This window comes from Sphaerodactylus townsendi, linkage group LG04, assembly GCF_021028975.2.
Source record: "Sphaerodactylus townsendi isolate TG3544 linkage group LG04, MPM_Stown_v2.3, whole genome shotgun sequence".
Lineage (NCBI taxonomy): Eukaryota > Metazoa > Chordata > Lepidosauria > Squamata > Sphaerodactylidae > Sphaerodactylus > Sphaerodactylus townsendi.
The window spans coordinates 73,912,600-74,056,452 of NC_059428.1; the positions used below are offsets into that span (position 1 = coordinate 73,912,600).

The 143,853-nt window shown below is 45.4% G+C and overlaps 2 protein-coding genes across 8 annotated transcripts; one reads left to right on the top strand and one right to left on the bottom strand.

Moving 5' to 3' along the window:
* Positions 1–19,868: 19,868 nt before the first annotated feature.
* On the top strand, positions 19,869–119,923 carry BCOR (BCL6 corepressor). Of its 7 annotated transcripts, none has more exons than XM_048493025.1 (15): positions 19,869–20,022; positions 67,447–67,580; positions 70,001–70,079; positions 71,845–74,637; positions 75,289–75,342; positions 75,731–75,914; positions 93,949–94,227; positions 94,517–94,870; positions 99,163–99,488; positions 99,969–100,106; positions 107,112–107,278; positions 114,258–114,403; positions 116,181–116,258; positions 116,388–116,538; positions 118,791–119,923. In XM_048493025.1, exons 2-15 carry the CDS (start codon positions 67,495–67,497, stop codon positions 119,077–119,079), a joined length of 5,124 nt encoding a protein of 1,707 aa, XP_048348982.1. In that variant the 5' UTR covers positions 19,869–20,022; positions 67,447–67,494; the 3' UTR covers positions 119,080–119,923. The 7 variants fall into 7 exon arrangements, with proteins under 7 accessions (XP_048348982.1, XP_048348980.1, XP_048348985.1 ...); XM_048493023.1 differs by having other exon boundaries at positions 67,450–67,580; XM_048493028.1 differs by having other exon boundaries at positions 67,450–67,580; positions 94,619–94,870.
* On the bottom strand, positions 29,949–31,826 carry LOC125431316 (translation initiation factor IF-2-like). Its single transcript, XM_048494082.1, has 3 exons — positions 31,762–31,826; positions 30,983–31,618; positions 29,949–30,855 (listed from the first exon to the last, which is right to left on the bottom strand). Exons 1-3 carry the CDS (start codon positions 31,824–31,826, stop codon positions 29,949–29,951), a joined length of 1,608 nt encoding a protein of 535 aa, XP_048350039.1.
* Positions 119,924–143,853: the final 23,930 nt, after the last annotated feature.

Sequence of the window (143,853 nt, forward strand, 5' to 3'; positions counted from 1 at the left end):
CACTCTTCCTACCCTATGCATAATTTTATGAAAATCTATCATGTCCCCACTTAGCTCTTTCCTAAACTGAAATATCCCAGACTCTGGGGAATCAAAGGACTAAATGCTACCTACCTTTCCTTATTAAAAACCAAAATGTCCTTATTCCACAGAGAAAATGAAAGTGCCATGTGCAAAATGAATTCTTCACCACTGCAGGATCTGTCACACATTATAGCAAACCAGCCAGGCTAGAGAAACCTGCTTAGCTGCAACTAGTGATAGAAGTTGCAACGTCATGAAACCAGACAATCCAGGCAAAGTGTTGGGCTCGTTCCATGATATTTACCTCATTTATAATAAATTGGTTTTGAACATGCATCTTACATTGTGAACCTAAGAAGGGAGGAAACCTTTATCGAGTAGACTCATTAGGATTTTGAGTAGACTTGCTCAAGACTGTGCTCTAAATGGGAAACACAAGTCCCTTAAGAGTTTAACATAAGTCTCCCCTTCTTTTTTTTAAACATCCAGCCCAATGAAGAGTTCTGAAGAACTCAGAAACTTGCTCACTATATAGCAGAATTCCAAAAGAATAAATCTGAGTTCCATGGCCCATCAAGGTGTATTTATAATTGAACACTGTCCTTTATACCACCATTCAATTTAGCTTAGTCTGAAGCCTTCCTCCTCCTCCTAATTGAATTCTCCAGCAGAACAGATTGAGGAAAGCTTCAGACTGAGGAAAGCTTCAAACTGATGAGCAGCGTAGTATATACCACTTTATTGTGTTTTTTTACTTGTCCCAAGTAATGGTAGCAGTCCAAATAGCCCAGTTTAGCCCGAGCTTGCCAGATCTTGGAAGTTAAGCAGTACCCACCCTTGTTAGTATTTAGACAGGAAACTACCAAGGAAAATTGTGGTTGCTCTGCAGAAGGAGGAAATAGCAGGGGCGTAACGAGGCAGCCCTGGGCAAACTGTAGCCCTGGGCAAAACCTGAGTTGGATGCCCCCCCCCCCATGGGCGGCCACTCCACCATGACCAAATTTTTTTTTGCACCAGGACATTGGTGCCTACAGGGGGTGAAGTTTTAAGACATATCAGCACCAAAATTTCAGCATATCATCAGGAGACTGTCCTTATGCTCCCCCCCAAGTTTGGTGAGGTTTGGTTCAAGGAGTCCAAAGTTATGGACCCCCTGAACCAAACTGCACCAAACCTTGGGGGTGCCATCATGACAGTCTCCAGATGATACCCTGAAATTTTGGTGCTGATACATCCAAGAATACCCTCCCTGCAAGAACATCCCGAAATTTACCCAAGAATCTTTGTTCTGCATTGAGTTTTCTGCATTGGTGTCAATGGGGGTTGCAGGCTGGGGGGGGCACATTTTTGAAGGCACAGTCTCAAAACTTTCAAGGTCTCATCAGGAGACTGCCATAATGATTACCCCCAAGTTTGGTGCAGTTTGGTTAAGGGGGGCCAAAGTTATGGACCCTCAAAACTGTAGCCCCCATCTCCTATTAGCTCCCATGGGAAACAATGGAGGATAGGGGCACCCCTTTGGGAGTCCATAACTTTGGACTCCCTGAACCAAACCTCACCAAACCTGGGGGGTAGCATAAGGACAGTTTCTTAATGATACGCTGAAATTTTGGTGCCACTAGCCTAAAAACCACGCCCCCTGCAGGCCAAAAATGGAAAACCACTAAAAATACCCAAAAACGAACCCAGCATTTTGATGCCCCCCACAGCAGCTGCCCACCTTGCCCAATGGGCATTACGCCAGTGGGAAATAGCAAACCACTTCTGAACATCTCTTGCCTGGAACATCCATTGGTTGGGGCCTTCATGAGTTGGCTGTGACTTGAGGGAACATTCTTCTTTTTAGTTGCTGGTATTGTCTGGCTGTTGGTTTTGTAATTTGCTAGAGAATCATATGATTACCTACCTTTTTGGCACACTGAAAGTGGATTCAATTTTATTTCCTCAGCCAGTGAAATGTTACTGTTTGTCTGTGTCTTTTTATAAGTACCACAGAAACTTCATACTGGTAGTGAAACTCCACAATCTTTCATTTCAAAAACTAGAAGTTATTCTTCGGCACTAGCTGAAATTACAAAATGTAGAAGCATGCTTCTGCAGGCCCAGCCAATGCAGATGCATACATGGATGGGTATTTGCATATGCAGGCAGAGATCTACATCCTGATATGGATGTGAAACAAAGGGGTTGGGGTTGGAACAAAATAGCAGATGGAGGTGGTTAGATGAACAGAATTTTACTGTTCTTTGTTGTTAGTTTCTGTCTATGCATTTATAAAAGAAAATCCTGTTCAGGTTCTGAAGAAACGATCAGGTGTGTTATAAATAGCTCATCTGGGCCTCAATAAAGTGGCTGGAACTATTTTTTAGGTGAATGAGGGATAAATTTCCCCATCTGAGGCTTCTAGCTATCTCTTGTGACTAGCTGTGCATGACTAGAGCTGGATCAGGGCCAGAATAATCACAGTTTCACCAAAGGAATAGCAAGAGATCAGAGACAGCAATATTCAGGGATATTTGTTTATTTGTGGTAATTATATATTGAGAGAGTTTTTGAGAAGGGGAAGGAATGGTGCATGGCTCGTAATAGAGATGCTCCTGTTTCTCAAGTCGTGCCCTATAAACACAAGCAAACAAGGTAAATGGTTGCAGGCTTGTTTCTTACATGGTGAACTAGAGGATATGCCTAGTAGAAAGTTGTAATGCTGCTGGAAACAGGAAAGAGGTCTAGGAATATTGGCTTTCCAGAGGCCAATATTTCTGTCAAGGACCTTAGGGCCGCAACCTCTTGCAGACTCCAAAGGAACACTATGAGCTATTAGATTTGGTCACTGTCTGTACATTTTCAAACATGCATGAACAGACAAGGGAACTAGCATCTTGTAAAAACAGAAGGAGAGACTCCCATTTCAGATTTTACACAACTACTAGATTTAATAAAAAGGTCCACATGTATTATATAGAAATTTAGTTGCATAAAATATTCTGAGCTCACAGAAAACAGAAGCAACAGGAGTCAAGAGTGAATTCCCTATGCTTCAAGACATTAGAAACTAAGCCTCAAGTCAAATTTAGTAGTTTCTGGAGGTGACCGGTCAATTAAAGCAGAAATATTGATTAGGTCAATTAATAAAAACACATAAGCAAGATCAGTACACACACAGCGACATGCAGCTGAGAAGCAACTGACCATAATATTTCGAGATTTCTAGCATTCACAACTTTCACAGTAGGTTTAATAGCGTCCTTATTAATGTGAACACATTTGGAGAGGGAACCTGCAGCAGATTTCAGATAAGTGGATTTATGTGCTTATTTGCTTTTTCATTATGTTAAAAGAAAACCTAAACATTATTTTCCTGTCAAAACAAAGTAGTATTTTCTTCTTTACATTTCTTTTTAATAATAAGGCTCTCAACTCTCATCACTCTGGGTTTTGCTATCTGTGTCACCAAATGTGCATATTCTGAACTTTCAGATATTATTGTTTTAAATCTGGGGGAAAAATAACTCTCCCAACTAAGGATTTCATTAGGCATGGAAGCTCAACAGCTTACAAATGCAAAAAATGAAGGCTACCACCTCCCTTCCTAGCACAGTACCTTATTAAGCAGGAAAAATATGATGTGGGATAACCCAGTGGTAATACTACTCCAAAGAGCATACAGGCTGCAGCCAAGCAAAGTTACCAGTGATTACTTTGGTCTACCATTTGGTTTCTGCAAGTTGTTTTGCATCAAGAGGCAGCCAATAGGCAACCTTGGGGATTCATGCTGGTGCAGATATTCCCCCTAAAGTACTTTCCCTATTTCAGAGAACTGGCACCATATCAACCTAATATAGGGTTTTCCCAAGGCTTATTTTGGATTGTGTAAATTCAGAAGACAAGGTGCCAGATGGCAATTGACTGGTGGCTAATAGCCTGATTCACAAAGGATTGAGCATTTGGATGCAGGCCATTTTAATCTTCCATCTTAAGTGGTTTGTGAATAGTATACCCAATTCACCTCAGATTTTAAAGAGGTAATTTAGTTGCCCATCTACCATTTGGTCGCCACTGAACTCACAGATCATGAAACAGGGCTCTGAAAGCACACTGTTGGGATGTTCTGTAGCCACTTTCAAGAAACAGTTAACTCCTCTTTCAACTGTTCTGTTATGAGTCTTATGACAACATGAACCCATCAGTTTTCTAGATGCCCAGTAGTCTTTCAGGGGAGATAAATCTGAACTTTTAAAGTGAAAAAAACAAAACAATGTATCTTCTTTGCTTTCCAGATTCCTTTGTTTCAGAAATGACAATACTATCTGTAAGTGAAGTACACCTTCAAGTTGCAACAGACTCATAGCAACTCCACAAAGCTTTACCTCCTGGGGTTTTCAAGGCAGGAGACAAACAAATGTGATTTCCCATTGCCTTTCCCTGCACAGCAGCTCCAGTTTTCCTTGGTGGTCTACTATCCAAATACTGACTGTACTTAACTGCTGAGCTCTGATAAGATCTGGCTAGTCTGGGGTATCAGGACTGCAACACATGCCTCATAGAGAACCCAAAACACACAAGGAGTGAAGTGTGACATTCTATGCATATCACCTTAAATACAGAAATGTATCTTACAAGTGTTCAGGGAGTTTATATATCTGGGTAGTGAATAAAGGTTCAGGTATTTCAACTCAAGTATTTGTAATATTGCTTAATTTGTTAACTTAAAACCCTTAACAACATTCTTGCTAATGTGCTCTGCTTCTCTCAGTTAGGTGAAAGCACCATGTTTTTAATGCACCACAGCCATTTCTAGTCACCTTAGGAAAAAGAAACTGTTAGGACTGAATCCTACAAGTAGTTCCTATTGCCTCTGTGTAATCTGCTTTGGGTCTCAGTGAGAAAGACCAACTATAAGCAATATAATAACTATCACTGGCATACAACTCACTGTCATTTGAGACATGGAAAACATAGCGGAAAAGGAGATATGAAAGAAATTAAGGGCCAGGACGCATTGTCCTTGGCTGCTACAGGCAACAGGGACATTTTCAAACATGTCTTAACTAAACTTTGCTTGAAATCATCTCTTAACATAAATGTAAAATCCTGCATTTCTCTTCTTCAAAGAATTAATAGCATTCATACACGGTGAACACATTACCAGATGGGATCTAATACACTTTTTAATGCCATGTATAAACAGATCATCAGAAGGGGAGGTAGGTTGTAGTATTACTAAAAAACCCCCAATGAAGTCTACACTGCTACGTTTTCTGGCATCTTGAATTTAAAAGTGACTTTTTTTTTGAATGCCCATTCCATGTATGTCAAGTGCAATCAAGTCACTCCCTACTCATGGTGACACTATGAACCAATGTTCTCCAAAATGTCCTATCCTTACTGTCTTGCTCAGGCCTTGCAAACTGGGGGCTGTGGCTTCCTTTATTGAATCAATCCATCTCATGTTCCTTTCAATCTTTCCTAGCATCATTGTCTTTTCTAGTGATTTCTTATTATGCAACATAATAAGAAATCACATAATAGTATGACAGCCTCATTTTGGTCATGTTTGCCCTAGAGATAATTTAGGGCTTGATTTAATCTAGAACCTAGCAATTTAAAGATTAATAGATTATCTGTATAACCCTAAACAGAATTACATCCATCCAAGATAGAATGCTATGGGCTTGGAGTGGCATCTTCAGGGAAAGGGGTTCAGTGCTGTCTCCCAAACAATAAATTCTAAATTGTCATTCCCCTCCCCTTTGCAAGCAACAGTGAACATCCAGCTTCTAGAGCACTCTCAAACATTTCCTTGAAAAAGTGTGTATGCTACCTATAAAACCCAGTTAGGAAATGATTTAATTAAACTAGCACAATTCAAATGTAGTAAATGAAAAGAAAACTGTTATGGGCACAAGACCTGGCACACAAGTGTAAAGTGAACAAAAGAATATAATGCATACCATGGAACCTTCAAAACCAACATTTATTGTAGAGTAAACCTTTGTGAGCCAGTGTCCACTCTATTAGATGCCTGTATAACCATGTATCGGACAAAATGGGCTCATGAAAGTGCATACCATAATGAACACGTTTGTCTGTAAGGTTCCACAGGACTATTTCTTCTGCTACAGGAGACTACTCTAGCCATCCCAATAATTTGAAGTCTGAAAGAACCACAGATCCACAAGAGGAAGTATGGAACCTTAAAAAAGCTTTTTAAAAGGAAACCTCTAAACATATTTTAAATTAAAATTTTATTCATATATCATATTCTTAAGCAGAAGAATTCTTAAGCAAAAAAGGAGCTCAGTGTACCATTGCAACAAGAATATGTTGCTTGTAGAAACTTTAAAACCAACAAATATATTTGTGGAATAAGCTTTCATGTACATATGTTTCATAAGAGTATTCCTCTGGTCCATATTTCTTCTTTTCCTCCACCCTGGGAGACCCAAATTCTCTTGGACCCTTCCCCTTTTCCTGGCTCAGCTTCTTCCATTTGTTCCATTGCCTGAAACAGTTACAGTTCCATCCTACCTACTTTACTGGATCCAGAGCAAGAGGAATAAGCATACTATGAATACTAGTCAACATTTGTATATGCTCCACAGCTTAGCTTGTGGAAGAATTTGGTAGTGTGCATTCTGGTTGCCAACCAACTGCAGCACTAATTTCCTGGATCTAGTAAAATAATCCCTGCAGGCCTGAGACCGGCTGTAGGAGGCACTACAACAACCAGCAGGTACAATTAAGAACTGGCTGAGCACCCTATGGTAATCCAGAGAATGAACAAATGATAGGCCAATGGACTGCCTGTGTGCACTGGAAATGCACAAGATTCCTGTTTTGTTTAATTTAATATCCATTATAATTTCTTCCTTGTTAAATTCAGTGTCAGAAAAAAGAAAACTCATTCTGCAAACTGGTTCAAATTAATGTAACTTATGCTAAGCAAACTAGTTAATATGATATATTGAATTGAAGCTAGTCATACAGTCATTCAGCATGGCACGATGGTGTAGACTCTGCAGCTGCTGCCCAAACCAGCATGTGAGTTTCTACTTGTTCTCAGAATGCTAACCTCAGTTGCTGAAAGAAAGGTGCATTTACTTTTACCAAGCATGTACTACTAGCCTAGCTTTTATTCCCAGCAGTGGGTTGTCCCAGATGCAGTTTTTTGGGCTACATTATAAACACATCAATGGAAAATTCACTGCTGTCTAAAGGGGAATGCTTTTTTTAAAGGAAGCAACCCATGACATATTAAGAAAGTTTGCTTGAAAGTCAGTTCTACTCATTTCACTGGGAACATTTCTTCCTAATCAATGAACTGAAATATTTCTGCCAATGCATCTTCACAATTCATCAGCAGACTAAAGTGGTACCGCAAATGAATATAATGTTACATTTAGAAGTGTTTCTGTTGCAGTTGTTCATGAGTCTTTAGCTAAACATGGAAATACTGGAGCACCAAACCATAGGATCACTCTTGAAACCTGGTCATTGCTGTGCTTTAAAAATGTGACATAAAGGCAGTTCTAAAACTGATTTGGCTGTAGACATTTAACAATTAAAATGAGAAGTACAAACTTCAAGGACAAACAGCAATATTCATATTCTTAAAAAAAACTTTATGACTTAGATTCCACCTAGAATTTCAATGCTGATCTCCGAAGCTATTATTGGGGGCCCAGCCCCCTGGAACAACACTGGGGAGACACTTTGACCTCCTGCAGGATTGGAGGGCAGAAAGCAAAAAAATCTCCCTCCTTCCATGTTGGCAGGTTTGACATCCATGTCTTTTGAGGACTGTAACCACTGGAGTGAAGGGTGGAGTTCCACAGAGGACTGCTGTCTTTTTGCCTTCTCTAAATCGTCCCTTCCTGCTTGAAAAAAAATCTAGTAGTCTTGTTTGCAGGAAGTGAAAAATAATGTAGGCAGTATTCTGCCCAATCACTCAGAATGAAATTTGCTGCCAGTGTTCTGATTAATCTGATCAATCAATCAACCAAGGTGATTTGCACACATCTGGCTGTTGCTAAATATCATTATAATGTTGTCTATTAAAATGTTGTTGTTGTTGTTTTAAGTCTGCTTAGGCTTTTGCTGTTTTGTTCAACTTACTCCCCCTCCCTCTGGTATAATATATCTGGATATGGAACTGTATTTCTTTAGGAACCCTAAAGACCAATGTCTCAGCTAATCACAATAACCCTTCCCAGGTTTCTAGCTTTCTCCTTTCCTTTTATTCATGCTGTGGATCACTCTCTTCTGCTCTCCCTTCCCCCCTTTTTTGCTGTCAAGTCACAGCTGACTGATGAGGTGGTTTGCCACTGCCTGCTTCCCCGTCATGACCTTGGTATTCCTTGATGTCTCCCATCCAAATACTAGTCAGGACTGACCCTGCTTGGTTTCCAAGATCTGAACCTGGGCTATCCTAGTTAGGGTCTCCTTTCCCTCATCTCTCATTATTTGATCAATTGTTCAGTAAATCATTGGTGCCTTCTTTCCTAGGACTCCCTATTTCTTTCCATTTTTTCCTCTAGCTCCTCTGCTCCCATTCTTCCCATTCTTCATTTTCTTACTTCCTTTCGTGCTATCTCTTCCCATTTTCTTCCTCATTCCTGAATATTGCATTGCATTAATTTGTCATCTGAGTAGCACACCTAATAACAACAAAAAGGTCAAGAGGGCTCTGATTCTCCACCTCCATGTAATATTGGAACAGACCAACAAAATAGTCCCAGAGATTGCACCTCTTTATACTAAAAACATATTGAACAACAATTTCTGGTCAGTTGCATTTAGTGTAGCAACTTTACCCTGAAACTTTTTAAACAGATAAGGTGGTTCCCCTCATCCTTTCTAATGCAAGGTAAACATTATGATGGAAAACAAGGACGACACGTGCATGAGCATGAGCAGACACACACAGCCTTTCTTGTTGTTGAATAAAAATAATCCATAAATCAAGATTACAGTTAATTATACATTGATTTCAGGGGATATATCAGTAACACAAAAAGCTACCAAAAATTAAATTTTAGACTTTACTTGAATTGAAGGTCAAAGAAAGTCCACACATTGCCCTACAGTATCTTTCTAATCATGGAATTTAAACCTTCTAAAGCGCTGGACTCTGCTTAGAATTGCAATTCAGATTAGGCCTATTTAGTTGCAATTCAGATTAGGCCTGATAAAGGACAGGGAGGAAGTATAATTTATGAAAGTAATTTCTACCTTTTCACCTTCAGAGGAATTAATGGTTTGAGAAAACTGGGAGGGGTGGTCCTGCACCTTATTTTACATGTCCAAAAGGCCCTTTTAATGCTCCCTAATGAGAACGAATCATTTTGGGAAACTTCAGGTCAAAGAGGACAGCATCACCAATTTTTCCATAATTGTTGGATTTCAGCACAGGCAGCCCAATCCAGAGCCTTAGGCAGCTGGGGGTGGTTTCACAGCAGCACCACTCCACTGCCTCCAGAAGTCTTTTTGTGCCACAGGGAGGTAAAATACAAAACCCCCTCCCCACTGCCAAAAAGTCCTCCATTGAGCTCAATGAGCTTATGCTACCCAAAAGGGTGATGTGAGCCCATGCCCCGGGCAGCCTCATATCCAGAGGCAAAACTGGAGCAGAAACTGACTGAAACCAGCTCCACCCCCGGCCATGCCTCTGGAACAGCCCCCCAACCAGTGGATTTGCCCCTCTGCTGAAATAAGTGCCTTGGGGAGGGCATTTCCACTCATGTAGGTCCACTCCACCTCCTGAGGGGGATTCCACCCCCCACCCCTGCCCACCTTAATATCTGGGGTAAAGGTGCAGGTTTACAGACTTTTTCCCAGACCACCTTGGAGGCCACAGAAGGGGATTTTGAGATGCAGTAACTATAAAAATAACCCAGGCCTCCTGTGACAAAAAGAATTAAAAATAGACCTGCTTCGCTAGCTGTTTCCATCTGTAGAGCAGTCAGCGTCTGATAGTAAGAATTCTGGTCATTAGTCAGGGAACGGCCTTGCTTGTGAGTCCAAAAATTGCAAGAAATATATGTTTAGGGCTACTGCCTTTGTGAAAAAAGGGAGTATTTTTGTTGTTAATGGAAGGGCTAAATTATAAAGATAGCTTTTAAAGAAGTAAAGAAAAAGGCTCCGGGGGAGAAATTTTTTTTTTCTGTTACAAGGATATGCAATATAAGAAAACCTGCAAACAGCTGACTGGGGATTCTGTCCTTTTCAGTAGGAATACTCCAAACAAATAAGGCTTGAGGATCAAGTCAGGAATCCGTGCTGTTTAAGTTCAATAAATTAAAACTGCAAGTTGCTTCTAAGTAATTTCTGATCTGGATGGCCCAGGCTAGCCAGATCTTTACAGATCTCAGAAGCTAAGCAGGGTCAGCTCTGTCTAGTGCAGGGGTAGGAAACCTGTGGCTCGAGAGCCTCATGCGGCTCTTCTGCCCTTGCACTGTGGCTCCACGAGCAGAGCCGCCAGCCCCATCCTTGCCCGCCCTGCAGGTAGCAGGGCAGGCGCACCAACTGCCCACGATCGGCTGGGCCGTGCCGTGGGCTTCCCCTCTCACCCGCCCCGTTGGAGCGGGGTGGGTGCTTTCCCGGAGGCCCAGGCCCCATCCTTGCCTGCCCTGCAGGCAGCAGGGCGAACGCATCCATGTGCTTCTCAGAATGAGTGGAGTAAAAGGTCGAAAGGTCGAAAAAACCCCAATATATATAGTGTTATCTTTATTTTAAATGTCAAAAATTATTTGCGGCTCCAAGTGTTTTCCCGTGGAAAACGGGTCCAAATGGCTCTTTGAGTTTTAAAGGTTCCCGACCCCTGGTCTAGTGCTTGGATGAGAGACCATCCAGAGATGCTACACAGAGACAGGCAGTAGCAAACCACCTCTTAGTCTCTCACCTTAAAACCCTAAGGGGTTGCCATGACTTAGTTGCGACTTGACAGTGCTTTCCTTTGCTAACTGCTGATCATACCAAGCAAAGGAAAATGGACAACTAAATTTTGCTGACAGTTTAGGTTGTAGTTCACCTGCTCTGCAAGAGATCACCAAATGTTGGGGCACAATACTTCACAGTCAGTGGTTTGAGAAAAGAAATGCAGTGCAAGTCTAAGGCTCATTCTGCACAGCATATTTATAATGAGTTGCAATAGTTATAAATTAATTTGTTTTCCAAAGGGAAAATGAGTTCATTTATAACAGATTGCAACTCATTATAAATATGCTGTGCAGAATGAGCCTAAGCCTGGACAGCTAAGAAAGGAATGTATTTTGAATTTAGAGGATTTTATTCTATTGATAGTGTTTTTAGGATCATGAATTTTAAACATGTGAAAAAACCCATAGGTAAAGCAGGTAATCTACTGAGCAATGAATTGCTAATAAATTTAAGACAACTACAATGTTACACATCTCAAATTTTTAAACAGTAGATAAGTCATCTTTATCGCACCCAGTACTATGTTTTCTGGTGTCTTGAATTTAAAAGTGACTTTGCTCTGGAAAACCCATTGTTTGTCTCTTGTACCATCAAGTTGCTTTTAACTTTTGGTGACCCTAAGAATTAATGACCTCCAGAATGTCATATCATTAACAACCTTGCTTAGGTCTTACAAACTGAAGATCTTGGTCTTCTTGATTGAGTCAATCCATCTCTTATTTGCTCTTTTTCTTTTCCTGCCGCTGTCAACTTTTCCTAGCATTATTGTCTTTTCCAGTGAACCTTATCTTCTCATAATGTGACCAAAGTATGACAGCCTCAGTTTGATCATTTTTGCTTCTAGGAACAGTTCAGGCTTAATTTTATCTACTTATTTGTCTATTTGGCAGTCCACAGTTTCATGCAACACCAAATTTCAAGTAAATCAGCTTTCTTCCTGTCAGAATTCTTTATTGTGCTATTTCTACCTATGAATACTCATGAGGAATACTATAGTATGAATTATCTTGATCTTGGTCACCAGGCACACATACTTACATTTAAGGAACTTTACTAGCTTCTTCGTGGCTGCTCTTCCCAGTCCCAGAATCATTTTGATTTCTTGGTTACAGTTTCCCTTTTGGTTAATGATGGAGTCAAGGAATAGAAAATCGTGAACAATGGAAACTGAACAAACTCCATTTTATAATGGTCAGTCTTAATGTTGTGTCATTCTTCATAAGATATTGCTTTAATCTCCTTGATATTGTACTGCAATTTTGCTTTGGCACGCTTTGCTTTAACCTTCATCAGGAGCGGCGGTAGACCTGGGTGGGCCAGGCTAGACTGATTTCATCAAGTTTCAGAAGCTAAGCTGGGTCAGCTCTGTTAGTATTTGGGTAGGAGACCACCAAGTAATGTCATTATGCAGAGGAAGGCAATCGCAAACCATCTCTATTAATCTCTCGCTTTGAAAACTCTACCGGAGTTGCTGCAAGTTGGTTACAATTTTTTGGCACATTGCAACACATAATGTGGCTTTATCTGCATAGATCAAATTGTTAAAGTTCCTTCCACAAATTTTCACTCCACTTTCATCTACATCTAAATCTGACCCCTTTGCCAACTGGAAACAATCACCTCTTGTCCAGAGCCTATTGCACATCAAAACAGCCAGCTGTTGTGGGACACCCCCTTTCTTTTAAAACCAACCATAGGTTTCCATGATCAGCATATTAAAAAAAAACCAGTTATTTTCTTCTGGAAAGTCCATTCGTCTGTGGAAAATGTGATGGTTTCAGAAACCCATTTTTTCTATACTGCACAGATATTTGTCAACCAGATACTGTAAATCCCGGAGCAAATGGTTTTGCAGAGAACTGAATTGGATTCTAATGGAAACTGCCATCAAATGGCAGCCAACAGTGGACTTATGGCAGTGTTGGCGAACCTATGGCACGGGTGCCAGAGGTGGCACTCAGAGCCCTCTCTGTGGGCATGCGCAAACAGAGTCGCCCCCCACCCATCTAGGCTGGCCTGGGCCACTGTGCTCAATTATTAGCATGAAACTGAGACCTAGTTTTGGGGAGGCAGTGTAGGTAACTTTGTTAAGCGCTGTTAAACCCCACTGATTTTCATGTGAAGAACTAAAGCACAATCCTTTACCTGGGAGTAAGCTCAGTTGCTGGTAATGGGGCTTCCTTCTGAGTAAACTCTCCTAGGATCATGATTCACCCATTGGAAGAGTTGCACGGTTGCTTCAAAGCAAAGCCACCGACTACCACCAAGCTTACTCCCAAGTAACGCACGCCTTGGAGCCAACTGTTTTCTCTAAACTAAAACCTCAGTATTCAGGTTAAATTGCCATGTTGCCACTTTGCGATAAATAAGTGGGTTTTGGGTTGCAATTTGGGCACTCGGTCTCAAAAAGATTCACCATCACTGACTTGCAGGGTTTTCAAGGCAAGAGACTAGCGGATATGGTTTGGGTTGCTTGCATCCATGTAGCAAATGAGAAATGTGTTTTCTACTAGGAATGAGGAGATGAGTCATAAAGGAGGACGCTTGTGGCAGGACAAGATAAGACCGCTGGATGTCTAGCCTGAAGGGCAAGGCTTGTATCAGATTGCACTATTGACCATGCTTAATAGGCTAATGCATATTAACTTCTCATCCTGCTCTGATGACAAACTGTATTATAATGAACATACAGGAAGAATATGGAAGGGGGCCACATATTAAGGCGGAACATGTAAACAGGCGGACCAGAAAGTTGCACCCTTAGCCAAAGAGGAAACAGAGAGGGTGAGGCAAATTTGGGAGAAGGGAATAAACATGGTATGAATATACTGTTTCAGCGGAGTCTGCTCATGTGGGGATGGCTCCCCTTTGCAAATAAAGCGACTTAAAACTCTCTTCTGCTGTCTTGATATTTGGTCAAGAAATATTGGGCACCACACAATGACATCAGGCTAGTTTGGGCCATCCTGACTTGGGCAATGTGGACTCTGGCAGAGCACAGTTTTTGGTTCTAAGCCACCTACAGACTTGGGAAGGCAGGGAGGACTAAATATTTTTTAAATAAATTAAGTTCTGCAAATCAATAAACGTGTGCAGAACTGACACATGCTTGCTATATGATAATCTTACTATTTGACATTTTGGGTAGATCGTTTAGAAAAAGACAATAGGAAATTCAGGCAGGCTGGAACTCAATTTCCCTCTTTTCAAATTGCTGTTAGGTGAAGGCTCAGGGTGATAAGAGAAATGAGCCGTGATAGCAGTTTGCCCTTTCCAGTAATCAAGATATGGCTGCAGTTTCCTTCTAGCATGCATTAGGTATGTGGACTAGAAACTTGCCTTTTTGAAAAATAAAAGCTCTGACGTTCCCAGAGTTTCACATATCAGATTACAAGATGAAAAGCAAATAACCCCACAGGGACAAGAGAAACTGTCTCATAATCTGGCTGAGATTTCAGGGTTGCTATTGCTGTTTAATTTTTTTGAAAAGGGTTCCAAGCCTATGCAAATAGGCCCGGCAGCTTTGCCGCGCTAACAGACAGGCACGGGCAATATCTCCAATTTATTTCATTCGTTCAGAATCACGACTGTAACCTGAGGTACCTAGCCGAAGAAGAAGAAGAAACGTTCTAACGTAGCGTTTTTTAATTCTCCATTTTGACTTCCAAAGAATCCCGCCCTATGTAGGGCAACAGCGCGAGCCGGATCGGAGAGCATTGCTTTAAGGCGCCGGCCTGCACCAGGCAGCAGCCCGCCTTATGTCAGACAAACGTTCGCCTCCTCAGCCCCCTCCTCGCCCTTAATCCCATCAAGGAGCGGGAGAGATTCCTTCCTCCCTTGGCTACCTTTGCATGCTTGTAGGGCAGCCTGATCACGTGCCTTCTCTCTGTTTGTCTGGCCTTGGAGACTCCAGTCTGCGCGTGGAGCCGGAGCTGGCTTCCCTATTGACATTCTGCCTGCCCTGGGCCAAAGCGAGGGGCCGAGCGGAGCTCCGTCGCTCCTGTAGCATTTGCTCTGCAGCTCTCCACCGGCCCCCTTTCCTCCCCCTGCCTGGGGAGACGTGGGAAGAAGGAGTTCGCCGAGCACAGACAAGCGAGCTGCGTGCCGAACAAATGCGCCCGAGGGTGTCTTTCGGTGACGGAGCAGAACCTCTTAAACGAGAGGTTTCCGTTCACAAGACTCCGCTTGCCCGGTTCCTGGCCTCGCCACCAGAAAAGTCAACCAAACCGAGGCCGCCCGCCTGCGTGCCTGGCCCTGGGAAAGTGCGGGCGAGCAGCGCTTGGCTCGGTTGCTAAGTGCTGAGAAGTGGAAGGTTTCTGCTTGCAGCCCCAGCCAAGCCGGTGGTCTGTTTGCCAGGCAGTGTTTACTCGGCGCGCCTGCACAAATGCGCTCCCTGTTTACTAGGCAGAGCTGGCCCGGAGGCTTTCAGCTTTGCAAGGCCAGCCAGGAGAAATGGCGGCGGCGGCGGGTCCTCTAGGTTGACGGCATTTCCCGCCGGCGGGGGCACATATGACATCACGCCCTTTTGCGCCAGATTAATTCACTCGGAAAGTGTTCCGTTCCCCCATTTCTGGCCTCTAATTATTCCCCATAGACAGACAGTGGGGGATAAATGCCACGAGCTTAGGACTATTCCACAGTCCTGATAGTGACTGCAAAGCGGTGGGGACAAGAAGTTGGGAGGTGGGGGGGGGGGGCGTATTCGGGGAAGGTGCCTCAGGTCACAAACTCGGCCCTGCAGTGCTTGGGGTGGGGCGGAGAGGGCTTGTGTTGACTGCAAATGAGGGTAAGTCTGCTCAGAGGCATTTGATGCAGGAAGATGAGTAGCGGGCGGCCTTGTCTGTGATCATCACACTTTGTCCAAGTGTCGTCCTAAAACAGACTTTGCTGTTGTTGTTTTTCCTGAAGAACTATAAAAACTTCTCTCTCTTTTTTTGGATCGGAGGTAAAGACGCTAAAAACAAAAGTGACTTTCCGGTAACGAGTGGAAAAGCCCAACCGACCTCCTCTGTCCTCCTTCTACTCATACCGGCCAGTTCTGACCCCTGACATAGGAAAAAAGCATTTTGGGGTCTTCCAGCAGGGCCTCTAGTCCAGCGCGTCAATTTCAACACAAGGGGCTCAACCTTGCATAGAAGCTACTTCAGAATCAGGCACAGCCGGATTCTCTCTGGCCTTGGACTGCAGCACGAGTTCCACCCAGGGTAGTGGCGGAGAGGACCGGCCCGCGCCCTCCGATGCCGGGGATTTCACAAGGCCGCGCTGCGCTGCGCCTCGCCACGTCCCGCTCCCCCGATGCGAGTCTGGGCACGTTGGCCGAGTTCGCCCGGACTGACTTCCTCATCAGCGTGCCGAGGATCTCCGCCTTCGTTGCCAAATGAGCAGGCTTCGGAAATGCGTTTTGATTATAAGGTGCCAGAAAGCGTAATTAATATTTGGTGGCAGCCCTTTAAACCCCGAGGGCTCCTTCGTCAAAGCAAAAACAGACGCAAGACAGAAACAGCCTCCTCCGCCGAACTAACCGCCCCCCCCCCCCCAGCCGCAACACCCCGTCGCTTAGGTGCCGAGGCCCCAGGGAAACTCTCGGCACCTTTTAAAATAGGCGAAAGATGGTCTGGCAAAACTCCTCCAGCAGCTCCACTGTAATCGGATTAACTCCACCGCATTTAAAGAGGAAAGTTCCCGGTGCTTGCTTGCCTTTAGAAACTCAGACAAAGGTCTAAAAGGCAAGGCCCGGGGGCCGACCCCCGGGGGCAAGTGTGTGTTCATATGCAATCTGGAGCCAGATAGATTGATAACGAGCACAAAAAGAGGCGCCGCCCGGTATTTCCACGTCCAAAACAACCAGTTTACACCTCATACTCGTGACGCGGGGGAGGGGGGAGATCATCCAAAGGGGAATTTGTAGCTCGAAAGCAGGCCTCTCCAAGATAGCGGTGCACCTCCTGCAGCCGAGTCGAACGACTTCCCAAAACTTCAAGCCTGTGATTTCACGCGCTTTGCCCTTTCCCTTACAAAACAACATGTTTGGGGATTGCAACCTATAGGGGCTTTGGAGAGGATTCTTCTGGAGAAATCAGGTTAAAATTACATTTGCACTCTTGAGCTGCAGATTTCTTCGACTAACGCGGTTCCCATTAAGTTGTTCTGGAGGTGACAGAGGGCTGCCTAGACTGCCAAGGGTGACTTGGCAGCAGAAATCCGTGGCACCGCTCATGAGCAGGGAGGAGAGTTTCTGACTGCCCCTCCCCCACCCCAGCCATTTCGTGCGCGCAAACAGAAGACAGGCACATGTTAACGTTTAGCGATGGTGCATGAACAGCCTCACTCAGGCGGCCCCGAAGCGCGTCAGGTCAGCATCTCGCTGGCCGATTCTGTCGCAGGACTCTTGGTTGTCTTGGTTTGGCAAGCAGAAAGAGCAGGACAGGGGAGATTCCTGTTAACTAACAACCAGATGTAGCCCCGGCCAGGAAATCTCTTTTCTCCGAGAGGGAGTGTGTGCGTCCTTCACACATAACAAAAGCACATCGCAGGTTTACGATCCAAAGGCAGCACTTGGAAGAAAGTTAATGGAAATGGTGTAAAGACCCAGATAGAATAGCACGCCTAGGATTTAATCCCATGCAACATTTTTTGATTAATTTGGTGTCGATCTGGGTGAAATTTTCTAGGCAACAACACGACACTAACTTTGCATTTCCCATCCCCAAAGGGAAATGTCTGCTGCTCTTTTTCAAGTAGATTGCTAGGAAGGCTGGCAGCCCAGGCGAGGCTCTGGCAATGCAATTATTTTTACATCCCCACCCCACCCCACCCCACCCGCTGCACTCCAGCAGATTTACAATCTCATGTTTACTCGTGTATGTGTGTATGGGGGTGGGGGGAGCCGGACCTTATTGGCGGCTTCTCCACTTTTCTTGCTCTTTTCACCGAGGATAAGGAGAGTCCACAAGGCCCAGCTACTCTGCCTATGCAACGCCAGGGAGTGCAATTAACAGGCACTAAAATAGGCGATCACCGCACTGAATTTAATTTGCAGACTTAACAACGACGACAACAACAACAACTTGTCGGGGCAAAGGTACACCGGAGCGGGTGATTTCTGGCGGCACAGGCAGGGAAGGTAATTTGGAATCGATTCAAAGGGCTTCCGGTTTTCCTTTCCGTGACCAAATTTCCAGTCAGTTAAACTTCTCCAGCGGCTGCGACATCTGCAAGCAGCTATCGGCTGAGCCCCGCTCTCCTTTCGGTGCAGCCCGGCCCTCCTCCCCCTGTCCCTGAATAAAGGTGCTGGGGGGGTGGGAGGAGGGAGGGAAGAGCAACACCAGACAAGCAAAGAGCAAGGGATGGGGGGAGAGAGCTGACAGCCCGTGAACTCGTCAAAGCCCCGATTCGCTGCCCCACTGGGCCAGGGGGCCTGGACTGGAGCCGGGACCTTATGGGTGGCATAGAAAGGACTTGGATCGCAGCCAAGAGTTTAGCCGAGACTTTCTGCAGGAGGAACTTCTGCTGGGATTAAAACACTCTGAGCTGGAGTGAGCAGGTCTGCAGTCGACCGAGGGGTCACCCCGCGCAGGCCAACCTCTGCGGAAAGGAGACTTCCCTGCGTCCCGCCGCCCTCCGGTCTGCGGGGGGGGGGCTCTCTGGCTGAGGCGGGGTTCAAACTCTTGCCTGCTTCCCTGGAGTCGCCCCGCGACACCCACCTTCCCCCAAGATTAGCCTTTCCGCCCTGGGGCTTTGGAGGCGGAGGGCGGAATTTGAAAGGCACCGGTGGGGGGGAGGGGGGAAGCCGCCACGGAACTTTTCCAGTCGCCCTTCAGGCTTGGCCGCCCCTCCCCCTCCCGGGTGAGCTGCTTCCTGCGGGGAAGAAAAGTTCACGGCCCGGATGAACCAAAAGGCATTGGGGGGGGGGAGGGAGGAGGCAGGGACCCACCGGGCTGGTCTGTTTGGGCGTCCGGCCGCACCAGGGGAGCCTCGAAGCTGCCAAGGTGGAGGTGGAGGAGCCACGCGGGAGGGAGGCCGAGGCAGCGCCATCTTTTCATGTCTCTCGACAGGGACGGCGTCTGCTCGCTGCCGCCCGGGCCCAGCGCTTCTGCGCCTCCCAGCCGCCCCGGGGGCAGGATAGCAGCCCAAGCGCGGGCCCGCCGGAGATCCGGCCGCCCAGAACAGCTTAAGGCCGGCTCGCGAAGGGACCGGTTCGCAGCTTCTCCCCCCACCCCCAGACTCCCCGCTCGACCCCTGACAGTCCTCGCCTCAGGCGAGAGGTGGGGGGCAGACCGGAGCCTTGGAGGCCCCCGAAGGGCTCGGAGAGGCCTGGGCCCAGCAGCTGACTGCTGGGGGGGGGGGTGGCCTAGCCGGGGGCGAAGGGGCAGTGGCCCCGGGACCCACTCTCCGGGTGCTGGTGCTGCTGCACGGGATCCGCTGCCCGCTGGCGCCGTACTACTGCCGGGCATTTGGCAGCACCGCAACCGGCTCGCCGAGCTCCTGCCCTGTGTTTTGGCAGAGAAGCCGGAGCGCGGGGGAAGCGGGCACTGAGCCCGCTGGCAGCCGCGGCGCCCGGGGAAACCGAGCCTCGCCTCGCCTCGCTCGCTTAATCGGGCCGCTCCGGCTCACACAAGGCAGCCGGCTGCGCTGTGGAAGGAGCGGGAGAGGGAGCGGGAGCTGCGCGGGCGGGCGGGCGAGGGGGGATTTGCTGGGTGGTTGGCTGCGCTTCGGGAGGGGGTGGGGGAGGGAGGTTGGCTGCGCCTGGTAATGAGGGATTGGAGGGAGAGGGGAGGGCCGTCTGCCATTAGGGATGGGAAATCGGAGGGGGTGGGGTGGAGGGGCCGGAGGATTTTCCCCCTCAAACGGGGAGGGCTCTTCATCCCGGAGAGGCAGGAGGCGTGCCTTCTGTTTCTAATAAAGGAAGCGACTTTTCTTGAAGGAAGGTGCTGCGTGGTGTGTGTGTCTGTGTCTCTCTGTGTGTGTGTGTAAAACGACGGAGGTGTTAGATGCCTGGCCAAGGAGCAGCGTGTGTTCTCGTGAAGGGTCTTAGAAATGAAAAGGTTGGCTACACCTACGGTGAGAGAAGGGGGAGGGAAGGAGGATTTGAATGCGGTTTTAAAGGGGAGGTTGAAAGCGGTTGCCCCAGGGAAGGTGGGATTTGCTGCTGATTGTTGGCTGCCCCTGGTGGAAAGGGATTAATAGTTTGCAGGTTCGCGTTGGCTGCTCTTGGGAAGAGGGGATTTCAAGGCAGATTTTGGCTGCCCCCGTAATACCGCCTGCCCAATGAATTTTAACTGCCTGCCCCAGGGGAGCGAGATTGGCTTGGGATCATGTGTTTTCGGGGTAGGGGGTGCTGCTGGCTCCGGGGGGGGGGGAGGAGGGCAGCCACCGACGGAGAGAAGGCTTGCCACCAGCTTGCTAGAGGGGACTGGATGCACGTTGTGTATATGTGGGGGGAGAGGGGTGTGGGGAGGTCTCGGGCTCGGAATTTGAGCAGGGCTGTCTCCTGTTTCTAATAAAGGAGCCGGCTTTTTATTGACGGATAAACGCAGGCAACCAAAGTCGTGTGGGCTGCAGCCGCCGAAGTTCGCTGGCTGCCAAGACGAAAACGTTTCGCGGTGCTTTGCAAACGGGCGGTCGGGCAGAAGCTGGGCGACCGTGGTGGAGGCACCGGCACCCTCCCTGGCCCCCACACAGACAAGTCAGGCCCGGGCCGACATCCGCAAGAGGTCGGGAGAGATGAGGCCAGCCCCTTCCCTCCTAACGGTTCCGGTGTTGGGGGATTGCCAATTTTTCTTTGACTGGAGGGGAACTCAGGGGATGACTAATCGTGCGCCAGGCTCGGATTTACAAGGACTTTCTTTTCTCGTCACTAACAGTTGCTGGCCCCACTTGCTCCAAGAAAGGAGCTGCCACGGTCGGCTTTGGAGAAGGCGGAGACGGATCTCGGGTGTCCTTCACGGGAAATTCCCCGTAATCACTCAAGAGAACAGCACGGGTGGGGGAGGGAGAAGATGTGCGCTGAAACCTCGTGCAGCCATCCCAGGCACACTTAGGGGGCAGCAAGAAGCCTCCTGGACTCCCCATGGGGCTGATTTCCGAGTAAGGGTCTGCCCTTTAGAATCTCTGGCTATGCGCCATACAAAGTAAGCTTCAGAGTAGCCTTCTTAGACCTTTTAGATTGAAGTTCTCGAATTGCTCCCCACCCCACCCCCTCACTCCGTTAATTGGAACGGAGGGCTTACTTCCAAGTAGGCATGTTTACTATCACAGAGTAACAACTCAGTCTTTCCAGACCTCTGTATGTAGTCCATAGAACTGATATTTAATCCATAGAACTGATATTCAAGCGAGTCTCTTGGGGGAGGGGGCGCGACAGTGTTGCCTACAGATCACAGCTGTGGAAGTCCAGGTGGTTTGGGCAAAAGCAGTTGCCGTAGCAGCAGCCTCTGGTCTGAACTTGACAGATTGTTTTTAAGTGTCAAAAACACGCTGCAGAAACCTGGTAGCTTTCTGATCCAGCCCTTATGTCTATAACACTTTTTATTGCGTGGACAGTTGCTTAACTCTTCACATGGTTATAAAGATCTGACACAACCTTGGCTGTGGTTGTGTGATTCTCCTTGAGTCTCAGCAAGAATGTGAACTGGAGATGGGTCTTCAGACGGACCCTGAGTCGCTTGGAGACCAACGAGCAATAGCTCTGAGAGGGCTGAGTGGCACAGGCAGGGCAGCATTGGGCGAGTCCCGACTCTCAGCTGAGATGAACGGCTGCAGAAGATGAGGTCAGGTCAGGTGACAGGAAAGCTCTGCCCGGGGTGCTTCATCTGCCAGGGGTGCTCCACACAGGCAAGTCATCGCTTGACGCTGCTGTCACTCAGTGACCAACTTGCCTGTGAGAGCCCAGCCTTTTTTCTGTCAGCCTGACAGCCTCAAGATCAGCCTCCAGATCCAGCTGCTTTTTTTCCCCTTCAAAGAAAGGAGAGCCCCGTAAGGGCTGCCCATTTAAATTAGTGACTTTAAGCCCCCTGGCCTGATACACCTGGGGATCAGAGGGGTGTGATACACTGAAGCTAGGCTTAGGAGTGATGTCTTCTTAGATTCCTTGTGTCAGTTAAATAGAAAGGCATTCTTTGTGGTGTTGATGCCACAGAGTGCTGTGCAGCCTCAGCTGGGTCTCCTGGGATGTCAATGGGAGCAGTGCAGGATGTTCTGATCTTTTGGGGTGCAGCAGGCCTTAAGTGGGAAGAAAGCAATGCCTGCTTGTCTCAAAAATTTCCATTGAGAGGAGGATGAGACTGGGGAAGGGGCCAGGGTTTATGAGGTGTTGTCTCCTGTCTAAAACAGCCGAGACCTTGTGGGAGACTTAGGTTGACTCTCCCATGTGACTTTGAGGGTATTACTGGTGTAGTTTCCAGAAAAGGACACTCCCCATTTCTTCATAGCTGCTCTAGAAATGTGAACATACATCTTTGTGTTTCTGGAATCAGGACCCCGGATTAACAAATCTTTGTAACTTATTACTTTCTGCTGAGCCATTAGGACTTGCAATAGGTTGTGGACAAAAGGAAATGATACAGTTTTCTTTTTTGCTGACTTAGCTGATTCATGGCCACCTTATAGAGTTTTTAAGGCAGAAGTGGTTTGTCATTGCCAGACTTCCCAGAGCAACCATAGTATTCCTTGAAAGTCCCCCATCCAAGCATTAGCCAGCAGGGTCAGGGCTGAGAGAGAGTGATGGCAGGGTGGGACTTCAAATCTAGGTTCCTAGTTCCTAGTCTGACCTCTTAGCCATTAAGAGCACCTTCCTTATGAGGACAGGCTGCAGCGTTTGGGACTCTTTAGTTTGGAGAGGAGACGTCTGGCAATGCGTGATTGGTGTTTGGAATATGCTGCCACAGGAAGTGGTGATGGCCACTAACCTGGATAGCTTTGAAAGGGGCTTGAACAGATTTATGGAATAGAAGTCAATCTATGGCTACCAATCTTGATCCTCCTTGATCTGAGATTGCAAATGCCTTAGCAGACCAGATGCTCAGGAGCAGCAGCAGCAGCTGCATCAGAAGGCCATTGCTTTCACATCCTGCATGTGAGCTCCCAAAGGCATCTGGTGGGCCCCTGCTAGTAGCAGAGTGCTGGACTAGATCCAGTGGGGTCTTTCTTATATTCTTAGAACAGGCTGGTTCTCCCAGTTTGGCTTGGCTAGGATTAATCAGAGTAGATGAAATTTTAGGTCAATCTTATTGTATGCAAAGTTTTGAAATTCACAAAATTAGGGCATCTTTTAGCAGACCTAGCCCACTGCTTGGTTAATAAGTGAACCAGTCAAAATTCAAGGGATTCCCTTTTTTTTTCTATTGTGGACTGAAAAGATACAAACCCAGTCTTTAAATTTAGTCCCCTTTCCAAATCAAAACACAGTTTCCCAGATGTAAATCTGGTTTATTTGTTAGCCTTTCAGAGAGCTATCAGGTTGCCACCTTTGTGTTTCATTTCCCTTGCTTGTAAGTCGTTGAGAAGGTATGCAGCATTCAAAAATGCCCCTTCATCCCTTTTGCATTGTATGCCACCAAAAAATGGCATTCACATGTGATTCACAAGTTTCAGGGTTTTCGAAAGGTGTTGGTGTCATTTGTGGATTACTGTGGTATAACTGAAAGGAGCACAGAGGCTGGAGAGTGTCTTTGTTTGAAGCACTCAAACTGATCTTCAGAGTTTTTTTTGTTTTATTATTCCTCTAACCCCACCCCCTAAACCCACAGACTGTTTTTAAAATGTGTGATTATTTTTCTAAAGGAAGAAGGAAATGCTCCCCTCACCCCCTCCCTGCCATTGGCCTCTTACTCTCCAGCCCTGTTCTAACAACCCACGTTGTCATTTCCTTCGTGCTCAGGCAGGCCAGAAAACGTGCAGTTGCCGCCTGAGCTCTGCAGCTTGAATGGGAAATCCAGTTGTTAATGCAGGTTGGCTGCAAACTCAGTGGAGCTGCCTTTCCAGCCAGCTCATCCATGCTGCCTTTACTGTTCCAAAGGGAGTCGGTGATAGCGACCTCAAAACAATCACAGTGTTTGCTCCCAAGAACTCCCTGCAGCTGAAGGATTGCTCCCTTTCCCAGCAAAAGGTGGCAGAGAGTTTATTCACTGTCGATATCCAGTAATTAAAACAAAAGCAGTGGTGGCAGAAAGAAGCCTTTTGGAGCCAGATAGCGCTCCCCTTTCATATTGTTCAGACTGTGAAGCCCTCTATTCAGAAAAAGGGAACAATGGTTGCACTTGGGGCCTAGTTCCCACAGGTCATAAACCTGTGCCTGTGTAGTATCACTTCAGAGTTCAGGTAGACACTCTCACGACTGGCCACATGTTCCTCCATACAAAAGTAAAACAAACCCCTGAATCCCAAAAGCTAATAGTTAAGGCCCAGACTTCTATCCTGCCTTGTCCTTGACATACTAATTTGCTACTTGCAGGGTCTGTTTGAGAAGTTACATCCAATCAAGAGAAACTCTGGGCCTTGTCTGGGGTTTCCTCCATACCTGTGGTGAGTTTGCATATTGCCATGGTTCCCAGAGTGATCTCCCTCTGTTCCTAAGGGCATTGGTAACAATGCTATACTCAAATGTAATCCAGGCAACAGCAGAGCAAGGACCAGGTGTGGTTACCCATTGGTGATGGAGAAAGGAGGTTCTGCAAGAATTCAATGGCAGGCAGGCTATTCCTTGCATGTTGCTGACGACACTGAAGACAGGCTTCCGATCATGCTCTGGTGCTAGCCAACCCCTGTTTACTATGATACAGAGAAACACACCTTGGAATCAATGGTTTGAGAGACCCCTGACCTTTAGGGAGAAGATGAGAGTAAAAGGCTTCAGTCTGGAATTTACTCCACTCCCTTCAAATATCGTTTTCTTAATCTGAAAAGTAAATCCTGATTGTAATCTTAGTAGGAAGGAAGTCTCACTGGGGTTGGTGTGATTTACTTTCCAGTTAAACATCGTAAGGTTCACTGTGACTTTGGTGATACTCTTATGAAGCTGAGATATTGTGCGATATTGTGACTGCCAGAGTCAGCAGTGTAGAGGCTCTTCTTCTAGGAGACCTGATGTTCAGTTTTTGCTGTTTTTTTCATTAGTAGGTTTTGGATATTATGATGGCTGCTGTTGGTTGCGGTCACTGAATCCAGCTCAGGGGTAGAGGAGCAAGACTGAGGTGTGAGAATGTGACATTATAGAGCCCCCTTTAATCTCTCTAAGATAGCTCTTGCCCTCCCCTGCCCCCCTTTTTGGCTCCCCTGCAGGGCTCTGCATCGCAGCTGCATCTTCCTGTGAGCAGAAATGGACAGGCTTGCAGACAGTAGCCCTTTCAGAGCCTGTCACCAGTGATTGTTGATTGGTTGTCAGAGTAGCTCCACGCTAATGGGCTCTCCCCACCATGTCACTGGCTTCCCTTTCCCTGCTGCACCCCAGACAGGCAGGAGCAGAATGAGAGTCATCTGCTGTGCTGGAAATAACTGCTCTTGGCGAGTCCCCTTGAATACACTCCCCAGATTTCCAAGCCCTGCTTACAAAACAATCAAAATGGCCGAATTGGCACTGGCTGTAGTGGGTCCTTGCCATCAGCTGCTGCTGATCCTTCTTCCTTGAATAGAACTTTGTTCCTTGAGGAAAGCTGGCTCCTCTTTCCACTTAAGGAACTTGCTACCTGGTTGAGTCTGAAGAACAGGGAAGATAAGATTTAGGCACAGTTTTAGGACTAACTAGGTTAGTAGACCTGTCTCTCTAGGCCAAGAACTCTTTTTCAGGCAGATTTCCTGAGAAAAGGGTAATAGGAATGTTTAGCAGGAGGGTTCCATTCTTCAAATGATGCATCCCATCTCAAATGTCACAATCTGGTTTTGCATGCAATTTTGTATGACTTTAGCAAGGATGTGAATGCCCTGATGTGACCATAAACTTACTTCTGGAGAACCCAAATTCAAGTTGTCTTGTTCTGCAATCCTTTACACATTATTTGGGAGAAACCTTGGCGCCTTCCACACATGCATATTAATGCACTTTCAATTCACTTTCAATGCACTTGGGAGCCGAATTTTACTGTGCAGAATAGCAAAATCCACTTTTGAACAATTGTGAAAGTGGATTGAAAGTGCATTATTCTGCATGTGCGGAAGGGGCCCTTGTGGAACTGGAACATTTTCTTGCAGGATATAGCTACTAGGCCTTTTTGGGGGGGAGGTTAGTACTGTAAACACTGTATAGCAAAATCCTACACAGTAGGTGTTCATAGAATTGTTGATTTGATCTTCCATATTCCACATAGAGACGTTTTGCTCTAGCTAGCCTAAGTGCTGTTCTGATATGCTGTTTTTCCATGCTGAGAATCCTTTGTCGGGGCTGAGGGGACTGAGTGCATTCGGTCACATGAGCCCTCTATTGCTGTCAGAAGTGGTATAGTTGGGGCAGTTTTGCCGTCTAGGCTTAGAAGATACCCGTAGCTATTTGCTTGTTAGCACCTTTCCACCCTTTGAGAGGCTGTGTCTACCTCCCAGAGAGAAAATGGTCACTTCCTCTATAGGAGGGAGCAGAGGAGGCCTCTGCAATAACTTCACATGACCAAACTGAACAGGAGCCAGGAAGAAAGCAGGAAATATATTTGTGCATCTGTACATTAGAAGGAGGAGCCCACAGCTCCTTAGCATCCTTTGCAGAATGACAAGGCCTTTTGCTTTCTTCCCTAAAACATAACCTACCTCTGAGGCAGGGATCCCAAACCCAGCAGTTACCAGTGCAGAACTAGGGAGGGGTGGTTAATACTGAGAAATCCCCACTTTGTTTGGCTCAACATAATAAACAGTAAATTCTACAAATTATACATTTGAATCATAGTGTATCTTATAAAAATACAAACACTTGGGCAGAAGCAGGATGTACAAGATTTTTTAAAAATTTGCCCCTCTAAAAGTAGCAAGTGAGACCTGTGGGCTTGCTTTCAGTTATCAACCACTGTGTGTCAAGTGTCTGACAAAATCTGGGACATGTTGTGTCCTGTCTAATGACTGCACAGGAGTACACTGTTTGTGCCAAAGCAGAAAACAGTTGTTTGCAAATAGTGATAGTTTAAAGAGGTCCACCCAATCCTAACCTGTTTGCTCAAAAGCAGGTCCCCTTGATTTCCAAGTAAGTTTGTTTAGGCTTGCGGCCCAAATGTGGCTTTCCAAAATGGAACATGATCCTTGTTAAAACTTGGCAACTGCAGCTGGGTGAACTGTTTTCGGAGGCTGGTGTTGCAATGTCAGAAAGGAGGTTTCTATTAGCAGAGGTTTTCATCATGCCGTAGCAAAAGCCACGCGTTATTCCACCATCCAAGAGAAAGCGATATACACTGGCCCAGAAAAGGTACTGAATCCTAGCGCAGATTTCCCCAGGCCATCAGGCAAGGTGGCATCACAACAAATCCTTCACTTTGCTGTCTTTTGTTTTCCCGCTTGTGAAATCAGGCGTGCAAGAGTGGCCGGGCCCTCCGCATCAGGCCGAGTCAAGGTGGCCTTGTTTTGTTATTCAGATTTCCGCGCTGCCCTTAAACCGAGCGCTCAGGAAGCGGCAGCAACGGCTTGATTTAAGGCACACTCGAGCCATTTAGAGCTCAGGATAGCGCTGGGTTATTTATAGGCTTTCTCCTTGCCGCTGTGCGCCGCCGTCGTATCCGAGCAGAGCGCTAATGAATTTAATCCCGGCGACACCCTTAGGAAGGAGGAAAGGACTGAGTCACGGACGGAGGTTGCTCAGGCCCAGGCCCTCTGGATTGATTACGTGCCTCGCCGGGCCCCCAGCCTGCCCCTCCGCCGGGCCTGGCTGCCTGCAAAAGGGGCCGCCGTGCAGAGTTCAGGAATTAAGAGCCGGGTGAAGCCGTCGCCTTGCCGGCTCCGAGGAGGAAGGAGGCTTACCCCCCTCCCCCCACCCCGCTCCCCAGTCCTTCTGGCTGGCCCTGAGGAGCGACCGTGGCTGCAGGAGGTTGTTAAGAGACTGAGCGTCTCGGCAGCAGCAGTTGTTGGCCTGAATCCCCCCTCCCCCCACGCCCCCCTCCCCCGCTTTGGATAAGCCCCGTCCGCCGAAGAGCCCGGCCACCACGGCTCGCTGCCTCTCCGCTGGCTCTGCAAGCCTCTCTCTCTTCCCCGAGCGCAGCGCACAACGGGCTGACCTACAGGTCAGCTCCCCGAGGAGACTGGGGCGGAGAGGGGGAGGAGAAGGCCTGGCGATAGCGAGCTGGGCCCTGCGACCGAGGCTCCCTCGGCGATTCTGCTTAGCAAAGCACAGCCAGAGGGTCGGAAAGCGACGGGGAGCCGCCGTCTTGCGCTCCGGGGTATCCTGGCCAGGGGGAGGGGAGCGAGGCAAGCGCGCCGAGTCCAAAACCTGAGGTTTCTAATGACCCTGTCGCCGCTACGTGATGAGCCTTGCCCTTTCCGATGACTGCTCGGGACCCTTGCATTTTACATCCTGCCAGTCAGACACACGCAGCTCAATCCGTAAACCGAAGGGCCTAGCGCTGTGGCTCAACGTGCGCCGCTGTCAAGATCTTGGCAGGCTTTCGGCTTTCCAAAGATCTGCCGTTTCTCACAGGAGCACAGTTCTTGGGATTATCTTTTTAGAATGGGATATCCTCCGCCCAGAGCACTGCTACTAAACCGAGCTTCAGCGAATTCTAAGGCGACAACACCCAAAACTTCTGCCCCCAAAACTGATCTATTCTACCAGCACATGACTCCGCAAAGGAAGCCAAAGCAAAAACCGGTTTTTTTTGGGTGGTGGCGGAGGGGCTAGGGGGCTTTCTTTCCCAGCTGCGTGTCTGTACCTTTCGTGTGCTCAGTCTAATAACTTTTAATGTCTAGCCCTAAAATGTCTTTATAAAAAATGGCTTTACAACGTAATAGACCAGGTGTCCTTGTGCTCGTTACCGGAGATTGAAAAAACGTGCGTGATAGTTTTCAGATGCATACCTCATAAACTGGGAACAATATACTGCCGCCCCGCCCCAGTATTGGATTTTCAACTCTCCTTGCAGTTCAGCTCTGAGCAAAATCTTTCCCAGAGCATTTCCAAGGTGCTCTCCTCTTTGGAAACTCCCCTCCCGCGCTATCTAATGCTTCGAAAATAGATGGGTTTTTGTCACTGCTATCAGCTATTTTTAAGAAGCTGAAAAGCTTGTGTACCCAGACTTTCGGGTTAGAAATGGCAGGTATCTTTCCCTTTTGCTTTGAAGGAGAAGAGTATTTCTACACCCCTCCCCCCTCCCCAATGGGATAAGGCGAAATTAATGTTCCACTGCAGGTCTGTTGCCAGAAATGTTTCAAAACTACTTGAGAGCTAATTCATTTATAACAACTCAAATGTATTTTTCGAGCAGAAATCTTGGCAGAGAATTTTTCTTTTCCGCCTTTAAATGCAAGGCGTTCACATGCTTAAAAGGAGGAAACTGAGCTGTTTTGATGTGTCGATCGAGCAATTTTTTTTAATCGCGGAAAAATCTTGCTAAGGATTTACATATTTTTTTCTTGTGTCGAGGAAAACCAGATTGGCAGTAGGCCTGCTGAAGTTCCACGGCTTTCAAATAGCTGGTCGTCTCCATATCTCTCTGTTGTTGCCTAGGTGTTAACAGCCTGCAAGCACACAGGAGTGTGTTAAGGACTGGAGCGAGCATCAGAGGAGGCGGCCGGACTGAACAGCGAACCTCGGCTGTAGCCCTGATTCCTCACTAGGCCGGCTTATATCCCCCTCCCCGAACCTCGAAGCCGTTCAGTAGGTCTGACTGACCTCGGCGGGACTTCTTGGGACACGCGCGGAGGACTCTCAGTCCTTGTAGTGGCGGCGCTACAGCCTGCTGCTCTAGTGAGAAGTGACCCCAGAAGCCGCGGCAGGCCCACCCTCCTCTAAGGAGACGGTGCTCGGCCCCGACGCCTCACTCCAAAGTCGCGCTGCTGAGAGTAAGTCGGGGCGGTCGGCTAGCCTGCTCCTAGAGACTGTGGCGCCAAGGGCCGACGGGGCGCAGAAACACCCCCTCCTCGCCTCGGCAGCCCACAAGCGGCACAAAAACAAAAGACAAGCCCCCGCCTGCAGCTGCCCTGGAAAGAGGCAACATGCAGGTCGGGCCCCCTCCCCCCGCATCCTTCCGCGGTCGTGCGAGGAGTGTTGGGGGCTGGGAGGTCTTTCCCAGGTGGGGGGAGGGAAGGCGCTTTTCTGCTGGGCAATCAGTGCTTGACAATGGAACGCTGAGGGGGGAGGGGCAAAGAAACGGGGGGGGGCTTTTGAGGGAAACTTGACTGGAGGAGGTGGAGGGGGGGCACAGGCTGAACTCCCGAAGGGAGAAAAGTCCTCGGGAGACTGGCCTTCGTGCCCGCCGTGGCCACAGCAAAGGGGAGCGCGCCTCGCGGTCATGTTGGCGGCTCCCCCCTCGAAAAGGACTCCCCGCCTGGGGGGCTGCGGGGGGAAGTGGGTTGCGAGTGACACCGGCAGCGTTCCTGGAGGGGGCAGCGAAGGAGCGACAAGAAAACCACCCGGGAGGGGAGGGGGAGCTGGCGCTTTGCCCGCGGACGAGACGGAGGGGAGCACGAGCCACGGCGCCGGGGCCAAGGGGGGGAGGGGGCGAGCGGGCAACCGGGGCGGTCTCGTGTCTGGCTGCCGCCGCCGCCGCCGGGGTTTTGACAGCTTGGCGAGGCGCAGGGCGAGGCGCTTTATGGTAATTGCGGTTCTCCGCTGGCCTTCTGGGTAGCGAGCGAGGGAGCGATCGGGGCGTCTGGCGGGGGCGGCGGGGAGTCTTTCCTCTCTTCCCTAGCGCGGTCGAAGGGGGAGCCGAGTTGCGTGTGCCCGGGACGGGCGCCCTCGAGAAGAGCCGGCCGGGCGCTCGGACGAACTCCGCCGGCCTTGGAACAGGCGGGGGAGGCGGAGGGCGAGAGAGAGAGCCCCCCCCCCACACACACACCAAGGCAAAGCGGCGCCCAGAAAGGCCGAGCAGAGAAGCCCACGGGGAGACTCGCTTGCCCCGCGCACCGACTGCCCGCGGCTCCTCGGCCGCCTCTCCGCTCACAGAGTGCCGAGGGGAGGGGAGGGGGGAGTGGAGAGGGCGGGGCGGAGGAGGGGGAGGCGACGGGGGGGGCGGGAGGCGGCGAGCAGCAGCCTCCGCCGCCGCAGACGGAGCCCGGTCTCCCAGCGGCAAGGTGAGGAAGAGCGGCTTTCCCGGAGGAGTCACTCCCCAGCGCCAGACCCGCCACCCACGCGCACAGAGCCGCCGCCGCCGCCTCCAGGCCACCCCAACCCACCCCCCGGCTCCCCGCCGAGAGCAGCATGTCGGGGCAGCCGCCGGCAGTCCGGAGCAGCCACAGCAGCGGCAACATGGCGCTGCCGAAGCCCAGTCGCCCGTCCGCCGGGGCACGCGTGGCCGGCTGCTGAAGCCCCCCCTCCCCCGAGGCTGGTCGGGTGGTGGGTGGCCCCGCCTGCCCTTCCCTCTCCCACGGCTGGCCGGATCGTTTTGCGCGGGGGCGGCCGCCGCCCTTCGGCTCGCGGATCGGCAAACTTTTCTCACCCGCCGCCCCTGGCCTAAAAAGGGACTTTTCTACGCGCGGAGAGTCTGCAGCGGCTTCGCTGGAGCGGAAAGGTAGGTCAGTCCTCTTTCCTCGCAACTTCTCTCTGCGCGGAAATTACGCGCTCCGGGCAAACAGCACAAGGTGCGTACGGAGCGCCTTATGGCTGCGTGTCACGGAAGGTCTGAGTCGTTTTCTTTGGGGTAGGGTGGGGTGGGGGAAGGCTAAGCGGGTGTTTTTCTTCTTCACCGTGGTCGGGAGGGGGGAAGGAGGGGAAGCGGCGGCGGTCGGAGGGTGTGAGGTTTCTCCCCCATTCGGCTTTGTCAAGTGGGCTGCTTCGTCTCAGCCGGCGGCCTCTCCTGGCTTGGGATCGTCGCCAGACCGTCTTTCCACCTGAAAGGATCCGGGCGGAGCGAGGCTAGGCGGAGGTTAGCCAACACAGCGGTCACCGCCTGGATGTACTTTGGCTGGGGCTGGTGGGGGGGGGGGGCTCCCAGGGGTGAGTGTGCTGCTATGGCTGGCTGGAAGTTTGGCGGAACCACCGGGTGAGGGGAGAGGGCCGGCGAGGGGGGGGGGAAGGGCTGGCGAAGCTGTCGGTCGCGCTCGTCTGCTCCAGCAGGAAGGGAGGGGGGGCGGCGGCGCGGGAAGCTTTCCGTGCGTCTCTCGCTTACTCTTTTATCTTTCCGATTTGGAAAGGGTTATAAAAGCCCCACCTCTGGCAGCCGTCGCTTCTCGGCTCCCAAGGGGAAAAGGGAGAGCTGGTGGGGAGCAGCAGCACCCGGCTGGTCGGGGTAGGAGGGAATGCTTGGGCCCGGCTGGCAGTGGTGTGGCGGTGCAAACAGCGGGGCAGCGAGAGGCAGACACCGTGCTCGAGTTAAAAGGCTCTGCCGTGTGTGTGTGTGTGTGTGTGTGTGTGTGTGTGTTTGTTTGTTTAAAGGCGTTTTCTTGAAAGGACTGCGGAGGTGGTGGGAGATTTTCTCTCCGGTTGTTTTGAGGCAGCTGAAGGACTCGCGTGGGGGGGGGGAGGAAGGGGGAGAGGAAATGGGGCGGGGGGGGGGGCGAGGCGACGTCCTGGGGCGGAGGTGGTGGTGTTTCCAGTTCAAAGACTTTAATGTGGGCTCCGGCCGGGCAGCCAGGAATTTCACGCGTCCTTCGCACCTTCTCCCGGGCTCCGTGGAGGTTGCGAGCTGGCCGCCTCCTCAGACCGGATGCCGGAGGGACCCGCGACGGGGCGGATTACGAAAGCCCTCACAGCATTTGTGGCGCGTCGCTTGTTTGCCGAGCTTCGCCTCCCGTTGCCGGTGGTGGCCTGTGCGGCTCGCAAAAGCGGGGGTGTGGTGGGGAGAGCGGGGAGGGGAACCGGCGCCCTCTCGACCCTAGTAAAACGTTGACAAAACGGGCTCTTGCGTTTGAAGGGCGATCGCTTCCTCGGAGCTTCCTTCCGCCTTCATTTCCCCCACCCCGGGCGGCTCCCTCTCTGCTTGGCTTTCCCGTCTGCCGCGAGGCAGCCCGCACCTTCGCGTGTGGTTTATATTCAGAGGACACTCGGGGGGCGGAGGGGGGGAAGGGGCTGTCTGGGCTGGGCAGGGACGCGCCGACCGGATCGGTCCAGCCTTTCGAAACTTTTCCATGACCGCGGCGCGGCTCCCTCCTTGTGAAGCAGGCCCGGGCCGAAGGGCTGCCTAGACGGGGCCCCACCGAGACAGCCTGCCGAGGGAGATAAGGAGCCCGAATTCTCCCCTCCCTCCCCCCCTCCCTCCCGCCCGCCCGCCCGCCCGCCCGCCCGCCCGCAGGTAGGGTGTGAAGTGCGGCGCCCTCGCCCAGGCTTCGCGGGCCTTCGCAGGGTTTGCGTCTTCGAGGGTTGACGTCCAGCCTGGCAGCTTTCTCGTCCCGTGACCAACCTTTGCGCTCTGTTGCTGGTGCGGGAGTTCCGCGCCTTGCGGGAGCTTCGACTTGGCCGCCCCACTCCAGGTCGGAAGCGTCGGCTCCCCTGCTAGCGAGTGCTTGCACCACAGGACCGGAGTTGGGGGTGGGGGTGGGTTGACTCAATCGCTTACCTTGTAGTAACTCAAACGGGGCTAGTAGCAATGTTCTGGGGGGAGGGAATGGATCAGGCCAGAAGCTGTACTCAATTAGTGCTCCCTCCCCCCTTTGTGAGACATACCTACGTTTAAATGGAAGCCAGTCAGGTTTTGGCCTTTTGTGATATGGCAACCCCAATCACTTTTGGGAGGCTCAAAAAGCAAGGTACATTTACCACCACCACCAACCCCCAAGCCTGGGCTTTCAGTTTAGTCACAGAAACGCTCTGTGAATCGCTGTGGCAAATAGGTGACAGGAGTTAATTGGAAAGTATCCTCTGGATCAATGAGTTGCACAACCCATTAGCTGTTCCCCAGCCCTGTACAGAATTGGCCCTTCAGCTCGCAAGCAGGGAAGGACTTCGCCGTCAGGCAAGGGTCAGTTAGGGGAGGGGAGGGAATGAATTTGGGGGCGACCCCCTCTTACGCCGTGATTAAGTTTTCCAGCCTTTTGGAAGCTTGGTTGCTGGTCTCTTCTCCCTCCCCCCTGTTTCCTCCGAGGGATCCCATGCCTTCCCCAGTGAAGCTGTGGGACAGGAAACGTGCGGTGCGTCTCTGGCGTGCGCCAAAAGAGAACAGATAAAATCCCATTTGTCAGGCATGAAGGTGGGCTGTTTCGGTGGGCTCTGCAGGGCCGGTGGGAGGAGGGACAGTGTTTTCTTTTTATCCTCCTGGTGATTTCAAAGGTGAGGTGCCGCGGCGGAGGAAAAAGGGAAGGGGTCTCCCCCCCGTATTGTTTGTGGACTTATGATAGATCGATCTAGACAGCCGTTGAGGCTCCCTGCGAGCGAAGGAACCGAAGCTGAAAAGCGGAGTGGGGGAGACTCAGAGGAAAAGGTCACCGCGAGATTTGGCGCATGTGAATGTGTTTTGTTAACCCTTCGCGGGACGGAAACCTATATGGTGCGCGCGACAGGGGGGATCGGGCCGGAGGGCTCTGAGCGGCGCGACCGGTCGGGCTCGGCACTCCCAGGAGGGCATGAGGGCCGCAGAGGACAGCTTCCCACAACCGGGATCCTCCTTTCCCAGAAGTTTCCTTTGCTTTGGGAACTCCGCTGAGCGCGCTTAACCCCGCGTCCTGTTGGTGCAGAGCCAGGCCAGCCGGAGAGCCACAGAGCGCTCCCCCCTCCCCAGGCCGGTTGGGAGGAGGGAGGAGGGGAACTGGAAAGGAAGGGGTGGCGGCGCACAAGGACAAAGGCCGAATGGAGACCGGGGAGCCACTCTGACGACCAGACCGCCCCCAGAGCGGAACCCTTCAGCTGGGCGGGGGTGGGGGGTGCCAAACTGGGAAGGTGGAATGGAGCTAACATTGTTTCATCCCGCGGGGCTGGGCGAGCCTCGCCTACATTTGTTTCATATACTCCGGAAAAGACGGGCAAACTTGGCGACGGGTGCTTTGAGGCATATTAGACTTGACAGAAGCGTCGGAGGGCAAAGCGCGGGCGTTTAGAGTTTCCTTTCTTTGAAAGGGGTTGAGGGGAGAGCGCAAAGCAGTCCTCAGTGGAGTAGAAGCCTCTCCGCTGGCCCAGTTCGAGGCTCCCGATCACCGCCCCCTCCCTCCCCACCCACCCCCCGCAAAGCTGATTTGCGTCAGATTTGCCCGCAGCGCAGCGGCTCAACTCCACTCTTCCCTCTTTGTCTGGAGCTCCGGTTCGGGGCACTTCGGCGCTTGCTGGAAAGCTTCCCGAGGAGGAGTCCATGCGGCGCTAGGCAGGCAGGCAGCTCGGCAGTTTCTGTGCACGTCACATCTAAATACATCGGTAATTAGATGGAAGCACCGCCGGAAATGATAGATTGGCTGCATAGCTAATAGGGACGAGGACAAATAAAGCCTACAGCCTCTCTTCGCCTCCCTCCCTCCCTCCCTCCCTCCCTCGGATAAGTGGGCCCCTGGAAATCAAGCCCACGATCTGGAGCGAGAACTGAAATTACATGTCGTCCGTTTTAGGGCTGTAATCAACCACGCAGATGAGAGCCTCGGTCGCTCCCCTGCTGCAAGCAGTTCTTGAACGTGTTTGCTGCATGATTGTGGGAGGAGGGAACTCGGCGTCTTTTAAAAACCCTCTGGGTGTCTGCTGGCTAAATATATACACTTAAGAGAGAAAGAGAGAGAGAGCGAAAGGTGTGTGTGTGGGGGGAAGGGGTACCCGATCATCTAATCAAGCCTCAGTCCCTGCGGTTGCGTTTTGCAAACTCGTACTTAAACCGGTTAAGCGACCTTGCAGATTTTAAATGGCCTCGCCTCAGGAATGTAATTTAAGTGGTTCGTGGATCGCAGATCTTTCTGTCCTTGTATAATAAAATGTAGTGCAGATCTCAGCCGGGCTGGCCCCTGGACAAGAAAAACAGACGGCTTAAGCCCTCTTGAGTTCAGTAGGCTCTGTGGAAGTTTTCTTCTTGAAAGAAAAAACAAAACAAGATGGAGCAACCAGGCCGATTTGGCGGTTGGATGGCTTAGTCTCCAAGAATATTTAGTGCAGGGCCTCTATTACCCTTCATTACATCTTTGCCATTCTAAATGGATCACTTGGTTTCTGTCTGCCCTATAATGTCTGGCACACCATTGTCCATATCAGTGCCTGGTGGTTAACTGATCAGGCTCATTGGTTTAATTGTAGGTATTAAGGGACAAGGACCACAGTTGAGATCCGTTGGTCTATATTTTTTGTGTGCTTCTGATACAGTTGTTGGGGTTGTCCCAGAATTTATACTCCTCTTTATAAATGGGAAACTAGAGTGGATAAAGGGCTTTCCAGAGGATTTTGAGGAGATGTTTACCTTGCAAAACCCATTTCTAAGGCCAAGGGATGCCTCTTCTGCCTAGTGACTCAAGTGACTCCAGCTGCCAACAGAAGGGAAAGAAGGTCTGGTTAATTCAGACCTAAGATAGTCCAGTAGCTAGACTGCTGAGTGAGGGTGTAGTAAGTCCAGGTTTAAATCTCACTTAACTCATGATTTTTCCAGGTTGTCCAGGGCAAGTCAGTGCCCACCACACTGCACATCCTCACAGTTATTACCAAGAGAAAATGAGACAGTATTCATTCCCGAAGTCTTGAGAAGAAACAGTAGATTGGAAAGTCAAGAATACATGATTTGGCCATGTGGACTCTTTGTCAGTGAATAATGATGCTGTATCTTGGTGTCTAAGGGTCTAAGGATCTGGTGGTCTGGCATCAGCCAAGAACTTACTAGGGGGTCTCAAGTAAGCCATTTTCTCTGGTTGCTGGTGCCCATGTGATATGGGGATTGCAATAATGCTCTATGTTACAATTTGTGGTAAGAATTATAGCAAGGGGAATTATGAGGAGCTTTAAACAATGGAAAGCACTAGGCAGCCTCTTGTTTATGCTAATGCTCTAGATCAGTGGTGGCAAACCTATGGCACTCCAGATGTTCATGGACTACAATTCCCATCAGCCCTTGCCAGCATGGCCAATTGTAGTCCATGAACATCTGGAGTGCCATGGATTGGCCACCAGGGCTCTAGATACTTACTATTCAATCTTAAATTCAGGCAGAACAACAGGTCCCACCCACTTCAGAGGGTCCTCCCCACATGTAAGAGCACATATTACTGCCAACCTTAATGAGAACTAGCAGTTATATAGTGCTATTGAGTGTTCAAAGACCAACATTCCCCAAAACCCTTAAAAGACCTTCAAATTAGTATTGCTGTACAGATATTATAGGAGGGAAGAGTGGCTTGCTTGCCTAAGGCCACTTCAAGGGTTTGTGGGTGAACTGAGATGGGGAAAGGAAGTATTTCGATGTCTAGCGTTTTGACCCAATAGTAGCTACTGCATCCCAGAGGTCTCCCTTGGAAGTCTGCCCCTCACAAGTAGTATTTAATAGCCGGGGATCCACATCAGCTTCTGTTTGAACACTTTCCCTCATCTGAAGCTTTGGGTGTGCTGAAGAGAACGTCCTTTATAAAATTCAAGTCATCTTTGAAAAGCGAGGCCTGGCTTGGCTTTGGATCTTAACTGGGGTAGGGGCAATGAATGCAGACCCTGCCCTCTAGTAGGACCGGGCCCTCGGTGTGCTGTGTCTGCTCTCGTCTGTCATCTGGGGGTTTCCTTTGCACAGACTCGGGATCGCTCAGCCAGGCTCGTTTAGCCTTCCGTGTCAGGGTAGGCCTCACAAACAGCCACGCACAACGAGACGGCCCGCGGAGCCTGCTGCTGCGCTGGGCTGTTAAAAATAAGCGCTGCTGGAGGAAGGCGAGGAGGAGCCGCGGGGCTCTGGGCTCTCCTCTCCCCCAGCAATCCGGCCACTTAAATAGATCAAGCAGATTCTTTCCAGAGCGCCAGACTAACCTCGTTTCGCTACAGCGGCGCGGGGTGGGGGCGGGGGCGAGGCGGCTGAGCGCGGAGCGGAGGCCTCGTTTGCAGACAGGGGGAGTTCCCATATATCCGCCAGCAGCCCCGGCCGGCTGCGTTTAATCCTCGCGTCCTTTTCCCCGAGCAAGGCTGATAAGCGAGAATTACGTTGACTCGACCTCTCTTTTCCTCCGCCCGGCTCAGCTGTTGAGCCCTGGACCTTGAGCAAGCTGCTCGGGCGATCTTTTCAGGCAGAAGTTAATGAATGTTTCACAAGGGCTCCCCTGGCATGTGCGGCGCCTCTCTTAATGGATGCTGCTGACTTACCAGCAGAAGGAAAGGGGGCCACCAAGTCGCAGGAGCCCCCCCTCCCCCTCCCCCGTGAAATTACTTCCTTCCGTGGGAAGATCTTCATGTTTCTCGTTCTCTGGATAACTTTCAGCTTGGGCCTCCTTTCTTCAATCTAGTAATAAAACTCTTTGTCATGGAGAAAGGTGTGTGTTCGGTTCTTGCCTACATGTATCAGTAAACCAGGCTAAAATCAGTAAACCAGGCTAACCCGTTTCTTGGCCGTTTCGGATTCGGTGCTGTGTGGAGAGGCCCATACTCAAGCCCCGCTTACAAAACGATTCTTTGACAGCATGAAATATAATTTCGTGATCTGCAAAACAGTTTTCAGTGTAATCTCATTATGCACCACAGGCTCCCGGTGTTATTTTGTAGGAGGCGGACAATGATCAATTTACATTGACCTGGGGCTGGGCGAGCTTTTAGATGGTAATTGCCATATTGATTTGCATGCAAAAAAGGAGACCTGCTAAAATTAAACACCGGAAGCTAAATTAAAGTAAATTTAATGTCTAGGTACCGATGGAGAAGACCTGTTAAAACTCCTGGCTTGTTTATTTTTAGAAGTGTGAAACTTGGAGGGGAAGGTAGATGACCTTTGTCACTTTGAACATTCGCCTACAAGCTCCCCAAAGTAGGCCCGAAATGTTCAAGGATTCCACTATGGCCATCCAGTCCTTGAAAGAGTTTGCTGTTCTGGGGGTGAACTGCAGCCATATCTTCTTTTTTATTGCCAAAGAAAGTATTGACCTGAAAGCATTCTCTTTTCCTGAATACAAGGACAAGGTTTTAATTTGACATGGCAATTAAAGAGGGAAATACAGAACTTTACAGCAGCCACTGCTTCCCTGGAAACTGGCTGAACCGAGTATAGTCAGCAGACCGTTAGGAAAGGGGGTGGGTTGAGGTTCCGCTCTGGGGCACCTCTCCTCAGAGAAAGGCTTTTGGTGCACTTTGTATTGCCTTAATCTAGTAGCAGCAGGAGAGCTGGGAAAAGAGAAACCCACTTCCTGGTTCTTGGCAAATCTCTAGAACTCTCCAGTAAAAGGAGCCCCTGTGAGACAATTAATGTGGGTTCCTTCTCCCAACACTTTCTGTGCAGTGCGTTCCAGACCAGTGCATGTCTAGCAATTGGTTTTCCTTCAAAATAAGCGTGGCTAGGTCCTCAACCTTCACACACTGACTATAGATTTAAAGATTACAGTCCAACGCACACTTGTGTGGCATAAGCCCTACTGAATGCATGGGGACTGACTTCAGAACAAACACCAGGGTCAGTGCATTTTCCTGGTTGCAAAGGTCACCCATTCCATCATAAATGCACCCTATGGAAACAGATCGTATATATCAGGGTTGTTGTTGTTTTTAATTCAGGAGTGTTTCTACTCTGGATTACAGGACCAGAGTTCAGAAGCAAAATCTGTTTCTCAGCCTAGACATAATCGCCATTGCAATCAGCAGTACTCACTCAAGACCAGCTGCTCTTAGGACTGGAACCTCTTGAAAGTTTTAGAAAGTGGATTGGTAGCTTTCAGTCTATCTTTACTTTGAGCCTATTTTGGTAGGGGGTTGGAAATAAGTGGGTGTTTATTTTTATACAGCAAGGTTGTATTTGCCATCAAGGAAGTGAACTGCAGCCTAAGTTTACAGGATTTTTCAAAAGACTTTGATGAAGACTTCCCTGGTTAAATAACTTGGAGGTAGAAGTGAATGGTTCGGAAGCAAACCTTTTTGGGGAAAATCTGATCATATCTACAATCCTAAGAACATTTTCTTGAAATATAAAATCCCAGGAGCTTTTAAAAATTAAAGTCTTGGGGCTTGCTTCCAAGGAAATATCTCTGGCATGAAGCAGGATGGTAGCTGAGATCTAGGCATTTTTGGTAGGGTAGCTCATAATACTCTAAATAGGTGCCACCAGAAACCTCTAATCAGTAACAGAATGGCAGAATGCAGCTCACATATGCAGAAACAGAGCCACATTATTTTAACTGTGTCATGACAGGTTAGTCAGAAAAGTCTTGCAGTCGTCATGTTTGATGTGATGTTATAATTTGGGCTACACAACACAGTTTGCATGATCTCTAGCAATACTATTTTTAAATGGCAGATCATAGGGAGTATGCATTGAATCCAGTATCACCCACATGATACCTTCAGGAAGTATACAAGCATAACATGGCAACAGGCCTGCTGAATTGCAGGTCCCCAGTATCTGTTTTTCAGAAGTAAAATGTCTTTACTCAAAGGTTCGTTTTAACTGTCATGGTTTATGGACCATTGATGCTGATTACCAGTAGGTTCAGAACAAAATTCACCACCACAGAAAAACTTACATGGTTTTTTTTTAAAGAAAGGGAGTTAATTTATGGTACATGCATTTCTTAATTTTAAAAAGCCATCCAAGCTTTTCTACAGTAGTAAATATTGTGAAATAGCCAGTACTGTATTTTAACATTAGGGAAAGGGGGAAAAAGGGATATTATAGGTTCATCAAAGAATCAGGAATCAGGAAATGTTGGGGCACTGGAGAAACTTCTCTAAGGAAAGTTTGCATGTTTGCATTTAGTGTTAAGTATTATGACTCCAGCAGTACTACTGTTACCCTTTTCTTACTAAATTCAAGACTAACATTCCCACATAGTACTTTAACATGGGGTTGATGGTTCCAGTAAGCTGTCCCCTACACTGTGAGTTCCCCTTTCAAGGTAATCTTGACCAGTTCAGACTAATATAATCTTTTTTGGATTTCACCAGCTTGAATAATACAGATGTCAAACGAACTTTACTACTTCATTGTTGACTGATGTTTCCTGAATTTTTAAAAAAGTTATATACAATTTGGTCCAAATGCAGTTCTTCAGGGTTCACCACTGTGTACAGAGGAAGAATGTATCTTTTTTGTTACTGTTTTCTGATTTTTTTCTTATCCATAAAATGGTTTTCTGATACTTTCTTATCCATAAAATGACCCATGGTCTTCTCTCTTCCTAGTGTGTGTAGGAGCCTTTGGTGACAGAAGAAGTCTTTGGAAGTTCAGATATAATATCTACAAGACCACTCCTGACAATTGTGAACAGAGTTATATCCTTCTAAGCCCATTGGATTTAGAAGGGATTGCACAATATTCAAATATTGTTGAGGCAGTAGTTTCCCTTGAAAGAAGCCATACTAATTCATCCTCAGCAAGGTTTGTTCTTCTATTAGCTTTCTAACAGTTACTGGAGACATAAGTTAGGTCAACACAAATGGAATGTCCCAGATCATTTCTTGATTCCTTTTAAAAAATTGGTGACCCCCGGGGCATACCGCCCAGAGGGACATTTGTCACATGGGGTTGGAAAATCGCCCCCACACCCCTCCTTCTTCCCCCACAGGGCTGTTGTGGGGCTGGGCGGGGGGTTGGCGTGTCTTCAGAGGCAGGCCCTGTCAATCCTTGGGGCATGACATGGTGACCTGGGCTGTCCTCCATTGGCGGGGCAGTGGCCCCTCACCAGGCCAGGATTTACCCTCCACATGCCACCATCTTGCCTGGAAAGTTTGCACTTTGTGAGGATCCCTCAAGAAAGGGAGTGAGGGGGGTACATCCATTTGTCCACCTGATCCTACCATGCAGTGAGGAAGCAGGATAGCTGGGCTGGGCACTCTCTCTGTCTCTCTCAGCAACTTTGGTGCAGCAGCTTCTGGAGAAGTTCTGCACCAATCTGAGCCCGCTGGACAACCGGTCGCTGTGCAGCTCACTGGAGAGGGTCATTGGCATCTTCTGCAGCAGCCTCTTCCATGCCCTCCTCGGTAGGTGGTCGCCCAGCCAGGGTTGGGGGGTTGCAAAGGGGCAGTGATCTGGATGTGCGCCCCACACCCAAAATAGACACACCAGGCAAGGGGAATCCAGCCCCCCACCTGGCAGAAAACTAATTACTTGCCCCGGGCTCCATTTTGTGTGGATACCCCACTGATGACCCCCCCTAAAAATCTTTCAGAAAAAACAGGCTAATTTTAATGATAAAATGCATTTTATTTTGGTTTAAAGACCGGCATGAGAACCAGGGACGTAGGTATAGATTTGCGGGGGGGGGGGGGTTGGGAGTGGGGCCACACCCCCATCTGCTCCTGGGGCATGGCCACGCCTCCCCAAGCCCCACTTCTGACCTAGCGCTTATAAAAGCAGCTCTCCGAGGCCGGGGATGGCAGACTCCCCTGCCCTGCCCTTCCCTGCCCCCCACAAGCTGGGCCCCAGCCGGCAGCCAGCAGTTCATTCTGCCCTCCGCTCTGGGCAGAGGCATAGAGGGAAAATGGAGCCTGGTGCAAAATCTGAGTTTTGCGCCCCCCCCCCCCCCCCCGGCAGCTGCTGTGATGCTGGAGTCCACCCCCAAACAGCATCACTTTCAATGGTGTTTAAACTAGAGAGCCCAAATTCTCCTTTTAAATCCACCTTAAAGGGAGAATCTGGGGTCCCTAGTTAAACAACATTGAAAGTGATGCTGTTTTGGGGTGGATTATCCCCCACCCTGAAAAAGCATCACTTTCAATGTGGTGTAGTGGTTAAGAGCAGGTGCATTCTAATCTGAAGGAACAGGGTTTGATTCCCTGCTCTGCCACTTGAGCTGTGGAGGCTTATCTGGGGAATTCAGATTAGCCTGTGCTCTCCCACACATGCCAGCTGGGTGACCTTGGGCTAGTTACAGTTTTTCGGAGCTCTCAGTCCCACCCACATCACAGGGTGTTTGTTGTGAGGGAGCAAGGGCAAGGAGATTGTAAGCTCCTTTGAGTCTCCTACAGGAGAGAAAGGGGGGATATAAATCCAAACTTTTCTTCTTCTAAACTGAGGACCTCAGATTCTCCCTTAAAATCCATGCTGAAGGGGGTGGATTTAAAAGGAGAATCTGGGGAAATTTGGGGGGTGCCCGCTGTCAGGGGTGCAATTGTTAAGCTAGAAGCACCAAAATTTCAGGGTATCTTTAGGAGACTCTCCTAATGATACCACCCAGGTTTGGTGAAGTTTGGTTCAGGGGGTCCAAAGTTATGGACCCTCAAAGGTGTAGCCCCCATCTCCTATTAGCTGCCATTGGAAACAATGGGGTATGGGGACACCCCCTTTGGGAGTCCATAGCTTTGGACCCCCTGGACCAAATTTCACAAAACCGGGGTGGTATCAGTAAGAGACTCTCCTGTTGATACCTCCCATGTTTGGTGAAGTTTGGTTCAGGGTGTCCAAAGTTATGGACCCTCAAAGGTGTAGCCCCCATCTTCTATTAGCTCCCATTGGAAACACCCCCTTTGGGAGTACATAACTTTGGACCCCCTGAACCAAACCTCACCAAATCTGGGTAGTATCATCAGGAGAGTCCCCCAAACAATCTCTGAAAGTTTGGTGCTGCTAGCCCAAACAATGTGCCCCCTGCAGGCCAAAAACCCACTAAAATGTTTTAAAAACCCACAAATGGAGGGGCGGAGCTTCGGACATGAATGGGGGGGTTGAACCCGAGAATCCCCCCCTTACCTACATCCTTGATGAGTACCAGTGTACTGTTAACATGTTGGACTAAGACGTAAGAGATTTGGGTTCAAAACTGCTCAATCCTGAAACACTGGATGATCTTGGGCCATTTACACTCTCTTTGCTTATTCTACCTGTGAAGACAAGTGGCTGTGAAGACAAAATAGAGGAGGGGAACTATGACCTGAATTCCCAGAATAAAAATAAGAGCTATATATAGATTTTAACATTTGGATTCTTTAATGGCTCTTAGAAGAATGCTTGCAGTGATCTGATAATATGTCTGTTAGCATAATCCTTTGTTACCTTTATATTATATAGTTACATATTTGGGTATCTCCTGAACATCTTTCATAGTGAAGGCTGGTGAAAATCCATTTAGGCTGCATGTCTATAGCCAGTTACTCAGAAGTAAGATCCATTTAATTTAGCAGTGTTTATATTGTAGTAGATAAGCATCACATTTGTCTATTGGCCTTTGTGTGATTTCCCTGTGGTCCTTCAATAACTTTCTAATCTACCGCTAAATTGTGTGTAAACTTACCTGGGATAATGTCCCATTGAACTTGGTGGGATTTACTTCTGAGCTTTTGTTCTTAAAAGATCTGCTTGCCTCACATTGACTTGGTACCTAGATGTGTTCAACTAATTTAATGTCTCTCAAATCCCTTTCTTGATACACTTACCTGTAGATTTGTTTTGGCATATGTTATGCATTTTACTAACATCCCACTTAGTCATCCCAAATGAAATTCCCTCTGCTTTACGATGTTGTTTAACCATGCTGGCCTTTGAACTTGTTTATCCCCTTTTCTCATCTGCAGTTAGCACAATATGAGGCTTGGTCTGTAGATAGCAGTTGGATTATTTATTTATTTATTTGAATTTATATCCTGCCCTATCCCTACAGGGCTTATTTATGTGTGCGCTGCAGTAATAGGGCTCACCAGGCCCAGGAACACATATACTGTTAACTAATTTGTTTCTGACCTGTTTTCTACCATAGGGAGATCTAGGTCCTGTGCATGCTTACTTCTGAGTAAACATGTACATAATCTGGTGTCCACTTTCCTGGGGTCACTCAATTCCTGGTTAAACATGGCTGACAACTTGTACTTTGCTTAGGTAATTTTTGTCATCTTCATGTGGCTATTAGCTTTGGTCTATAACAGGGGTAGGGAACCTGCGGCTCGAGAGCTGCATGCGGCTCTTCTGCCCTTGCACTGTGGCTCCACGAGCTGAGCCGCCGGCCCCATCCTTGCCCGCCCTGCAGGCAGCAGGGCAGGCGCACCAACTGCCCACGGTCGGCTGGGCTGTGCCGCGGGCTTCCCCTCTCACTCGCCCCGTTGGAGCAGGGTGGGCGTTTCCGGGCGGCTGGCGAGGCCGAGCCGCTGGCTTCATCCTTGCCCGCCCTGCAGGCAGCAAGGCGGGCGCATCCATGCGCTTCTCAGAATGAGTGGAGTAAAAGGTAAAAAACCCCCCTATTTATATAGTGTTATCTTTATTTTAAATGTCAAAAATTATTTGCGGCTCCAAGTGTTTTCTTTTCCCGTGGAAAACGGGTCCAAATGGCTCTTTGAGTGTTAAAGGTTCCCTACCCCTGGTCTATAAGAAAGGCAAATCTAGAATAAGCTGTAGTGGTTGCATTCTATATGCTACTTTTGCTGGAAAAATCCCATAGCTCACTGGGGAATGTGTTTCATAGCAGAGTACTTAAGTGCTTCTAGCATTACCAAAAAGAGTGAAATCAGAAAGAAACAGAAGCCAATGGAAAACAAATAAACTAGTTCTAGTTTTACTAAACAAAGACAAAATTGGAGTGGTTAGGAGGAAAGGGTGTTGTTCCCATATATGGTCTAGCACTGTGTGGTACCTTTAAAGCTTATCACTTTAACAGAGAGTTATTGGGGGAGGGGACAGTAGAAAGGCACTATTATCATTCTGCAGCAGACAGTTCTTTTGTCACCCTCATGTCAGGAAGCCATATGTCACTTAGGCCACTATCCCGGGCACACTTAATTGGGAGTAGGTCCCGTTGATGTCTGCTGCAGGATGGACAGAAGGAAAAGGTGTAGTACCTTGGACTTTTAGTCTGGCTTAATTTTCCCCAGAATATTAAACCTGGTGCTTCCCAGGGAAAGATGCCCTGGATGATGTTGGTTCTTAGACTGTTGCACAATTTTTTCCCTTTTGTTTGTTTGTTGGAGGAGACTGGTTGAAACAACCCTCTCCAGTCAAGAAACCTGCAGCACCGGAAGTGACTGGTTCCCTCTTTAGTCTGTGTCCCTATGGTCTCCTTCTCTTTGGGCTGCTGCTGGTCCGAGGGGTAGGATTGGGGGTGGGGAGGTTGTATAAACTGAATTTGTGTCAGTCTCACTCAAGAACATGCACCTCCCAGCAGCTCCCTCTTGATTTCCTATGGAAGATGAGGAGGGGCCGCCTAAAGGAGGGCAGAGATTAGGCGGAGACTCGCTCTGCAAGTTGTGGGGTCTGTAGGAACAAAATGTCAGTCTGGAAGCTGTTTTTTTTTGGGGGGGGGTCTTACCTTTGATGCACTGCTTGGCTTCCATTTTGGGAGGCAAGAGAAGGCAACACAGGGCAGATCTCAAGCCAGTGTGGAGGCTTGCTGGCCTTTTCACCTATCGAGTCACATTGTTTTCAGCAGGACTAAACTGGAATGAGACCAAGTAGCTTCTGGTAATCCGAAGAGGTCAAAATGAAACTCGCTGTAAATCTGTTTCGCATGAGTTGGGGTGTGTGTGTTATAGGCACCTAGAATTGCCACAGCTCTTTGCACACTTGGTGGGAATGCAGCAGGTTCAGCATAGAAGGATCGAGCTGTAAAGCTGGTGAACAGCATGTTGGGTTGGGATGCTACAAACTTAAGTGCAGTTACTAGGAACATCAGTCCCGCTGATTTAATTCCAAGGGATGAAGTACCGCTGAAGATCCAATGCTGTTTGGCCTGAGGTAAATCCCACCTCGTCTAATGGGACCAGTTTCTGACAGAATGGAAAAGGCAGAGGTGTGTGTGTTTAACTGGAACCAGGGGAGAAAAAACTGGGGAAGCGCAAGCCGGCTTTGAACAACTGCTGTGCCCTCGTGGGCGAGATGTGGGTGTTTGGGTAAAACCAGAGGCGAGAGAAGCGGCTTGTTTCCAAGTTGTTGCTGTTGTGTTAAATCTGCCATGAAAGAAAGGGTCCTTGACCCGATCCTGCTCCATCATTTATTCAATCAGGTATACTGGATCTGGCCCCTGTACAAATTGCTGGCATGAAAGAAAATAAAACCCCAGCCCGTGTAGATGGAGGCAGGCATAAACTTGTGAGATCAGGTTTCCTGCTGAGCTCCCGAAGGAGAAGTCAGCATTTGATTGAAGCTACACTTGGTTCTTGGTTCCCAGGGGGACAGCAGCCCTGAAATACGAGAGCGCTCTCGCTCCTTCCCTCCCTCCCCCCTTCCCTCCCTCTCGTCTTCCTCTAAAAGCCTTTGTGCTGAAAGAGCCTCGGTAGGCACGAATCGCTGCTCTCTCGCAAGAATGTGTTGCAGCCTTTGCTGACATTATTTTGTTAGCAATCCGCTCCCCCCTCCCCCCCCCCGCGGCAGGCAAGCAGATTGCCAGCTCCGTAAAGGCAATGACTATAAGCGGCCACAGTAGGCTGCAAATGCGCGAATGCTTGGAATCGCTTACCGCAGAATTTGGCTCGGAAGTTGGCTGCAGACGCAGCATGTCAATGGGAGACACCGGCACTGCGCTGCGTGCTGGGAACCTTTTAACCTTTCGCAGGCAGGCAGGCAGGCAGGCAGGCAGGCAGGCAGGCAGGCAGGCAGGCAGGCAGGCAGGCAGGCAGGCAGGCAGGCGAACAGAGATCCTGGCTTTGGCGGCTGCAGCTCCAAACACATAGATACCGTCCCTTGCCCACAAGCCCTGGACACGAGCGCATTCCTATCATTCCTATAGGTTTCCTTGGAAGTCAGTTCTATTGAACTTACCGATTGGCCAGTTTGGGTGGAAGGAGCCTTGGAAAACAGGGTAGCGTGTGCACTGGAGTGCCGCCTTAATTCGAATCAAAGCCTGATGATTTTTCTTGGCAATGAAGGGTACCTCATGCCCACAACAGATCAATCCTATGCATTTTTACCACCACCACCCTGCGGATTCAAAGCACAAAATTGTGCCACAGAGCACTGTGCCACAGAGCACTGAAGTCAGTGAGACTTCCCAACACACATGTAGGAAAGGATTCAGTTCTAAGGTGCCTTTTGCTTACAGAAAGGTGTGCTTAGGATCTTGACTTTTCCCATATTATGTAGTTTCAAGACATCAGTAACAACAGATGAAAGGGGAAAGATGGGAGTTTGCAGAGGGAAAAAGGTTTCTTGCTCCATCTTATCCTTGCTTTTCAATGTGGAAGTGAGTCTTCCTGATTTCAGTGGCACTTGGTGCCATGTAAATGTGTTCAGGGTCAGAAGTCAATTTTTGCGGCTGTTTTGCCGCACTATTTGAGACCACAGCTGAGGCTCCAGCTTCACAGTTCTTGCCACCTGGTCTCCCTCTAAGGGAGCACAACGCAGTTACTCCAGAGCAAAACCTCTGGGTGAACTGTAGTTCTCCTCTGAAGGAGCAGCATGCAGTACAGGAGACTGTCTGCCCTCCAGAGACAGGGCTGTGCACATGTATCAGTGAGCCCAAAAGGCAAAACATTCACCTCCGCATAACTGCTTGGTGAACATTTTGTTTAAAACAACAGCAACAATAGACTAGTTGAGGGTAGGCCCAACTGGAAACTTAAGGTCACTAGGGCATTCAGAACGGGTTGGAAATATAGATCATGTGGAAGAATTGCCTTGCACATTAAAAGGACTCCTATTCCTGCCCCCATTTGAGCTGTGGGTTGGGTCAACCCCAAGGTGATTCTGGACCTTCTCTTTCCCTGTGCTTGGGATCCAGAAAGGGACCCCCTCTCATTTTAACTGACCAGTGCTTCTTTACATACTTAATGGGAAGCATATGGCCAGAACTTGCAGTATGGATGGACAAACTACCTCCGCTTAGTTCCTATTCACACTCACTGCCCAGGCTGAAATTTAGCAAATCTGCTTTAGCCATCAATAAGTGGACGAAGAGCCTGTTTAAACTCTGACTTTCAACCAGGTGCAACTACGATGGTGGCTTTAAATCCAGGGTAGATCAGAGCGACCTCTCCTTCCTGGATTTCTGGTGTGTGTGTGTGTGTGTGTGTGTGTGTGTGTGTGTGTGTGTGTCACTCAATGCAAAGGTGATGGGCGCATCTCCGCTTCAGGCCTTTAGCGCTTCTAATAAGCTCCCCAGACGTTGAGGAAGTCTCGGTTTAGTTTAATTACTCAGACGAGCGAGGAGCGTTTTGGGGGCCAGTAAAAGCGACCAGCGTGGAAATAACTGCTAAAAGCCATACATAAAAGTCATCTCCCCACCTCCCGGCAAATGCAGCCTGCTGAGGATTTTTTTTCCTGCGGAACGAGAGGCATTAAAGCTTCTAAGCGCCGCAATGAGCGAGACCCAGGCGACGGCACGGCCGCGGGGCTCGGTCCGGCAGAGGCTAAGCTGCTACAGCTGGACGACAAGGCAGCGGAACGGGACTCCGGGTCTGACCTGGCTTTTCAGAGAGGCGACTCGAAGGAGGAGGAAACACGGGAGGGGGGGTCGACTCGTGTCAGAATTTGAGGGCAGGCGACCATTACTTTTCAAAAAGACCTTTTATTACAAAGGAGAGCTGGCAAGAATGAAGCTGGACCGATAGAAATAGTTCCCTGGGTCTTGCGGGGGGGGGGGGGGGGGCGGGGAGAGGGGGTTCCTTGTTTCGAGTAAACCAGCTGCAAGAGTGATGCTAAAGCAGTGGAGGCAGACACAATGCTGCTGTTGTTGGTTTGATCTCTAACTGTGGATTGTTAGTCTGGATTTAACTATGTGGTGTGTGTGGAGTGGCGGCAAAGGTGGGGGGGAGGGAAGGCTGTTTACAGCTAGTGCAAATAATGTGACAGCTGTTAGAGCGCGAGCAGCCAGCGCAGCCAGCGCCTCTTCGGCTTTTACACAAAGCTCTCACTATGGCTAGAGGGCGGGGGCGTGCGTGCGGCGGCAGAACAAAATGGGGGTGGGCGGTGAGGGGCAGCAGCAGCTATGCTTGGGGCTTTCTCAAAAAAGCTACAGGCAACACAGCATCCTCCTCCTCTTCCTCATTCTGGGCAACCTGGACACCTTTTCAAAACCTTCTTGGAGAACCTCCTGGGATGCATTTCAGAGGCTCACCTGTCTTTCCCCACTCTGGTTTCCATAACTATCAACAGTGCCGTCCTAATCAGAATTGTATCAATTTCAATCCGTGAGGTTGGAGGTTGGGAAGTGTAGCTCTGTTTAGGATTGCATTGTTAAATTAGTGGGTAAGGAAAATTCCTCCTTCCATCAATATGCAGGATTAAGATCATCAGCACGTTTAAGAGGGAGGCTGGTAGATTTGAGACAGGAGCTTTCCAGCCAGGGCTAGTCAGAGGGAAAGTTCATTAGCAGCTGTGTAGATCTCACTCCCTGCACATTGGCCTGACCTGCATCGCAGAAGACAGGCAGGGTCCTCCCTTGTTAGAATTTGGATGGGAGACCACCAAGGAATACCAGGGTCTCCAGGCAGGCAATGGCAAATGGCCTGCGAGCCTCTGGTCTCTTGCCTTGAAAATTGTACAGAGTGTCATAAATCGGCTGCAACTTGACGACACTACACACGCACACCCACTGTGCATAGTAATCTTGAAGTGGGAGAGATTTATGTCTATGAAAGGCTGGCTTTTGAGAACTGGGGACATTGCACATCTGTTCTAAGCAGCTTAACACAGATTCACACTTGTATGTAAATCTCTGCATGTGTCTTGGCTGGATGGCACTCACCAGAACGTGTGAATTGGGTTATTGGCAAAAGTATTGTGAGGGGTGTGAAAGCTCTGGCAGTTCTCTTCAGCTTTGAAGTCTGTTTCTCATAACCAAGCCATTGCTTGGTGCTGCAGCAGTACTGGCCATGAATGTGTAAATCCATTCTTTCCAGTACCCCAAAAAGATGTTGCACCAGCCTCTTCCAAAAGGGATGGACATTGAAGTGAGATTGGGAAACTGCTTTTTAGGAAGTTGGCTGAGAGTTGCAGTCAGTCCTTTGTAAGTCGGATTAACCAGGAGGATTTAAACTTGTGAAGGCACTTTCAGGATTGCAGTTTTGGTGAAATCAGCACCCTGTAATTAAAATCTACAAATTGCTTACCTGGGGTGGTCTTATGAAAGCCCATCAAGTTATTTTTAGGTTCAAGCCCTGTTGTCAGCCATGGAGGCTCAACGAGTGACCTTGGACAAGTGATTTTTCTCCAGTCCCATCTACATTACAAGCTTTATGTGAAGATATTTTGTAAGCTGCTTTGGGTCCTCAGTGGAGAGAAATATATAATTTAAATATCTAATTAGACAAAATAAATTTGATTTCCAGAATCAGTGGCTTTGGTGGTAGTGTTGGAAGGAAATTGATTCATTGGGTAATTCTGCACAGGCAAAATATAATGGGTTAAGGGGTGTGAAAAAAGCATCATGGGGGAGATGTTCCCACAGAACTCACCCCCCAATGCTTCTAACTCCGTTTATTTTGCTGAACCTGAGTTAAATGAAACTTTCCCCCTTTAACTCAGGTTTCACACACTTCCTGCTTGCCTGTGTGAACTATGGCAAGCAGGAAGAGTTCTGTTTTCCCCATCTTCTGTCCACCATTGTGGTGGATTCTTTAGGCAACTGCCATTAGAGTGGATTCTCTAGGTGGCTGCCATTTTGTGCCGGTATTTGTAAATCTCAATCAATTTCAATAAACCTTTATTGGCATACAGAACATACAATATAAATACAGTTAAAATTACTAGATAAAACTTCACACTGGATCATAAGTTCAGTTGACAAACCTCAGCCAGAAACTTTGCCACTGTGAGACAACAGTCAAGGTCATTATAGTTTAAGAGCATATTTACTTTATCAAGCTCTGTAAGGGTTTTCATAGAGTCAATGATTTGTAATAATAAGCTGGATCTTGGATTCTGGTAAAGTGGGCAGTGGAGGAGAATGTGCGCAATGGAATCCAACTGCCCTGGACTGCAGGGGCAAAGCCTCTTATCGTTTGGTAGACCCTTGAGTCTTCCTCTATGGAGCAGGGATGGCATAATGTTAAATCTAGCCAGCATGTAGGCTCTCCTATATATAGGGTTGGTAAGCGCTGCAATATAGTAGGCTGGGTTTCCCTGCACAAATGGAATTGCCATATTCATTGGCGAGCAGGATTTGTTGGCCAAGCTCTGCAGTTGTTGATAATCCATTGCTAGTAGCCGCTCTTTGATGAGGGCAAATGTCTCAGTAAGGGTTAGCATGTTTAGAGAGTCACTATCATAGCCCAATTCCCCAATCTTTGTTATAACTGTTGTGCACCATTTAGAGTGATGGAGTTCTCTCAAGGTGAGTTGCGTCAGTGAGTTGTCGGAGCTTTGATAATGAATATGCAGCCAAAATTTTATGATGTTTAACCAGATAGTGACCTCTATAGAGTATTGGCCAGATTCTAGACATAGAACTGCATATGGGACACAGTTTGGCTCGCCAAATAATTTATGCAGAAAATTAGAATGGAATGATCTAATGGCACTGTTGCTGGGTGTTAACCAAATGGGCGCTCCATAAAGCAGTTGTGCTCTCGCCCTTGCTTTGAAAACTTGCAGAGCTGGGGGAATATATTGGTTGCCCCTAGAATGATAGAACCTCCTAGTGGCATTTGCGTTTGACTGGGCCCGATCCAATATATATTTTTGATGAGTGGACCACAACAAGTTATTGCTAAACCAGAGTCCTAGATATTTGAAATTTTTAACTTGCTCAATGTAGTGGCCCTTTATCTTCCAGACTTGTTTTTTACTGCTTTTTCCAAAAACCAGAATCTTACTTTTGTCATAATTCACCTGCAGATCATTTGTCTCACAAAAGTCAATGAATCCATGCAGGAGTCTTGTTAGACCCACGCGAGAAAGGGATAATAGGGCTGCATCGTCTGCAAATAACAGGAGAGGGACATGCTTTGGGCCGATCTTAGGGCTGTGCCCATCCACTTGGGCCAGGGCTATGGGGAGGTCATGTAAGAAGATGTTAAATAATAAGGGGGCTATATTTGTAAATCTAGGACTGCCAGTGTTTTCTGTTTGAAAGCTAACCTTCTTTACCTTTGATGCTTTAATACTCTGTACATGTTCTCTAGTCAACCAGCAAATGAAGTGGAGGTAGGGAATCTCAACCAGATTCTGGTGCAAACTGGCTTTTGAGGATGATGCCAGACTCTGGAGGTGCCCTGGCTGCAGTAAAGCACAGAAAGGTGTTGGTTCTTCTACGATCAGCATATTCCTCTGGAATAAAGATTGATGCCGGGGGGGGGGGGGGGCAGGGGATACTAGGGGGCAGAATTATCTATGCTGATACTGGGCTGAGCTCTGGTGCCAACAAGAAGTTTCTGGCTGAAACTCAGACTTGTTCATTGCATACAAGAGAAAGCAGCATATACGGCACCATTTTAGGCAAACAATGGTTTCACATTTGACCCTACTAAATGAGTTTTTAAGGGGAGAATTAAATTGTGGGAGGTGAGCGGTGTAAATGTTCACATTCTTTCAGGATTTAAGAGAGCTTCACCCTAGCACAAGAGCCTTTTGTAGGCATGCTCTGATGTGCATTCACACCCCTAGTTAAATGGCAGTGGCTTTCCTGGAGACCAAAAAAAAAGCCCTCCACAAAGCACAGCTCAGCAGAACTGCTTGGGTTCTCTGGCATTATTTTCTCAAGCCTGCTTCCTTAGAAATAAGTTTCACTGAATCGAACTGCACTCAGTCTGAAATAATCAGACTGGGTAGTAAAAGTTATTTTTGGCTGCAAAGCAAGCATACTTCTTGCACACCTTTTGGTATAATCACCTCCTTAAATAATTGGGTTTTTATTTGGTAGGCTCTCATGGGAAGACGGACTGCTGGGTTGTACACGTGAGAGGCAGGAATGAAGGGGACACTCAAAAAGGAAGGTTTGCACAGTATGCTTGTGTGTTTACAGGCATGCGAACATACATAAAAGCACAAGGGTTTTCCTCCCTGAGTTAACAGTCACAGGGCATTGCATCATGGGGCCTAGAAAGTTCACATTCAGTTGAGGCCTTTTATCCAGAGTAACTGAAGAGTTACTGCTGTCAGAGCAAGTATGACATTACAACGGTAAATGTACTCATCCTCATCCTAGTATTCTCTGCTTTCATTCTGATCTGGCTCCAGCCAGCCACACTATCTATTTCCCCACCTCTTTCAGTGCTATATTTCACATTTCTTCCTAGTATTTGATTGTTGGACATTTAATAGATATTCCATTTATAGCCTGTTTGAAGCTTATGCAAGTTCCTTGCCATGGAATGACATTCATGGTACTACTTCTCGTGACCCAGAATGCATGCTTCTGCTGTAATGTTTGAAGAGGAAGTCACACATCTATCTCTGCCCTCAAATGCATGAACTGTCCTCACATCTGGTATAATTGATTCTCACCATGTGCAACTTCCTGCTTCAGATGTCTCTCCCGGAAGTACAAAAAAAGACTCCTGAATCTGCTTTCCTGGTCCTCCCTAGGGTTTGAAGCAGGGGCGTACCTAGGCAAACTGGCGCCCGGGGACAAAACCTGAGTTTGCCCCCCCCCCCCGCGAATGGGCGCCCCCTCTCCCCTACCATGACCATGACCATGATTTTTTGTACCAGCTCACAAAACACCTCCCACTCCCAGCAAAACATACATGGCTCTCTCCCCACCAACTCTTTTCCTAATTTCCTAATCACAACAACCCTATGAGGTAGGTTGTTAGCCTGAGAAACAACTCCAAGCCAGTGCAAGTCAGTATTAAGCATGTAAATCTCTCACAAATCACCCCAGCAAAACATTTACCAAACAAATGTCAGCATCATCTCTCACAAAACACCTCCAGTGGAATCCACCCCCAAACAGCATCACTTTCAATGGTGTTTAAACTAGGGAGAGCTCAGATTCTTTTTTAACGTCTACCTTAAAAGAGAGAGTCTGGGGTCGGCAGTTAAAACAAAGTGAAAAGTGATGCTGTTAAAGTAGGCTCCCCAACCCTGAAACAACATCACTTTTTTGAGGGGTTGGAGGTCGGATGAAACAAAGTAACCCGGAATAGAGCTGGAATCTGGGCAAATTTAGGCACATTAGGACAAAAATTGTCCGATTATGTCCTGCTTAAATATGAACAAATCACCGAATTCAAAAGGTATTTAAGGTTGGGGGGGAGGTATTTTTTGGTGTTTTTTCGACTATACTGGGAGTGCATTTTTAAAACTAGCGGCACCATGATTTCAGGGTACCATCCAGAGACTGCCCTGATGATACCACCCGAGTTTGGCGATGTTTGGTTTAGGGGCAGCAAAGTTATGGACCCCCAAAGGGGGTGCCCCATCCCCATTGTTTTCAATGGGAGCTAACCTGAGATGGGGGCTACCCATTTGAGGGACCATAATTTTGGTCCCCCTGAACATAACTTCACCAAACTTGGGTGGCATCATAAGAATAGTTAACAGATGATACCCTGACATTTTGGTGTCCCTAGCTTTAAAAATACATCCCTTCCAGGCACCCCAAGAAATTTGCCCAAGATTCTTTGTTTTGCAGTGACTTTGCTCCATTGTAGCTAATGAGGAATTTCTGAGGCAGGCTGCACATTTTTGAAGATAGAAGCACCAGACTTTCAAGGTGGCTCCAAGAGGCCTTGAGTAATAGCATCCAAGCTTGGTGAGCTTTGCTTCTGGAGTGGGGCGAGGGAGTTGAGAGAGTTCTGAGAGAGCCCACAGGCTTTCATGTGCAGGAGCGGGGAAACAAAATAAGCCTTTTGGGGGCCCATAAAATTGAACCCCCAGAAGCAAAGGTCTCCAAACCTGGATGATATTACCAGGAGGCCCTCCTGGAGCCACCCTGAAAGTCTGGTGCCTCTATCTTCAAAAATGTGCAGCCTGCCTACACACTCAGAAATTCCCCATTGGCTACAATGGAGCAAAGTCACTGCAAAACAAAGAATCTTGGGCAAATTTCTTAGGGTGCCTGGAAGGGGTGTATTTTTAAAGCTAGGGACACCAAAATGTCAGGGTATCATCTGTTAGCTATTCTTATGATACCACCCAGGTTTGGTGAAGTTATGTTCAGGGGGACCAAAGTTATGGTCCCTCAAATGGGTAGCCCCCATCTCAGGTTAGCTCCCATTGAAAACAATGGGGATGGGGGCACCCCCTTTGGGGGTCCATAACTTTGCTGCCCCTGAACCAAACACCACCAAATTTGGGTGATATCATCAGAATAGTCTCTGGATGATACCCTGAAAATTTGGTGCCGCTAGCCTTAAAAATGCGCCCCCTGCAGGCCGGAACGTGAAAAAACACTTTAAAAATTAAAAAACACACAAACGACCCTGAAATGTTGGCGCCCCCCACGTGACTAAATGGGGGGCGCCCGGGGACATAGGGTACCCCCTGTCCCTAGGCAGGAATGCCACTGGTTTGAAGCACTTCTCAGATTGCCTTTTCTCTTATGCTAATAGGGTGTACATGTCAATGATCTGTAAGGAAATTGACAACCTAACACTAAAAGTAACTTTTCAAGTCTCTGGCATTATTTGATATACATGTATAAATGTTGCTAACATGTGATAGAAAGCAGAGGAATGGTGTTTAAACTGAAAGTACATTCTAGCTATTTTAGGTTTACATTTGGACTACAGATGCAGGAAATAGAAGTGCTTTTCATTTCATGAGAAAATGACTGATGAAATTTTGAGTGTTCAAAGGGCAAGTTTTTAAATTAGCTAAGAACTCTGCAAGAGAGTGGATTTAGATTTGCAACGTGCCTAGTCTTTCGAGTCACCTGTGACCACAAGATCACTTAGATGGAAGCAATATCCACTGATGTCACCCAGATCCACTTAGTCTCATCGTTGAGATGACAGCCTTGCTGAAATGAGAAAAGACCAGGTGTTTTTAACCTGGTTTATGTAGAAGTTTTATTTTCCTCCCTACTGAACACCTTCAAGCATTTGGAAATATGCATCTGATTCCACTTCAGAACTGACACATCCTGGGGATAATATAGAACAATGGCAGAAATAGCAATATGTTTAGGCATGTGTAGGCAGTCCTCTTAAATTCACCTACATTTAAACTGGCTTGTGGATGGTCTCTCTTTTTTTGGCCGGTGCTGATTTGTTTTACAGCTACTGGCACATGTACATCGAATTTGATTTCTCCTCACTCTCATGCGGCATATCTGTCATTCTCCAGTTTCCATGCACAATGCGCTCTTGGTGGAAGATCCCCCCAGCAGTCATTCATTAAGCGCCAACGCCATAAATCGTGCTTTAACGTGACGCCTGCCATTTTCTGTAGGAATGTTGCTTGTGAAACTACTTTTGCCTTGGAGCAAAGGCGGAAAGATAAACAAGGCCGCCTCTCCAAAACACTGGCAAAATCTTTCCCTGCTTCCACAAATCTCTTAAAGTCACCCGACGTTATTTATTTCCCCAGGATTAGGCTGCTGCCTCTGATGAGGGACCGTCGATGGCTTTTTATTTTGGTCTTAAGGGGGAAAAGAGCTAATGCAAATTAGAGGGAAAATAATTTTCTTTCAGCGATATGCAATGTATTAGTCACTTGTTATCGTGCTTCGAGGCAGACCTCATTTGCGCGTCTGCCAACTCGCTCACATCTGCTCAGAGCTGTTCCGGGCATTTTAACCTTGGCGGTGTCGTGTCGTAGTCCCACGGATCAAGAGCCGGTAATTAAGGCTCTAAGCAGCAGAAAAAATTCATAGCCGCCCATCTGCAGCGCAGTTGCTTCCCAGCTCTCTCTCTCTCCCTCACCTCCCCCCGCCCGCTCTCCCCCTCCCCCATTTCGGGGCCGCCTTCGAAATGGCTCGGCAAGCTCTGGTGCGGTCCTTGGGACAGCCGCCTCCGAGGGCTCGTGTTGCGCGCAGCTTCCTCAACCTCGCCTGGCCATAAAACTTCGTCCAAGAGGCCGGCGCTGTGGTCCTGGGGAGGTCTTGCCCTGGGCAGTGGAACATTACGGCCAAAAGACTCGTCTGGACGCTCAAAGATGCTTGCACTTATTTCAAGGCGGGAGGAGAAAGCAGTCGCCAAGCGGCCCCTGGGAGGTTGGAAGGAGGACTCCCAAAACAGGCCGTGCCAGGCGCTGCTCAGTCCAGAGTCGGCGTGAGGCGAGTGACTAAGCCGGGGGACCGCAATCTTCGTCGGATGGAAGCCGCTTTTGGATTTAGGAGCGCCCCGCTCAGTCTTCACTTGAGGCTCAGTGGGGGGTGCTCCAGTTTCTGATTATGCCGAAATTGTCTCATAAAGGTCATTGGGAAGGTAAAGGAGGTCAGGAGTAATACGGGAAAACTTCGGTAAAGGGCTGCGGGGGGGGGGGCAGGCTTTAAAGGATCGGCCTGGGATTCAAGTGGATTTAGGGCGCGCGCGCCATACTTGTGCTGCTGTGAAACCTCTCTTGGAGCAAGGCTGTGCTCCTTAGCGTGCTCATTTGGAAGTCCCACTGAGCTCAGTGGGAGTTGCTTCTGAGTAAGGACAATAGGGTGGTGTTATAAATGGCTTGCGGATCGTTGCCACATAAGCCAGCCCTCATGTGAATTAAGTATACTGTACGGTTTTTTTTTTTAAACACATGCTGTTTATTATCCGTTTTCCAGTAAACACTGTAGACACGGGTTTTATGGCCGAGCAGTGATTATGGCGTGTGTTTGTGTGTGGGGAGTCACTTTTCCCTTCGTTTTTGGCAGACTGGTGGTCAACAGCACAATCCAGGAGGAAGCGCTCCTTCTTAAGGCCCACCGACACGAACGGGAGAGGCACTGCTGCTTTGATGCGGCTCCCCATTCATTCGAGTAGGACTCATGAATCTTTCCCACTGGATCTAGTCTCCAACGGCTTACTACGGCGTGACTTCCTAGGAACCGGTCTGACTGCTCCGGAGTAACTTGTTTCTGGGCCCATCGGGGGCTTTAACTCGGCCAGCGCTCTTTAAAAAGGGACGATGACGGATGGCGCTGTTGGCCTCCCCTCTTCCCAGTTCGGCTACAATCGTCCCCTTTCGAGAGCGCTTCTCTCCCGCACCAGTCGGCGGGGGGGGGGGGGGGGGGGGGGAGACGCAGGAAGACGGGGGGAGGAGGAGGATTTCAGCCTCGTTAAGCTGGGCAGAGCGCTGGACCGCGCCCAACCGAGCTGCCTCTCCAGGCGACGCGCCGGCCATTTGCTGGCCGAGCGGCTCGCTGGCCTCCATCCCGGCTGCTGTTGCCGGAGGCGGCGGCTGAGGCTGCTGCGTATCTCTCTGTGCGGGGACGGGGGGGCGGGCGGGCGGGGGGCGGAGGCGCTGCGCTCCCAATCAATCCGGCCCTGGCTGCCGCGGCTCCGCAAATGAGGCAACCGCAGGGACTGTCAGCCGCAATTAAGCAACAGCCGCTCGCCCGGGATCAATATCGGTCGTTTCACCGCGAACCCGGCGCTGTCTTCGGGACTGGCGGAATGGCTGCAGCGCTAAAGGAGAGCAGCGCCGAAGAACTGGGGCAGGCGGGCAGCCAGCAAGGCAGGGCGTGAGGCGCATGAATCATGAGGGCGTGTGTGTGTGTCTCTCTGTGTGTACACAACATACAAAAACCCGGGCATGCACAGCAGGAGGTGCGAGCCCATCGAGGTGGCTGTTTTGTTCCTCCTGCCCACCCTTGGTGTACGAGGCACAACCAAGCTCTTGGTCATAGAGGGGGCGATTGTCCCAGGGCCGCTCCACTTCTCCTGGAACCTTTGGGCGATGAAAAGTTCTCCAGCACCATTCTGAGCTGCAAACGGGCTTGAACGGAAGGGAGCGCGCCCCCCCCCTCGCCGCACCAAGCTGCCTCGCGCGCTACTTTTAAAACTAAAGCGATTGATCGAAATGTTGACATTTGAAAAACAAAATGAAAGTCGACCTAAGTAGTCAGAGGATCGGTCTAGAACTGAAGGCTCCGCTTGCCGAGCTCGGGAGGCTTACAAGGGGTTAAGGAGTAGATTTCCCCCCTCCCCAGCGGTGGCTTGGCTGGCACAGACAGGGAGGATGTTTACCTGAAAGGCACCTTTGGGCCGAGCAGGCTGGCTCGCCGGGCGTCCTCCTCCCGCCCTCCCCTGCTCGGCCGCTGCTCCCCTTCGGCCCCATGGCTCTGCCGCGGCCTCCCTCGCGGCCTCCGAAGGCAGAAGCAGACGAAGCCTCCTGCTCTGAATGCCTAAAATGGCGCGGCGGGGCCGGGAGCGGCGAAGAGGGCCGAGGAGCTCGGGGCGCAGCTGGAGGAGAGTCCGGGGAAACCAGCCGCGGCCGCTGGGCGTGGTGGGACGAACGAGGATCGCTACGGAGTCTTTTTTTGGGGTGGGGATCAGATTCAGACAGGCGGGGGGGGGGGCGGCGCGGCGCGGCGCGAGAGACGAGATCCAGTCAGCCCTCGCCCTCCGCCTCCCAATCGACGGGGGGAGGGGGGGGCACCGAATAGTGAAATCAGCTGGCAGAAGCCATACAAATAAGCCCCTGGGCCCATTGCCGCAGCTGTCCCTCAGTTCTGCGGCCTGAACCACAAGGGCCTCCCGCGGGGCCCCTCCCCAGCCCCTTTGCCGCCCTGCATGGAACGCATTGGCTGAAGGGTGTGGGTGGGAGGGTCGGGAGGCAGCCTTTGCACCCTTTCTTTCTGGATGGCCTCCCGCCATTCTCACCCCACAAGTTGCTCGCGACTGCTGCTTGGGCATGGCGACCAATGGTCCAATGTGCCCCACCTTTGGTAGTGGAAGGGCTCGGATGGGAGGGGCGCACGGCAGAGGTGACCGCTTTGCAGCTGTACCTGTCCGAGAGACACCAGGGAGCGGCGGGCTGGAGAGAGCCTTGAAGCGCCGCTGCTGGCCTCTCCTCCCCCCGCTGGCCACTTCTTCTTCTTCTTCCGGCCTCTTGCTGCACTTTCTGTCTCCGCAGGAGGCGGCAGAAACACTCTCCCCCCCCCCCCCCACTCGCGTGGAGAAGGGCCTTCCTCGCTTCTGCGGGCGGGCTGAGTCGGCAGGTTCTTTCCGCCACCTGAACCCTTTCCACCGCCCCATCTCGAAGGCAGGGGCCTCCTCCCAGCGACAGCGTTGCCAGGAGAATCGCGGGAGGCAGGCCACGATCTCTGTACCCGCCCCGGCAGTCTCCCACGCCGGGGCGCCTCGTCTGATCTGCGCCGATCTATGAACCCGCCGCCCGCCCCGGGCAGCCAAGGCCTCCTCTGCTGCACGTTGTTTACTGGAGGAAAGTCCGGCTCGCCTGGTGGCGCGTGACTGTGTGGGAGACTCCGGAGAGAAGTTCGGTGTGCTGGGAGGGAGGAGGAAGTTGAGATCTTCAAACAGACTCCCGACCGGGGCCTCCTTGCTCGTTGGTCGCTTGCCAAACTTCAGCTGCCTTCCGCCTAGCCTCAATATACGTATATTTGGAACCGGGTTTTAGACCTGGCAGGCGCGTCGTTCCTAGTTAGATGACTGAATGACATGTCACCCGTCTCGGATAAAGGTCAACTCCCCTCCCCCCCCAACCGTGCAGCACAGAGCATGCAGTTGCTTCACTCCGCCTGGCTGGCATAGTTTCAAGATACCGGCCGTTGTAGTACCACTCCCAGCCCCACCCCGGTGTATTAAAATGTACCGAGCCACATGCATTAGCCATTTGTTTGATATTTGGTCACTGCAAGAAAAAGGGTAGCGCAAACTGGAGTACGATCCCTCCTAGGCTGCAATACTATTTAAAATTCATAAATGAAAGCGTCACCGATTAAACCAGTTTCAGTCCATTCCGGAAGTTTACCGGGAGGCACTGCCTGGCCTGCAAAAAGTACAGTGTGTACGCGGGACTACTCGTGAGTAGGTGGGTTTCAGCGAATGGCTGGTTTAAGCATGGCTCTGGAAAGACGAAAACACTTCGTCCGTAGAGCTTTACGCACTCGCATGGTGTTTGGTGTAATCTGCGCTCCTGCTCGTGACACTGAGCTGCTTTTCACGGGTAACCACAGTTTACGCAAGACGCCCTGCGAGCGCCAAGTCCGGCCTCGGTGCATCGCGCTCAGACGGATCATCTTGATAGGAGGCAGCTCCTTCAGACGGCTTAGAGACCTGGGGGAAGGGGGGAGAGTGCGGGTGGGCAACTTGCAGCTTCGTTTTAATTTCCGGGGGTCCTCTTATGCTTAACTAACTCTTGCTCGGTCAGCCCCACTTGTTCTGCTCCAGCTATTACCCACCGACATTAACTATACATGTAGCTCGCTAAAGCGAGCCGCCTGCAGTTCAGCTGACGACGGGTCTGTGGTTTCTGCAGTGGAAACTGGCAGGCTGCCAAAAGGAGCCGGAGGTGGAAAGAGTCAAGGCGCCAAAAGGGAACTTGTGCGCTCGCTGCCTTCTTCCTGGCTAGCTGGAGCTGCTCGAGCCCGGCTGGGGCTTCCTCCCCTGTTATTTTACTTTCACCTTTGTAGTTATATTGGCTGGCAGTAAAGGACCTCCTCACCACTGTGAGTGGCGGGGAAAGCGGATGGGAAGGGCAGACGAGAGCCTGAAACTCTGCATGGCTCGTCATGACCCTCTCCTCCTTCCCCAGGAGGCAAAGGCAAAACGCTGCTGCTTCCCCTGGCCGCGGGCATCAGGTTTTTCTAGTTTGCAAAGGCAAGAGTGTGCTAGCAAAACTTCGCTTCGCGCCCTCCGCCGCTGGCGTCAGTGGCTGCCAAAAGCCTGTTGATGTTGCGAGGAGATGCATGCAAACGTTTCCCTTTTGGAAGGAATCGAGAAAGACGGGGGGGCCCTCCATCGATCGCGCAGGGTGCCTGTCTGTCTGCCGCACAGCGGCGCGGAACTTGTGCTGCGAGGACCGGGTGTTCAGGCAGCCGCCAGGCGAGCGCGGCTCGGCGGTGGGGGGAAGGGCAGGGATCGAGTCGTTCGCCGCTTGCGCTCGTTCGCTCCCTCGCTCGCCGTGGTGCATGTGTCGCTTCCCGCCCCGCGCCCCCAGCAGCGAAACCCCGGGCGTGCATCTCAGCCTCGCCAGAGCGCTTGACGGGTTTGTCAGCCAGACACCCCCGGGAAGGAAATTCCGTGGCCTATTTGGCACTCGCGAGCCCGCCTTTCGCTGCCTTGGGTCACACGCTCTGGCGCAGCGAGCCTCGCTCTTGCGGAGGCGCTGCGTGGTTCCCCCTCCCCCCCCCCCCGTGGGGCTTTCCAGCTCCATCTGGTAGGAGGAACGGAAACTGCTGCAGCTCGTTCTGCTCTTAGTTTACGCACGCTGCTGGGAAGCCTCTGCAGGCTAGCAGAGGCTTTGCGAGGGGGTGGAGGGAGAAAGAAAAGAGGGTGGGGTGGGAGTTTCTTTCTTTTTTCTTTAGGTCTCGAATGGCCGCTAGATGCTGGTAAAGACGCGTATACAAAGTTATTTATTTTCTGACGCCTCCTTCTCTTCCGCTCCTCGTCTCCCTGCAAACTGTCCATATAATGCTCAGCCGGATGGCCAAAGATAATATATAACAGGCTATACTTAGAACTTGCAGAAGGAAACTAGGAAAAATGGTGGTGGAGAGAAGCAGTGACCCCTCCCAACATGCTTTGGAGTAGGAGGAGGCGGAAAGGCTAAGAAGTGACTTAAATTTCCGGCCTAAGGCTGTGGCCTTTCATATCCCAACTTAGGAACTGACATAAATAGGCCTTGCTTCCACGTCACTAAGTGTAGAGACAGGTGGATGTCATGAAAAGTTAAGCTGCATTTTCAAAGCCAACCCGAGCAACTGAGTGGGACTGGATGCCAAAAGGTTGTACTTGAGAAAAGACTATGGTGTTTTTCCTATACATATCCATGCCTGGAGGCAGTACGTGCCCAGTCCTCAAAAGTGTACTACCAGTTAGGAGAGGAATCACTGAACAAAACAGGACGGTTCTGGATACGTCTGTGCGCGTCGTTTAAGTCAGTGAGACTTTCAAGTCACTAAGGCTAGTTCCATATTTAAATGCAATACACTTGGGAGTCCAAAGAAGCGCTGCTTCTTAACTGCGGCGGATCCATGACTGTACTGGGGTTGTCTATAATGTTTGCCGCACAGCAGGGAATTGTGACAAGCAGCATTTATGTCCACTGTCCTGGAAACCCCTTTCCTCGATTGTCTTAAGAACAAACACTGAGCGAATGGAGTCTGAAGAGTTAAAGTCTGTTGCTTGTTGCAATGAAATTATGGCTGGCAGTGGCGCCGCTGTTTGTTCAACAGACCTCCACTTTTAAACAGTTCACAAAAAGTTCATCAGGGCGGCGGCGATTATAAATAACGTATGTATCTATCCCACTGCTAAGCACGACCCTGAAAACGAGCAGAAACTAGCAAACATCCCGTACCACCCACCTTTCTGAAAAACTTGCTGTGCTGTAGATTGCAAGCGTTTTGCAGTCACAGAACCGGCTTGTCCACCGAACACGCCCAGCTGTTTTTTTTATCGGGGGTCTCCGCAAAACTCTTTTACTTCCTACTTTCCGTGTTCCACCCACCCACCCACCCACCCGCTTTCGCCTTGTCACCGGAGTGCAGGCGAGATTCACAAAAGAGCATTTTGCAACCTCTTCGGTTGCACAAGCACAACAACAGATCCAGTTTTCCATGCCTCGAGCAGGGCCCCTCAGTGCAAACCCCTTTGCCCGAGGCAAGTTTCGCGGTGTTGAACAGCAAAGAGATATGCTTGTCTTGCAAATAGACGGTGGTCTAGTTTTCACCCCCTCCCATGGTTATTTTTTGAGGGGGGAAGCAGGGGATATTGGAACACTTGAGTGGCTATCACATCTCTGCCAATTGTGCAATATCTGCCTTTGACCTTTCACTCATTCCAGATTGCAAACTTTTACATTCAAAGCAAAGGTTCTCGTGCATCGCGCTCTCAGAAGTGAGTCCCTTCAGTTGAACCATCAAGTACCCTTTGGAAGTTTTTACACTTAAGTATTTCATTTGTTTTTCGCAAAGACATGCCAAAGTGCCAAGGAATACACTTGTAGCAAAGAAACCAGAAGAAGTCACGTTCCTCTAATCAAGATACTGAACATGTTAAAAGGGGGAGGGGAGGAGACGGAGGGGTGCCCCATCCCTTCAGGCAGCTCTATCTGGACTTTGTGTTCACTCCATTCCTTACAGATGAGGCAGCGTCCTGGGCGCTAGTAACCGTATGTAAAACTCTAAATCACTCTCTCAGGCCGCGACTGCTCCATTTGAAAACATTACGAGCTGTGCATCTGGAAAACTGTAAATCTGCTCAGCAAAACCCGTCTTGTCTCTCCAGTAGAATAACTCCTTTTGAATATTTCCTCCTAGTCTCTAAAGATACTGGGGGTGGGGATGGGGGGGGTACTAAGGTAGGGGAAAGGGTGCAGTTTCCTTTCCTCGCAGCAATTTGAGCAGACGCCATTATTACTGTGCAGGGAGGGAGTGGGATATGGCATAGCATTAATATACATTTGTTCCATACGTGGGGTTGAGCACAAAAGGCTTCTTTAAGTATCCGCGAAGGAAGGGCGGGTTGGGGGAGGGGTGTGTGTGGCGACGACACAGAGATGCTTGGGAGAACACAGGAGTTCCTTGACGTTTATTTCTGAAGATCTGTGATCGTGTGTGAAGCTTTGTGTGAAGCAATTTGGAATGTTCCTCTCCCCATTAATACGCCAAAAGGGTTAATTATTTGCATATTTTGGAGCCTGGAACCAGGGAAGTTAGAAGGCTTTCATTAGAAAGGCATGTACACATTACGTAGCCGTCCTTGTGTAGCAGAGGCAGCCAGACTAAAATTGCAGTGTCCGTACCATTTAGTCTCGGGTAGTCTCACTGAAGTTAAGCTAGTGAAATGAGAGGCGGGAAACTGGTGGATTGGCACCCGGCTCCCGGAACTTGGAAGCCCGTTTATTCCAGTGGGCGGCTATTCTCATGACTACTCGGAAGTCTCTCCCTTTGAATTCCCCAGTAAACTTTGTTCGGCTACACGTGTATTTGGGCAGTATACTGAAAAGCAGTATAGTATACTGAAAAGCATTTTTTCCTCTGAAATATTAACAGTTTGTTCAATATGATTTACTCATTAGTAAGTTTGCTTAGGATTAAAGCCCTAATGTGTCTAGTAATATAAGCTGAATCATTAGGGAGGGATTTTGTGAGTGTGTGTATGAACGTCCCCGTGTGTCATTGCGGGGGGGGGGGCGAGAGGAAGAGCTGCGCATTAAAGACTCCCCCTACTTATTAACCCAGCATTTAACAGCGGGATGCAGGCTGAAGCTCAGTCAAAAGAAACGACTGAACCTCCAAAGAGCAATTAAAATCCGGCACTGGAATAAATCATGCGCCGCGATAATCGTGTTAATAAAACGCAGCTTGTCCTGACACTTCACTCATGCAGCAAACTAGAATTTAATGCGGGTGGAGATGGCGCGTTCGGGAGGGAATAAAGGCAGGCGAGGCATCTCTCCCCCCCCCCCCCTTCTGTTGGCTGGACGCGAAAATCCGGTTGCCTTTCACCTGCCTTCCCCGCTGTACACAGCGCCGATCCATTCGGACTGCAAATGCTTCTTCAGAGAGCCCGCTAATGATTTCTTTCCCTGGAGTGAGCAGGCGTCATTGAATTACTCAAAGCACTCAAAGCAGCAGCAGCAGCAGCAGCACAGCAACAACAGCACCAATAGTCAAAGCCACTGGGGTTTGGTTACTTAATCAAATCAAGGGGTGGGGAGCTCATCAGCCCCCTTTCCATGTTTAACCCCTTTATGTGCTAGGATACTAACTTTTTCTCTGAGTGAGATACATACGTAGGTAGGTAGGTAGACAGACAGACAGATAGGGAAGGGTAGAAACTTTCCTTATGTGATACATTTTTAAAAACACCTCCTAAGTGTTTTTATCATCTACTATATTTTAAGCTGTAAAGAAACTTCTGTAGCAGTATCTCTTATATTTTGGATTTCTTTTAATTAGGCTATCTTTTGTAATTTTGCTGGGAAAGGATGGGATATAAATCAAATCAAAATAAATAATTCTGTACACATTCAAGTCTAGGGTAACCACTTTTAAGACCCGTAGGAGTTAAGCACTCTTAAGGCCCATAACACAAGTGAAGAAGGCTTAATTCTTCTGTGATCAGACAAATAGTAGATAAGTATACTCATTATTATTAGTTGCAATTCTTTTTGTTTGAGTGCTGCAGTTCTAGTACTACTAAGCCCTAGTACAAAAGTATCAATGGTGCTATTTGTAATGAAACTGAAAAAAATTAAGCACAAAGGTTGTCTATATTGTGGAATGTACCGTAATTTTGAGGATGGCACTAGGGAGAAGGTCTTTCTTGTTTGACTTACAAATGCCCACAATTTGCTTATTTTATTGCATTGTCTCCTATTTACTGTTTTAACCAGACCACACTTACCCTGTGCCAATCCTGTATTATCCCAAATGAGAATGATTGCCTCATTGTCATTTCTGCTCTTCCTCTTAGGTTGCTCTTTGGAACTCATTCTTTCTTGCTTTTTCCCCCCCCCCCAGTAGACTATAAATACATGTGAAGAAGGGTCTCTGTTCTAAGGTGACGTCATGCTTTCTGCAACTCCCCTTTATGGCAATGTTCACAGCTGGATGAGCAATGAAAGGATCCGCATGTGTGGAATTAATGATGACAGGTAAATAGTTAATCTTATGCAGAGTTAAACTCTTGTGTTCTGTGGTTGTTAGGGGTTTCATAGTTTATTATTTTTCCTATGTCCCTACCTTCTGACCAGGAAAGGGGTTTTATGAGGAAATGTGATTTAGAGGAAGGAAGACATGGAACGTGATGGCTATATTCGGTTTCTTGATTTAATGTTTTGATGATGACCAGGAAAGCAGGAGGGATCCTAAGAGGCTTGCTGCACTGTGACCAGCTGGCTAAAAGTGATGCTCCTCCGATCTCTGTGAAACCCCCCATACTGCATCTATCTTTTTGCCAGTGTAACTGGCGAATGGGGGCATTCCTGCACCAAAGGTGCTCAGGAAATCAAGCAAAGCTGGCTCCATCCATGGGCACTCTCCCTTTGGTGCTAGTTGGGCTCCTGCTTAGAGAGACACTGGTGCTGCAGCTGCATTGGTGCCCAGATGTTGTGCTGCCATGTGGCTCCCCAACACCCACATAAGTGCCAGTGTAAGAGACATTGATGCCAGGCCCGGCCCCGCCAGGCTGCCCAGGCTCCTTCGCCGGTTGAAGGAGCAGCCAGGCCAGGAGCCTGCTGCATGCCCAACGGGCGCCCCTCAGCCCGGCCCTGCCAGGCTGCTCCTTCAGATGGCGGAGGAGGATGGCGGTGGTGGTCCTGGGTAGCCTGGTGGGTCAGGCGAAGGGGTGCCTGGTGGGGTCCACGGCAGGCTCCTGGCCTGGACAGGGGCATGATTTTGCACCCCCATGTGATCTAATGGGTGACGCCCAGGGTCAATTGACACCCCCCCATGTCCCTCTGGCAGATGCACCCTGATTCCCCATCATGCAGTGCCATTTTCCCTCAGGCCTATTATGCTTTCCTCAGGTTGCTGGTGGACACTTCGTTGTTTTTGTAAAAAAAAAAACCTGCCAGTTTTTATATACTTTTTTTCATTTAAAGCATCTTAATGCCACATTTCTACCCAATCAGCATCCCAAAGCCAGCAACACATACAAACAGTAAATATTGTAACAATTAAAAACAGCATTTAAAATTATAAAGTAATTCAGTAAAATGCACATAAATAAACAATACCAGAACCAGGGAGGAGGGAGGGCCAATTACTTTTACTGAAAGTATGCCAAGCAAAACAAGTCTTCATATGGTGGAAGACAACAATAGAGGAAGATAGATAAATCTCCCTGGGGAGGGAGTTCCACAGTTTTGGTGCAACAGGGAGGTCACTGCTTGTCTAGTCTCAGAGGGTGGGTGGTAGCCAAAGCAGATGATGGCTGGACTGAAGATGGCTGGACTGAATGATAGGTGGACTGAAGATGGCTGGACTGAATGATAGGTTCATATGGAAGGAGGTAGCCCTTAAGGTATGTTGTTAAGGTATGTTGGTTCTGGGCCATACAGGCAGTGGTGGGATTCAGCAGGTTTGCACTTCAGCAGAACCGGTTGTTAAAAGGTGCTTATAGACCATTTTATCAGTTTATCCAACAGGAGGTCTGGGTCCAGGAGCACCTCCAAACTGCGAACCTGCTCTTTTAGGCAGAGTGCAACCCAATCCAAGAGCAGGAGATAACCCATTTCCTGGGTCAAATATTTGTTTCACCACTAGCACCACCATTTTGTTGGGATTCAGTTTCAGCTTGTTAGAGCCCTCTTATTTACTACAGGTGTTACCTTCCCCCGCCCCCCTGAATAGACCCCCAGAGATAGGTAGGAAGAAATGCTTGACACAATCTGAAATGGTGCTTGATGTGGCCTAGGAAGTGTGGGAGTAACTGAATGCACAACAGTGGTTGCACTGATATTCCTTTATGTTAACAATAATAGGCTAAAAAAGGCAAAAACATGGGCATTACTTTTATCTTTAAAAAGGAGAGATCCACTTTAAGTACTACAGGATTAGAACTGGCCCTTCTAGGTATTGATGAAACTTTCCTTCTGCTGTATGTTAGCAGTTATGTACTTGGGATGTGAAAGTTGGCCCTTGTCAGTGTTTTCTGTGATAACAAGTCCCTGAGCTGCAACACTGCTAAGGCACAGATGTGTGGCTCTCCCTTCAGCACCAAACAGCTGACATTTGTTTGATATTTGAAGTGTATTTTAATTTTTCCTCCCTCCATTTTTATATAAATGGTGCATAAAAGGTGCATTAATAGATTTGACTGTTCCTAAGAGTCAAGAGTACTTTAGTATTAGGTCATCTACTTTAGGACAAAGTTTTGAAATATCGCTAATGACTAATAACATTAAAAATGTTTTACACCAGATCTACTGTCCGGTAATATATTGTTGTTTAGAGGTTATCAGTTCTTGTTCAGTAGCGTGCAGATAAAACAATGTAACTAATGGTTTTTTTTCTTCAAATCAAACTATACAATCCCTAATGACAAAAAATATTAAATATCTCTTAAACATAGGAAAATCCCGGTTAATGATGGAGATGCCTTGAAAAGCAGACTGGAATTAAGGGAAGAAAATCACCTGAACCACAGTGTGGTAAGAAACTGATAGTTCAGTTTTACAATAACATGCTTTCACTCAGTTTTAGTATTATGTCTTCGGTTTCAAATAATGCTTCAAGAGCCTTTAAGTACAATTGAGACTAATAAAAGCTTTAGTTGTTGATGCCTGTTTTCAGGTAGTAGGTTTACATTGTATCCTTTCATGGCATGGTTAAACTCTTCCTATTCGTTTTATTCACAGTAAGTCTCTGAAGCGCTTATACTTTGTTATATATACCAGCAATGTTGCACGGCATATTTCAGTTACACTCCCCAGACTGGAGGTCTCAACAGTGTCTGACAGCCGCCTTGGGCTGATGGAACAGTCTGAGAGCCTTTGCTCTAGTTCCAGTGCCTGGACGAGGGGCTGTCCAGAAACCCCCGCGTATGCCACACTGAACTCTCTGAAAGAAGGAAGGGCTGTAAATATGATAACATGGGGGTGCAATTTCTAGACCTGGTTCTAATTTCCAAAGGGGACATAAGAATCTCCAGGATGATCAGTCTTGGTACCGGAAACTGGATTTGCTTTCTCTTTCTAATGGGCTGTTCTGTAGTGGTGCTGATGATCCTGTGCTAGCCACACTCTAAACCAGGGGTCTGCAACCCGCATGCGGCTCTTTCAACCTCATACTGCGGCTCCGCATGGCCTGGAGGTTGGAAGGTAGCGTGGGCATGTCCCTCCAGCCCTCCAGAGCAGTGCTGGAAGGAAAGGTGAGTGGAGGGGCCAAACCGGAGGTGGCTTTGTGCGTGACAGCGCCTCTTTTTGCATCCCCTCCACTCACCTCTCCTTCTGGAGGGCTGGAGGGACACGCCCATGCTGCCCTCTGACCCCTGCCATCCCCCCTCTGCCCCATGGAGCCGGTGGGCAGAAGGGGTTTCCCTACCCGGTGCCGCTGCCTCCCGCAGTGTGAGAGGTGGCAGCACCAGGCAGGCCACAGACGCCATCCCCCCTCTGCCCCACAGAGCAGGTGGCTGCCTGCTCCGTCAGGCAGAGTGGGTTTCCCTGCCCGTGGCCTCCGCCTCCCAGCGCTGGAAGGAAAGGTGAGTGGAGGGGCCAAACCAGAGGCGGCTCTATGCGGAATCCGTCTCTCTGGCTCGGTCTATCTTTGGGGCCATGGAAAACAGGTCCAAATGGCTCTTTGGGTGGTAAAGGTTGCCGACCCCTGCTCTAAACCCTTAGGCAGAGGAACTGTGGGTTTCAGCACCTCTACCAAATTATATGGCAGGGAGGGCAGAGGGCTGGTAATGTGGCAGGCAGATACACTGGGAGAATAGAGTACTTGTAGGGCCCTGGTTTGGGGATTGTTGAATTTAACAGGATTTCCTCTAAGACTGTTACCTTCCTAATTCCTGAAAAGGCTGCTGTCCCTTGCCTGCCAGTGCTGTGGTATGGTTTGCTTCTTCCCAGAGCTGGGGTACCTGTTCTCTCCTGACTTGTAGCTATTTGCTAAACTGAAAAGGATCTTGAAGCCTATTTAGATGCTAGTGAACTTTTCTTTTTATCTAATCTTTATTTTTGTTAATTGAGCTTGCCAGATGATAGACAGGCTCCTTAGACCCAAGTGTGACGCCTATAATCTTTACATGTTTGATTTACTTTACTCCTCTGCATTTTCTAGTTTAATCTGCCCACATTTGCTTTTAACAATAAAAAGTATTTGCTTCCTGTAGTTTCCGATCAGTTAAAAAAACGGATCTTTAGGCTTGAATGGAATTTTGATGAAATGCCAAAGTAATACCTGTCTTCTTTTACAAAGGTGGATGCGACAGCAGTGCATCGTATCGACACCCTGGCCGCCCTGGGCATGGACCGGTCTGGAATGATGCGAGAAGGGCTTAGAGTTCCCGGCAGTATTGTCTATTCCAGTTTGTGCGGACTTGGCTCAGACAAGCCCCGGGATGCTACAAGTGCTATTGCTGGTCTTGGATTTGCTCCTGAGAGAAATTCAGAGATACAATTCAAGTCTAATCCCACTGAAGGAATAGAAAATGCAGCTGGAAAGCCTCCAAATGGCTTCAGCGCGATATACAAAACGCCACCTGGAATACAAAAGAGTTCTGTTGCGGCTGGGGAGACCCTAGGCCTGGACAGAAGCTCAAGTGACAAACAAAGTCCTCTCAATGTCAATGGTGCTAGTTACTTAAGGCTACCCTGGGTACATCCTTATATGGAGGGTGCTATTTATCCTTTTCTTGAATCACCAAATAAGTATCCATTGAACATGTATAAAGCCTTGCTACCTCAGCCGTCCAGTTACAGCTTGCCACAGCATCTGGCTTACTCACCTGTATGTACAAATGGTGAACGTTTTTTATACTTGCCACCTTCCCATTATGTTGCTCCCCACATTCCGTCATCATTATCTTCACCAATGAGGATCTCAGCCGCATCAGCATCTCAGGCAATTCCTCCTTTAGGGCATTGTTCAGATAAAAGTTTGTCTTGGAAGATTGGAGTCAGCCCTGTGAATCCCATTGACTCTCATGCCTATGCGCATATCCAGAACACCAAACCACCCAGAGTCCCATCCGCTAAGCCAGCTGCTAGCAATTTGCCAACAGACCCTGCTATCCTGCTGCCTCATTCACCAAGAGTCCACCTCCCAACACAGGTTGGTGATGCCTATTCAGAGTTCCACAAACACTTTTCCAGCATTCCAACATCTCCTTCTTCAGTTACTCTCCCAAAGCCATACGGGAATGTAAGCAATGAATTTCCTCCTTCAAGAGCCTCCAGTGGAAAAGCTCCCAAAACTCACGATACAGGGGAAATTTCTCAGCAGCCTACCATACATGCAAGGAAAACAGGTCATGACAGAAAAGATAGCAGATCTCCCCCATTATTAGAAAAACAACAAACTGTTACCAAAGATGTTATAGACAAACCTCTGGATTTGTCATCAAAAGTTGTTGATGCTGAGACAACCAAATCTGATCATGTTAAGAAAATGGCTCCAACTGTATTAGTTCATAGCAGGGCTGGTAGTGGATCGGTTTTACCTGGAGGTGATCTTCCAAAAGAAACTATTTCTCCTGGGAATGTCTGTCCTATCTATAGACCTGAAATAATTAGTACTGCACCTTCCTCCTGGGTTGTTCCTGGTCCAGGTCCAAACGAAGATAATGCTGGGAAAAACATACAGTTGAAAAACAAGGCGTTAGACTGGGTGACGCCACAGCAGCGAAGTTCTTCTTGCCCTAGAATGGGAGGTACAGAAGCTGTCATTAATAATATTTCAGGACCTGTGTCAAGTGGAGGCCGGCCAGCATCGGCTTCTCCAGCTCCAAATGCTAATGTAGATTGCCCCAAGACTAATAGTTCTGTGGAAACCACTGCAACTGTTATACAGCACGTAGGACAACCTGTAACGCCATCATCTTCAAAGCATGGTAATAAGACAGTTAAATGCAACAATCAAGAACCTATTTTCAAAGTAAATGAGAGCACCCTTGCACCAGGTTCCATATTTTTCCCTCCAAACGATGCATTCCGATCTCCACCATTACCCTATCCCAGAAGCTATCTCCCGTACCCGGTTCCAGAAGGCTTAGCTATAGGCCCTTTGTCCCTGCAGGGAAAAGGACCTGTGTATCCTCATCCAGTTTTGTTACCCAGCAGCAGTCTTTTCCCTGGGCACCTGGCTCCTAAACCTACCATTCCGTACAGCCTGCCAACAAGCAGAGGTGAGTTTATGACCTATCAGGATGCATTAGGCATGGGAATGGTACCTCCTGTGTTGTTGCCACATACAACTTTGGAGCTGAAGGATGAAAAATCAGAACGGAGATCTAGATCCCATGAACGGCTCCGTTACGAGGATCCTGCTTTAAGGAGCAGAGTACCAGAGATGCTGGAAACCAGTACAAAGCTACACTTTGAAGTACCTACAGACAGAAATGTGAAATCCCACCAAAGTTTAAGTCATAATAAAAATACTGCCAAAAGTGACAAGCACATGCTTGCTGAACTCAGAGATGAGCAAGATACGAAAAATGAAACAAATTTAACAAAACCCAGCTTCCCTATTGAAAACAGTAATCATGCTAACGACCCTGCAAAGCACAAGGTGGACCCAGCTTTTCAGCACAGAGATTTTATTCTAACTAGAGAAGAATGTGGAAGAAATAATTTCCATGAAGAGTACAACTTTAAACACACTCAGAGCCCACTCCCGTCGCTGTTCACCTTAAGGAAAGAGGACCTTTCAGTGAGCCAAAACAGAGAGAGGTTAGCGGTTCCCCCGTCCTCTTTGTACTTGGACACTGCTCATGGGAATGATGGCTTGTCTATGTCTTTTTGCAAGATGCCAGATGATACTAAGCAGCTTTGTATGGGAAATGCTCAGTCAAGTCTTGAAGTAAATCAGACATATGCCAAAGAGGGGACTGAGAGCATAGAATCTGAGGGCAAACTCCTGAAACCTAAGCCATCTAAACTGGCAAAGAGAATTGCAAACTCTGCTGGTTATGTAGGTGACCGATTCAAGTGTGTTACAACTGAACTGTATGCGGACTCTAGTCAACTCAGCCGAGAGCAGCGGGCTCTGCAGGTGAGTCTATGAGATTTAACTACAAAAGCTTTTTTTTTTTAATTATAAGATTACAGTTGAGAATGAAATTTTGTATATTACACAGGCTGGGGAATATATGTATGTATTACAATTTTAAGAGTATTTTAACACATGTAGTAAAATTAAATTTGCATATATTTAGGTTCAGTTATGAAGCCAGGGATATTTGAACAGTACTAGACATTAGTTATAATATGTAGTAGTCTGTATTCTGAATTATTTAATCTCATGAGCATAGTATACATCGTAGTAATGAAGGGGATCTGACGAATGCATGATATGTTTTACTAGAGCTAGCCTAGCTGGAGCCAGGTGGCTAGAGCTAGCCTGTATTTGGCTAGCGCTGTAATAGTAATGGCAAATGTTCTGATTAAAGAGCCAGAGATGACATTTTATAAAGAGCAGTAGCAGTCATATATTAGTGGGTTAAATGGAACTTCTTTACCAAGCAAAAATGTAGCATGAAGGAGTAGAAGTTGTAGTGAATTGTAGGATGATGGCAAAGTATTGTAGGTTACTTTTGAGTTAAGCCAAATTGTTTTGCGTTGTTAAGAAAAGAATTAGTTGATGCTTATAAAAATGGATGAAATTATCTAAATGATCCATTGAGTGCCCATTTTAATTACATAGATGGAAGGATTACAAGAGGACAGTATTTTATGTCTACCTGCTGCTTACTGTGAGGTCAGTTCTTCAAATTTTTATTACTAGAATCTTGCATAAACCTTTGAGTTAAAATTTCATTTCCAAGTACACAAAGGGAAGTTGTGGGCCATGGTCGTCTTTTAATCATTGTGCAGTCTTTGTTTTTGTTTGTTATACCTCCTAAAAGACAATGCTTTTATTTAAAAAAAACTATATTCGACATTCATTTTTATATCAAAGAACTGTATATTTGTATATAGAAACAATATGCCCTGAATACTAAATATGTGATGTTTTTTAAACTTTTTATATAATTGTATGTGTATTAAATCTTGGTTTTGAGAAGATTTTTTCTTTTGGAAAAGGTAAGGTAAATGAAGTAGCTCTTATTGTGAGATTTTTTTGTTCATATCAATTCTCTTTCTAGCGTGCAATGATGCGCTTCTCAGAGTTGGAGATGAAAGAGAGAGAAGGCCACATAGCAACCAAAGACCCGGAGGTCTACAGATTCAACCAAGCAGACTGGGAAAACTTGAAAGGAAATAATGAAAAGAAGCCCAAGTCTGTCACATTGGAGGATACCATTCCTGGGCAAAATGACAATGATAGATGTAAGCAAATGTTTAGATGCTTTTTTGAAGTGTCTGTGTGCCTTCTGTAGTAGTTTGGAGCAGAGCATGGCAACGTCACAACACATAATTTAAAGCCATTAAACTTAAAAGGCTACTAAGAAGTGAATCGCAATAAATTATTACTTTTGTACCACAGTAAGCAAAAATACATTTTCTCATAATGTTTTTTTTAGGGAAATGGGACATTGTGCTGCCTTTTTTGTATATTTTTATGACACACATCTATGGCAGAGAGAAAATGAACACATTCCATGCTGCTTTTTTATGACTGAAAAGTTGTGTGTGCTCTTAATGTAGCTTCTCTGAGAAAACTTTGGGCTAATGTCACAGGCTGGTACAAAAAGAAAATGAGCGATGGAGAATTTAACTACTTACCTTACATGCTCCTATGACATGAATTACTTAACTATTTCATTTACAGCCTGTTTTTTTCTCCCCAGTGGGAGCGCAAAGTGTTCTGCATCATTCTCCATTTTTTCCTGGAGGTTTGATTAGTTGAGAGTTTGTGACTGGCCTAAGGTCACCCAGTAAGCTCCATGGCGCGGTGGGGATTTGAGCCTGGGTTTCCCAGATCCTAGTCTGACCCCTAGTCTGATCTACTGACTGTTTTATGTGCCCTGTTGTAGTTTAGGGTGGGTAGAGAGATATTGTTTTATGGAGATCTGTATCTTGCTGTACAGCAATATGTAGAAGAAGACCTCACTTTCTGAGTTTCTAAATGTGTTGCTTTGTTTTAGATAGGAGTAGAATTCCAGCATTAAAAATACTGAGTGCTGAATTTCCATTCCTAAGCTTGTGGCCTTCTGTAGCACCAAAAGGGGACACCTTATGCCAAAATGCCTAACTTTAAAAACGATTAACCATTAGGGTTCATGAAATTTTGTTATGAAATTGAATTATGTGTAGCTACCCTTTCCCCATCATTTTTGATGTGTTGACCACAAATGTCTACCCAGTTTTACTGCCAAATTAAAGCTTTTACAGTGCAGTTGATGTGACAGATTTGGGCACAGAATAAGGTGTAGGAGGCTCTTAACTCAGCCATGGAAATGAATTTTCATTCTGAGTAGCAGTTTACACAGTAGAGGAGCAAGTCCTATGATTTTTTTTGTTCTGAACCTAGAGACCTGATGCTCTGTTTCTTCTTTGCGACTGCTGGTTTTGCAGCTTCCTTTAGTTTTAGTCACTGCTTGCGCTTCAGAGTGTGCTGCGTGCTCCCTGTGAGCCCTGAAAACTCAAAAGTGCTGTTGAGTTAAAAGGAAGGCAGTTCCTGTGTCTAGTCCCCTTGCTGATGCAGCTGATGGAGGGCAGGTCACACAATTCCTTCGAGAGCTGCCAGGTGAAGGGAAGAACTGGCATTTGACAAGGGGAGCTGGAGCCAAAGGTATTGAAATGGGAGAGGAAGGAGAGTAGTGAATACCTAGTCAGCTTTTGAGTCAAAGGAGATGGAGGTAAAGGTTTTTTTTAATGTTGAAAACGCTGTTTCTTAGGATGACCCTGTGAACTGGGTTCAAATAATTTACTGTACTGCAGGTTTTCTAGTTGTGTTTTTGAGCCTTCCACTTCCCTTAGCTACTGAACATTTAGTAACATTTATTTCATGAATCAGGTCCATCAGTTTTTTCTACTTCCTCTCCATGTAATTGGTTGCTACTAGCAGGAGAGTTTACTAGCAGGGGCACAAAAACTCCCCATGTACAGCCTTGGTTCATGTGGTTTGTATTACAAAACATTATGACTGCAGGGTGACAAAGTTTAGCAAAAGTAACCTATCCCGCCTCTTCATGATTTAAGACTGTCAAATTACTTTGAAGTTGCTATGTGGATTTTTTTCTGTGCATCGGCTGTCTGCATCCTGTTTACAGGAGCCTACTGGAAAGTTCAAATGGCTCTGGAGCAAGCCAAGCTGAGCAGCTCCTGTGGTGGTAATAGCCAGCACTGCAGGGGCTACTTGACTTAGACCTGGTCATTGGTGCCAAGAATGGACATTGGATCACCCCTTGCTCCCTGTTGCAAACTGGCATGGTATGAGAGGCAGCAGCTGGTGAATGGGTACCAGTCATTACTGCTGTGGAAGTGGTCCATGAGGCACTGGAAGTGTAGCTGGGGCTTGGCTTTGTTTGCCTTGGGTGGCCCACTGGGAAACTTCCTAAGACGTTAACTGACTATCTGCCCCGGTTTGTCACAAACTTAAAAAAAAATTGAAAACTCAGAAGCCAAACTTTTAGCAGTTCTTTCCCAATTAAGAAATGGTCGCACTGGCTCCAGCGAGAATGTAATAGGACTATTCTGAACTAAGCTGTGAAAGACAATTGTTGTTCAAACAACTTTTTGGCTAGTAAATGTTTTAAAGCCACTCTGGTAACTGTGACCTTTTAAAGTGTGGGACAGGGTCTCTATTCGCTAAAATCAGAGTGGTTTCAAGGCTTCTTTGCAAAGGTTTACCGTCTCTTCTCACCTTTGGTTCTTTGAAACAGCTGCTGATAAATGAAATGGAGTGGAAAGTGCATAGCCTTTTGGGGTCCTTTGGGACCCTGATGGAGAGTGTGCCTATTAGCATAAATGTCTGATGTGAATAAGGGAACAACCCCCCCCCCCCAGCTTTTGCCACTGAAAGTGGGATATTTTTTATCTGCTCTTTATTGTCTTAACAGTTATTTTTCCCCTTCTTATGAACCTTATAACTGGGCAAAGCTGTGATAATTCAGCTGTTTGTGATTTTTGTCTGAGGCTAGATCTACACACAGTGCAGAATGAGGTGATCCAAATGGACTGTGCCACTGTATGAGGCAGGTGGGGGAGATATTAGTTTTCAGAGAACCACCAAGTATTTCTTTCTGCTAGTATAATACTGTATTAGCAGAATAGTTTGAGAGTTATCTAGATGATTTCTCCCTGCTTGTTAGTTTGATTTCAGCATAACACTTTTTAGGGGACAGAATGTTTACAAGTTATACACCAGTCTGCAATCTGAAGTGGTTCAGTCTACCCTACATTCATTCTCCTGTATGTACAAACTAAGCTGCGTTAACTTGTTTGATTTCTGAGCTAATGGGTTCTCTGTTAATCTGCAATTAGATGGAACAAGGGAGGCTTACAAGAGAGGAAATGCCACTGCTTCCTCCTCTTTTGCTCTGTCTTACAATCCACTAGCTCCAACATGCATTCTCCTCTCCTTTCCCAGCCATCTGACAGCATCAGGTCATCCTCACAAAGACCCCACTGGCCAGATGATTGGGGTGTCCTGGGGCTGCTTCTTCTCCTGGTGTCATTCCCATTCTCTCTCCTGTCCCCTACTCCTGACTCTTTCCTCTTGATGGGGACTTTGTAACTCAGCCATAGCAACTGAAAAGGCCACCTGGCCATTGTTTGTTTTCCCCCTCTCACCTCCTCTGTGCTTGTGCAGACATTGCCTTTAAAAAAACTTCTGGAGGGTCTTAAGACCCTCCTACCGGTAATTTCCTACCAGCTTTAAGCTTTTTATGCAAATCTGAGGATTCCATTAGATTTGTAGACACATCCTTCTTATCCCGAGATGCAGGCTCTGCCTAGGGTGCCAGAAGGGTGGGGAGTTTCAGAGCTGCTGACCCTGGGAAGCAGCCGTAGCCTCAGTGCTATTAACCACGTTTTTGCTGGCCGAGACCAGGTGACCTACCTTGCCATCTCCATTAAGGTTGTCAGCGCTGAGTTGGGAAATACTGGAAAATTTTTTGGGGGGGATCTGGGGAGGGCAGGGTTTGGGGTGAAGTACCTCAGCAGGTTATCATAGAGTCCGCCCTCCAAAGCAGCCATTTTCTTCAGGGGAACTGATCTTGGTTATCTAGAAATCAACTTTTAATTGCCTGAGATTTCCAGGTGCCACCTAGAGGTTGCCACCTCTGTTTTCCACCCATAACCCCATGAAGGAAGGATGGAAAAAAAGAGGAACAGGTGGCCCCCAGCTCTGCCACCCCTAGGCTCTCCACCCACTTGGATCGAGGGTAGCCGCTAACGATAACTTCTATCCATGTACACCCAGGCCCAGGTGTGATAGCTTGGGACTTGACAGCCTCACATGTACCCAGGCTACAGCATCTGTGTGCATCTGGCCCTTGGGCTGGCCCTGCTCACTTGGCTCCAATTATAGGGATAAACTGATCTGCATTGTGGGACCACCTCATGCTGAAGTTCTTACATTGTTATGTTAAATCAAAAACTACTGATAAGAATCATTAGCTTTTCTCCAACCCTCTTTCTCCCATTGTCCACAAGACAAAGCAAAGACAGTGGGCTGCTGCCATTCATCCTCCTTACAGAACTAGGGACAAATATTTCAAGTAGGAGATAGTTTTGGGGGTAGGGTATTATGTTCTCCATTGGAGGGTACTTGTAATAGTATAAAGTCTATGGAAAAATATGGTGTTTCATTGGTTTTCAAATGAAAAGGTACACAGGTGCCTTTCATGAACTGTGCAAGTCTACTTTATACATGTGGCCACTTGGTTGACTGCATGGACATCATGAGCAAGTAACTACAATGGTTCAGGTGGATTTTACCGCCACTTTGTCTTCGGTAGACCATTTGGCTGGCATAGTTAAGATTCACATAAATCTCTTGGTGACCCACTTGCACAATCAGCTTGACCAAGCATCTGTACAGTTGCATTAAAGGCAACTTGCATGATCCTTGGCACATGTGAACAAGCCTAAGAGGGGAGTAGTCTGGATGCCTGTAACTGTCTGCACTTCTTTCCTTATTCTAACAAAGGCAGGGTTACTATGGATTTATAGCAGTGGAAAATGTTTTTAAAGCTATAGTATGTGGATGGCACTGTTGTATTTTGGCAGAGTCTCATTCAAGCGAGCAAAATGCTGTGCAGATGCAGCAGTCTTTGTGTTGAGGGGCTGTCCAGAGCATGGCTAATATTATTGAAAGAAAGGCTATGATGTCTACTGGCAGTTCAACCATATTTTTCTAACTCTTTGATTCCTACATTTGCATACTAAATATCGGCGATAATTGTTCTGGATGTAACTAAAGAAATGGTAATGTTTTTCTCTTTAAGTTGGTTGCATTCTTAACAATCAGTTAATTATTGTGTCAGCAAGTAAGCGCTTTGGATGGGATATTTTAACTGCTGTTCAAATGCAGTAGCTCAGAACACATTACAGCAATGTTTAGTGTCAGTGCTGTCCTAAGCAGAGCTATACTCTCCTCAGCCCATTGAAGTCAATAGGTGTGACTCTGCTCAGGACTACTTTGCAGAGACATCAATGCAAATGTTCAGTAGGCTCTGGGGCAAAAATAAACTTTTTTAAAGGAGTGAGTTTTAAAAAACTTCCAGACATTTCTGCTGCATTTGAAAATGCAAATCATTTCTTGGAATCACTTTAAGAACTGCATTAAGCGTTTGCATCTTTTTACTCGTAAGGCAGAAAGCACAACCTTTTCATTGAAAATATGAACCAAATAATAGGAATCAAATGTCAGCAATCTTTTCTAAGGAGAATGAAAATCAGTAAAAACTTTGTGAGCCCTAGTAAAGCTGCTTTGTTGCCAAGACGACTTGTCAACATTACACTAGAGAACTTTTGGCCCACAAACATGATAAATTGTGGCATATTAGTCAGTCTGTTCAGTGGTGAGATTATTTAAACAGCTGCCTTGCAGGCCCATTTAAATAATGTTTGGTGACTTTGGTAAAACATATATCAATGATTGGTAAAAAAAATATTGCTAAAATATATCAATGAGTTCTTAGTAAAATCTGAAATGTATTTGAGAGTGTAATTTAGGAAATATCAGAACCTGTTAATAAACTTCTGAAATGCCATAGTAGGATGGCTTTATTTGGCTAGCATTAGGAATCCCAGCCCTTTAGAAAGGATAGTAACTTTTGTGGTACTCGTGCTGGTATAGCTATGAAGGTATTTGATGCTGGGGAAAACCAGTGTAGTGTTGCATGTGTGTTTAAGCTGGAAGCTGTTCTTAAATGCATGTTTCCAAGGGGCTGGAGTTGCCACTGTAATTCTGCTGTGTCTTTGTTTGTCACTCTTGTGACCTTGTCTTTCTTTCTATATGGAGGGAGGTTGGAATAATTCCCCTGAATCTCCGCTTCAGTATCATTGGCTGCTCAATGACTCCTGAGGTGCTGCAGAACTACGCATTCTGTGCAAGTTCCTATCAGGGCAGATTGAGAGGAAAAAATGGCCCCAGGAAAGTGCCTTGTGCCCAGACTTTCCTCACCCTCACAGTGGAGGGAAGGGGCAGACTTGGTTCAGTTTCTGCTCAGCTCATGCCCACCCACATTGTGTGGAGAGCAGGAAGCTGACCCACAGCTGCAGCGGCTCCTGGGTGCTTGCATGGGCTGTTGTCTTGCAGTTTCAGCTTGCATACACACACCTTGTGTGGGGTGGGAGCTGCTCCAGCTGTCTTGTGGCCGCTCTAGCTGCCGTGTGGGTACTGCCAGCTTATGGCAGCAGTGATTCCCACCCCACTTTGCAAGGGGTGCGTATTCTCACCAGGATTTTCCTTTGTGACCTTAGGGGTCCTAGTTCCTATTGTATCTTGGCTTGGGTTACTGCTCCATACTTTCTTTCTTCAACCATTAGTGGTCATGAAGAAACAAAGGAATGGCATTTTCTGAGAGGCAGTAATTTTTATCCCTAAAGACCTTGAATTTTAATTCTGAGGAAAAAAGTATGCATCAGCAATCAGAAGTTAGAGAAACACTAAATTAGATTGTTCAAAATAGAAGCTGTCCTATTAGATGTGTGAGAACTGGATATGTGAGAATTTTAACAATTGGCAAGGTTATGAATTCTATTGTGATTGAGTCCAAAGCATCTCTTCAAAACTTTTTCTTTCCTCCTCTCTCTAACAGGTACTTTTGTTTCACTCATTTTGTAATCTTGCTGGTCAGCTGTAATGCTCACAACATAAACATAACGTTCTGCAGGGCCTGCAAGATTGAGTTGTTCTGCCAGGCCTATGGTTGAGGGCAGTGACAGTTTCCATCTTACTGTCCTCATTTCCTCTCCCCTTCCTCCTGTTTATTCTGTAGTATTCCTATTTATCAACAGTGTCCCTCCCTTATGATGGGCCCCCTGGTTGTGTTGTCACTCTTCTGTTTCTTTCAGTTTTTATTATTGGGATTTTAATGTATTTATATAATTGTTGTATTGTTGTGTTTTGTTGGAAGCCACCCTAAGCCTGACTTGTCGGGAAAGGGCAGGGTATAAATCGAACAAACAAACAACATCTCATTTTAGGCTGTTTTTCATTACTTAAAAAAAAAAGATTTTGCTAAGCAAAGACCCTCATGATTTTCTGTGTAGGCTGGAATAGACAAGGGTGGAAACATCCTGTATGAGTGTGAGATGGAATTATTGGACCTGTCCTTCCCTTCACATGAAGATCAGATTGTACATTTATTGAACACAATCTAACAATTGTTACATTGTGACTTAGTCCCATTGATTTTATTGGATTCAAAATTACATGAGATTGTACTGTGTAGCCTTTATGTTTACTCAGGAAGTAAGGTATAATATTTATAGGATTGCAGACTAACAGTGTCCTCCTGAGCAGAGTTATACTTTTCTGAAGTCAGTAGTATTGATTGCAGTTGGAATTAGTCATGGTTAACCTATATAGGTTTATGCCACTGAAATGTGATCATTAAGACTGTTTTACCATTCAGATGGCTAGCCAGCATTTCTTTAACAAGGTTTTAGAATAAAAATGGTACTAGATGAAGATACTGTTGCCATATATGCAGAAGATAAACAGCTTAAATATAAATAAGGGTTTCCTGCTGACATATAATTAAGCAGAGTTAATATTCTGTGTTTCAAAATATGATCAGTGCTATGTGGGCATGTCTTCACAAGGCAACAAAATACTTGAAGGAGACTGTTTTCATTCTTGGTATGGAATGCAAGGTCGTGTTTAATGTCTGTGTTACCACGGTTGGACTGAAGTGAGAAGATGCAGACAAGAATTTGTGGCATCAGACTTGCAAGTTCTACAGTAAAAGGCAGAATTTGTTTTATTCAGAGAGGTTGTAATGAAATGAAAAAGCTTGCACAACTCAAATGCAGCAGGCTGCTTGTCATGTGATTGTACGATATTTGTGAAGACTTGATTTCTAAGCAGGGAAAAGCACAGGGAATCCCCAAACTGGGCAAGAAATGGAAATGTTATCTTATTCTATGTACTTTTTGCCTGGGTTGGAGAAATCCTGTCTTGATTGAAGCTTATTTTTCAAGCAAACTCTCAACAAGCAACAGAACTGTGGTAAACAATTGGAGAAACAGTTTTCATCAGTTTTCTGATAGAAAAAGAAAACCTTTTTTCGTATTCAGTGTAATAAGCTATGGGAATTATGAATTCATAATGCCTAACTTTTATCTGACTATTTGATCTTTGACTTGTGTGTGTGTGTGTGTGTGTGTGTGTACATGATATGTTTCTTCTGGATATTTGCCAGATATTTGTTCTTGTCTTGATTCAAATCCAGTTGAAGTGTTTGTCAGTCCCTGCACCTGTGTACTCTGTACCCTCCCTGCTACTTCCTGCCTGGTTTTTTCCCCGCTGCTATTTTTGGACCACCAGTACTGCAAAAAGTATTTCACATTGATGAACAGTGTGTTAAAGAGTCACTGTGACAGAGTCAGAATTAGTAGCTGGAAGCAGTGGCCCATTAAAACTCCTTTTGAGGATGTGAATCAAAATTTGCCTATTTTTGAGACTTAAACATAGCTGCATGTATGCTGAAAACAGGAACCGGGAGACACTTACTTAGCTGATTTGTTAAGGCCCAGGTCATAAATAGGTTAACAACTTTCAGTTTTATCCACCTGAGGTCCACTTGAACTCGTTCAAGGCCCACTGAAACAATTGAAGGTTATATGGGAGTTGTGCTCAATGAATTGTGTGCTTTGTGTTTTATATAAATGGCTGATCTATTGGTGTGCATTCTGCAGGTCAACAATTTTTTATATAGCCATAGATTAAAAACCCAATTGCTAACATAATGAAAGTGTAGTGATTAACATTAGAACACAAACTGTTTTCTAGGCCTGTACCATCCACTACTCTAAATATTTGCAACAAGGTTATTTAACATTAAATAACAAGTGGAATGCTTTCTTCTAGAAAACCAGAACGAAACAGTTAATAGGTAAAGGGTATAAATTACCAAAGTATAATTGCTGACTTTTCATACCGGGTTACTGACCACTTATCAAGGGAAGTCCCATGCAGAGAGCATTGTAGTAAAGTAATCTAGATGTATATATCACAGGGCATATATCACAGGGGCCATTTCTTTTTCACCCAGGAAAAGAAGACCTCAATTGGCTATCCTGTTGAAGATTGTAAAAGACACTTTTGGTCACAGCTGCCACCTTTTTATATAGCAATAGTCCTGGGTCCAAAAGTACCCCCAGACTACAGTTATTTCTTTAAATGGTGTGCAGTCCTATCTGAAAGAGATGACACTTTAATTATGAATCAGACCTTCTGCTCACTAGTAGTGCCTGTACTGTTTCAGGATTAAACTTCAGTTTATTAGCTTGCATTCCTTCAAAAACTCCCTCCAGTCCACCAGTTCAGGGACTCTACATCCTCTCTTGGATCAGCTGAAAGCATGGGATAGAATGAGTGTTATTCATATACTGGTGACAATCCAGTCCAAATCTCCAGATCACTTTACTCAGTAGTTTCATGTTGATGTTATAGAACATAGAGGACAAGATAGAACTTTGTGAGATCTTACAGGCCAGAGGGCAAGGGGCTAAACAGTAGAGCCCAAGCTCTACTTTCTAAAACCTGCCTTCCAACTAGGACTGGAATCACCACAAGATGGTGCCTTCTTACTCCAGCCTGGAAAAGAGGTGTGGCATAATATCATGATTGTTAGTACTGGAAGTCTCTGAAAGGTCCAGTTCCCTCTCTATCCATCTACCTGCTCAGGCCATCCATCAGGGCAGTCATGACTGTTTCAGGCTCATAACCATGGAAACAACCAGACTGGAAAAGGTATACACAATTAATTTCATTAAAGAAAACTTGACATTTTTCAGCTACCACCAGTTCAAAACCTTTGCTCAAGAATGGAACATCTGTGATTGGTTGATCGTTATTGTGACCAGGATGGATGCACTACAGCCGGTTTCAAGGCTAGCACAACCATCCCTTCTCTCAAGTAGGGATTAACTACCTCTCAGAATCAGACCGAGAAGATTTAAGTAGCCAAGAAGGGAAAGGGTCATACAAGCAAGTGTTAAGTCTAAAACCTCCAAAGAACCTGTCTACATCCTCAGACTAAATAAACTGAAAAGTGTCCCAAATAAGTGGACAAGTTAGCACCTTGGCACCATCTTGACCCTGTCACTATTAATGTACACTGAAAGTCAGAATGGATGTGAGGTATTTTATTTGTGAAGTGCTGAATAAAATGGTCACCGCAGTTCACCTCTTCCTGTAGGACAGATCCCAATAGGCCTCTGATGTGTTTCAGAGCAAATAGTGCAGTATTTTTCCAGGTTGGGGACATCAAAAACATTGCAGATTTTATTAATCCCTATGTGCTTTGCTCATAATTTATGTATAAAATCTCCCATTTTATTTGTTGTCTTTATTAAACCTAATAGGTGATGGCTTGAATCTAGCACAATCTGCTAGTGAATTTTCCACTTAGCCCCCTGGATGTATTGTTCTAGCCATAGGCGTAAACGTCAGGGTGTCTGAGGGGGTTGAGCCTCCCCCTTGGGTTGGCCAGGAGGCTGAGCTTCCCCCAAGACAACCAGGGCCAATCCACATTGATAGTCTCATGAGGGACTCAATTACAATGGCAGCAGAGACACAGGGCTGCCCTACCTTCTTGCTGTATCCATAGGCAAGACCAGCAAAACTCCCACTCCAAAGGACAAAAGCCTTCCAGGTTTGCTATAGCTTCACCCAGAGGAAACCAGGAAAAGGCATCAATTTTTGACTGTATGGCCATAGCTGGTTTGTCTGTGGAGAGAAGAACCTTTTGACCAGGATGAAGCAAGGGTATCTGGGATGATTTAGAAGGAATGCAGCAACAGTGGCTGCATTTTGCAGAGAGATGATTTGTTGATGTGCAAGTTCACAGGAAAAGGGCTGTATAGCTAAAAGCTGTGAAAATTGGGGAGGGGAGTCTTTAGGGGCATCACCAGGTGGCAGGTGGTTGTTTCTATCCAGTTAGGAGATATATATGCAACAAAAACTGCTTGAGGTGTCTCATGGCAAAAACAGCGAAAATTACTCAAACAGTGAAAATGCTCAAATATGAATGTTCTGATTTGGCAGCAAATTATCAGCAGGGGAGACAGCAGAAGCAGTTGTGAAGATGGGGAGCCACCACAGAGAAGGCCCCATCTGTAGTTGATACCTGCCTCACTTCTGCAAGAGCAGAAAATGGGAGATGAAGATTATACCTGGTGAGCTGTGAAGAACAGCACGGGCTTTAACCTTTTCTGAAGGAGACTGTGCAGCCTTTTCTAATTGGTCTGTCTAATTTGTACATGACTCTTTATCTCAGGCTCTCAATGTGACATGGTATATATGTCTCTCCTCTTTTTTATTCTCACAAGTGCACATAAGCACTTGCAGACTCCTCACAATGGGTTTCATGGTGGAGTGGAGTTTTGAACCCAGATCTCCCCAGTTCTGCGGAATTCTTGTGAGGAGTCTGCAAGTGTTTGTGTACCCTAAGCATTGTCATTTTGATCTTTAATCATTATGAACAGATGCAAGATCTAATGTTCCTTACTGATATAATGAATCATCTACAGATTCTCAACTTGGCATTCTACAGGAAGGATAAGATTGTTTCTGATTTTACTCAGACAATTTTCAGCTTTAAGAATAAGAGTTTTTCAAAGAGAAATATTGTCAAGAAATTTCATTTACTTTCCCAATCTCAAGTCTCAGTGCATTTGCTAATATTGAAATAAAATGTCGCAAAATGGAAGAACACAAAAGATATATTACAAGGACTGCTTGATAATTTCCTAGACAGCTTTAAGAACTTGGGAAATCTGAAACCCTGCTATACCTTTCTTGTAAATCCATTGATGTAGTCAATGATGATTGTCTAGTTCCCAAACCCCTGGTGCTGTGGAAACGGAACTAATAGAATTACAGGAGGATCCGGGCCTGAAGATGATCCATAAATCCCAATCTACAATTGAGTTCTGGAGGCAAGTTCCAAAAATAAAATATCCTGAACATAAGAAAACCAGTGTAGGACTTACCTCAATGTTCAGCATAACATACTGCTGTGAGTCATTGCATTTTGTAACAGTTTGTGAAGTCGAAGCACTGTGCAATCCTTACAAATCAACATCTGACGGAGCTAATTCATACTGCCTTGACAACTTATCAGCAGTAAATAACTCCAGCAAAGATGGCGACTCGCAATATTTCTACTAGCAGTAATGGCCAGTAACTATCTCTCATTTACAAATTTTTTCCATGTTTTAGTTGTATATTTAGAGCCTCAAAAACATTAGGTACAAATCAACTGCAGGACAACTTTGAACAGTTCTGGTCCCAGCCAGTCACGACAGCAAAACACCTAGGCCCTTTCCGCACAGGCCAAAAACAGCGCCCTAGGGACGGCAGAAACGCCGTCCCTAGGGAGCTGTTTCCCAACCTCGCTCCCCGAGCGAGGTTTTCCGGAAACAGCGGCTGGAAGGCGCCATCCCACCCTTTCCAGAACGCCTTCCCTTCCCTCCGACCTTCCGGCGCGTCGTCCAGGCCTGGGGACATGCCCCCCCTGCCCTGCGACTCCAGAGCTGTCGCGCAGGGCAGGGGGACGTGTCCCCTGGCCTGGGCGATCTGCCGAAAGGTCGGAGGGAAGGGAAGGCGTTCAGGCGACGGCGCAGTGCTGCCCTGTCTTCCCCGCCCCTACCGGGACCGTTCGCACGAACGGTCCCGGGGGGGGGGTGCGTCTGCGTCGTACACGCCAATGTACCCCCGAGTGTGGCCATGTGGAAATGGCCCTAGATTTAGAGAGTCCTACTGTTTCCTAGGTGCATAAAACCTGCACGACATTGTTCATGCTGGGTGTGATACTCACCAGTTTCCATTTCCTAAGGATTTCTATAAGAGAATTATTTATGAAATCATTGACAATATCTACAGCAGTTTACACAGTTGCTTTTCCTCAGATGTGTCCCAACAGATGCACAAAATTGAAAAGTTTGCTATAGGAGAGGATGATATATATGCATTCTAAGCTTTTACAAAACTGACTAGGATGCTGCCCAGAGGTGAAGCTACAAGGGGGCCAAGGGGTGTGCATTGCACCGGGGGTGCGCCTGGGGGGGAGCAAAATTCAGGTGGTTTTTTATTTTTAGTGGGTTTTCAACTTTTGGACTTCAGGGGGAGCAGTTTTTAGGCTAGCAGCACCAAAATTTCAGGGTATCTTTAGGAGACTCTCCTGATGATACCATCCAGGTTTGGTTTGGGTTGGTTTGGTTCAGGGGGTCCAAAGTTATGAACTCCCAAAGGGGGTGCCCTCATCCACCACTGTTTCCAATGGGAGCTAATAGGAGATGGGGCTACACCTTTGAGGGTCCATAACGTTGGACCCCCTGAACCAAACCAAACCAAACCTGGGTGGTATCATCAGGAGAGTCTCCTAAAGATACTCTGTAATTTTGGTGCTGCTAGCCTAAAAGCTATGCTCCCTGCTGGCCAAAAACACTAAAAATACAAAAACCACAAATAAACATGGGTGGGGGGGAGGAGGGAAGAAACGTTTTGCGCAAAACTCAGATTTTGCACCGGGCTCCATTTTCCCAAGCTACGCCTCTGATGCTGCCTGACTACAGGTCATGTTTTTGGATATTGCAATGGAGAAGAATGTTAAACTTTTTAGTTTTTTTGGGATATGATTGATTTATTAAATGGATATTTAGTGGCTGCATTTTATTATTATTATTATTATTATTTATTAAACTTGCTATACCGCCCTATCCCCGGAGGGCTCAGGGCGGTGAACAACATAAAGTCATACAAAAAACATAAAAATCTTAAAACAGGTACATCCTACAATAGGGCCCGCGAGACCCATATACCACCCTCTTCCAAAAATGAGGAGGGGTCCCAATGATGTTAGGGGACCCTACTAGCGGGGGGGGGCGGGGCATTATCGGCGGCTGGACTCTCCGAAGGCCCGGTGGAATAATTCGGTTTTACAGGCCCTGCGGAACTCTCCAAGGTCCCGCAGGGCCCGAATAGCTGGTGGTAATGTGTTCCACCAGGCCGGTGCCAGGGCTGTGAAGGCCCTGGCCCGTGTGGAGGCCAGCCGCGTCATCAAGGGGCCAGGGATCTCCAGTAGATTTGCCTCTGCTGATCGCAGAGGACGAGCCGGGACATATGTTTCTCCGAAAAGAAAACATCCCCTGAGAATAAGACGTAGTAGAGGTTTTGCTGAAGTTCTAAATATAAAGCATCCCCCGAAAGTAAGACGTAGCAAAGTTTTTGTTTGGAAGCATGCCCGCCGAACAGAACACCAGAGCATGCAGCTGTGGAGCGGAAAAATAAGACATCCCCTGAAAATAAGACATAGCGCATCTTTGGGAGCAAAAATTAATATAAGACACTGTCTTATTTTCAGAGAAACACGGTACTTTACTGGGGTGATCTTCAGTTGAGCTAGTGTCTTAGAGCTCCATGGGTCTCTGCTTCATCTCCCCGCAATTCAGTCTCTTCTGCTGCTGGACAGCATGAAGTGTTACTTGCTGCTGCCGTTTTATCAAGGCACTTTCTTTTTTGCACCATTTTTGTGGAGGGAAGATGGCATCAGCTGGCTGCCCTTCATGGTGGAGGCTCAGGTCTGAGCAGCCCTATCAGGGGACGTGCCTGCCCGATTTACCTGCTGACTCGCTCCAGTCACAGGAGAGAACTGAAGGGGAAGTGGGCGCATTCCAGCAGATCTAGGAAGCAAAGTTTTGTTCTTGCCTCCCTCATTGATTACTGGAAAACATCCAGATGGCCTCGAGTTCAAAGGGAGAATGTCTGCACAAGCTAATACCAGAATTAGCTAAACTTATCAAAATAAACCTGATTCCTTCTGCACCTCAGAAAGGGCATCCTCATGCCTTCATAGAATAAAGATCTTTCTATGGTCAAGCATGAGACAGGCAAGGCTCAATCACATGGCTCTTCTTCATGGGCATAAACAGATCTTTCAGGGAATTGATCTCAATGTTATAGCTAATGAGTTCATTCAGAAAACATCAATTAGAACAAACACCTTCTGGGTTTTTTGAATTGTAACATCCTAACAAGTGGGTAGTACTTAAGTAAGGCAATCTATACAGGGAAACTGGGAAGGATAGATGGGTTATGGCAGGAGATAATGTCTGTAGGAGCAGGACAAAGGGTAATAGGGGATTAGGAGAATATTTTATTGTATTTTAATTTTTAAAATGTAAATAAACAGTTGTATTGTTAATTAAAAGTTAAAGCTGTATTTTAGCTAACTAAAGATAATTTGTTGAAGCCAAATGTGTTTACAAGTTTGGCCTAAAGAGCAGAAATTAACCATGCACAGGAATGTCGTCATTTTCCATAAACTGATTTTTGTGATTTTAATAATAATTTGTTCTGAATGTCTTGTGTTTTTAAGATGGAGTTTTCAAGCAGTACGCTTAGAAAGCAAGGTGTATAAAATCCAAGGTGGCATAACTGTGGGTTTTCTTTGGGGTCCTCGTGACTATGGGCAGTATTCTGAATTGCCTCAAAATGTGCTTGTACTCGCTTACAGGAAATGAGTTTGAAGTGAGAAGAAGATAGCTACTACTTTGAATTCCCTCCCTAAATCCCCCATGGGCCTACCTCCATAGATACAGGCAATGGAGGCCCCTCCCTGTGATGTCACTGGCTCTTCCCTATGATGTTACTGGGCCTTGGGCCAGGTCCAGCACCCCCCCCCCCCCAATAAATAAATAAATTGGAAAGTATGCTCCTGGTTCCAGGGAATCAGTGGACCCCTGTTGAACAGCTTTCTGATTATGAAATCGTTCATCTGTCATTGAAAACAAATTTTAGGATACAAGCTAGTATATTCTTTCAGCAAAGTGGCTCGTGACAGAAACATGATTTGTACTGGATCTCAAGATACGTCCACTGTCCTTCTCTTTCTGCATGCTCTCTAGTAGTTTGAACAAGGAGAAGGGTTAATATACCTACTTGGATTGCAGTCTGTCATTAATCCAGAAATGGCAATTCTTGAGGTTTGTTGTACTTCTCCTTGATCCAGCCTAAACATGTATTGACTACATTCTATGTTGCTGTTCTGTGTGGATCATCTCAATACAATTGGAAAGGTTATGATGGAAGAAAAAAGTAATGTGAATCTGCTGTTAAGTGATTGTTATGTACACATAAGTCAGAATAACAAAAGTATTAAAACCTTTTTCGGACAATGAAGTCTCACCTTAAAACAAGCAGTTATGTAAATTGGTTTGATTTAACTCGTAAGGGTTTGCCTTGCCCACATGCTAAGTTTCAACATTCCTCTAAGTCTAGTGTTTTAACTAGCAGGTATTAGGCAAACATTTAGGAATGGGATTGCTGAAGGAGAAGATAAGGCATGTGACAAAATGGAAGAGGAGGAGGTTAAGCGGGAGATAAGATTGATGGGATAAATTAGAGGAGGAATGTGTGGGGGAGAATGGAACAAAGAAAAGAAGACAAGAGGCAGATAAAGAACAGCTGCATTCTAAAAAACAGTATGGAAAAAGAGAATGTAGGAAATTCAGTAGAATAGCAGTTAATTTCTTTTGTAAAGAGGTCATAAATTGGCAAAAAAAATGAAAAAAGGGGAGATCTGCTGTTTAAGCATCATGCACCTTTATGTGGCCCATTTCAGAAATGGATGTTTGTTGAAGAACACCGAGTGCTAAAGTGCTTTCCTAATTCAAGGGCCTGATGAAGCTGTATATTTTATTGACTAACGGAAAGGATAGCCTTGAGGATGCAAATTGTCAGGCAGCTTGTTTTCAAGGCCAGTCTGTGGGGGTCTGTGGGTACTTGATATCAAAAAGCTGTAGATTCTGAGGGAAGAGCAGAAACTCAGCATGGTCACAATGCTTCTAGTCTGCCCTTATACGATGTACACAACACTTTATTCATTTGTTTATCTTCTATAATGAATATATTCTTATTGGCACTTTTTCATAGGTGTTTCTAGTTGGCATTAGGTGGCGCAGTAAGAATCAAGTATTGCAGTTTATATCAGTTAGGCTTGCAGTTCCTTTATGAGCAACCGGAATTAAATCAGTAGAATCAAAACTGGTGGCAGTGTTGTGTAGTGAATAAAGTGTCCAATCAGGATCTAGGGAGACAGTGGTTCAGAATTCCCTTTGCCATGGAAGCTTTCTGGGTGACCTGGGCCAGTCACACGTTCTCAATCTCCCTGACCTCGTAGGGCTGTTATGAGGAGGAAATGGAGGAAACAAGAACAATGTAAGCCACATTGGGTCCCCACTGGGGAGAAAGGAGGGATATAAATGAAATAAATCATAATAAATAATAGAAAATATGGGAAGGACAGTGATTTGGATGGTATTTTTTACCTGCTGTTTTGAGAAACAGCACTACTATGCAAGCTGGAATTTGTGCATTCAGTTGTCACAACAAACCACTGTGAACAAGTCAGGTAGAAATCATTGTTTAAAATCCTGGTCTTGTATCCTGCAGCAAACCCGTTTGCTGGCTGGCCAGCATTCAGAAAACACTATAAACACAATCAAATAGGGGTTTATTATGACATCTGAATGCATTTTAGTGAAATGCATTGTAGTGAAAATCTGTTTGGTATTCCTATTTGGAAAATGGTAGATCTGGGTAGTGTTTATCCTATAAAACTGTATTTTAGACTTAAGTTTGCTTGTGCCTCAAAACATCAATTGTTTTTATACATGAACACTAATTTGACTCTGAAGTGGTTTCTTGGTTTAATGATATGGTCCCTTTTTGTTAAAGGTGATTTTCACAATGCAGAGAGAATCCAAAATCACACTTTTGAAACTTCTGAAGAAAAAGATCCTTCAACCAACATATGTTTGGAGAGACTTTCTGTATATGAAAAGACTGCTGACCAATCAATAGAAGAGGTCAACCAAGTCCTGTGCCCACATCTGGACAGAAAACGGAAACATTCTGGTGAGAAAATGCAGAATGATGGAAGCCTTAAAGAAAACTTTATAGAGGAACTGGAGGATGAATTTGCATCAAAAGCAAAAAAGAGGAAGAATTCCAAAGGTAACCAGGCCCATCTTTTGTATCTCTACAGGCATGTTTTGTGAAATGAGCACTCTTTGAATTAACATGTCCATTTTATGACCGTGATTATTACCTCAAGGGTATAAGATCAGTCACTGGACAATTTAGTCAATTGGACAATGCAAATAGCTGTAGTGCATGCAAACCCCTTCCTTTAAAAAATGCATAGTGTGGTGGTAAAGCTGAAATGATCTGCCCCACAAGTGAACTATAGCTTTTGTTTCAAGTTGAGGGCCTTTTGATTAATTTTTAGTTATTTTTCCATTAGATGACTGGCCTGAGAGGGAAATGACAAACAATTCCTCTAACCACTTAGAAGAGCCCAATTGTAATGAGGTGACCAACCTGAAGGTGTGCATTGAATTAACAGGGCTCCATCCCAAAAAGCAGCGTCACCTGCAGCATCTTAGGGAACTATGGGAGCAGCAGGTGTCACCAGAGAGATCCCCACCCGGCAAGTTGGGCCGGCAAAGCAGGAAAGATTTAGCTGAGGCTGTTCAGCCAGAGGCCACTGCAAAGGTCAAAGACTGCACAGAAGAAAGGCACACCAAGAAAAGGTCAGAGGTCAAAAGCAATAGAAGTTGGTCTGAAGAGTCCCTCAAAACAAGTGACAATGAACAAGGTACGCAGAGATTACTAGGGAAATTTAGCATTACTTAGTGACGCATGCTGCCACCAGTGCTAAGAAGTTGTCAGTAGTTTTTTGTAGAAGTTTTATATTATATTATATAATATATATATATATATATAATATAAAATTTTTATTATGTATAAAGGACTTACGCACCACTACTAAAACTTCACTCATGCTTTGTTTTGCCAAATCTGTTGCGTGTATGTGTTTTGTGGTGTATTAATTATGATTTAAGGCCCCATCCTTGATGTGGTCTTTTTCTTTTTTTGCAAGTGAAAACATTTTTATATGTAGGTGTATTTTAGTATTCTTATAGTTGGAGAATAGTGTTGGCTTCATAACAGTTTCTAGTACATGTGTATGTAAAATGATTTAGTCAACTGGAGCATAGTTTTTCTTATAAAAGTCTGAAACATTCTGATTGCTCATGGGAATAGACTGCTTTATTAGGTTTTGAACTTCTGAGCTAATTTTTCCCATTCTAAACATCTGGGAAGGAAGAGAGAGATTGCTACTTGTGTTCCATTTTTTTTAATGCCAGGCATAGTGCGCATATGTCTTTTCTCATTCTTTTTGTTTTTGTGCAATGTTCTCAGCCTGTTTTGAGAGATCTTTCTTCTTGGTTCATTTCAATCTGAGAACAGACCTTTGGGCAAAAGCATCCGTGAAAATATGGAAGTGATGAAGGTTGTCAGGAGTTGGTGGCATGAAAGCAATTAGCTGATTTTGCAGGCAGAGAAGCAATTTGGTTTACAGGGAAAAATGACTTGCCTGTACTGACAAACCAGGCCACAACAAACAGCTTTATTGGGCCAGATTGGGACCTATTGGTTCCTTTCAGGGCTGGAAACTTTAATATTGTTCTGCACCATGTGTAGTGTTGGTGCTAAAGTGGAAATGAGATCAGCTGGCCTTGTTGCCCATCTATGGGTTAATCCCCTGAGCTGTCAACACATATCAACCCTTTCTGATTTTTTTAACGTACTATGGACATCCCCACCCCCATAGTGCTTTAATAAAAGGGCCAGCTACCTACAGCAATGTCTGTTGCATCCATAGTTGTTTGTCATCCCCCAGGCTAGAGAGCTTGGATGGGAAATCCCCTAGTTCCGAATGAGTAATTTTTGCTGGACTCTTACATAAGTTTGATTTCTTGTATTTGGGAAAAATAAAGGAAATTTACCTCTTAGTAACGTCATCTTACATATATCAGTCAAGAGCTTCTTTTGCTTCTTTAGAACTCAAGTCTGTTTCTTTGGGGCTCTGAGTGTCCTTGGAGCTTCCAGACTGGTTGGTTTTCCTACTGTTTAATGTCTGCAAGAGGAGAAAAGGTGAATGTAAACTTGTTCACACTCTGTCCAGCTAAGAAGTAACTGAATCATGTCTTTCCTGTGAATATGGACAAATTGTGTGTTTTCTCTTTTTTGCCTTTTGAGTAAAGGCCGGACATCATCTACTTATTTTAATTGTGGAAGATCACTGCTGCTAGTGTTTTAATGTTTAATTTATTTATTGTTTTAATTGAAACTATTTGCTGCATTCAAATGTTGATTGTTTTATAAACCGCCCTGAGCCCTTCGGGGGTAGGGCGGTCTATTAAATTTAATTAATAATAATAATAATAATAATAATAATAATAATAATAATAATAATAATAATAATAATAATAATAATAAAATGGGATATTGGATCTAGTTGTCTTCCTTTAAGGGAACACAGGCTTTTGCCTCCCAAGATGCTCACATATCTACTGAAAATTCTGATGATGTCCAGTGGCTTGATGTGCTTTGTTTCCTCGGTATATTACTGTATGCTGTAGTCAGAGAAACAGAACTTAGTCTTAGACCTAGTTCTTGCTAAGGCAGTAGACATGTTTCTGGGCTCAACCACTTCAGGTGGTCATTGGGGATTCAAGTCAGAAAATATGAGCCCCCAATATCAGAAAATTCGAGTCCTCAGGACTATCAGAGGAAAAAAGTCAAGCACCCAAACAGCTAGAATTCAGGGAGAAGGGTTCAAACCTAAGTATCCTTTCTCCTTGTAGAGATGCAGGGTTTTTTTTAAATGGAAGAACGTTCAATAGTGTAAGCTCCGTCCTGGTCTCTTCATGGGTACAGCCTGTGAACAGGAGAACTAGACATGGGCTCTCCCTAGAGGGTACACCAATTTTTCAGGAGTGTAACTTGCTGTAATACAGTGGCATAGGGCCAAGGGTGCGCGTGTGTGTGTGTGTGTGTGTGTGTGTGTGTGATGCACTGGGTGCGTGCCAGTGCGGGGGCGTTCCGGGCGGGGCGGGTTGGGGTGTGGCAGGGGCGCAGGGCACACGTGTGCCCCAGGCGCAGTTCCCCCTAGCTCCGGCTCTGCTGTAATGCACTATTAATTCAATTGTCATATTCACAAGAAAGTAGAGGAGGGGTCTTCCTTGGACAGAGCAATTAGTGTCATAGCGCTTGCTATCAGTCCAGTACCTTTCCATTCCGGATTTTCATTCCATTCATCTATCCTTGCTCTTGTAGAAGCAGAACTTCAGAAACCTTTGATTTCATGTGTGCATTCAAGCACTACATTGCCTTCTAATTTTAAAATGTATTTAGTTATTGCTTTAGTTTAGTGGGTTATTGATTCTATTGGACCCCTTAACTTCTTCTGAATTGAAGTTTTGATTCCTCTTACTTCAAATACATGAAAACCAACCTATTGACATCCCTCCTTTCTCTTGTCACATCTTCTCATATTGAGAAACCATATTCTTTCTCAAGATACAGTGAGGGCTATGCAATGCTGCAGATGTGTAACGAATCTAGAATTCATGTGAAAATATTTTTATGCTTGGACAAGCTTAAAAGTAAAACAGGACTAATATTTTCTTGTTGGTTGTGCACCTGGAATTTTTGCAAGACAACTAAACTTTTCTTGAAAGTGGGGTGCTGTCTGCTCATTTTACTGGAATGACAGCTACATAAGAACATAAGAAAGAGTCTGTTGGATCAGACGAGAGTCCATCAAGTCCAGCACTCTGCTACTCGCAGTGGCCCACCAGATACCTTTGGGAGCTCACATGCAGGATGTGAAAGCAACGGTCTTCTACTGCTGCTGCTGCTCCCGAGCACCTGATCTGCTAAGGCATTTGCAATCTGAGATCAAGGAGGATCAAGATTGGTAGCCATAGATTGTCTTCTCCATAAATCTGTCCAAGCCCCTTTTAAACCTATCCAGGTTAGCAGCCATCACCATCTCCTGTGGCAGCATATTCCCAACACCAAATCACATGTTGCGTGAAGAAATGTTTCCTTTTATTAGTCCTAATTCTTCCCCCCAGCATATTCAATGTATGTCTCCTGGTTTTAGTATTGTGAGAAAGAGAGAAAAAATTCTCTCTGTCGACATTTTCTACCCCATGCATAATTTTATAGACTCCAATCATATCCCCCCTCAGACGTCTCCTCTCCAAACTAAAGAGTCCCAAACCCTGCAGCTTCTGTTCATAAGGAAGGTGCTCCAATCCCTCAGTCATCCTCATTGCCCTTCTCTGCACTTTTTCTATCTCTTCGATATCCTTTTTGTGGTGTGGCGACCATAACTGAACACAGTACTCCCAAGTGCGGTCGCACCACTGCTTTATATAAGGACATGACAATCTTTGCAGTTTTATTATCAATTCCTTTCCTAATTATCCCCAGCAAAGAGTTTGCATACTTGTTGATAAGAATTATTATACAACCTTTCTTTGGGAACTTGCTTTTGGAATCCATAAAACCAGTTTCAGAATGCCTGAAGAAATGGACTAATGCGTTCTTCATTTTTTGTGTACAAAGGGAGATTTTTCAAAGGCAGAAATGGGAATTAAGTACCATTTCTGCTTTTGGAAATCGCTATGGTTCCTTTCAGTTTTCCTCTTAATACTGCTTTACAAAATAACAAGGCAGCAGCAGTCTTCCCATGGTGGAAAGGTTCAGCAGCTTCACACCTGAAAGAGCAGTATATTCCCATTCTTGGTAGCACAAACTTACAGGTAAGGAAGCCACTTCTCTCATTTGCATCCATAAAAATCAGTAAATTCAGAGGGAAGGTCAGTTCCTCTATTATTTTATATTTTGTGGGTTAGCATTTACAGTTCAAATGCATAATTATTTAAAATATTAATGCAATACAAATGCAAGAGTAGAATGTTTTAAACAATAGAAGAGCTTGGGTTAAGCATTAGCTCTGTGTGTGTATGTGTGTATCCCTTGTCCCTTTCAACACACCATGCAATATGCTATGCCTTTCCTCCCATTTAGGTATTCTTTTATTCCCAGCATCTCCGCATATGAAGAACCTTTCATCTTCCAGTATAAACAGCAAAAGGCAGAGCCAGCTAAGCTGTATTCCAGCTTCAAGGTTGGCTGCCAAGCAGCAGAAAATTAAAGAAAACTGGAAGACAGATGTGTTGTGCACGGACGAAGACGATTTCCAAGCTGCATCCCTACTGCAGAAACACAGCGAGTATGAGAAGCCACCAGGGAAACGTCAATGTAAAACAAAACATTTGGCAGTGCAGGAGAGAAAGAGGAGGTCATCTCTCGTTGGGGATGATATTACAGATATTGAAAGCTCTGAGGAAAAGGTATATTTACTTAGACTTTATTGCCCATTCATATTACTGCTGGTTTGGGAAAATCAGCCAACTTGAATTCTTAAATGTATTGACTCATGCGGTGATAATTTCAAACTCCTCCCTTTTACTTTTTAAAAGTGTTCTGCTGTTTTGCAGTGCCCAATTCACTGACTCCAGGATAACAGTCCGTGGTTTCCTGGGGCTTTTGTAGAGCATATTCTTTGAAGATTTGGCTTTAAACCTTTGGGTGATATTAATCCAGAAGGTGATACTGATACACTTTTTTTTAATGAAAGAGAAAAAAGATTTTCAGTAAATGGGTGGGGTGTGGAATCCAGTAATGATTTTGACAGGTCATAGTTAATGAGGAGAATCTGGAAGGACCAGCGGCTCCATCAGACTCTGACTTTTCACCAGTCAAATCACATGAACAAACACTGTAGGATTGCCTGCAGCAGCAGACTACCTCATTATTGCCTGTCTCTTCAGCCCTCACAGCTGCAGATTGCAAGCGCCCCCCAGGAGACTACCCCAAGTCGTCCCATGCCTCCAGAAGCCCGAAGGCTTATTGTCAATAAGAATGCTGGAGAAACTCTTCTGCAAAGGGCAGCTCGACTGGGATATGAGGCAAGCATTATTTCTGAAGTACTCTACTCTGAATTAGAATGTGGGAGAGGCTAGGTGTTGTGAACAATTCTAATTGTACATGTTGTTAAGAGTCTCCCTTTGTGCTTGTTCCCAGCATGCTGGAATATCTTGAAGCTGTCCTTTCTGTTTCTTCATTCAAGCACGCAATTAGTATATGTTGTGAGTGGGGTTAGAGGAGAGCCCTGTAAACTTCTGCAAGTGAATAACCTTGAACCTGAATAGATGCTTGTCATTGCCAATCAGAATTCAGATCAGGATGTGCTTTGTAGAATTGGCATCCTGAATAAGAAGCAAAGTAGGGGCGGCTATGTACACATACACGGCCCAAATGAACATTTATACCATACTTGAGAAGGGCTAATAACATTCATAGCTCTGAGAGTGTGCACATGGACACACCTCATTATAAGATGGTTTCTAACATTGTATTTTAAAGACACAAATGTGTGTTTATCAGTCATTCCCACATGCAGAAAACAGTTCAGAATCCATTTCAGAAGGTAGCTGTGTTGGTCAGCAGTAGAACAGCTTTCTTGAGTCCAGTAGCACCTTAGAGACTAGCAAGATTTTTTGGGTATAAGAGAAGCAAAGTGCCCTTCCTCAGATATCAGCTCAGAGCCCGTAAATCTGGAGGAACAGCAGACTTCAAGGGGCTCCAGATTTCACTTGCAAGGTGAAAATGATTATACAAACAACTAGTACAAAGAGATAGGAAGTTCTTCATCTCATAGGTCCTATGTTAGAAATGATGATGTAGTTTCATTCCAGTTTTAGTTATTGCAAGCTACCTATGAGCATGGAATTGTAAAATGTAACTGATGAGGAGGTTCTGTCTAGTATGTTCTCTCTTTCTTTGTTGATCTAAATCCACTGTGTTGCTCCTTTATACCTAGAATAAAAATATGAGGGCATATAAAGGTTAATTAAAAACAAGATAGCCAGAACTTTTTAAAAAAAGCTTTTTTGGTCTAAGACTTTTTGAAGAAGCAGCTCACTTACTGTATACTTTCTCCCCAAATCATAAAAAAGCTCACATTAAGGAAAACAATTAGACAAAAAATAGAGAGTTGAAGCCTTTAGTGAGGGGCTAGGATCTCAGCAAACTGAGACCCAAGTGCTAATGATTTGTAGTCTGTCCTGCTTGTTGTGTGGTAGAGCAATGTCACACCTTTTAGGTGTAAAAGCCCAATAAAGAATGTGCCTCAGGCTGTATATTTAATTGGCTTTAGACAGAATCATACTCCCCATTTCCTTACCAATATAATTGGATATTTTGAAAATTTGCTACACAAGAACTGTTACTGTAAAAGTTGAAGACTGAAAACGGAGAAAAATATGCATTTGTTACATAGAAATACATATTGACTGCTAGTAGTTTGTTTAGCTGTAATCTGTAGAAACGATCTCATAGGATCTTTTGATTGCAAAGTCACTAGGATATTGTCTGTCACACAAATCTTTACAGGGCAGTTTACCTGTTTTAGGTGACAGTCTGGCTGTCAGTCTCCCCAGCTTCACCCTTGCTGGGTTCGCAAGAGGCTAGTTTTTAGATGCAGTGGCAGGAATAGATGTGAATAATGTTTGTGAGATAGGAAGGCAGCATGAGAGCTATCCTTCACCTTATTGTTCATCCCTGATACCTGTGAGGCTGGCCCAGAAGGAAATGTGTTTGATACCTCACATAACTCTCATCATAGTGATGCAGGCAGCAGTAAGAGTAATATACTGCTAGGTGCAGGTTTATCAGTGTGAAAAGTGGCATAGGAGAGATTCCTTCTTCTTTTCTTTGTACACATTAGGTGGGAGCCTGCAAACTGTGAACTTGTAGAATTCATAGAACGGATCTTTCCTCTCCTTACTTCCCTTTGCAGCTTCTTGCATCCCTCTGAAAAGTGGGTCCAGAGAGTCAGTCCATGAACCTTTAGGAAGAGTGGGAGGCAGGGCAAAGGGCTGATGCTTGAAAGGAAATCACCAGAAATCATCCACCTCTTATCTTGTTCAAGAGTTCATATAACTGTGTGTGATTTTCTTTGATTACTCCTTCTGGATGCCCCCCCCCCAAATTGAATACTCTGTTGTTGAGGCGCCTGACACGCTTTTTGGGGTGGGAGCACTGAATGAAAAAGGAAAAATCTGTTTTGTGAACACTTCCTGGTGGTCATGATTTGTAGAATCCAGCCCATTTGGTTCAGTAATATATAAAATGTGGTTAATGAGACTGCAATGAAACTAATAAGAGGAAATGCTGAAGGCTCTTTGAGAGATACATGCCAAATTAAAAATTAGCATAGTGGCTATACTAAATGCCATGGATAAAAAGGGAGGGCATAGACATTCATATATAACAGTGGCTTATTGATTAATTTGAACGTTTACAAGCAATATATCACTACTCAAAAAGTTTTACAATTCATCACATCTGTAAAAACAGAATAAAAAACAAATCAGCAGGTAATATGAAACAATTTAAAACCAGTAAAAACATTCAAATTACAAAATAAACCATATTCTCCAGATGTTGATAGAGATATTTTTAATGTCTAGTAAAAGATGTGATTTTCCTCATCTTCTCTGAAGAGGCTCCACAGGATAGGAGCTGCCACCAAAAAGTCTCTCATCCTAGCAGACATTGTTCTCATACCTGTTGTAATGGTACTAGGTTTACATGTCCTCTGGGCCCTGACTTACAAATATGCCCTTCCGTTTGCCTTTCTCTGTGGGTGCATAGGCCAGTTCATGTTCTAAAACAAGAGAATTGTCCCAATTAAGTGAAAGGCAGGGATTATATTTGGACAGCCCAAGAGGCATTTGGCAAATAGCTGCTGAAATTGCTGTGCGGCTGCTGCTTAATTCCCTCGCGTCCCCTCTCTATAGAGTAAGTGCTTTGTAACCAGCTGAGGATAACTTATGTATTGCAGTCAAGTTGATGAGCAAAGCAATCAGAGGCAAAAGTTTTAGGCTAGAGTTCTGCATACCCCTCTTGATGTTAAACTCAGCTCCGTTCATCCCTTCTTTTCTGTGTGATGGGGACAGTTCTGTGTTTAACTAGTAGGAGCCTGATGATGACTGGTTGCAGTGTAGAAAAGCAGTGGAGTTTTCATTCTGAAGTGTTTCAAGTGACCTCCCACAAAGCTGTCATAGCTTAAGAAGATTTTACAGTCCACTGTAACAAGTCAACTTTATTTTTAAAAGTTTAAGCTTCCATCTTGAACTTTCTTGATCTGCGGAGTATAATTCTGAAACGAATATTTCAACTTATCTTTTGTGATTAATTTTGTTTACAGTTTATGTATATATTTTAAAAATGGCCCCTATGTATTTTTGGAATTTCCCTCTGTATAATGCAAGAGAGTGCTATAAAAGGCAATATAATTGTGAGTGAGGGGGTTGTGGATAGGGCTATAGACAGGAAATCTAAGGTTTCCTTCATGGTTTCCCTAGAGGAATGGGATTTGCCTTGTAGAATGCATTACTGAAGGCTCGGCCTAGCCTGTTCCGTGGGCCTCCATGATACTTGAGCTGCAAGGGCTCTTTGTCCGTAGGTTTTGCATTTCCAAATGCCCTTATCTTTCTGAAGACTGCTTTAGAAGGACTCCCTCTGGAACATTCATCTCTCTCCCCACCTCCCTTCCCCCAATTTTAAAGGGAAATACTTCCAGGATGAAGTATGCCCCTCCCTTCTGTTTTCTTTAAGTGACAGCCTCTGATGTTAAAGGAGTCTCCATAGCAACAAACTGTTTCTTCTCCCCACCCTTTCCCTTTTTCTTCAGGAAGTGGTTCTGTATTGTTTGGAAAACAAGGTCTGTGATGTAAATCACTGTGACAGGGCTGGCTGTTGCATTGTAAAGGGACTTTGGGCACTGGGTTCTTTCAGTGATTTTCTTCACTGGCTGGGATACAGGATGATGCGTGGAACGCTCTGTAGCACATTTGTGGAATACGGATTTAAGGAATAAACTCATGGCATATGGATTTATAGAAGCATATTATTTTCCCTACATTTTTCCGTACTGAAAGAGCAAATGAGGCTTTCCTGCCCCCAACACATTTAATTATATTATTGCGCCTATTAGAAAAGAGTACATTTCTTTTTGTGTCTTATTGAAGATGAGATTTAAGGTGGATTTTTAAAAATGGACCTTTACAAGCACTGAATATCACTTTTTGCAGATTTTTTTGATAGAAGTTTAAACGTGTGGCATGAATGTATGACAGTGGTGTGAGCTAAGAAGCCATATGTGTGAAAATGGGAAATGAGCTGGATTTTACCAGTAAGCTTCATAGTAAATATGATTTTGCTCTGTAGGTTAATGAGAAAAACACAATGCTATGTTTTGATGGCGGAATGAATGTAGCCTAGACTGAAAATGATCTGTGTTGCAATGTTTCTTTTCCTGGATCCCAATTCTCAGATCCAAACTGCTCATGTGTTGTCAGCTGCATGTTTTGGAATTCAATGGAGAGGGCTGAAATTTCTATGAATAAAAAAAAATTATGTTTAAAGAGTTAATGAGGCATTTAATCAATTAACCATAAAACCCTACAGTGTTATATTTCATGGTTAATGACACCAGATAAAATCCACTGGGAACTTCTCCAGTTCTGTGGGAAAAAGCTGTAAGTAGAATGGGTGCAGTTCATCAGGAACTTTGTAAATTAAATGAATAGGAACTGAGCAACAGCATGTGCCAGAGAAGGAGAATCCTTGATCATTTCTCATTTACATATGCTCCATCACTTATACGTAAGCAAATGTTTCCCATTGATTAGTACTGGGAGACTAAGATTTTACTTTGTGAAGAAGTCTAAACAGCAAAATACTGAGAGATCCCATAACTCAATGGCAAATCTCATGCTTTATGTTCACAAGAGCCAAGATTCAGTTCCTGACATTGCTAGTTGAAGAAGCTTGAATAGAACCAAGGTGGCCTTTAGAGATTGTTGCCTCAGTGCACCAGTTGCCTGTTTCAGTGTAAAGCGACTTCATGGGCATAAAATCCCTTAACAGATCAGTTTACAATTAGCCAAGTGGCAACTCTGACTGCTGTTATAAATTCCTTCCACAGCTTCTTTAGTACTTTAACTTTAAACTAATGATAGTAGAAGAGATATACAAGTAGTATGCATTATTTCTGTAACAATTGCTCTTTTGAGGACTTTCTCACTCGCATTAACTCTCATCATTGCCAGCCTGCTGTTTAAACTAGCAGAAATCAGCATGGGTGTGAGGCACACCGATGCTTGAAAAACCCCTCCATTTCGGAGAGCCTTTATGTCTTCCCTGTTTTGAAAAGATAGACCTTGTTCATTATGTGATTTATGCCCTTGATCCTAATATCATGTGACAAGACTTCTTTTCTTAGCTTGGACAGACAACTCATTAGTTTTCTGCTATCCTCTTTAACCTAGTTAGGAAAGACCTGCTAAACGAACAGCTACAGTTACCAACATGGGACTAGACATTAAAAGAGTGTGGATTATTATGGACTTTCCAATAGATTTGGGACTTCAAGGATAAGGATGCCACACTAGGGATATATAGCTGTGTTATCTTAGTGGACTCTGTCCCACAAAAGCTTATTCCATAATAATAGTTAGTCTTTGAGGTATGATAGAACTCACTGTTTTTCCCCTCTTTCTCTTTTTACTTGAGAAAGGTAATGACTATCCAATTGTGCTGTGTAGGACTTCAACTACTTAGAAATATAGTTTAGCTCTGCATTTTTGCAGTCTCTTGGTACAAACTGAATAGGACTTCTTAGGTTGTAGAATGACCCTTGACTCAAACTTCCAGAGGCTTCATCCATCTTACAGTTAATTGACAAACATGGAAATAACATGTTTTACAGCAAGCTTAATTGTGCTGAATGTTCTTATAGTCTCTTGCCATAGCTAAATCAGAAGAACTTTTGAATGAAGATTCCTAATCAAAATGTATCTTGCCCCGTAGGGGGTTTTTGTGGTCCTTAGGACACCTTGTCAGTGAGGGAAATTTTGGGGAAGGCTGTTGTCCTTACAGTACCATATTTATGCCACTTCATCTCGCTCGTAGTCCATTGCCATTCAGCATCAACATGTTAGCTTTGTCTTTGCCACCAGCTGCCATTGAGGTGGAGTGGTAAGGGGAAGGAAACTCCTGCCATGAGCATAGACATTAAAGGAATGAAAACTCACCTCCATAATGCAGTTGAGGCATGAATACTTTGAAAGTTGGGAGCAACTTTAAGTTTGTTTGTTAATAGATTTCAACATTTGTTTTATAATTGAAATATATTTGTATTGTACTTAAAAAATCATTGCTGTATTCATCAATGACAACGACTAAATCAGTACAGTAAAACTAGCAGCAGTAATCCATTTCTTTGCAAAACATGATGGTGAGCCAAGACAAAGCAATAAGTCTACCAAAAATCCAGAGAAATAAAAAGTCTGCCTTTTTATGATCCACATGCAAAATATCAGAAAGCAGTTCAGTTAAACAGTTAAATAGAAGAGAAAGTTGAAGTGTTTTCTTAAGGTTCAGAAAGAAGAGAAGGGCTTATGATTATGCTTTTACAGATAATACATTATGTTTTTGCTAGACACCAGTGAGACATACACAGAACAAATTGAGAAAATCAGAGTTACAATGTCAACATTGAAATGTGGATAAATGTAGACTTATTCCACCACAGTCTAGCAGTATTTTCATATTTGTATACAAGTTCTGCTGATTTCCATCAACTTATTTCCAAGCAAATCTGGCAGGAGCCAGTGCTGTTTGAATATTTAAGCCTTCCTTCTAGGGCTAATGGTTGGTTTTGTCTTACAAAGTTCTGACTTCTTCAACTGAGATGAGAACTATATGGCTTCTTCCCTCCTTTCTCTTTGTAAATTGCTAATAGCCCAATTAGAGGAGTATCCTCAGCATTTTTTTTTAAAAAGTATGCATGTCTCCACAGCAACAAATAACTTGGTCTGTTCTCTCCTTCTTCTCTTTTCCAGGAAGTGGTTCTATATTGTTTGGAAAACAAAGTCTGTGATGTAAATCATCGTGACAATGCTGGTTATTGTGCCCTGCATGAGGCCTGTGCCAGAGGCTGGCTGAGCATTGTGCGACATCTCCTAGAATACGGAGCTGATGTTAACTGCAGTGCTCAGGATGGAACGAGGTTAGCAACACTCTGATTAGTGAGATTAAATCACTTCTGTTTTTGCACCACATTGATGCACAGCTGTGTGTAATGCTGACAGTGTGTTTGTAACTGTTTTCAATGAAATGCCTCAAAAGTTGAGGAATATCTCGAATCCTGTCACACTTACTTGGGACTCAAGTTCCAAAGTGACTATGAAGCAGTTGAAAGAGAAGATATGCATCATCCTAACCATGTTTATAGATTCCGGATGTCTTTTGTTCCTTGAGAGGGTGTGTGAAAAAATTCTCACATAATTTAAATTAGCATACCACAGTGTTTCATTTTAGTCCGACTGCTTTGTGATGTTGGAAAGTTTGCTTGCTGACTGAAACATTAACCTACCATGCTCACTTACCTTTTTCATTTATTCATTTACACCCACCCTGCTTTTATCCCAAATGGAGTAGGGTTCCAATGTGACAACAGCTCCCCTCCTCCATTTTATCCTCACAACCCTGTGAAGTAAGATAGGTTAAGAATGTCACTGGCACAAGACCACCAAGTGAGCTTCCATAACGGAGTGAGGAATTGAACTTCATTCTCCACACACTAAGCCAGTGATAGCGAACCTTTTCGAGACTGAGTGCCCAAATTGCAACCCCAAACCCACTTATTTATCGCAAAGTGCCAACACGGCAATTTAACCTGAATACTGAGGTTTTATTTTAGAAAAAATGGTTGGCTCCGAGGCGTGCGTTACTCAGGAGTAAGCTTGGTGGTAGTTGGTGGCTTTGCATTGAAGCAACACAACTCTTCCAACGGGTGAATCACGACCCTAGTAGGGTTTACTCAGAAGCAAGCCCCATTGCCAGCAACCGAGCTTATCCCTGGTAAAGGATCGCGCTTTAGTTCTTCGCATGAAAATCAGTGGGATTTAACAGTGCTTAACAGGGTTATCTACACTGCTTCCCCAAAACGGTCTTAGGTTTAATGCTAATAATCGAGCCCAGCTGCCCAGGCCAGCCTAGATGTGTGTGTGTGTGTGTGGGGGGGGGGGGGGCTCTGTCTGCGTGTGCCCACAAAGAGGGCTCTGAGTGCCACTTCTGGCACCCATGCCATAGGTTCGCCACCACTGCTCTAAGCATTGTACCACACTGGGGCTCTCTGCCAGCAATATATTTTTCCCAGTTGCATTACTATTCACTAAACTTTTCCTGTGTGATTTGTATGGTTAAAAACTATTTTTACTAGTTAATTAGTTAGTTGCAATCTTTTTTAAAAATTATTCTTTTCATTACTGTACCAAAATGGAGAATGTGCCTGGAGTTCTTCCATTTAAAACCTAGTAGCCCAAGGACATAAAATCAGCATGACTATAAGTCTTTAACCTTCTAGTTATTAGTGTGTGAATATCAACTTGCTGTGTTCAAAAGAGAAGGGGAAAAAGGAGTCTTGGCCCGAATGGCTTGTTAGAAATTCCTGAGTAGCTTGTCATTACTACTTCATTTTACATTTTTGGGTTTTCATCCTATGAGTTAAAAAGAAAAGAAAAAGGGAAGTGACCAAGATCTGGGAAATCCAGGTTCAACCCTCCCCCCACAACCTGTGGAGGCTTGCAGGTTGACCTTGGGCCATTCACACATTCAGCCCTGACCCTGTCTAGTATTTGGATGAGAGATCTCCAAAGAATACCAGGGCCATGAAACAGAGGCAAGCAATGGCAAACCACCTCTGAGCTTGTGTTGCCTTGAAAACCCTATAGGGTCGCCGGAAATCAGCTGTGATTTGCATGCAGTCTTTATGTTAGTCTTCCCTTGAAATGAATGGGAACTTCAAGTGGAAATGCTGCAGACGCTTCTTCTCTATGATATGTGAAATTGCCCTAAAATAATTCCTATTACTTCAAACTATTAACACAAACTGTCATAAGAGCAAGGATGGACTGTCCAAGCCTGCATCCTCTCTTAGTGTTGTGAAGTGTGTAGCACAATAAATTTTGGCATAGTGTGCAAAACAGTTGCCAGTTGCTAGTAGTACTATTACTGGAGAAGTTATATAAACAAAGGTAATCTTCGTGTAACATTCCCTTTTATCAGTTAGGCCTAGGAAGGTGAGAGAGCACTTTTTAAAATAAAGAAAAACTGGAAATTTGTTGAATATTGGATATAATAATATTTAATTGCTGATTTTTTAAACAGCTGAAAATGCCCTGATATCCTCCCTCCCTCCCTCCCTCCCTCCCTCCCCCTCTGTGTGTGTGTGTGTGTGTGTGTGTGTGTGCGCGCGCGCGCTCAGGCGAGAAACTGCAGGGAAACCTGCCACATGCAAACCACATGCATTATATTGGCTGTCCCGGTGGTAACAGGTGCTAGACAAGCCTATTCCTGTGAGGAATCCACCATGTTGAATGGAGAAAGAAATCTGTTAATCAAAGATGTGTAATCAGCAAGAAAATTTAGTCCAGTTATGTTAACATCAGCTATTATGTTAGTGTCTATAGTGTCGGGTATTAAAATGTACTTAAATGATAGGCAATACATACAAAAAAACCCCCCAGAATCTATCTGATGGACTAGTTGCTCTAAATGTTAGAAAAGTGGAGTATGAATCTTAAATTTCAGAAACTGTTTATCACTGTCCCAAGGATATGCCTAACTAGCAGCCAATTGTTCTTCTGAGTGTGCATTTATTGTCTGAGTAAATTATAAGATTGGTCCTTCCTTTTGGCAGTGATATTCAAAAGGCTTCCGTATGGAAGAAAACAATAGTTTTCTCCAGTTCTAACCTATTTCTGAGAAAAATAGGCGCAGGATGTGGCAACTTTTTTCTCCGTTCATGCTATTTTAAAATTCCCCGTAGAGATGCATTTGTTTTGATAAAATTCTTAGGATACTATACAATAACAAATGCGCATTGCTGAAATATAATGTCACTCAAATTCATATGGATATGGCTTCAGTCAGCATCTGTTTTGGATCTGAAGAATGGAAAACCACGAGAAGAGCCACTGTTTTGGCCCTTGATTAGTGCCACTTCCCTCTACTGTTTCCTTAAAGAAAGGTTTTGTGACAAGGAACATTGCTGCCATAGTATAGAGAACACAGGTGAAATTAATATGACACATTGTATGAATGATTTTATTTTGATTCGTATATATCTCACAATAGTGGTGGACACCATAAAAATTCAATTTTCCGGAACAGGAAATACCCAGCTTTATTTCAGTTTGGTGTAGGGGGCAGCAGAGGCTACATTAGAATCCTGATTATTTTTCTGCCCCTCTGCCACAATACAAAGTCAGTCTGTCTCTTCTCCCCCATCCCCCTTCCCACTCCCTTTCCTGGTGCATGTAATTAAGGATGTGCCATTACCTGTTATCTAGCATCATACTTAACAGATCATTCCTCTATATTAGTTCCATGCAGAAATTTTAAATGAATATACAGAACTGTCTTCCATTGATCTGACCCAATGTTAGGCTGAACTTAAGTTCTTAAAAACTTGGTGTTAAATATATCCTCTTCTATCTTCCTACTCCTCTAGGCTGTTTCCTAGATTTTGAACTTAACTTCCCCTTATATATCTTTCCTGTACACCAGCTTTCTTGCTCCAAGATGGAGCCTATCTGTGGCATCAGGAGAGCCTAGTGACTTTTTTTGCCACTGGTGTGTGTGTGTAAAAGAGATTGGGTTATGTGGCTTGAAGAGCAGCTGCTTCCTGTTCTGGCCGCCTGCAACAGCTGAGAAAGGAAGCAGTTCTTGCAGGCCTTGGGGCTGGTGGGAGGATGAATGAAGCTGCTGCTGGAGAGAGACAGCTGCTCTTGAGCGTGATATGATCTTCATAGGCAGAGAGCTGAGGAGAAAGAGTAGCCACAGCTCTAATGATCACCCTGGCCAAGCCCCTCCCCCCCAAAGAAATCAACACAAGTACAACAGATCTTTCACAGTCTCACATGTGCTCAGCCAGAGCAGGTGTGCATGCCTTGTGGGTCTGGATATGCACAGCTCTTGTAATGAAAACCCTGTTTTTTAAAACTTGGAGGAAAAAACACGATACGTTTGGGTTGTAACCGTTTTGCTTAATACATCTTGCCCTTTCTAGAAATGGCGTACACTGGAAGCGCCAAAGCTTTGTTCCTCAATGAACAATGAGTTTGTCATTTGTATAATTTGTTTCACCCATCTAAATTACATAAGTCATTTATTGTTGCCCTTTGAGCTATATTATGCCCACATATGCCTCTGAAGGTCTTTGTCGAAATAGAAGCTTTTCTTCATTGCTCTGGGGTAAATGCAGCTTTTGGTTTCTAAGGTTGGTTGCTTATTTCCCCTGTACTGTTGCTTTTGACTTCAAAATAATAAATGCATACAAGATAGTGAAAATACAGTATACAGCAGGCCTGCACAATTTGAGGACTTCCCTCTCCCCCAACCAAATCCTCCCAAACATATATAGCATCATGCCAGGCTCTTGGCAATGGTGGTGTTTTTTTTTTAATTGCCCCTAACAAATGGAAAAAATGGGATGTTTCTCTTGTTGGTTGCCGGATGTGTTTGGCAGATTGCTATAACCTTTCTCAAAGTAGTGCATCCCAACTATACAGAAAATCAGCACATATCTTTTGACTTCTGATTATGTGGTTATATTGACTTTTTACTGTACCAGTATTAAATACACTTCAATGGATCTTCAAATTACTGTGTTTTAGGATTGGTATATGTGGCCTCTCAAATTCAAGAATAATGGTTTATATGCAGATCATGACATCTGGCTACATGTTTTGGTGGCTCCTTGGACAGGAGACTATTTGTGGGTATTCTTAGACCCCTTCCGCACATTCAGAATAATGGACTTTCAGTCTACTTTCAGTGCACTTTGCTGCTGGATTTTACTGTGTGGAATAGCAAAATCCATTTTTAAACAATTGTGAAAGTGGATTGAAAGTGCATTATTTTGCATGTGCAGAAGGGGACTTTGTTGTCTTGAAAAAGAAGACACTGCCCTTGAGAAAGGTACTTTCCCTTACCAGTGCATTAACTGCAGTCAGCCTTAAAATATATGAAATTAAGCAAAGACTTCTTCCTCTTGTACAGATTCAACATCTAGAGCAGTTTCTGTTTGCTCAGTGGGTGAGCATATCTGTGTGCATTTAACTTGGTGAGGGAATTTATAATGAATGAGTATCAAGGACTGAACTCCTCTCTTTCCCTACATGAGTCAGTCTAAATTATAATTTAGAATAAGTGAATTGTCATTGTTGCAACTGCCATACATTTGCTTTTTGATTGGTATTGCTTGACCTGAACTGAGAAATGAACTAGCAGCCTTTGTAGCTGTTTAAACTAGCTAAGATGTCCCTTCAGCTGGCCCTAACAATAATTGAGCTGCTGCATTCTGAACCAGTTACAGCTTCTGAGCTGTCAAGGGAAGTCCCATGTGGACCTTGTTATAGTAGTCCAACAGCGAGGTTGCAAAAGCATGGATTAGTGCAGCCATATTGGCAGAGTCTAAGAAGGAAGAGAACTGGTGAACTAGCTGCAGCTGACAGAAGGCACTCTTAGCCTTTCCACCAACCTATTTTTCAAAAAGCTTGGCTGGTTCCATGATCACTCCTAAGCTATTTACCTGCTCTGCAGGTGGCAGTTCCATTCCATTCCATTCCATTTCATTCCAAAGAATTAAATATAATTTCTCCAAAGTGTCAGGCTTTCTGACCAGCATCACCTCCATCTGGTCTGGATTCAACTTGTTTTGCCTTTGCTACTTGACCATGGCCTTATACCTGAATGATCCATGTTGGCTTGAAGATCCCTTTTCTAGAATCACATAATTTCTTAGCATTTTGTATAGCCTTGTTTATGGTTACAGTTGTGAGAAAGAACTTTCAATTTTAAAATTGGTTTCCGCTAGTAATTTTTATGTATACTTGTGAGCTTCTCTTCCCCTTGAGTCACAAAGCAGAGGCCTGTAATTTTTTTGCACATTCTTTAATGTTATTTTAGCAAAAGCTATAACTTTATAGCAGATTATAAAATATTGACAGCAATTTGTTTTGCTTTTTTGAAGAATAATATTTTGCAAGTCAAGTGTGTTGTGATGTGAACACACAAGCTATTGCTTCGACCTATTTTCTTAAGTGACTTTATGGTACCAGACATGGAACCTCTTAATAGAATCATGTGTGTTCCATTTGATTTGAACACCTCAATCAGAGAACGGTGAAAATGTGTGTTCCTTCTCAGCTAATCTAGGAACTAGCATGTAGTAGTGTGGTGTAGTGGTTAAGAGCAGTGGACTGTAATCTGGAGAACCAGGTTTGATTCCCCATTCCTCCACATGAAGGGAGAACTCTTATCTGGTGAACTGGATGTGTTTTCCCGTTCCTACACATGATGCCTGCTGGGCTAGTCACAGTTCTTTGGAACTCTCTCAGCTTCATCTATCTTACAAGGTGTCTGTTGTGAGGATAGGAGGGAAAAGGACTTTGAAAGCCGCGCTGAGTCTCCTTACAAAAGAGAAAGGCAGGATTATAAATCCAAACTCCTCCTCCTTCTCAATGAAGTTAAAGTGGCTCCAATCTGGAATATTATTATAGTTTGCTAGATACAGTGTCTATGGCTGAATTAAACAAAAATAAGATTTCTGTTGCCCACTGGAAAACAGCATCTAAAATGTTGACGCTTATTCTGAAGCAGGGTTGTCATTCAAAATGGCGTTTACTTAAACAGATGGAAGGAGGGAAAGAGATCTAGCTAAAGAGATCACAGTGGTGATTAATGGTTAACCACTTCCTGCCTTTGAGCATTCTGTTTAATATAGTATGTACACTTGCATTGTAAAAGCTAGTTCTGGTTTCTGAACTTCTTATTTTAAAATGTGGAGAAAAGATGTTAATATAATTTGTCCCTCATAGTGATTTGTAATAAAAATAATCTTTAACATTTGCCATTATACATTTTTAAAATACATCTTAGAACGTACAGCGCATGAGTCTGAAACTGTGTTCTTTTTCCAGGCCCATCCATGATGCTGTGGAAAATGATCATCTTGAAATTGTCCGATTGTTGCTTTCTTACGGCGCTGACCCAACACTGGCTACATACTCTGGTAGAACAATTGTGAAAATGACACACAGTGAACTAATGGAAACCTTTCTAACAGGTAGGTGATTCTTCTGCTTGGTGTAAAAATGTCTTTCTCTACCAATGTTTGATTGCTCATGTCAGATGACCATAGTAAAAATGTTTTCAATGTTGTGGCTGCTAAGGAAATGAGTAACACAAAGACTTTACCATCAGACTTAGCATAGCATAGTGCTAGACTAGATGAACTCTGGTCTGATCCAGCAGGCTCGTTCTTATGTTCTTATAGTTGTGAAAATGTAGCCACTGTGTGATGTTTCCAGTGAGTAACCTCCACTGAACATGGTAAGACTTAACTGAAAAATAATATGCTAGGGGTATACTGCTGTTGGATATAGCTTGGCCTCTTTGTTATTCTTTCATAGTTGGTGAGAGGGAAGTTATGTCATTCAGACATTTTTGCCAAAGTGAAATACAGGGGAGTTATAGCCAGAAGGCAAAGATTTATGACAATGCATTGGGTGCTGTTATTCCATGGTCTTTCCCTTTAGCCTCTGATGCTGCTTTCAGTATACTAGTGCTGGGAATTCTTAAGCAGTACCAGCTGAACCCAACTGAGAGTGTCATAGTGAATTAGAATTGGAAGGGACCTAAAATGTCTCTCTTCCAGTGACTGCTTAACATGTCAGGCTGTGAGATGCTGCACTAGCACAGTGAGTGGTGTGTATGTATGTACATGCATGTAATTGTACACTACTCAAGCATCTTGGCTGCTGCTTTTAGATTAGGCTGCCCATCATGAGTCAGGATACTTTCTACTACTGTCTACATCCTTGCTTGAAAATTAAGCATCTGAAATGCTGCAGTTTAGCCCAAGGTTATGATAACAGCAGTAATCTTGGATTATTTTAATGTTTTAGTGTCCATGTTCTAAGGCTAAGTCTTTCTCGAAATTCTGGAGGTATAGAGTCAATCCTATTCTTTCATTGTGCTTGTATTGACACTAGGGATTAATGTTTTATCACATAGAGTCTATCTGGAAATTCAGGACTGAATCAGTATAGCCTGTTTGCAGTAGTGGATGAATGGCAAAGATCTTTTCATACATGTACTTGCCCAGAAAGAGCAGGGAATATCTATGAGTTTTTAATATGTATAAAAAAGTTCACAAACTATTTTCTTCTGTAGTGCAACTTTTAAAAAGTGCCTCCCTCCCCTTCCCTTGCATGCCACCCCTCCCTCCCCTCCCCGCATTAGGGTGGGTGGGCCATGTCCAGATGCCGGTTCCCCTCCCCCTCCCTCGCATGCCTCCCCTCCCTCCCCTTGCATACCTCCCCTCCCCCTCCCTCTGTTAGGGTGAGTGGGCCATGTCCAGATGCCAGGCCCCTCCCCTCCCTCACTCCCTTTCCCTTGCATGCCACCCCTCCCCCTCACTCCATTAGGGTGCGTGGGCCATGTACAGATGCCCATTTCTCCTTCTTTCAGGAGAAAGAAAAGTCATGCTCTTTTCTAGAATCACTAAGAAGAAGAATCAATTTTAAAGGTTTTTTAACCAGTATTTTTTACCCAGTATTTTCACAATCTGTTTTAGATATAAGTAGAATGCAGTGCTAATGGTAAGAATGGAAGCCAAGAGGTGTAGGTGGAAGTGGGGAAGGAACTGGAAAATTAGTAGGATGAGAGATACTGTCATATTGTGGGATCTATAGTGAGCTTGGAAAGTGATCACTAATCTTGGTGCTTTTTGAATGCAACACTTCTGGCAGGAAGAATGGTGTGATTCTGTATGACAAACTGTCTTCAGAAGTTGTTAGTCGTTTGTTTTGACTCTTCATTTGTTGTTTGTTTTTTCCTAGACTATTTAACTGACCTGCAAGGTCGAGATGTTGATGACCCTGGCATGTACTGGGAGTTCTTTGGCAGTTCTGTGTGTGGTGAGCAAATGTTTCCTTTATTACTATGTGTTCAAGTTTTCAGTTTATGAGGGAAAGAGAAGAACAAATGTGTAGCAAAGTGTGCCATGTATCTTTAACAATGTTCTTTATCCTTTACTGTTTAAACAGAGCCAAAAATCGAGTCAGGGTTTGACATCCTTTCTAACCCACCTGGCCCAAGTGATGAAGATGAAGATGGCTTTAGTGATATATTTGAGTTTGAATTCTCAGATGTGCCTCTCTTGCCATGTTACAACATCCAAGTGTCTCTTTCTCAGGGGTAAGAACTATCATACCACGTATGGGAAGTAATGGGGAGGTCACCTCCACATTAAACTATTGCAAGTCACTTTGTCCAGGTCTACCCTTCAGTCTGCTCCAGAAAGTTCAGTTGGTCCAGAATGCAGCTACACGGGTCTTCACTGGGACACTGTGGAGATCACATATTCAACCAGCATGCCAGTGTCTGCACTGGCTCCAGGTAGAATATCGGATCAGGTTCAAGGTTTTGGTATCTTACTGTATATAATTCCCTAAGCAGCCCCTAGCACAGCCCCCCACCAATCGGCATGCAGAACTCAGTCCTACATGCCAATTAGTGTGAGGGCTGTACCTCATATTACATCCATATCCCCACCCGCCTTCCCCCAATCCAGCAGCAAGCCTGGCCCAGCGGCCAGGGTGCCAGGAAGCTGCCCTTTCCACCGGGCCTTCCACCACCCTCCCACTCCCCCCACATCTATATACCACCCCCAAAAACTATCCCTGCCTGGTGGAGCAGCCTTGCTGCTTGCTGCTCTGCCAGGTCCAAGACCACCCTCCCCATTCCCACTCTGGTTCCCCAGCCACCCATCCCCTGCTCTGAAAACCAATCTGGGCTTGGCGGAGAAGCGATGCAAAGCTACCCTTCCACCAGGCCTCCCACTTGCTTTCCTATTCCTCCAGCCACTTTCCCCCCACCCCAAAACCCCACCCTGCTCCTGCTGTAGGCCTACCTTCCCACCCTCCTACCCATTTCCCCAGCCACCCTCACCCCACCCCAAAAGCCAACCTGGCCCACACAGCCACAGCAACCCACCTGCGAGGCCCGACTTAGCGACAGAGCATCAACAGAGTGCCAGCGCAACCCTGGAGTGAGTGTGGGGGTGGTGAGAAGCACTGGAAGGCTGGAGAAGGTAGGCAGCCAGAAAAACCTGCCACCAGCCCGCTTGTCACTGGCCCGTGCTCTTCCTCCACCCTGTCTAGAGCCCATTTCATTGCAGTTTGAAATGGATTTTACTGCTCGTCACCATATAAAGCCCAAAATAGTCTGGGACCTTTGTATCTGTGGGACTGCCAGTATACTTCCCAAAGAGTGCTATGCTCAGCAAATAACTTACTGGTGATCCCTGGCCTGAAAAATGTCAAGCTGTCCTTAGCCAGAGCCTTTTTGGCTCTAGCCTGGCCTGGTGGAAAGCCCTCCCAAGTGCGGTCTGGACCCTGTAAGGACTTGTTTAAATTCTTCTGGGCCTGTATGTTCCACCAGGTTATGACTGAAGGTAGTGACAGTATCCATCTTGGCTGGCTGTCCCTTTCCCCTGCTTTCCCCCCTTTCTTCCACTTGTTTTCCCCCTTTTTTCTTTGTTATTGTTCCACACCCTTTATCCTTTTCTGATTTGTTCCCTTCCTCTGAATTTGCTATGATTTGTTGGGTGAAGCACCCAGGGATTGATATGTAATACAATATATTTTATTGTATGGAATCATTTGCAGTGAGCTGCTCTGAGTCCATCCTGACAAGGAAGGTTGGGGATTAAATAAATAAATAAAGTTGGAAAATCTGTTTGAGATGGCAAATATGTGGCACTGCTAAAATTGACCAGGTTTCGATTTGTAATTAAGTATGTAAAACCTCTTGAATCTACACTAATTAATTTTGATTGTTCTCTTATTTTAACATTAACAATAAAATTGTTTCACCAGGCTGTAGGTGTAATAAATACTTGGACTAGTCATTAACTTTTGTGACTTTTATGTAACCAGTCAAAACTGACATATATGACGGTTAATCATTCTTGTCCCAGTGAATATAGTGTAAGTCTTTTGTCATTGATTTTAGTAGCAGTGGGCTTCCATTCCATATTTCATTTATACTGGGTATAAAAATCAACTTTTCTCTCCAGCTTCGTTAAAATGCAAAACGCAAGCTGTGGGTACAATCCTTGTTCTACTGGAATCAGTTTCAAGTGTACCACTGAGTTAATGAGCTTTGAGTGTACCTGTGTATAAAAATGTTCCTGGTCCAATCATTGGGTTACTTAGTCTACACTACAGTCATAAGCTTTCAGGGTCTAGTATTGACTGCCTGGGAAAGTATATCTCACTGTGTGTATAGACAAGGCCCTTTGTAATCCCTTTGTCTGAATCGTGATACAAATATGATAAATAGCATATGACCACTTTCAGTAGACTTGTTACTGACATAATTATAATTATTGAAATTTGGGATGTTTTGCTAGTCCTCTGAGCCTCTTTTTCTTCTTTAATTCATAGACAGCGAAACTGGTTATTGCTCTCTGATGTAGCAAAGAGACTGAAAATGTCACCTCGGATATTTCGCTGCACTTTCCCAAGCATGGAAGTTGTCAGCATCATGGAAGCAGAATTTGTGAAACAGGTATCTTTGAGTCAGCTGTTCGCTTGCAAAAAAGATTTAGAAGCTTTCAACCCAGAAAGCAAAGAGCTGCTGGACTTGGTTGAATTTACAAGTGAGATGCAGACTTTGCTTGGAGTTTCACTTGAATGGTTGCATCCAGACGAGGACTCTGATAGTCATTGGTGAACCACCAGGCCACTTAATGTACAGTTCTCTGTAATGTTATTTCTATATGTATATGTGTTAATGCAGTTGTTTCTGTAAAAAAAACCTGTTAAATAAGATATCTTTCCTTTATATGCATATATTATATATATATATATATATATATATACAAATTCCAGATCGATGAACTTTTGGAGAATTTTTTTTAAAGACTTCGCTCAGTTTTTACAAATTGTTATATAATGTTCCTTTAAATGCACACAAAGTTTGGTATAAATTTGTTTTTACTTGGAACTTTTTTCCAAAACAATGGAAATGGCTTTGTTTCATACAAAGCATTGATTATACAGGACATAACTGTTATAAGTGATGTGATAAAAGTCATGTGGTTGGCTTGGGAGATTGTATTTGGTAAGGCACTTCAAGATATTTTTTTTGTTTTGTTTACAAAATCACCTGCTTTGGTCAGGTGAACTATTGAATATAATTCAGTAGCTTGTAATATAAAGTAAAATCATATCCATGTGCATTAGCTAATTGTGTGAACTTTTGTACCTTAATTTAAAAGATGTGAAATTTAGTTTTCACAAGGCAAACTGGAATATATATATATATATATATTCAAATATATATATATTCAAACAGTTGATGCTCTTTATTTAAAAGAAGGCTTCAAACTATTTTTTCTGTACCCTGTAAAATATTGGAAAACTAACCTATGTTGAAGTTCCTTAAAACTGTACAGAAGCTCAATTTTTCTGAATTGTGTGTTTGAGATCCGTGTTTTAACTTTGTAAGTAAATTGCCTTTGTATTTATATTTTACAAAAAAATTTCTTAAAGGCAATAAAACTATTGAGAAACAATACAGAAGCAATTGATTTTATTCATGATCCCATAAGTATTTCTGGGCATCCACCAATTCATATATATATGAGGAGTTCCTGTATTTGTAGTGTCCTCCTGCAACAGTCCCCACCCAGTTATGCAAAGCTATGCATAGGTACAGAGATTTGTGTGTGTGTGTGTGTGTGGCGCGTGCATAAATTGGATGACCTTAAGCTAACACCAAGGTTATTTTAATGTACCCAAAGACATTGGCACACGTACGGATCATATCATGTAGAAGTTTTGATTTTTCTAGCATTGTCTGCCAAAATAATACACTACTGACACAGCTAGCACTTTTAGTTCTTGATCTGAGGGGGAGGGCATCCAGAGGCGTAGCTAGACCAGAGTGCGCCCGGTGCACACTCCGGCTTTGGCACCCCCCCCTGAGCCCCGCCCCACACACCTCACCCCACTTACTTTTAGGAAAGGAGCTGGCTGGAGAAGAAGGCTGGAAACCTGCCTGCGTTGCCTGGTGGGAACTACATTTCCTAGGAGCCCCTGGGAAATGTGGTTCCCACCAGGCCCAGGCAACACAGGCAGGCTTCCGGCCTGCTACATTCCTAAAAGTAATGGGTGGTGCGCCGCAGGGGGGAGGGGGAGGGGATTTTTCCACCCCCCCCCCACATGACTAGACATGGTGCGCCCAGTGCGTCACACACACCCCATCCCCTGGTGGCTTCACCACTGAGGGCATCTTCAAATGTGGATTATTTCCATTTGTTGCTCAGGGAGGCAGGACTAAGCTTCTGCTTTTTATCCCCCTGCTGGGTGGCTGTTAGCCATTTTAGTTTCCTGCCTTGCATATGGAGAGCTGCTTAGTGAGGATTCTCTTTAGCCTCTAGCTAATCTTTCTCTTTCACTTTTCTTTCTGCTTTTTTCCTCTCTCATTCTTCTTTACTTCTATACCGAATCTGACCTACTTTTTTTTTAAAAAGTTTTATCCGACTCTTATTATTTTTTCATTCCTTAAATCTCCTTCTTGCCTGTACTGTCTCTCACATACAGCCAGGCAACATGGAACAGGAGCACAAGAGAGTCGAAAGCCCTGAAGAGGGATTCCTCTCAGAGGATGCAGACCCGCAGCAGCCACAGTGAAGTTTGCAAGCCAGCAAGCCAGGAGGGGACAATGAGCAACTCAAAGAAAGGCAGCAAGACAAACAACAAAAATGAAAGTGGAAAAGAGTGCAGGCTTAAAAAGGGCAGAAAAAATCTGCCGCAAGAAGAATCCCCTCCAGAGCAGCTAGTTTGACCCTGAGGGGCGGCAATGGGCTGCCAGACCCCCAGAGAACCTTATCCTTAGCGGACAACATGGGACCACCTCCTGGGGCAAAGTATCAGACCCCCCCCCCCCGGAGAGCAGCAGTTGTGTACTGGTTAAGAGCAGGTGCACTCTAATCTGGAGGAACTGGTTTTGATTCTTGCTCTGCTGCTTGAGCTGTGGAGGCTTATCTGGGGGATTCAGATTAGCCTGTGCACTCCAACACATGCCAGCTGGGTGACCTGGGCTAGTCCAGTGGTATAGTATGGAGCAGTGGCAGAGGCATGGCTGGGCCATTGAGCGGGCATGGCGGGGGCATGGCGTGGCATTCCGGAGAGGGGCAGGGGCAGGCAATGTTGCGGTAAGGGTGCAGAGCGCATGCGCCTCGGGCACAGTTTCCTCTTGCTCTGCCTCTAGTCACAGTTCTTCTGAGCTCTTTCAGCCCCACCTACTTCATAGGGTGTTTGTTGTGGGGGGGGGGGCAAGAAGGGAAAGGAGATTATCAGCCCCTTTGAATCTCCTTACAGGAGAGAAAGGGAGGATACAAATCCAACTCTTCTTCCCTCTCTAATTAGAGGTCAGGCAGACATCCTGTGAGAAGGAAGGGTGGCCATCTTGTCCCTGGGATCTCTCCCAGTTAATACAGAAGGGTGTGAAGGAGGAAATGCTGCACCTCCAGGCCCACCATGCACCATCCAACCCCATCCTAGGCAGCCATAGATCTCCCACGCCAATGCCATCAGAAATATTGGGCTCAGAAGAAGGCATTTGCAATGCTGCCCACTACACTAAGGCACCCAGAAAGGCCTCCTCATCAGTGTTGATACAGTACAAGTGTTTGTCACACCGACCCTGAAGGAGTTAAATATTGTTTGCATGTAAACAACTTGCTGATGTCACATTGTGATGAGCTGAGCTGTTGATGAGCTACATGTTTAAATCTCCATTGCTTGCTGCAACCACCCTTAGTAGATTCCCCAACAGCAGCCTCACAATCCTCTGACTTACTCTTTGTATATATTATGGACACTATCAAGGACACTAAAGACAGGAAGGCAGCCTTCACTTCAAAAAAGGTCCATGACACTTTGGCCCTAGTCATCTGACCCTCAGCTGTGGGAGCTCTAATAGCAAAAGCCTCTATTGTCTGATCTCGCAGACCTATTCAGCCGACTCCCCCAAATGGTTGCAGAATTCTAGAGGGCATGAGCAGAGTGCAAAGGGCAATCTCATGGCAGATGTCTCTGTAGACATCATGACCTATGTGGCTTGTGCCGTGGCAGTCACCACAGCATCCAAAAGGGCAGGGTGGCTCAGAGCCTGGCTAGCAGATTGCCACTCCAAAGCTATCCTCATGACTTATCCTTTTGAAGGAAGAAACCTAGTTGAAACAAGGGACAAGGAAAAGGTGATGCCCAGAAGCCTTAGAAAGGGAGACAGAAGAGTCCCTTTCTAGCCCTCTTTTCAGTCCTTTCCTACCATTCCAAGGTACCAACCAAACCAAAGGAGGCATTGGCAAATCTCAAGAGGGGCTTCATGCGGAGGTAGAAGATTCCATAGACGCTCTCACTACTAGCCCTACTGGGCAGACAAACAAACCAATCCTGAAAAGTCCAAACAGCGATACCAAAACCAAAACGGTGAGGGGAAGACTGAGCTAGTTCCAAGCACTTGGCTAAGCTCAAAACCAAGACACCTGGGTCCAATGAATAATTACCAGAGGATATGCCTTACAATTTGCCAGCCTACCCCAAGACTGATTTCACATATCTCCAAGATCAGTAAAACGGAAAAGCACCTGATAACCTTATTGGCCATAAACCACCTCCTACACATATAGGCCATAGAAGCAGTCCTACACAAAGAAAGAGGCCAAGAAGTATATTCCATTTTTTACAATACCCAAGTGGACAGGGGACTGATGGACCATTCTGCATCTGGAATAGGTAAACAGATTAATCTTCCAGAAAAAATTCCAAATAGAAACACTCAGATCCATAAAAGAAGCCCTGTCCCTAGGTGCCTTCATGATGTCAATAGACCTTCAAGAGATATACCTACACTGCTCTTCAGGGTGGGGTCCAAACCCAGAATCTTCACCAAAGTTCTAGTCACACTTGTAACCATTGTACATCAGAGATCTACACCCATACCTCAGCAACATTCTCAAATGCACTCCCTACAGGGAGACAGCAAGAAGACACACAAAGATAGTCACACAATTACTAAATAACCATGATTCATAGTCAACAGGACCAAGAGCAATCTCACTCCAGCCCAGGTAATAAAACACCTGGGAGTAGTCATAAATTCCCCGAAAAACTCTTCCTGCCAGAGGAAATAGCAGTCAAGATAGTAGAGATTGTCAGAAAGGTGCAAAAAACCAGAACAGAAAGCCTAATGGCGCTCACATGCCTTCAGGGCCTGATAATTGCCCACATAGATTCTGTCCAATGGGCACACCTTCATGCCAGACCACTACAGTGGTTTCTGCACCCTTTCCAACATGACATCATTCTGAAAAGAGACAAGTTACTGAACCTCAATCATTCAGTAAGGAGCAGTGTAGTCTGGTGGACCAAGGTAAAATACCTCCTCAGGGGTTTCCCATATATCCAAAAAGAAGTAATATAAATATTTACTGATCCCAGCCACCTAGGGTGAGGAGCCTCCCTCCAACTCAGGCTGGCACAGAGTGGTGGTCACCACAGGAGCAAAACTAAAATATCAACATCTTAGAGCTCCGGGCCATCTGACATGCCCTCAGACATCTCCACATACAGATCCAAGACAGCCACATTCTCATATGCACAGACCACATCTCCACCAAAGCCCACTTGAACAAACAAGGAAGGTCAAGATCCTTCTCCCTACATTGGAAAGCACAGAGGATTCTCCAGAGGCAGAGTCCAATTTACTATCCATCACAGCAGAAGATATCTAAGGCTCATAGAACACAGTGGCGAACTGGCTCAGCCAGAAGGAGCTGGATGAGAACAAATGGTGTTCAGACAAATGACTGACAGATTAGGAAAACCAACGATTGACTTGTTCGTCTCTGCTACCAACTGGCAAGTACCTCGTTTCTTCACAACATTTCAACACTACAAGGCAAAGCAGACAAATGCTCTGGCAGCCCCATGGCCTCAGGAACTTCTTTACACCTTCCCTCCTCTCCTAATCATTCCCAAGGTACTGAGGAAGAACAGGAAGAAAAAGGCAGAGGTCATCTTCATATCTCCAGAATGGCCATAGAGACCATGGTTTCCTTAGTAGAATATCCATTCAGGAACCGTGGAAACTACCACCTGTCCCTGACCTTCTCCACCAGGGCTCAGTCACTCACTTATGGCTAGGATGGTTCCATCTGACTGCATGGTGATTGAGAGCAATGTCCCATAGAACTAGGCTATGACAAGGAAGTCATAGACACCATTATGGCCTGCAGGAGACCATCTACTCAATGCACATACAACACTTTTTGAGAGGCCTTTATCAGGTGGTATAACTGTAAAAAGATTAACCCACTCAATCCAGGACTGGGTCAGATTCCAAGGTTTCTCCAGGAAGGAGTCAGGCAAAATTTCAGACCTTCTACCTTACTCAGACAGGTGGCAGCAATAGCCAAAGTTTTACCAAAGATAGTAAGAACACCCACATCAAAACATATTCATGTCCTGGCATTCCTAAAAGGTGCAGTGCAGATCACATTTCCACAGTTCACAGGTTACTGTCCTGGAGGCTACACATGGTCCTATCAGCACTTACAAAAGCCATTTGCTGTGCGATCTTCGACCTCCATGTTCATAAGACATCACAAGTTGAGTGCCACCCTCTCAGCAGATGCAGCATTCAGAAGGAGGGTGTTACAAATGTTGTAGATGCGTCAGAACACCCAGCCCACGCAGAAAGATGCCAGTTGTGGACAATTCCCACATTTGAAGATGCTCTCCCCTCAGAGTGAGAACAACTTTGATTACTTATCATGAAGGTTCCTTCTGCTCTGAGGAAGGGAGGGCATCTTGCCCAACTGGGCTTATGCACACAGTGAAAAGACCAACAAATGAACAGCAATAAATATCAAAAGACAAACACCACATCAGAGAAAACAACAGGAGAGAAGTGAAAATGGACGCCACATGCCAGCAAAATCGCAGACAATTTTCCCCCTGCTATACTATCCACATATGCCCTCTTCCTCTTTTATGAACTGAGATACACACACACACACACACACACACACACACACACACACACACACACACACACACACACACACACACACACACACGAGTTGGGTTCTAAATTACAGTTAATCCCTATAGTTTGGATGGTTTTAAACTGGCTAGTAACAGCTCAAGGGGGATGAAAAGCAGAAGCTTGATCCTGCTTCCCTGAGTAAAAATGATAAAGTATGGCCACAGAATTTTGTTTTGAACTATGTCCAGTATATTTCAAACTTTAGCACTGAATTAATTAAAAAGGCTGTTCCTTTATGAACTTAGTTTGTGAAAGCTCTCAAATTCTGAGTCATATTTTGGGGAGGGGTTGGGAAACTTTCTTGGGATGAGTTACCTTAAAAGCATTTTAGAGATCTATAGATAGCCAGGTTTCATTTTAAGAATTTACATGTAGAAGAGAAATCCTGAAAGATACACTGGTAAACTGGCATGTGTACCTTAGGTACGTTTGCCATTACATACGAACCAGAGGTTTATGAAGTTGTCGGAGTTCTGAGGAAAATGCAGAATTCAAAGGATAGGTTTAGAAATGAAGCTGTTTAGATAACTATGCAGTCTCCTGAGTTCATTTAAAAGTGTTGGTTGGGACCTTCAAAGGCCTGTACAGCCTAGGACCCACCTATCTAAAGGGACTTATACAAGGTGTGGTCTTCAGGCTCCCACCTACTGGCTTTCCCTCCACTTGGGATAACCTGCCTGGAAACTAGAATGTGTGCCTTGTCTATTATAGATCCTACCCTATAGGGAGCGGGGATGTTAGAGGGCATTAGAGGGATTTTTGAGGTGCTAAGAATATTTTGTTCAACAGAGCTTTCAGTGGGGTGTAAGCTGCAGGAATTTTTAGAGGGGGGATTTGAGGGGAAAGGCAGGATATAAATAATAAATATTTTCCAAGTACACCTCTTACAATCACCCTCAGCCTTAATTGTTTTTAATTGTTGTAACCCGCCCTGAGCCCTCCAGGATCGGGCAGGATAAAAATATGAAAAATAAATAAATAAAAATAAATAATTTACAGTACAGTCCTAAACACAGTTACACTCTTTCAAGTCTACTTTGTTTAGGATTACTCTGTTAGAGGTAGACATTCCTGTTTAAGCATAAACCAAAATTATGAAATGTTAAGAACTCCTAATGGAAGCAAAGATAACTAATGGAAACTGCAGGGTTCTGTTCTCAGATCCCTTGGTCTTCCAAACGAGAACAGCAACAATTTGGGTTTCTCTGTACTGTACCTGGACTTGAAACCATTTCCTTGCCCTCACAGAGTTGAATCCATGTTCCATTTAAGTAAAGGGTAAAATTCTCATTCATTATCCTCATGTTCTGTACTTAAATTAGAAGGTCTTTCTAATTAGAAGGGATGGAATGTCCTTCTAATTCTCAATGGGAATGAGAGCCAGCATGGAGTAGTAGTGAAAATGTCAGACTACTAGGACCTGGGAAACCCCACTACTTGCACCATGGAAGCTTGCTGGCCAGTCACACAATTTGACCTCTGACCCTAATTAGTATTTGCATGAGAGACCTCCAAGGAATATATCAGGATGCTAATGTGGAGGAGGCAGGCTATGGCAAACCACCTCTGAATGTCTCTTGCCATGAAAGCCCTACAGAATCACCATAAATCAGCTGTGACTTGAGGGCAAGAAGCAATCCCATTTAAGTGTGCTATGGGTAGCAACTGAAGAACAATGGACTAGGTTAGTGCTAGTTATTGCAGTGCATTTACTTCAGGCTTCAGTTAATTGAGTTACTGAAGTGTTATGGCTAGTATACTGATCTGGCTTTTCTACCCACAACTATACAAAAGTTTATAAGCTTTGGATATGATAAACTACATAAGCTGTCAATTTGTAGTAATAAGATATATATTTTTAAAAAATCCAGGTATTTCTATTGGTAGAACCACCTGCATTCCTGAACTTGGGCATGAACCATAGTTTTGCCATTGAATAGATTTTCCTTTCATTGTCATATTAATTTGCAACTCATTTACTGTGACACAACTGAGGTGCTGCACTGATACAGATTTGCATATTCATGAGTAACATATTAAACAAATAAGATCTCCCTAGCTTAAGCAGTGCCCAAAGTAATGCTGCATAGTACATTACACCAGCCTGGATGTTTTATTTATTATGTTAATAGATTCAGATGATTTGATGAATTGAGTAAATAACCTGAATTCAAAAAAATCAGAGTAATTTGAGCAACGATTCAGTGGACACAATTAGCTGTGGTTTCTCCAAATATGTGCACCTGGTAAAGTATATTTGGATTCTTGATGCAAGTTATACATGGTGATCCCCCCCCCCCCCCCTTATTGGTATGCACTTAGGAAAACTGTAGAAATCTATATAGCGTAACATGACATATATGAGGTAGCCCTGTGATTATGCTTTCAAAAACAAACTTCCTGATCAACTTCTTGGAAGTTGTCTTTCATAGATACTTCCGTCTGACACATGTGAGTGCCTCATCTTAAACTTTTGATGCCTTATCCTGTTATTTCTCATGTAAAATGGAATGCTGAGATAATGCAATCCTGCAAATTACATCAGAATCATCCCCTTATTTTAAATCAGCGGTTCTCAATTCTGTGGGTCGCTGAATTCCAACTTTGGGAGTCGAGAAGGATCCTTTCATTAGGTCATTTAAGACCACTGAAAAACACATATTTCCGATGGTCTTAGGAACCAAGACACAAATAATTTTATGGTTGGGGGTCACCACAACATGAGGAACTGTATTAAAGGGTCGCGGCATTAGGAAAGTTGAGAATCACTGTTTTAAATGAACAAAATGTGCATCCATGGCCATTTAACGTGTTTGTGTCTGAGATGAGATTTGAATTTCATCTTTTGTGCCTTTTTGTGTTCCACATTGTTTGTCAGGATTTTGATTATGGTCTGCATGGGTAGATGCTCATGGAAGGCGTTGGCATTTAATACCTGTTACCAGGATTAAGAGAGGAAGGGTTAATATGAGAACACAGGCCAAATGTATCTATTTGTTGCTGAAGCCAGAGTTTTACAATTATGGAGCTTTTCATTAGCATACAATGTAAATGATACTTCTATGTTATTTAATTTTTTTAACATTAGTTTCTCTCCAAGCAATTTATATTTTTGATCAAAATGGCCACAACTGAACAGAGTTAAGGACATTGTTCTGGCAAGTTTAAGCATGTCTAACTCTTATTTGTATTTGTAAACTTATTTGTAAACATACGGAAATTCAGAGAGAGAGAGAGAGAGAGAGAGAGAGAGAGAGAGAGAGAGAGAGGTAATGTTGGAGTGTTCTTATATACTGTATTTGTTTACCTCACTCGAAGAAGTAGGTTTTTCAAATGTAGAACAGAGTTCAAAACCTAAAGATCCCTTTAAATCTAATGCTGTTGTGATTTGTCTGCTGAAGATGTTTTCAACTGTAAATGGTCTATCTGCTTGTCTTCATCCCCTTCCCCAGGCAAGAGAGGAAAACCTCAATCTCCCTTAACAGAGACTTAATTCACAGCTTCAGAAGTCCTTACACAGCCAATTATTAGCTGTACACCCTTTCCAATCACACGTGTATGGGCTGCTAGTGAGAAAAGAAACCCTCCCGTTGCTAATGAGTCTGCAGTTTGCAGGCATAGATTTTTAAAAGCCTGTTTAATTACTATGCTTGTTCTCTTGAAAGTCTTTTCTCCTCTCAGCATGGGAGGTATTGAAAGATGACTGGATAACTCCCAAAAAAAAAAGATATTTTTATGGACAAATTTACTGCTATGGAAAATCACACTCCAGGAATTTGAATTTAGAATCACAACAGTCCTGTTTTTGGAAACAATGGTGACTCAGTCCAACATAGTCTTGAGCTGCACAAAATTGTTTATCTCCCTCCATAGTTCTTCAAGAAAGAAAAAGGAATGATTTTAAAAGAGGAAATCAAAATATATCCTTTTGGCTCTCAGGCTGTTACAATATTTATGATTCTATTAATTTCCAGAACCTCCAAACCATTTCAATGGGGGATGAATCAAGACCAAGATTAAAAGAAGAAGTCCCTTCCCAGGGACCAGCTTGGCAGGGTGAGCAATGTAGCTGGAGTTCAATACAGCAAAGCTGCTCTTACCGCAAAGTTTCTGTTTTCTTTGCATTGCATGTAATGCTGTAACTTTCAACATGTGAGAACACAGAGTGTCACTTGTGCTCTGATCTTACTGCAATAAAAAGAAATGTTTGGTCCATTCTGAAGATAACATTTTGGTTCTGGATCATGTTCTGTTGATCTGAACCCAATGAAATCAATGTCTTTTCTTCTCATAGGTTTACTAGAAAAGCGGTAGAATTAGAAATTAAATGAAAGCACCAACTTTAAAACAGGTATTACAGGCAAGAGCAAACCTGTTATTTTCTATGGGAATCTTGTAAATTCTACTCCATCCTATTTAATATTTTTCTGACTTTTGAATAGTACATTGAATTTCAAGTCCCCTGAGCCATTTGGCTGAATGAAGTTTAATGGAAGTAAGTTACTATGCTAATCAACCTCTCGGACACTGTAATGCCCCCCATTCACAAAGCAATACTGCCTCTCAGAGTGTTTGATGTGAACAAACCTGTTAGACATTCTTTTCAATATACATAGTATACCTCTTCAATGCCCAGTACTCCCATCAAATACAATTTATTTGACAGATTTCTTTGGCTGGTATTTATTTAACCCCATGACATCAAAATAGCTGTCTTCCTTGTACTGATTTTAAAGTTTAGATCGCCATACCTGGAAGTAGTCCATAAATTGCTAACTTTGGGACACTGAATTTGTTTATTTTATTTATTTATTTATTTCTTAGTTATTCCTTCATCCCTAAGGGTCACGGTACAACATAAAATTCATACAATGTCAGGTAAAGGAGCAATCATACGAAACACAGTAAACAATTAACGTCGCTCCATCCAGTTAATAATAACTAAAATGCACTAAAATTCCATTTAAACAGCGGTTAATACAATCAAATGATTAAATAATTAAATAATTAAATAAGAGGTCCAGAAAACCCACCTTTTAAAACCTTCCCAAAAGGAGAGAAGGCCCCCTCAATATGAGGGTTACCCTGATGTAAACAGCACAGGGAGCAGGGAGGGGCACCAATCAGCAGCGGGACACCCCAGCGTCTGGGTAGCATGGTCTTACAGGCCCCAGGAACTCCACCGATCCCCAGGGCCTCGGACAGCTGGAGGAAGGGTGTTCCACCAGGCCGGGCCAGGGCTGCTGTCCTGGCTCATGTGGGAGGCCAGCCACACCACTGAGGCCAGGAACCAGCAGATTGGCCTCTGCTGAATGCAGAGACTGGGTAGGGACATGGGTAATAGCGGTCCTGAAGGTAATGGTATCCCAGGTCAGCTTAACGCCTTAAAAGTCAAAACCTACCTTGAAAAAAATGATTCGAATTCAACTGGGAGTCAATGCAGCTGGTGCAGCACACTGAATATACTCAAAGGTTTCTGTGAGCAAGCACTGCATGTTGACCAGTTTCAGTTCGGATTAGACGGCGGAAGCCCTATGTAGAGCAAGTTACAATAGTCTAATCTGGAGGTGACCGTTGCATGAATCACAGTGGCCAGGTCTGTTTGGGAGAGGAAGGGGGCCAGCTGCCGGGCCTGATGAAGATGGAAACACGCAGTTCGGGTTGTATGGGACACCTGGGCCTCCATTGAAAGAGACGAATCCAGGTGGACCCCAGGATCAGAACGGAGGAGGTCGGCGCCACAATAAGACCCCTCCCACACTGGCAGCTGGAAACCCCCCAACCTCCCCTCACGGCCCAGCCAGAGGATCTCCGCCTGATGGGATTCAGTTTCAGCCTGCCTGGCTGTAACCAACCAGCAACCGCCTCCAAACAATGCTTTTTTTTTTTTCTTTTTTTTTCAGAGCCGCAGGGCAGCAACTGCTCCTCCATCAACAGAATGAGCTGAGTGTCATCAGCATACTGATGACAGATCAGCCCAAAATTGCACTCAGCTGAGCAAGTGGTCGCGATATAGATGTTAACAGCTGGGATAATAATGCCCCCTGGGGCACACTGCAATGAAGCTGGCACTTCTGGGAGGCTTGATCCCTGCACCACACTTGCTGACCTTGGTCCCGAGAAACGAGACAATCCACTGAAGGACAGTGCCCTGCACTCCGAAACGCCAGGGCGTGGGTCAAAAGGTCATGGTCGCACTACATCAAACACTGGCGTAAGATCTAAGAAAACCAGCAGCGCCTAACTACCGTCAAGCTGCATGCGAGCGCATTCGTGACAGCCGACGGTGAACAGTCTTCCTCGCCCCATGCCCAAAGCACGGAAAACTGGACTGAAGGGGATCGCAGTCGATGTGTCATCCAGGAAACCCTGAAGCCGTTCCAACACTACTCTTCACCACCTTCCCCAGAAACTAAAAGATTCGAGATCGGGGCGTACTACACATCAAATTCGGATCTAACGATGGTCTTTTAAGAGTGGGTGGACCACTGCCTTCAACCTATCCATTGAAAGAGACTCCTTGTCAAAGGGAGCCATTGATGTATATTCAACAGATAGTCGTAACTTCCGGCAAGTTTTATCAGCCAGGAGGGCAATGGATCCAGAGGACAGGTAATGGGTCTAATCATAAGCTGCGCCCTGTCAACAGTGGCTTCGGAGAGCAGGGAGAACTGGGCCAAACATGGGCCAAATATGGGCCAAACATGGGCAAAGGAGCCTCCAGTTCACTAATTGTAGACAACGTGGCAGGAAGGTCCTGGCGAAGTGATGTGACTTTATCTGCAAAGAAGCTCATAAATGCCTCAGCTGATAGCCAATCGATGATTTGTAGAACCTTCCAATAAGGTCAGAGACCGAATTATGTGAAACAATTGTGCCTGGCAGGAGCTAGCAGATGCAAGAGAGGAGGAGAAGAAAGTTCTCTTCGCCTTCCCCTTTCAAGGCCATCTCATAGGCCTCACAATGTCCTATAAGATGCTCCGCTAAAGATCATGAGATTTCCTCCACACTCTGGCTTAGTCGCCTAAGCACCCGGTTCGAAGTGCATGAAGCCTCAGTATACCAAGGAGCTTGCCGACATGGGGCTTAGGAGGACACTGGGGCACAGCCTCAATGGCATCGAGAGCCGGGAGTTCCAGTCCTCCACCTGCCTGGCAGGGCTCCAGGATCCCGTGAGAGCATTCAGGGAAACCAAGTGGGATCCATAAGTTCCTGGAGGGCATGGGAATCCACCGCCTAGACAGGGGTGGCGTGGCAAGTCCATCCGCACCTCAGGGCATAGTGGTCAGACCATGGCACTCTGTCAACAGAGGATACGACCATGTCAACCCCCAACCCAAAGACCAAATCCAGCATGTGACCGGCCTCATGAGTGGGGCCAGAGCTACCAAGGAGAGGCCCAGTGTCACATGGATGACACACTAGAACCACAGCTACTGTGCATGGTATGTGTTGACATGGACATTACTGTGTCACCCAGAACAATAAGCCTGGGAACTGCAATGCCCAGTCTGCCACCACCTCCAGCAGTCAGCAGTAGGCCGTCCCCTGGTGCACTAGGCGACCGGTACACCAAGAGGACAGCCAACCTCTCCAAGGCCAACCACTCCAGGCCGACATATTCCAAACTGGTGATCTCCGGGACGGGGGCAGCCCTAAAGGGGATGGAATCGCAGATGAACATCGCCACACCACAGACCTGGACTCAGACCTGGACTCAGTGCAGCATAATGGGAGCTGGACCTGGTCTGGAGAGACCTGGGTGCAACATTTTTACTCTACCATTTGAGTGAGTCAGGAGCTTTGATTGAGTCAGTCTGTAAACCTAATTTACTGCATAGGTTTGTTGTGAAAATAAAAAGATATAAACCCATAGAAACCTGGAAGTTCATGAGATAGAAAGATAATAAGGTAATTTGGCAATAACTTTTCTGGAAATGTAATTGTTTAAATTTGACTAAATTCTCAGCCTTATGGGTAAGGTCGTCTATAGTTTAAATAAAATACATTTATTACTTATTTTCATTGGGCTATGCCAAACATGTAGGATTTGTGACAAATCCAAAAACTTGCTAAGGCTCCAGATGGCCACTTTGAGTTTCTGGAACCCTAGATTACATTACAGTGAGATATTTAGTTCCATTCCACATTGGACCATCCTAACAATCCATTTTGAACAAAGGACAGTCTGATTTAGGATCATCTATTTGTCATGGAAATTTCAGAACCATTTCCAGGTGCTTGTTGGAGTTGGAACTATAAGGAATATACCTCTGATTGGTAAAAGTAGCCTCTGACCTCAGAGGTGGGGATTTTTAGGGTATGGGAGAAATCTGCTTGTTATTCTTAGAAAGTAGGCTGGTTTAGGACCAATTCCAGTTAGCATAAATATCTGAACATTTCTGGCTCTCCCTTGTTTTCAGTTTTAGGTCTTTAGTGGAAACTGGGTTCATAAGACATTGTGTACGGGGTTAAAGGCATCTCTGACTTCATATCACCACAAAGAACTCTGCACAGGCTCATTGGAACCAGATACAGCACAGGCAATGTATTTAGTCTAATTAGTACAACTGTATTTCTTTTCATTTGAATATCTCTGGGCTGTTGTTGCTGTGTGCTTTTCCCTGTATTTTATGTTACCTTTTCCCCACATCCTTTTTAATCCAGCACCCTTTCAATTTTTCTGTATTTTTCAATAATTTTTTTAAAGACTTTTGTTTGGTTTCACTTAATACAATTTATTTCTCTTAGACATTTCTCTTAATCTCCTCACCACGTGGTAAACTGTATGGGTGCTATCGGGCTGGGTTATATGTTATTTTGCTATTGCTCTACCTTTTCAGTGGGTCAGGTTAGAAGTTCTCAGGAGGTACTGAGTGGGGGTGACAGGTTACCAGGATACTTTACAGGGAATTATTGGCCTAAGGAAGTTTCTCAGCAAGAAAAGGCACCATTTCTCCCTTCCTATAGTAATAGAATTTACCTTCACATACTATAAGGTTAAGGAATTGTTTACAATATAATACCAGGGCCCAATAAAGAGGAAACTGTGGATACCTAAGGTAAATAACACACACACACACACACACACACACACACACACACACACACACACACACACACACACACACACACACACACACACACACACACACACACACACACACACACCGCCAATGTAACAGATTTGCAGTATTGCTGGCTCATCAAATGCAAATTAATGTTTAACTCATAAATCACTGTAATTAAAATAAATGTATTTATTCACTAGGGATGGGTAGTTAATGTCTTGATGTAGGATAGTAATAGCAGCAGGGTAGACAGACAGACAGACAGACAGACAGACAGACAGACAGACAGACAGACAGACAGACAGACAGACAGACAGATAGATAGATAGATAGATAGATAGATAGATAGATAGATAGATAGATAGATAGATAGATAGATAGATAGATAGATAGATAGAATAAAACCTACTGAAAAGGCTTGGGTATTTTTGTTAATATTTATTAGTTATATGTTATTTTACTTGTAATCTTCTGATGTAATGTATCCTCCTAATAACCTATGAGGAAGGTGAAAGTGACCTACAGTGACCAATCCATGACAAGGGATTTCAATTCTATCTCCTGTGTCTAGAGCACCACACAAGCATTGTACCACCAATATCTTTATTTAAAATCTGCTTTTAAAAGGTTAAGAAGAATCCATCCAGTTAGAGAGTACAATTATATAGCACTTTGGTGATGGTTTTGGGTTTTAACAAATAAAAATGACTGATTATTAAAAACTATTTTTTTATCATGCCTTTCCTCTTAAGTTTGTATGTAGTTGGTTCTGGTGGGTTTTCCGGGCTGTGTGGTCGTGGTCTGGTAGATCTTGTTCCTAACGTTTCGCCTGCATCTGTGGCTGGCATCTTCAGAGGTGTATCACAGAGGGAAGTCTGTTACACACTGTGTCCAGAGAGAAGGAAATGGTTGGGGTATATATTATCTATGTCCCAGGGTGGGGAACCCATCAGTAAGTGTTTGGGTGGTACTTGTTATGCAAAGATGTGGTTGATAGTATTGTATTGCGGGTGGGGCTTATCAGTCCAGGGAGTGATTCACATTTTCATGCCCTGCAGCAGCAGTAGTATTGGTGAATGCAAATCCTGTGTTTGGGTGGAGTCCATGGTTCATGAACTTAGTATGCCCTTGGGGTTTACTTTTGGTGTTCTTAAGTACTGGTAGCCAAGCTTTGGTAATTTTCAAAGTATCTTCTTTCCTGTTGAAATTGTCTTGGTGTTTGTGAATTTCAGTTGCATTCACCAATACTACTAGGGAATGTTATTAGGGAACGTGGAACAGTTGCAGGACGGCGATTAGAAAACAGCAAGAAATTGTGCAAGTGTAGCCAACACTGTCTGTGATGTTCAGAAAACTCAAAACATTTGGCAGTATTGTTTTCAAAAGAGGGCAGACCTGAAAGAGGGAGTTCGAGATATTGTCCAATGTTTGGATGAAATTTTCTGAAACCTTCTGGGTCCTTGTAAAACATGCAAGAGTGAAGCTGAAGAAAACAAATGTGTCACACCATCCCTTTGGTTTACTTTGAAAAAAAATATAAAAGTGTAAGGCAATTTCTATACCACCTGCAGCCATGTGTGGGATGGGTTTTTGTATTCAGAAGCTATAAAACACATGACTTTGGTACATTAAAATGTATTTGTTTCAGATCGTGTTCAGGCATAAAAGAGGTTTAGCAGAACTTAAGTTTCATCTTTGTGGGTCTTTCCATTTTCAGAAGCGCCTAGACTAGTAGACTATGTTGCTCAGGGACCAGCACTCACCATCAGCCTCTGTCAGCATGGCCAATTAGCCATGCTGGTAGGGGCTGATGGGAATTGTAGTTCCTGAACATCTGGAGAGCCGCAGGTTCCCTACCCCTGGTCTAGACCCACATTGGGACTGGGCTTGTGCAGGGGTGCTAATGAGGCATTACAAAGCTTTTTATTATCTAGCTGACTTCTTTAAGAGCACTCAGTTTCCCTCCCCCACAGTTGATGGCAGGAACATTTTTTGCTAAAATAGTAATGTGAGGGGAAGGGTGCTCTTCCTTCAGTTCTTCTTTTGCCACCATGGAGAAAGAAGTACTTCTCTTACTCCCAGTTTTTTCCTGGTAGATTGTTGTAGGGGTTTTTTTTAACCTTTTTTTGCTATGAAGTTCCAAAAGGACATTGCAGTGGTGAAGATGGCAAAAATGGATCCACAAAAGGATTGTCTCCTTTGCCCCAGTGAAATCCACGTTCCAACCTCCTGCAAGGGCTGTGCTGCCCTTAAGCCCAAGGCAAGGCAAGATAGGACTTCCCTCTATGAATGGGCTCTTGCTTCTCAGACTTTGGGAGAAGGGTCTAAAATCAACATGGCCATCACTCCTATCTTTGATTTTGCCTAGGAGATGGAGCTCTTGTCATTATTCTCTGCGCCAATCCCCTCAGCATCTATCTTCTAGTTCCAACTGTCATTAGTCCCTGTTGTCGTTGAGCCACTGACCCAGCTGGGGTTTCCATCAAGCATCCATAGCAGCCTTGTGTAAGAGCAGTTCCAGTGTGTGCCTGCACAGAAGTCCACTCGCTTAACTATTGCTATAAGTAAGTGCGATGCTGTTTTTAATCCTGGACAGGGCTTGAATGACCTTAAAGGAAAGCAGTTTATCATTTTGGGGTCTATTTGGAACCAAAATATTTCACCACATTTGAAGATGAGACAAAGAGAAATTAGATGAATGGTGACTGAACGTTTCTCCTTCAGTCCTCTAATCTTCATTACCCAGAAAAAGTCAGTTTGTAAACTGCTTTGATACTGCTTAAGGCAGAGAAAATTTCTTCTTCTTCTTCTTCTTCTTCTTCTTCTTCTTCTTCTTCTTCTTCTTCTTCTTCTTCTTCTTCTTCTTCTTCTTCTTCTTCTTCTTCTTCTTCTTCTTCCTCTTCCTCTTCCTCTTCCTCTTCCTCTTCCTCCTCCTCATCATCATACTGCTGGACCATGTCTTCTCCCTCTCTGACAGGAGATCAGTTAGTTCTGAGATTCTTGGCATGCAAGCATGATACTTCCAGCTGAAAAGTCACTTTGCATTTTAGCATCACTTCAGAGCCATTCACGATCCTCTTAGAAAACAGATACCAGGTTCAAGCGGCACAATCTATTTTTATCATACTGATGCTGTGCAGACTTATATCCCATGTGGCATTTTCTTTTCCTTCTCTTTCAATACATTTCTTTAATATTTGCTCTAGGGCCTTATACCCCATTGAACCACCAGATCTTTTTCTCAGGGCACAAATCCTGTGTTTATGGAAGGGGGAGGGGTCAATGGACTACTTGGCAGTTCCTCTGGGGGCTAAATGCACACATTCATACCCTGCCTTTCACCTTTTGTTAGGGCCTCCCTCTCTTTTCTTTACATTCAAATATTCTTGTGAAAAGAAAAGCCCCTGGTGCTTCCTCCCTTAGCACTCAGACACTGGACTTTGTATTTGAACAGAATATATGACAACTGTTTGCTAATGGAATCTGAAGTGTCAAACAAGCAGTGGACTTCCTCAGGTTACTGATTCCCTCTACTGTATTAATGAAGGAAGTCACTTATGCAAATAGTGTGAGTAAATCTTAGATTAATGTTTCTGCTTTAATTTATTTCTCAGTTACTTCCTCTAAAAGGTCAATTGAACCTGGCTTTTAAAAAATAGATTTTTTTAAAAAAAATAATGTTATGAAGTTTTGCCCCCCTACACTTCCGGCCAGCACAATAAGTAAAATGGGACCTTCAATAAATGTTGCACTAGGATTGCAGCAGTCTGGAACCAACTAGAAATCTACCAGATAGAACTGAAGCACAGCATAAGTATTAATATGATATTAAGCCATGCAAAATGTACATAACAGAATTCTACTTACAGTAAGCTATACACAGCAGAGATATTACATATGAGTGTGATGTCATGCGTCTGGGTCTTTATATGCTACATTAACTTTTGGGAAACTGGCATATTGTTCTATTGTTGACAAGGAAGTTTTGACACTACTATAGTTATGTAAACTATCACCTCACCCCAGGGACAGGTTATGTGATGATGGTTTAATTACACAGGAAATAATCATGAAAGGATGACAGGCTCTAAAACCTGAGGGTCTTTACTAGTGAAAAACACTGTGAAAATAACCGAGACTATGTGTGTGTGGGGAGAGCACTGCACATGAGGGTCTTGCTACACTGAGTAACATCCAGGTGACTTTGCAAGCTAGAGGTTTTTAAGGCCAGGCATAACATCCGGGGATAAGGCGGCCTATAAGTTCAATAAAATAAATAAATAATAAATAAATTATATGGGATTTTCACAACAAGCTCTCCTAATAAACTGTCTTTTCCTGGTCTGTTGTTAATAACAGTTTGATTTTAATTAGGAAAAGAACATTGGGTGGGGTGAGGGGATGGGGAAGCAGGGACAGAGATTAAGACTATTGCCAAAGCCATGTCCCTGATCCAAGTTGTGCATCCCAAGGTGACACAAAACATGCTGGAAGTTTGGGGGGCCAATAAGGCGGGAGTTCTTAACCTGTGACCAATAGTACTTGTGAAAATAGTGCTTGTGAAAAAAAAATTCTATTAAATGTCAAGTTACATGTTTAAGGCATCATTTCACTCCAGCATGTGTAGGGTGGTATGAGATGCTACTGTACACATTCAGGTAATGTACAATCATCATCATTGCCATGTGGTGAGGTCCAGTTTTTCATTGAAAAGAATTACGATTAAGAACATGTGTTATTGTTTCACAGTGACCTTTAAGGTAAAAACTTAGTCTTTTCAAGTGTTCATTATACTTTTTTCCCATTCCAGACCATTTATTATATGGAGCACCTCGTGCATATTTGTGCATTTTTCTGGATAGGGGTTCTATAACTTTTATCAGATTCTCAAAGGGGTGTGTGACCTAAGAAAACTTTGAGGACCACTGTATTAAAGTTAAAAAAAATAGTTGAAGTTGATTCAACAGAATGGGCATGTAAGAGAGTGTCTTGAAAGAGCTAGAAAATAACAAGTAAAAGTCTGAGTATATCAAAGCAAATTAGAGAATTTGGACCTCAATGGAAAGAGGGAGATGGAAGTTAGTGGGAAGAGGCCCTTTCAGGGGTAGGGGGAGACTTAATGTCCCATTTGTTCAGTGTCAAAATCTAATCTAGGAACTGGAGTGAGAGAAAAAAGCACACCAGAGCACTTATTTCAAAATACCAAAGCAATTTGAGGGTCTCACATATCTGAGAACTTGAGTCTCTGCAGTTCTTACAATTGCCAATAATTTGTAACTGGACAATAGCACTCCCAAATCCACTGTCATTGCTTCACCCTCTTGCAAAACATTCATAAAATATTGTCAGAAAGACTTTAAGGAACATGTTGTAGCCATCCAACCCAACACAGAACATGGGAAGTTTGGGAGGTAAGATTTGGAAGGGGTGAAGTGACAAGAGGGGAATGACATGATGCTAAAGGAAGCCTAATTAGTAAAGGAAAGAATGAATCAGAGGGAAATTATCTTTGGAAAAGATAGAATGTTTTGAGCAAGAGCAAATGAACTTAGCAAAGAGCAAACAAATGGAAGCCAGGAACAAGAACAGAAAGATAACAACTAAAATGTATATGTTAATATATTAGTTTCTAAAATGTACACAAAGTTATGACAGTAATCCAGCTTCCTGAAGTTATTAACACAACATGAGTCCCTTTTAGCCTAATGCTGGAGAAAAATGCTACAAAAATATTAGGGTACCAATCAACAAGAATGGCATGGAGGTAAGGCTTATACTTGGCCAGATACACTGCATGATAGCATATAAATCTATTTTTTTTCACATAAGGGACTAAATAAAGCTGATTTAGGGGTGGCAATATGAAAATTGTAGTGCACACACATATACAGGAATGTAATTGCAGTGAGTGAACATAATACCTTCATAATGCATGGTCCTAAAATGTTTTCTGTGCAGGCTCCTAGTGGGCACAAAGGCACTAGTTGGAGATTTACACTCAGACTTTCAATTTCAGAGTACTATGCCCCATAGTATTCTGCTCTATTGGGGGTAACTAATATTTCAGGATCCTGCTGGCTTTCAGCTTGCCCTTCATAAGAATGTAAAAACAGCACTTCTACATCAGATCAGAAGTCCATCTAGTCTGCCATCCTGTTTCTCATAGTGGCCAACCAGTTGCTCTGGAGGCCAACAAACAGGGCATAGAGACTAAAGGTTTCTGTTGATGATGCCACATGGTACTGGTGTTCAGAGGTTTGCTGTCTCTGATATGGAGGTTCCCCTACCTCATAATGACTGATAGTAATTGATGGACTTCGGTTCCATGAACCCCTCTAACCCCCTTTAAAAGCCATTTACATGCATGGCCATCACTAGGTTCCCTGGCAGTAAATGCTACAATTTAACTGTTGAGTAAAGAAACGCTTCCCTTTTTCCAGTCTGAATTTACTGCCCATCAATTTCATTGGGTGCCCATAAGTTCTAATATTATTATGGGAGAGGAAGAAAAAGTTCAGTCTATTCTCTTTCTCTAAACCAGGGGTCGGGAACCTTTTCCCCTCAAAGAGCCATTTGGCTCACCACCAAATTTGGCTCACCACCAAAGAGCCATTTGGCTCACCCCCCCCCCACTCGCTCGCCCCCCGTCCGCTCCCCAGCCGACTTGCTTGCTTGCTCGCTCGCTCGCCCTCCCTCCCCCCGCCCGCTCACCCCCCCCGCGGGCTAGAGATGTGCCCGCCTTGCTTCCTGCAGGGCGGACGAAGAGAGGCCCGGCGGCTCGGCCTGCCCGGCCGCCAGGAGAGCGCCCGCCCCGCAAGCAGTGGGGCGGGCAGGAGCCAAAGCCCGCGGCGCGGCCTCGCTGGCCACGGGCTAGAGATGTGCCCGCCCTGCTTCCTGCAGGGCGGGCGAAGAGGGGGCCAGCGGCTCCACTCATGGAGCCGCAGAACAGTGGCGGAAGAGCCGCATGCGGCTCGTGAGCCGCGGGTTCCCGACCCCTGCTCTAAACCATGCACAATTTCATGAACCTCTATTATGGCACCCTCCCCAGTCATCCTTTTTTCCAAACTGGGAAGTCCCAGACTCATTAGCTTTTCCTCTTAGGAAAGGTGTTCTAACTCCCTGATCATCTTGGTTGGCCTGCTCTATTCTGTACTTTCACAGCTCTGCAATGTACTTTTTTAGATATGGCAAACAGAACTGTGCATAGTATTCCAAATGAGGCTGTACCAGAGGCGTAGCTAGGAAAAATGGAGCCTGTGGCAAAATCTGAGTTTTGCGCCCCCTCCCCCCCTCTGTGTAGGCAACTGCCCTCCCCCACGACGACCAAACAACGATTTTTTGCACCAGGTCATTTCAAAGTCACCATCACATGATAGAACATGCCCCAAGTTACAAATCTGAACACAGCAATGGTCCTGTAATCCATGGGCAGGGAGGCGTGCTGGGGATGTGTGTGTGTGGGGGGATGCTGGGAGAGTTTGCTCTGCACATGGATCCTGTGATCCATTGGCAGAGTAAGCTTGGTGGGTATGGGGTGAGGGCTGGGAGAGTTTGCTGTGCCCATGGATCACAGGATCCATAGAGCAAGCTTGCTGGGGATGGAGAGGGGAGACTGGGAGCACTTGCTCTGCCCATGGATCCTGTGATCCATGGGCAGAGGAGGCTGGAGCACCACTTTCCCTCTCAGAGGGTCCCTGTGAGAGGGAGAGGAGTGCTGCAACCTCCAGCTTCAGCTTTTGGGTTTTTTTAAGCTAAGAAAGGGACCCTTTCTCAGCTTAAAAAGAAGCACCAAGGTTGGAGGCTTCAGCGCCCCTCCCTCTCAGAGGGAGAAGGGCGCTGCAGCCTCTAGCCTCTGCACTCATCTGGAGGCTGGCCGGTCCACCTTGGTCCCGGGCGGTGCGTGCACGTCACGCCGAGGTCCAACCACGCCCCTCCTCCTTCCTGAAAGTGTTGGGGTGATTTTTCCTCCCCCACATGACTCCACGGGGGCCGCCCAGGACATTTGTCCCGGATGTCCCCATGGCATCTCTGCCACTGGGATGTACCATGTTTCTATAAAGAATTTTTGCTTCTAATATGCATCACCTTACACTTACCAAACTTGTATTTAACTGCACAGAAGAAATCGCTGTTGCTATCATTCAACCTGAGATCCGCAGGTCCTTTATCATAGCTAGCATTTGGCTGAATATTAATAATCCAAGGACCCTGTTCTTTAGAGATGGTCAGCTGCAAGCCCATGCTTACCAGGAGACTGGTTGACTGAATAGTTTCCTGTGAAAGGCTTCTCTCATACTTTGTCAGTAAGTGGAGGAGCAGGTAACAAAGTTGTTTTAACAGTAGCAGCTTTAGTTGTAGTGGTGGTGCTAAAAACAGTTGTAGAAGGTATAGTAGTGGTGATAGAGACTAGTGCAGTAGGTGCAGTATGTTTAACTGTAGAAACCCAATATCTTTATCACAGTTAGTATCTTTTGTACTTAAAGGGCCATTCTGAAGGACAGCCTAATAACCGATGTTCCAGAGGTCATTTGTGACATTGCCATCTTTGACAGAATCCACACGATGGCTGGTGAATACTGTATGTAACTGAATCAGATGCACAGGATAGATTGCAGAAGTAACAACTGGTCCTTTCCTTTTAGCATCTGGAAATAATTCCACATCATTGGTATTGTAGATAAAGGCGATATTTGCTTGGTACTCCAGAAGTGTTCTGCTCCTAACTCTATTGCCGGCAGAGGGCCATCTGTTTCATCACCACAAGTGCTACCTTGCTTCTACATTCCTGACTTTTTCTGGGAGCACAAAAGCTTTGATTTTATAGTACCACAACTCGGTTTATGCAGGGCTGCCCTTGAGACTCCTCTGGAAGTTACAACTTGTCCAGAATGCAGCTGCATGTTCTTGTAGGGACACCATGGAGAGTGCATATTCAACTGGTGCTCCATCAGCTGCACTGACTCCAAGTGGAATACTGGATCTGGTTCAAGGTTCTGGGTGTTGACGTTTAAGGCCCTAAACAGTCTGGGGCCTTTGTATCTGTGGGACTGCCTCTCCCAATACAACCCCCAAAGAAAACTGCATTCTGCAAATTACAACTTACTGGTAGTCTCTGACCTGAAAAATGTCTGGCTAGTCTCAACTAGTGCCAGAGTCTTTTTGGTTTTCATCTCTACCTAGTGGAACACTCTTTCAAATGAGACCCAGGTCCTGTGGGATCTGCTTTAATTCCACAGGGCCTGTAAGACACAAAACCTGTAAGACACAATGTGTAACAGACTTCTCTCTGTGATACACCTCTGAAGGTGCCAGCCAC

What these genes read in the sequence shown, in the direction of transcription:
- LOC125431316 (XM_048494082.1), bottom strand. Translation starts at nt 31,826, where the DNA reads ATGGGGGAGAAACCTCACACCCTCCGACCGCCGCCGCTTCCCCTCCTT. An exon ending in CTTCCCCCCTCCCGACCACG is followed by an intron (nt 31,619 to 31,761) that starts GTGAAGAAGAAA and finishes ATTTCCGCGCAG; the next exon opens with AGAGAAGTTGCGAGGAAAGA. An exon ending in CGAGGAGCCGCGGGCAGTCG is followed by an intron (nt 30,856 to 30,982) that starts GTGCGCGGGGCA and finishes GCCTGTTCCAAG; the next exon opens with GCCGGCGGAGTTCGTCCGAG.
- BCOR (XM_048493025.1), top strand. Translation starts at nt 67,495, where the DNA reads ATGCTTTCTGCAACTCCCCTTTATGGCAATGTTCACAGCTGGATGAGC. An exon ending in AAAGAGGAAGAATTCCAAAG is followed by an intron (nt 94,228 to 94,516) that starts GTAACCAGGCCC and finishes TTTTTCCATTAG; the next exon opens with ATGACTGGCCTGAGAGGGAA. An exon ending in CAGCTCGACTGGGATATGAG is followed by an intron (nt 100,107 to 107,111) that starts GCAAGCATTATT and finishes TCTCTTTTCCAG; the next exon opens with GAAGTGGTTCTATATTGTTT.